Genomic DNA, 144179 nt, shown 5'->3' with positions numbered 1-144179 from the left:
TGCCCACCTTAAAGTAGTTCTATGGCAGCTTCAGAATCCAAAGTACACAGCAGGAGGACAGTATAGAGCCAATGGTTGCTTCAGTGGAAGGGGTAGGATGAATGTTATTACCACATTTGTGTCCCCTTACAAGGCTCTCTGAGCATTGAAAACAATGTGAATTGGTCCATGTTTCTCTCTGGCTTCAAGCCTCTCCAAGCTTTCCCATCGGCTCAGAATAAAATCTACCTTCCTCCTCCTGATGGCCAATCAAGTGCTGCCTGATCCAACCCCTGCCTTCTCTTCAACCTCACCCAGGAATTTTTTTCCCACTCACTCACCACCGAGCTTCCACCGTACCAGCCTTCCTCCTGTTACTCCGTTCTACTCTTTCTTCAGTTCAGAGTATGTGAACCTACTGTTCCCTCTACCTGGAACTCTCTGCCTTCAGCTCCATGGACTGGACTCCTCGTTTTTCAGGTCCCAACTTAAATATCACCTCCCCAAAGAGATCTTCCCTGACCAACTGAATCCGAAACTCTGGGGTAGGTATGACACTCCCAGAACTTTGAGAAACACTGTCTAAGAGAGCATACAGAAAGAATTATAGAATAAGAGAGAGACTCCGGGTTCCAAAGGCCTTTCACACCACTACAAGGTGATTCAGATAAATAAATATCCTAACTTATGCATTGTGTGTGTGATAAGTGCCATAAAGGATGGAGTGAACCCCGAGGTTCACAAACACTTTTTCTTTATTTATTAAACAGGACGGCAGCGGTGGCAGAGTGTAGCTGAGATAAGACGGTCAGAGAAGGCGCCCCATGTTCCTGAATCTGCCTTGAGTTGAGAAGTGAATTAGGAAGTGTCTGAGGTCTGGTGGAAGGGTGGTCCAAGAAAAGAGCCTGCCGCAGAAAAAGACACCTCGGTGTCTTTGAGAAGCAGGGAGGGGACCAGTATGTCTGGAGCACAGGACCAGGGACAAGGGAAGGGAGAAGGATGAGTGTGGAGAGCGAGGCACGGGCCTGACTCCAGGTGGCCATGGTGAACAGTCTGGGTTTCATTCCCCTTGCGGCAGGCAGCACCCGAGTATTTTAAGCAGTCAGGTGACATGAAAGGATTCTCGGTTTTAAAAGACCACTGTGGAGGCTGTGTGAAGGTACAGACGTAACTGAGAATATTAAGAACACGTGGATGAGGTTGCTTTACCTCCTCGATAAGCAGATACTCACCAAATCCTGTAACACCCGTGAGGTACACAATACTGTTACTCGCCCCACTTGGTGAATGAGACAACTGAGACACAGCGAATCGATCTCTTTTGTGAAATGGGACAGCTGGTAAGTGGTGGAGCTGGGACTCAAACCCAGACAGCATGAGTTCAGTCTGGGCTCATAACCACCATGTTAAAATAGGCATATTATTCCTGCCTTTTCTCCTGACAAAGGACAGCTTTGAGCTTAAAATAGTATGCTCTAGGAAAGTGCTTTGAATATTAAGAAGGGTACTATGTGAATTTAACAATGCCGTTAAATTGTATAAATATAACTCATTAAACAAAGTATAATGAATTGGCTCCTAATCTTCTGTATATTGTAGTTAAAAGCAGCACTAATATTTGCAGCAAGAAAAACAATTAGCACATTCATTAAGTAGAGTCCTGCTTACACTTTACTCATTAACTTTAATCATCTATGAAACGCTTGAACTAAACTAACCTGTCAGCTCCAGAGTCATTACAGCCTGTCTGCAAACGATGATGCTTTAATTTTTAGGGCGACTAACAAAGAACCCAGTTCAGTCATGATTTTCCCTTAATGGTACTTGTAATCAAGACATTCAACATTATTTAAGCTCAGAAATCATTATCCTTCACAATAGCATCATATACTGGATCCTAATTAATAGCCGCATTTATTTCCCTTCATTTTTCCAACTATTACATCTCTTATTTGGCCTTTAAGTAACAATACACATTCTTAAACAGAAAATATCATTACTTCTAAGGTGGTCCAAATTTTATGTCTAAGACAACACAGAGAACACCATGGGACACCATGAAAGTCATTCTCAGTCCTTTGCAGTGTGACAGACACCTCGAGACTCTGCGTATACTATGCACCTCCTCCCCAGAAAAAGGTGCGCAGACTCAATTGCAAGAGGTTCACAAAACTCCCGAAGTACATCCTTCGCTTACCAGGAGCTCCGGGATAAGAATGTGTGCTTTAACTTAACTTGTCTGTTTAGAAGCAACTAAAGTTTATCCCTAGTTCATGATAAAAGCCCTTCTTTGAAGAAAAACACTGACTAATGAGCACAGAAGGGAGAAGAAAAGTCGAAAACTCACCATCGGGGACATTAGAATATGGAGTTGATGTTAGTTCACTTCAGGATATTATTGGCACTATTTTTTTAGGCAATGGAGTAGCATTTGTCGTGCAGGAGAATACATTTATCTGGGGGAGATGTTTGCTAGAGTATTTAATTATAAAGGGTCACGATGACTATAATTAATACTGAAAAGGTTCAACAAGATGATATAGATAGACACAGACAGAAGGACAAAGAGACACACATTTTGGACTGAATTGTGTCCTCCCCTCAAATTCATATGTTGAAACCCTAATCACCAGTGTGACTGTAATGAGAGATGGCTTTTAAAGAAGAAATTTAGGTTAAATGATGTTTCAAGAATGCAGCCTTGATCAGATTGGCCTGGTGTCCTCATAAGGAGAGGGAGAGGCAGGAGGAGTGGGCGTGCATGGAGAAAGGACCGTGTGAGGACACAGCCCACCGCAGTACTGTGCAGTTGCCAGGCCTCAGGAGGAAACAAACCGGACAGCACTTTGACCTTGGACGTCAGGCTCCAGAACTGTGCAAACACACATTTCTGCTGTTCGTCACCCGTACTGTAGTATTTTGTTATGGCACTTCTAGCAACTAAGATAGATAGTTAGGTCGATAGGCAGGGCAGTATATATATAGAGAGAGAGTAGATAGATTAAATATGGGAAATAACAATTGTAGAAACCAGGTGTGGGTATATGGTTTCTATTTTACCAAATTTTACGACTGTTTGAGATTTTCTCTTTTTTTGTAAAGATTTTATTTATTTATTCTAGAGGAAGGGAGGGAGAAAGAGAGGGAGAGAAACAACAATGTGTGATTGCTTCTCGCATGTCCCCAGCTGGGGACCTGTCCCACAACCCAGGAGTGTGCCCTGACTGGGAATCCAACCAGCGACACTTTGGTTTGCAGGCTGTTACTCAGTCCACTGAGCCACACCAGCCAGGGCTGAAATTTTCTTAGTAAAATTTTGGAGAGGAAGCATTCTTGTTTCTGAAAGTTTGGGGTATTGAAAAGGAAAGCATTAATGTCATTTTAAAGTCTAGGAGAGTAAACTAGGGTTTACATTGATATTCTAAAATAAAACCTGATTAATATTAATATTGACTCATTGGATAAAGGGAATTTTAATGTACTGCTAGAACATATAAGAAAAGCTGGATAAATAGAGAGACATTCTACATTTCTGCATGAGAAAACTATTGTAAAGATATCAATTTTCTCCAAATCTATATATAGATTCAATGTAATTCCAATCAAAATCTCAACCAGACTTTTTATGTACCTTGAAAAGCTCATTCTAAAATTTATATTGAAGACCTAATTTTCCAATAATAAAAGGGAAAGAAATATTAGTCCATGCAAAAAAATGAAACTAGATCACCAACTTACACCGTATACCAGAATAAACTCAAAATGGATGAAAGACTTAAATATAAGCTGTGACACCACCATTAAAGTCCTAGAGGAAAACATAGGTAGGAAAATTTCAGATATCCCATGTAGCAATATTTTTGCCAATATATCTCCTAGGGCAAGGGAAATAAAGGAAAAAAAACCAAATAGGACTACATCAAATTAAAAAGCTTCTGCACAGCTAAAGACACTATCAGCAAAATGAAAAGGGAACCGACTGTATGGGAGAACATATTTGCCAATGATACCTCGGGCAAGGGCCTGATCTCCAAAATATATAAAGAACTCATATGACTCAACATCAGGAAGACAAACAATCCAATTTAAAAAATGGGCAAAGGACCTAAATAGACACTTCTCTAAGAAGTATATACAGATGGCCCACAGACATATGAAAAGATGCTCAGCATCACTAGCCATCAGAGAGATGCAGATTAAAACCACAATGAGATATCACCTCACCCCTGTCAGAATGGCCATCATTAACAAATCAACAAACAACAAGTGCTGGCGAAGTTGTGGAGAAAAGGGAACTTAATGCACTGTTGGTGGAATGCAGACAGGTGCAGCCAGTGTGGAAGACAGTATGGAATTTCCTCAAAAAATTTAAAATGGAACTGCCTTTTGACTCAGTGATACCAGTGCTGGGAATATATCCTAAGAATCCCAAATCACCACTTCAAAAGAACTTATGCACCCCTGTGTTTATAGCAGCACTACATACAATAGCCAAGTGCTGGAAGCAACCTAAGTGCCTGTCAGTAAATGAGTGGATCAAAAAATCTGTGGTACATTTACACAATGGAACTCTACGTGGCAGAAAAGAAGAAAGGATTCCTACTTTTTGCAACAGCATAGATGGAACTGGAGAATATTATGCTAAGTAAAATAAGCCAGGCAGTGAAAAACAAATACCATATGATCTCACCTATAAGAGGAATCTAATGAACAAAATAAACTAATGAACAAAATAGAACCACAGGCTTGGAAACATGGAACAGACTGACAGAGTCCAGAGGGGCGGGGGAGGGCAATAATGGTGGAAAGAAAAGGAAGGGACTAGTCAAAGAACATGTACGAATGACCCATAGACATGGACAACAGCGTGGGAATTGAATGTGGGTGCTGGGGGGCGTGGGCAGAGAAGGGCAAAGGAGGAAAAATTGAGACAACTGTAATAGAATAACACTTTTTAAAAAAAAAGAAAGGGAAGGAAGGAAGGAAAGAAGGAAGGAAGGAAGAAAGGAAGGAAGGAAGGAAGGAAGGAAGGAAGGAAGGAAGGAAGGAAGGAAGGGAGGAAGGAAGGAAACAAAAAACTTCTACATAAGAAGGGGGGAAAAATTTGGATGACTTGTAGCAGATACTAAGCTCTGGTGATGCACATAACATGATGACATGGTATTGCTGTGGGATGAAAAGGTTAAACAAAGATATAAAGAGAGAACGAAGAGAGGGACCAGCAACTGACCCCCACATACACGGAAACTTGACATATCATAAAAGGGACTCTACATAGTATTAAGGAAAAGGTTTTCTGGTGCTTGGACAATTAGCTAAGTATATGAGAGGACAAAATTATAGTCCTCTTACAATATAACCAAAAAATCTGTTTAATTCAGCTTAAAGTTTCAAATACAACTTTTTCTTTGTAGACTTAGGGAAGAATTTACTTCAACATAACCCAATAAACAAACAAGCAAGCCGTAGAGAAAAATACTGATATTTTTGACTACACCAGAGTGAAAAACTTCTGACATTAGAGGGCACTATTTAACATGTGGACATAATTCACTCATTGGTAGAAGACATTTACAATTTCTACAGTGGACAGAGGATTAGTACGCAGAACATTTAGAACTCCTAAAGGTACAAAAGATAAACAAGCGAATGGGCAAAGGCATGAACAAACATTTCGTTGAAGAGGAAACACAAAGTCAATAAACATATAAAACATTGTCCCCTTATTAGAAATCAAGGAAATACAGATCGAAACCACAAAAACATGTCATTTATGCTCGCCAGATGACCAGAAAATGTAAGGTCGTGCAGACCCACATGCTGGCTCGAATGTGGAGCATCAGCAACGCGTACACGCAGCTGATGGGAACGTACATCGGATCATCCACATATCCAATAACGTCAAAAATGCATATACCCTGCCATCCAGCAGTTTAATTTTAAGCATATGCCATAAAAGAAGGCATTCACGTGTGCACCTAGAGACACATGCAAGAATGTACTAACACCGTTGTTCATAGTAGCCCAAAGCTGGAACAACCTCAGTGATGGTCGCGGCACTGAATAAATATCTACATCTATACAGGTAGGTAGGTGGGTGGACAGATAGGTAGATATCCCTTAATACTTTACTTTGCATTTCCTACTAAGGATATTCTCATATGGAACACAGTTAATAACTGTATGGCACAGTGGTTAACATCAGGAAATTTTAAAAGGATACAATATTTTTATCTGATTTTCAATTCCTAATTTAATCTTCCATCTATCACCAATTTATCCTAGTGTATTGATAATGTATCTTTTTTTCAGTAAAGGGTCCAATCGAGGACCATGCATGACGTTTAGTTATAATATTGCTTTAGTCTCCCTTAATCTGTAAAAATTTCTCAAATTTTTCTTTCTTTGTCTTTCATGACATTGACATTTTAAAAAATACTGGACAATTATTTAACAGAATATTCTCAGTTTATCAGATTTTTTAAATTAGATCTGCTTTTGAGTAACACTTGTAAAGGCTTTTTCTACATCCGGGTTATAAAGGAATTTATCCATCTCCTAATCATTTGTAGTTTTATATTTCATGTTTAGATCTTCAGTGAATTTGGACTTCATTCTTGCGTGTAGTGTGAGTAGTGAATCTAATTTTATCTTTTTCCAGGTGTCTATCTAGTTTACTCAACACCATTTGGTTAAAAAAACTCTTTGCCCCAATAATTTGAGATACCACCCATGTCATATACTAGATTTCTACATGTGAGTGGCTTCTTTATGAACTTTCCATTCTGTTCTGTTGTTCTGCCTATGCATGCACCAGTACCTACTATTTTAGTTACAGCGGCTTTGGATTTTGATATCTGGTAGACTTGTTGTTTCTCATACTTCTTCCTTTTCAGTGTTTTCTAACTATTCTATGTGTTTACTTCTCCTTATTGAACTTCAAATCAACCTGTCTGATTGCAAAAAGGAGCTTGTTGATATTGGTGTTTTATTAGAATTGCATTAAATTTATAAATTAACTTAGGGAGAAGCAACATCTTGATTCTGTTGAGATATCCTAAATAAAACAAGAGATGCCTTTCCAGTTGCTCAAATCTACTTTTGTTTTTTGAACACTTTTGATCTACAAAAAAAATGGCATTTTAATGTGGTTAAACCTAATAAACAAAGAAGATTTATCATGCCTTTAGATAGGAGACTCAGTGTAATGAAGATGCCATTTCTTTCTAACTTAGTGCATATATTTAATAAAATTCAAGGCATAGTCCCAGCAGCAATTTTATTAGCCTTAAAATAATTTCGAAACTCATTTGGAAAAATAAAAAGTCAAAGAAGATAAGGAAGTGAAGGGGGATGGAGATTTGCCCTGTTAGAAACCAAGACTTCCCATAAAGCCAAAATAATTAAGACAGTGTGGTACTGGTGCTTGGGGGGACAAACGGATCCAAGGAAGAAAATAAAGGGCCCACGTCAGCATCATGGTGTATTAATCAGGATAAGCTACAGTAACAAATTTGCCCTAAAATCTTCGAGGTTCAGCACTTGATAGTTTACTTCCTGCTCATGCAGAGCCTGCTGTTAGCACAGGTGACCGCAGGGTGATTTAACAATCCAGGCAGCGCTACCTTTTGGCTCTGCCATCTCAGCACACATTCTTTGGGAGAGTGGAAAGATCGATCAAGGGTTTTTCACAGCCTCATCCCAGAATTGACACACAGGGCTTCTGCTCACAGGTCACTGACCATTACCTGTCACGTGGCCCTGCTGAGCTAGAGAAGAGCTGGGAGGTAGAGTCTTGTTGTATCCAGGGGGGACTGGATAATCAGATGAATGGTGAGCATTTGTAATGTCTTCCTTATCCTGAACTTGGCATACGAGAGAGATGACATTATAGATGAGAGAAAGAAAAAGAAATATGCAAAAGCTGGCAATGGATAAATTGGTTTTCATATAGAAAAATATATTAAATTAGATTCCTATCTCATACTATGCCCAAGCATTCCACATGGATTAAAGGATTTTACATATGCAAAACAAAACTCCAGTGTCTTTGGTAGAAATTAGAAGGTACTGTCTTTATTTAATTTAATAAGAAAGGATTTCCTTAACAAGACAACAAGCACAATTATAAAGAAAAGGGTTGGTGAATTTGACTAGGAACAAAAGAGAGCACAATGTTCAAAATAAACCATAGATGTGAAGAAGACATTTGCATTATATAACAACAGACTGTATTAAGAAATTTAAATAACTCCCTCAAGTGAATTAAAAAAAATAAGTATTTTAAAAAACACACAAAAATGGTGAATTATATGAATGGGCAATTCTACTTCTGGGTACAAAATGTCTATTGGAATATTGTTGGTATTAGAGAAAAATTAGAAATAACCAGAATGTTCAAAGTTAAAGAAATAGATGAGTAAACTATGGTATAGCTCATAAAATGAAATTCTAAGCCAGTTAAAATAAAGGTCTAGATACTCTTGCATGAATATGGATAGGAGTTAGAAAACATGAGATTAAATAAAAAAGCAAGTTTTACTATGCATAGTAATGATGCCACTTATTCTGTATATTTTCAATAGATATCTGTATCTACAAGATCTGTCCAGAAGTATCCAGCCATGTACTGTGAAAAATAGAGACATTTATTGAAGAAGATACAAGATACAAGAAACATTGTACATGGGACAATGATGCCTCAGTCAGTCTCCTTCAAAGGAGACACCTTAGGACCTCACACAGTTCACCCAGTTGCCATCAGCTGCCTCGTTGTATTTTCCTGAATCTCATCAGTGGTCTGCAATCTCTTCCTTTTCAAAGGCAGGTTTAGTTTTGGAAAAGTCAGAAGTCACAGGGCACCAAATCTGGGCCATGAGGAGCTGAGTCACCTGGGTGATTTGATATTTTGCCAGAAAACTCTGCACAAGATGGGATGCATGAGCAGGTGCATCATTGAGATGACACTGCCAATCACCAGTTGCCCATAGCCGTGACCTTCTGAATCATTAGAATAGTTTCCACAGAGGAATGTTTAAGCTTAATGCAAAATTTGATACAGATTCGTTGCTCTACTTGCTCAGTCATTTTGAATGCGATAGCTGCATAGTACATGTGCTCATTCAGGGGCCCCCACTGACTAGTACAGTGAAGTCAGCATTGATCACAAATGTACATTCCAGTCCACTCTCCTTGGCTGCCAGGTTACGACAATGCCGTGCAAACCATTCTGTTATATTAACAATGGCTGGACTTTTTCCGGACAGACCTCGTGTTATGTATATTGTTTATGCATACACATACATCTAACTGAATATGAAATCATGGAAAGGAAGACACCCATCCACTTCAAGATAAGAGTGTCCCTTGAGGAGGGAGAAAAATGGGCATGGGCAAGTTCTTCTGAACTCTAGAAGAGTGTTTTGTTTTAATAAGTATTAAAGCTTTTAGTAAATCTTGGTAGTTGGTAACTCTGTTATACTGTTCTCTATACTTTTCTGCATGTTAGATACATTTCTTAATAATAAGGTAAAATAAAAGAAAGCAGAACATGATTTGTTAAAATGTCTTCTATTTAATCAAATCAGAGCTCCCTAATTAGTCAGGGTGAGTGCACACTGTATCCACAGGAGCTCACGGACTCTGTGTTCATCTGTCAGAGACACAACTAAATTGGGAGCAGGGAGCTTGAGGTCATCTCTCTTAGACCAGGTCTTTTTCTCCCACTGGCTTCCTCTTGAGGATACAGCAAACATTACCGTGTTGGTAAGAACAGATCCTGCCTGGACACCGAGAACCTTCACAGGTGCATTTAGGTTTGCGGGTCACAGGGATACAATTTAGTCCACAGAAGCAATACTTTAAATAAAAGCACCCCAGAACCTACCCAGAGTAAGCAGTCTCACAATAGCCCTATTTTATGGTTACAAATATGCATGTGTCCATCACATTACTGCTGATAAGACGCTTTGAATTTCTGAGGGAAAAATGATAAAATATTATTTAACATACTTTTCTTTCTATTTTTGGATATCCATGACATTTTAATAGCTGCCATAATTTTGGCTACACTGTAAAGTCACCCATATATCATTTATGAGGCTCCCAGACATCTGTTTCTTGCATTAGGTAATTAGTTTAGACCTACTTATGGTGAATGACATATCTAGTTAACCATCTGCCTCCACAACATAGCTCACTTTCAGGACATGGCTCTTGTTCTATGTCCTACCACCAGTATTCACGGCAGAGGTATGTCACCCAAAGTTCCACTTCTACCCTCTGATCATTTGTAACAGGCCAGACCCACGACTAATGCAAGGGAGATTTAGTTTTAGAGAGATTTAGCAGACACAATCCAATCCCTTTAAGAACAGTCTGGTCAAATGGTTACAAATGGATGTTTTTATAGGTGATGTGGTTTTCCTAAATCAACAAATCTCATTACACATTATTCATCACTATAACAGTGACAACTGAGAGCACTGCTCTGAAACAACTCTGAAGTGTCACGGCCAATGTCTGGCATTTCTTCTAGGGAAGAACACGAGTTCTCAGGGTAGTGCCGTGACTCCAGCTTTGAAATTCCTATTATGTTCAAAGCTGCTCCTTGTTCTGTCAGCCTTGTTCAAGTGCATTTTCATGCTATTCGCAAGGGGTTGCTTTATTGAAAAAGACCAAGTAGGAAAGGAGGAAGTGAGGGAGGGAGAAAGAGTCTTATTATTTCCCAGAAGATTTGAGCTAGAGAATACAGTGTGTGTGTGTGTGTGTGTGTGTGTTAATCTGAGACTTGGTTTTCCATTATAATGTCCCCTTTATGGTGGCATTATTCTTATGCTCAATTGACATATTACTGCTGCTACCTTACTGAGAAATATGGGTGAAGAATTCATCCCAATTTCTACTTGTCTGTGTTTTCTAACTTCTTTACAGTGAGCCCATATTAATTTTATAAGCAGAAGAAAGAGGCACTTGAATTCAAAAATGTTTTAGGGCTTGCCAAAATGTTGTGATTTCATCAGATAATTTCATTTCTTTCTTATCCAGTTCTACCACTCACAGATGTGAAATGTGATAGTAACTGGGAATTGTTTTATATCCGTTGTTTTGCCGCAAATTTGAAGTAACTATGGCATACTAGCTACAAATTTATTATTCTGTCTGTGTTGTTACTAGGAGGTCACAGCACTCAACTGGCCAATGTTAACAAGCAGCAAAGAACAAGGAAACACCATTTGCTCTACTGATATTTTCACAGGCTTCCTTTGCTCTAAGGTCTCCTGACACCATAACATGATGTATATGCAAATAGCACTGAAATAGTTAAATAACAATATAAGGTAAGTGGACCGATAATTAGATCTCCACAAATTTAATATACTATGAGACTCAGCTAAAATAAAGAACGGAACAGTAAAATGTGGTTTTATCTACTAGAGGAGACCAGGCTGAATGGATAAATCTACAGGTTTTAAATAAAGGTTGACGATCATAAACTCACACTCATGCATACTACGTCACATTTTTTTCCTCAAGCCTGTACTCGAATTTTACCTCTCCCCTGAGGCTTTTTCCTGTCATTTCTAGAATGTTCTCTCCTTCCCTGGAGTTTTCCATAATTTGTGCCTTGTATTATAACACTCACCCCTGCTTCACACTGCAGTATCCCCTCCCTGAGGCACACAACTGTGCACGTGTCAACATTCTGGAAACTGATATAACTTACGTGTATATTTCATGCGGTGCCACTATTTTCCCATTCTCTTTCCCTGCTGCATCCCCCAGTCAGCTCTCATCAAATCAGTGCAAGGATTTTCAATTGACTCAGCCTGGGAAGAGCCTTGCCATCCTCTCACCTGGAGGACAGGTAGCTCATCTGTTGACTCTTACACTCTCTAAAAATATAGATTACAGAGACAGGGCAGGGACCAGGGGCAACTGAAACTAATAGCCTCGGACTCTCTTGGACTGAGAGAAAGAGGAATTTGAAAGAGGCGACCACCATCAGGAGGGAGTTTTGGATTTATGTAATTGGAGTGCCATCCAATGATTTTTCCTTCATCTCTCCCACTTCACATTAGTGTTCTAAGTCTCAATCTCAGACGGTTCTATGATGTTATATTTGTCTATATAGCAGCAAGCAACTCAGACTTTACATATTTTATGTACGTGACTTAGAGTTCAAAGCCCTAACTTGCTTTCCTTTCTCTAGGGGACACTGCTCTGAGCCACGCAGAGACTGTTCTTCGTTAAAGAGGACCACCTAACCTGAGCTCACGTCTCCTTCCTGGGAGCAGCCTACATCCAGTGACTGGTCAGAGATGTAAAGACCAGGCCCCAGCCCCACTTAGGGATGACGGTGCAGACCTACTCCAGCTCCAGAGCAAACCATGGGGCTGGCGGGGTCTTGGCCATGAACACATCGCAGCCCAGTTTCTTCCTCTGATAACTCCTGGTTCCTTCTCCTTCCCACAAGAGTCTATCCAAAGATCACTACCTCCCAGGGAACCTGATCTGTGACAGCTGGTGTGTTAGGAATGGCCCAAAATAATGATTTAAATATAAGCTTTTGGAGCTGGATCATCCACAAGCCAGTTAATAACAATAACCCTTATCCTTGGTGGTGGAGCATGGGTGGGCCCTAACACCCATGGGGTGGCGATGGTTTCCCTGATGGTGAACTGGGATGGTATACTAGCGCCATAGAATGTTTAGCAGATCTGATGTGCACGGTATCTGAGAAACGTGGAGAAAATAGAAATGAGGGTAATTCATCACCAATTAAAGAGTAAATGTGAAAGCTTAAGCTTGCTTTGCAGCATATCAAGTGGTCCTCATCTCCTGCCATTGGAGGGCAGCTCACGTTGAAGGCTCATAAGAACAACAGAAGCGCAACTCCCAGTAAGTCAAATCCCTGTCAGGTCTTCTATGCCAAGGTCAAGGCCCTAATTAGGGAGGAATGGGACCTTGAGACATAAGATGGGGTTATCTGGGTTGATTTGTGCAACAATCTTGAGTCTGCAGATTTCCCTGAGTCCTCTGTAGAAAGACCCATGCCTTCCTGTTGAAGGCTAATGTCCCTCTTTGATAGAAGACAAGACAGAGGGACTCCGCCTTTGTAAAATAACATGAACCCTACTCGGGATCTGCCCTGACCTCCCCTTCTCATCATTCAAGTAACTAGATTTAAGTCACAACAAAATTTGGCCTGGGAAGTGCTGGGCAGCCTAAGGGAGGAAAGGAGTCATGGGGAAAAGGAGCAATAGCATATTTTCTACTTAGTGAAACAAGAAGGAATGCTCTGATATAAGGGGCAGCAGCCTTGCTGGGGAGCTTAGTGTTGGCCAACTTCTGTAGATCACACCTGACAGTAGGAGAGGTCATTATAGTAGTGAGCTCCCTGGCAGCAAAGGGGATCACTGGATCTCAGAATGACAAAAGAGGTGGAGGGAGTGGCACTTAGTTACCTGAAGCAAAGTGGGTGCAATTATTGCTATGAGCAGCAGCAAGGACAGAGGGACAGGCCAAGGGGATCTGACCCTTAGAAAGCTATAAAGATGCTTAAAAGAATAAGCCACCCTAAGTTGACAGGCAGAAATAAAGGTTATTCCATTTAACTTCCACTTATAAGTGCCTCATGGGACAGGAGGGCCACTAGAATCTCAAATGAGCCATTCCTGAGGCCATACATGAAGCCAGGAGATCCAGATGTCTGAAGAGGTGGACTGAAGTAGGTGCTGCATTGTGCCACCTAGGTCGTCCTATTCAGTACTGAAACACTTCTCCCCCCGGCCACTCTGAGGGTTGGCAACTGACAGCTGGTAACTGAGTCCCTCCCTAGAGATTGTCCTCTGCTGAGAGAGCCATCTCACCCAACTAGAACCCCCACATGCCTTCCCTCCCCTTGGGAGTATCCACACTCAATGACTGGTCAGGGAACAAATATAAAGCCCCATCTCCCTTACCCTACTTTGGACAAATACTCAGAACTACTCTAGATCCGAATCTCTCCTTGGAATTATCTGAGGCCTTTTTTATAGATGTTTCATAGCCCAACTTTTCCTTCTGCCATATCCTTTCTCTTCCACTTGGGTACTGATTCCAAGAACGTGCCTCAATAAATTTTCCGCATGCAAATCTCTGCCCCAAAGTCTGTTTCATAGGCCCTGATATGCAGTACTCCCCCTCTCGCATCTGACATCAGCAGTTTCTGAATACATGTTTTTGGACTTGCTAGTCCAGAAAGGCCTGGAGGAAAAAATGTATATGTATCTCCCATTTTCCACCCCATACCTACAAAGCCACAGTCTTCACGATGGGCCCCAGGAACGTGTACTGTTTAAAGCTCTCTGGATGATTCTGATGTGTGACCTAATGTAAAAACTGCTGCTACATCAAGAACGCAGGCTCAAACCAGCCTGTGATGGGTATTTTGCCATCTTCCTGTGCCAGCTTATTACAGAATAGAGAAGGCAAAAATGGTCAATGGTTTGATACCGGCTAAATAAAATGAGGAGATTTAGTGTACAAAGTTCTCAGGAGCGACTGGTCTACTTTTGACTATTAGACACTGTGACTGTTGCAGCTCATCCCATGTCCTCCTTTACCCAAGAAGCTCAGGACAGGGTTTGCAGCCAGCCTCTCTGGCTTTCCAGAGAACTCTATCATTTGTGGTTCCAACTGTTAACCTCATCCCTGGCTGTCTCTCATTTTTGCAATCCAATTTCCTTTTCACCTCAATTTCTTCATCTATTTCTTCTCATATTTTATATTTCACATATTACTGTAAGCACCTCAAATGCATTCTTTTTGTGAATGTGGAGAATCAATTAAATGAAGAAGGCGAGGGAGGATGGCAAGGGGAGAGACAAAAAGCATTACACTGGTGCTAGGAGTAGAGGCAGCAGTGGGTTGGCGGGGCTTGAATTCCTCAGAATATAGATTATCACGAACTTCTTTTATCAGCCCATTATTTTATAATGAGAAATCACCGCCGAGCACTTTTTGTCCTTAACATTGGACAGGTACACTTGCAATAAGCATACCAAGGTGAAAGGGTGAGAAGAATGGTAGGATGAATTTAGCTGTGATTGGTTGGGCCCCACTGCCCTAGCTGAAGGTTTAGCTTTTGGTGTGTATCCACAGCCATGAACAGGTCCCCCGGCTTGGCATCCGTCCTTCAGGCCCAGAGCACACGAGGCAGCCAGTTGGGCAAAGAAGGTGCGGAGGGCAGGACTGAGGTGTATGTTTAGAAATCATTCTTACCGTGCCCACAGAATGATATTTATTATAACTTTAGATAGTTAAATTCCCACCTGATTTTGTTCTTTTTCTACCCAGTAGCCCCTCTGTGTTTTATATTAAGATTCTGTGTCATGTCATGGGAGGGGAAGTGAAAAGCCTTCTCTGGAACAAATCTGGAATGGAAACCTAATAATGATTTTTTTTTCCCCTGGGAGGGATAAATGTCCTAAATGAAAGTGCCAACAAATCTGACATTATGTCCCTGATTGTAAGCTTTCTCTCTCCTTCTGCAGTTGCCTGGAAGAATACAGCTGCAGTTTCCAAATGTATCCAAATTTTAGAAATACAGCTTACACACATTGAAATTCATTTTTTCCCCTCTGGAAGGTAAATGATCATGATTAATAGCAATTCCACTTGAGGGACTTCTGGGCCGCTGGGCCCCCTAGGGAAAAATGAGAAAATAAAATCAAGCTAAAACGCATTTGTCTTCATTTCAAGAGTATGCATTTTTTGCCTCTATTTATGTAATGGTGTGTTCTATTAGTCATTGACTGGTGTTGCCTAATATTCTTGTGCCTTCTAGAGGGCTTACTGTGGCCCTGTTACATTCCAGGGCTTATCCCTGGACTAAGCTTGGCATCCAACCTGGCTTCCTACCCTCAGGGGGCTTCCTACCCCCTGCTCATTTACAGACATCTGTCTTAGAGAGAGAAGCAAGTTTGGGCCCCTTGGTCCATACCAAAATGTGGGATAAACTTCAAGGGCTCTTGCTTAAGCACAGAAAGGTGCTTGACTGTATATAAATGCTACCCTAGTCTGGTGTTGGAACCCTATAAATGCTTATGAGAGCTGAGAAATCTGAATCTGGGAGGGTATTCGGGCAAGAAATAAGGTCCTCCCTTAAGTACAAGTGACTTTTGAGAACATTGGCCAACATTCACCTGGCTTATCTGGAAAGAGAAGTACGGTGTCGCTTTTGCACTACACTTTATCGTTTATCATGAGCTTCTACAGTGCTATTCATGGAGTCTAATGATAAAACTATAAAAGGGACAGAACTAGTGTCATGATTTTCTTTATACAAACCTTACCTGGCCTCACTCCCAGACTTTTAAAGCCTCCTGGTCTCTGCTGTTTATGGATTTATATTTAAGATATACAAAAGAATTAACTAGTTCATTGGTCAGCCTAGTGGAGCTGCAAAAATGTCATCATCACATCCTGTTGGACAGGGTGACCACTTCTGGGCCTCAGATCCTTCACCTTAAACGTAAGCGGTTGGTATCACAGGATCACTTAGCATCCACGTAGTCCTAATTCTCAGTTGGTGAAAAAAAAGCCCTAACCAGAGTACAGACCTGGAGCCGTCAACAGTGGGAAGCAATGAGCCCAACACACAGAAGGTGTAGGGAATTCTCCCACAAACACAGAAGAGCGGTGTCAACCGGACAGGAAACTGTAATGGAAAATAAGCACCATGGTAAAGAGAGACAGCATGTGGTCTAGCCTGTTAGTGACGCTATGCAGACCATCTGGTTTGGATGATCTGTCCATAAAACTTGTAATGGTGATGGATTAAATCAGGTATATGGGGATATGTAGGGAAGGCAGGAATGATTCCAACTGGGGGATGACTGAAGAAGATTATGCATTTCAAGATTGAACAGCCATCAATACAGGAGAAGATCTGTTACTAATAACAAAATCTGGCTTCTGTGACAATGGTGGAAAATTCCATTTTCCATTTATCTTGCTGGTTTCCCTTCTCAGCCTCCGTGCTGGCTCTTCCTCTTCTAATGCAACCTCTAAGCACAGTTGTACCCCAGGGATCAGTCCCAGGGCCTTTACTCATCTCTCCCTCCCATCTGTCCATTGATTCTCTCATCTAGTCTCGTGACTTTAAACGGCAGCTACACTTACATTTATACCTGTAGGTCCAACTGCTCCACTGAGTTCCAGTTTAGTATCCAAAGTATCCAATGGCCAATTAAGCATCTCAAAGTTACCATGACCAAGTTACATGCATGATCTCCTCTCTCCCTCCAAACCCCACCAATCCAAATCTCCTTCCTCCCCCACTGTCCCAGCAAATGGTGCCACTTTCCACTAGTTGCTTAAACCCCAAATCTACTCATCATCCATGACTCTTTTTCTCTCAAACATGTCAACAACTCAACTCCGCAAATCTCGTCAGTCTCTGCTTATCAACATAGCTTGAATCCCTCTATTTTTCTCCATCCCCACTGCTATCCTAATCCAAGTTGCCATCATCCCCTCTGTGGAATACTGTGGCAGAAGATACTGTTCCTCTGGTTGCTAGACACAGTGGTATGCAGTGCAGACACTTCACCACAGCTAGGTCAATCAGATTCCCTCCCTCAGGAACTTCAATCTCAACCAGGACACAAAGAAGTCACTCTCCATCATTCCTTATTTTAGGAAGCTAGTTGGAGATGAGTCACAACAACATTAGCACCAGGAGGTGCCAACCCAAGAGTTCCTGGCCCCGAGATTCTATAGCTTTCTTGGGTATTCTTCCTCCAAATCATCACTTAGCTTTTCCTTTGATTTGGTGAGTCACCCTAGGGAAGGGCACAGTGAAAAGTTTCCTTTGCCGGCTACTGAAGAATTCACAAATGAGCTCTAACTGGATGCTTGCCCTGACAGGTAACACAAAAACTTTCTTAGAACAGCCTTAGCCCAGATGTTAGTGAATGCAGGCTGCTCTATTTTATTCACTATCATATCCTTAGTGCCTTATACAATGCCTCACCAACACTATAATACATTAACAAAATATTTCTTAAGTGAATGAATGAATGGATGTTAGCCAGGCAAAGTAGGAAAGAAGAAAGAGAGCTCAAGACATAAAAAGTAACATGGTATGTTAAACCAACAAAACTATGAAATAAAATAATAGTGTGCATATGACCTAGAGAGCCAGAGAGGGGATGGCTAAAGATAAAGTAAGAGTGGACAGATCATGAATGATTACAAGTCTAGTAAAAGTGTGAACTTAATGGAGAATAAAAGGGCACATCTTTTAAAAAATTTAAGTGGGGGAGAAAAAGATAAAATCTACATTCAAAAAGGACACTGTGGCTACCATATGGAGGTCTGGGTTGGAGAGGTGGTGGACTGGGAATAGAGAGGCTGGTTTGAAATGTATTGAAGTAAACCAGTCAAGAGATCTTGGTGGCTAGCCTAGCGTAGCAGTATCGTGTCGCAGTATTTTGAGAGGGACTTTTGAAAGGTAAGATAATGGCGATGAAGAGCTTGCAGGTAAGGATGATGTCCTGGCTGGTCTGCCCGGTGGGTGGAGATGCCATTGAGTATAAACTAGGGAACCCGGGGAAGGAGCAGGTATCAAGGGAATGGTGAGGAACTGAGTCGTGGACGTGACGAGTGTAGGTTTCTCATCATGAAGCTTTGCGTCATGTCTTACTACAGGACACGCAGATGCAGAGGTCCAGCCTCTGGATATGGGTCTGGAGCTAAGGAGAAATATGTGAGCTGGAGATGTGGGTAAAGCAGGATGTAACTGAAGATGTGGAAGTAAGGCAGATTATGCACCAAGGTAATGTAGGGTGAGAAGAACAGAAGCCCAGGGCAAAACCCTGAGGAGAGGAACACCAACACTGAAGGACTGGCAGGAGAAACACCTACAAAGAATATTGGAAAGAACATCTTGAGAAATGGGAGACACAGAATGTTTTAGAAGACAAAAATGGGGACCATTTCAAGAAAAAACAAAGCAGTCAAAAGCTGCTCTGAGATTAAGTGAAATAAGGACCTTGGGCTTGAGTGGCATTTAGCAACAAGCACAGCACTAGAACTCGCTGAGAATGATTTCAATAAGGAAATAGAAAGACTGGAGGGGGAGGAGTAAAAGGGAGGGAGAAAAGCAGGGAAGTGAAGGCTGCATCTCTTCTTAGGAGTTTGTCCTTGAAGGAAAGGAGGGAGAAAACGATTGTTAGAGACGTATTTGGAACTGTGGAAGGGTTTTGAATGTTCAAGATGCAAGCATGTGAGTATCGTTAAAAGTGAAGGAAAGGCCCTGACTGGTGTGGCTCAGTTGGCTGGGCATCTTCCCGCAAAGCAAAAGGTCGCAGTTCGATTCCCAGTCAGGGCACAGGCCTGGGTTGCAGGTTCGGTCCCCAGTCGGGGCACGTACAAGAAACAACAGATCCATGTTTCTATCCCTCTCTCTCTCTCCCTCCCTTCCCCTCTCTCTAAAAATAAATAAATAAAATCTTTTAAAAATAAATAAATGAATAAAAGCGAAGGGAGGGGGAAAGAGGATAATAAACAGAACATGGCACTGGAAGTGAAGGAGATCCTATAGTGCTGCTAGGCAACCTCCTCTATTTCCCCCATCAACTCGCTCTCATGTGTTCCAAGTAGCCCTTTCAAACTGTCCTACTCTCCCAAAATTCTTGACCTCCCTGCCTGACCTCATTATCAGCAAAAGGTAGTTCCTCGTACTCCATTAAGAAAGCAGAGCTATCAGACCGAAGCTCCCTTTGTATCCACGCCCATGTTTTCCCCCTTTCATCGCCATAGACTGCAAGAGGTTTCCCAGCTGCTGTTGAGGGCGACTGCCCCATTTGCCTCCTCCCTCGTCCATTCACTTAACATTTCAGACAGCCCCCCACTGTGCCGCAGGTACACATGAGACACGAAGTTGGAGACATGGTCTTCCCCCCAAGAAGTTCAGAGCCTGTTGTTGAGAAAGATAGGTATTTTATTATTTACTATAAAACAAATCATATTGCTAGTGCTGTGGTAGCAGTGTGAAGAGAATCCTGAATGGCCCCAAGTGGCTCTTTGAGGCTCTCAGATAGGAAACCCTGGTGTCTCCTAAACTTCCAAAACCTAGGCCTTCTCAATTCACCAGTCCCAAACCACCAAGTAACGTCATGGCGGCCCTGCAGAGAAACGCCACCTAACATTGTAGAAGAAAACAAAACCCCACATTTCTGAGGTACATTCGACTTAATGGAAAAAACCTTTCTATTTTGAAATACAAATGCATTCAATATATTTTCTTTAAGTGTTAAATAAACAAAGTACCCCATTCAATTTCAAGTGTTGTTATTTATTTCTTGGTAGCAAATGTTAATTGCCATGTGCCAGGAACAAGATTGTAGAAAACTACAGGAAAATCCTCAACATATATTCAGGCTTCCCTTGGTAAATATGATAGACAATATAATTACCAGCATGTTGCGATTAATGTGCATTCATGTATGAATAACTGAAATGTATGAAATATTCAAATTGTATCAAAATGTTATGTTATTAAAACATAACATTTGATATATGTAGTTTCCAATAGCTTCTCTCTCAGCAATGAACAGTCACCATCTGGCCGTCATCCGTAAGATATAAGGACCCCTCCCCAAACACCCCACAGAATGAAACTCACTCTGGAGAATGAGAGCAGGCACTAAAACAGATGAAAGGGACTGCGTGGCGGAGATTATCACAGCCCTCGAATATCACTACTTTCCTCATCTGTCTGTTAGTACTGGAAAACTCATTGAGTTTCGGCTGAGCACTCAGCCATTCAAATAGAGACTTTATTTTCCCAGTTCCCTGGAAAGGAGGTGTGGCTATGTGATGATGTTCTGGCCAATGGGATGAGAAACTTCTGGGAAGTTTCTTAAAGGGAAGCTGGTTGCCCTCAATTCCCTCTTTCCCTGTTCCCTGGTGCTGGAAAGAGGGTCTGATGCTTATGGCCTGGCTTTGACCGTGCCGCTCAGGACAACGGTCCAAGGAAAGGCAGAGCCACAAAGTGGAAGAACCCAGTGACTACGAAAGCTTCTAGAGGATCTCCAACACCCAACCTCAGTCTAGAGAAAGCACCTGAGACCAGGACAGCGATTGAGTGTGACATACTCACCTACAGCACACTAGTCTTGTGCATTCCTGTTACATTCAATGCCAGAGAAGCAGGTAATGATTTTCATCAAGGTGTTTGAGGGAGAAAAAGAACCAGGTAAAGGGGTACTTCACCTATTGCTGCCACATTCCAACAGCCCATCGGTACAGACAGAAATCCGGCAGTGAAGGATCTTGTAAGCAAAAATTACACAGAACAATTAAGAGGGAAAAGCCCTCTGTGTACACGGAATGGTCAGCAACATGCTATTATTTGTTCTAAGAGTTACTAGCATCGCACTCCCACACATGGCCACAGCTTGTTATTTTTCCCAGTGGCATCCTCCACATTCTTTGCTATTATCCACTGAATATTATATTAAATATGTATTGAAATATAATTTTTTCTGAAACAAAGCTTCTGTTGCTCAATTGATACAGCCACACATTTTCATTTGGTGTGAGTTGGGGTTCATTGTGGATTATAAACCCAATAAACAAACATCCTTTTGTTGCCTCATTGACAATTATACAATATCTCCTCTCTCCTGAGTTTTATGGAAACTATTTCAACAGAATAGACATTTATCATTGCAAGAGAAACTCCCATTTAGACATTAACTACCTTAGCTTTATTAGAAACTCATTTTCTGCAGATGTCCAGGCATGATTTGCTCCTTTTTATCAGGAAATAAATAATATCAGGTAATAGCTTCCTGTAGCAGAGGTTACATCTTTATTATACCCAGGGAAATAGATATCAACCAGTCAGAGAATAGCCAGATGGCTTACTCTTCTTATCAATAAAATTTAATTTTCACTGAGCCAATTCTAACCAAGCTTATTTCTAAATAGGAAGCAGACATTTAAGGTTCTTATAAGAAGCAGCAAATATGCCATCCATGGGAGTCTCAAATTAGCACTAACACAGTTCCCAAGCCAGAAACCAAGGCGTCTTCCTCGGCACTAAGCCAGTCATTCATTAAGTCCTATTGGTTCTAACCCATATTATTACCTGAGTTTGTCTGCTCTTCATATGTCCGATACCACCCCATAATTTAGTCCTATCATCTCGTACCTGGTCCACTGAAACAACTCAATCATGCCTGCCCATCCTTCTTCATCCTCGCCATCACAATGGTCTTTCAAAATAGAAGCTCATTCTGTGGAGGATAGAAGAAAAGGTCTAAATGTGGTTTTAAATTCTGCTTGATGGCTCCCTTGCTTGGTTTCCTGCCTCAGTTGCTACCTCCCTCCACTCTGTATTTCTTACCTCGGATACTATGTTCCATTTATATGCTGACTGCATGCAGTTCCGTCAGATAGACCAAGTTCACGTCTACCTCCATTTCCTTGCCAACATTGTTCATTTGCTAGAACGCCCTTCCCTCTGCCCTCCCAATTCTGCTCTGTCCCAGACTAGGTAGTTAACTGCTGCTGTCCTTCACGCAATCTTCCCAATGCAGGTTTTCCTGGTCCTTCAAGACAAAACTAGGGACCTTTTTTACGTGCATCCCCAGCACTTAAGTGAATTTTGGTAAACCTTACTGACAGTCACTAACATTGTTGATATTAACTGCTTAGTTTGATGGGATCCTGCACAGATGATACATTTGGGGGGAGTGGGTTATCGGGCATAGTTATTACTCTGATTTCTGATTCTGACACACATACCCCAAGCCCACTGAACCTGACAAAGCCGTCACATTGCTAAGTGCATCTACTAGGAACTGCAATATCAGACAACAGAAATAACAAATCCAGGGTTATGACTTTCTCACAGAAAGAAAAGTCAAAAGACAGTCAGTCCCGGGCTGGTACCGCGGCAAATTTCTGTTTAGCTCCTCCACCATCTTCAGTGCGTGATTTCCACTCTCAAAGCTACAAAATATCTCTGGGTCTCTAGACATCCAACCTGCATGCCAAATGAGGAAGAAGCAAAAGTGAGGAGTTCAAGGGGGACTCTCCCCAATGCCTTACCTTGCCTTCAGCTTATAGCACAGGGGCGACCCCTCTACACGCGCACAAAAAGCATTGCACAATGAAGTCTTCTAGTTGCGCACACTGGTGCTTCTAAGAACATCTCATTTAGAAAGAGGGGGAAAGCGAATAGTGGGTTTAAATAAGCTAGCAGTTTATTCCACATTCAGAGTAGTTTTATAGTCCATTCTTTAAGAAAATAATTGTTACGCTTTATAAATTCAAGTTTCATGTAATCTAAATAGCAATTGTTTGGCAAAAAGAATCACAGCAGGAACTTTTAAAGCAGCACACTTCAAGTATGAAAGAGGCATAAAAAATTCAAATCACATACAATCTTTCAGGCACACGTCTCTTGTGCCGAGGAAGCAATACCCTCATGCAGAGAATTCACTTATTCATTCATATGGTATCCATAGTGAACTATTAATGAGCAACGTTAAATATATTACCTTGTTTGCACCTCACTTTTTGAAGCAGGAGTATTATTCCCACTTTGTAGATTAAAACACGGAGGCACGTAGGAGTTAAGTGGCGTTGCCGGTGACGGCACCGGCATGGGCGCCCGGGTCTGTCGGATGCCTTGCGCCCTGTGTTACAGCTTCTGCAGGAGCCTCCCCCTTCACTCAGACTAATGATTCAGCCCAAGAACAGAATTTCCCTCTTACTGTGTTTGCTATATTAAGATTGAAGTGTATGTGTATGAGTGAAATGTGTGAAATATTCAAATGGTATCAATTTAAATATGACACCCAATAACTGAGCCCGTGCTGGCTTATCCTTAATGGAAAATATCGGGCATTTTATGTGTTTGAGCATTTAAGCACACGGCGAGTAATTTGATTAGGTTACTCAGGGTCATTAAGCTAGAAGGGTCTGGACAGATCATCTAGAATCACTTTCTTCATTCTGAGAGGAGAAAACCATACCGAGTAAATTGGTTAGAGTCACACAACCAGCGTGTTACACTGCCCTGGACAGACCCAGCCTCTAGCCCTTATTGTTTCTAGGGTCTCTTCTTCTGCAGCATCCTTCAGCTTTCTCTTTCCCAAATCTTACAGCCAGAGGCCTTTACTGCATAGATCTACTTTGCTGGGTAGATAGAAACCAGAGGTTTATGCCTGATTTCAAAGTCCAGCTTAAACTCCACGGCATCCTTAAGGCACTTCATGATATTCCTAATGAGAATGATTCCTTTTGATTTTTACTAATTCTGTCTGCTGGTGTCCGTTCTGGATTATAAACACTTTCAGGACTTATTTTTATAGCTTCCAAACCTGTAGTTTACTATTTTGTCTATACTAGGTGTTCAACATGTATTTAATAAATGAATGAACAACCTAATAGTTTGTAAGTATTTCTTTAATTTAGGTATTTTCATCAAAACGTACATCACCCTAGATTTGAAAACAAACGAAACTGTGCTCATCCCTCTGCATCAGTGCTTTCCACATTGGACTGGATTTTTCCTATTTACCCATCTAGGGCACCCTCCAGGAGAACGCAGGGTCTGCACAAATAGGCTTTTTTACCTTTGCTCCCTTCCCTTCCCCAAAGTCCAGCACCATGTCTGATGTACAGCCAACACTCACGCACCCCATAAATGGCAGATAAATACATGACTCTCCTCCTCCATTTCACAGACACCCACCAGATTTTGCAGTTTTGATCCAAGTCTTTCAGAAGCATGAACCTACCAGAAGCAAACAACTCAGTTATTGCATTCTTCCAAAGAAATTGTTGCAGAATATGTGAGAACATCAGGTGGGCAGACATACACGACGTCTTAGGAAAAATGAAAGTGTGGTTGCCAAGAAGAAAAAATATGGGGATGAAGTCTTTAAAGCTTTCTCATTGGCTGTTCTCATGACAGTCTTGACTCCCAATCACAACACTTCCATGGAATACAACAATAAGCAGCCTTTGCTCGTGTCTCTGGGATGCTTGATTAGGCAACTCTGCTGATTTTGGCTGGGCTTGGTGAGGTGGTTCTCCTGGTCTCAGTTGCACACTCTCACACATAGAAAGAGGCATATTGATGGATGGAGGTCAGCTGGCATTCAGCTGACATAGGATGTCCTTGGCTGCAATGACTGGGCTAATTCACCTCTGTCCCAAGTGTCTCTACTCACCCATCAGGCCAGGACAGACACTCTTGTGGAATGAAGAAGGTAAGAATGAGAATAAGCCTGATGGCACAAGTGCTTTCAAGCCTGTGGTTATCTCACACCTTCCAACAGCTCATTGGCCACAGCAGTTTTATGGTCAGCCCCTCACCACCCTGCTTTCCTGCAGGGCTGACAGGCACTGGCACGGCTTCAGAGTGTGGAGATCCCATCTCCACCTCCGGGGAGGGTATCACCAGAAACCCCCATGGTCCTCTCTGGATCCTCGAAGCCTTGCCTCCTAAGAGGCAATTCCTGGGCTTCAGGAATTAGTGCATTTGGACAAGACATTTTTTAAAAATCAATACTAATGAAATAAGATTTCCAATAATTAAGAGCACATTAAAGCAAGACCCTTGGGAAATGAAACCCAGTCCCAATGGCAGCTCTCCAGGTAGGGGTTCCACCTAGAAGGACCCCCTAAAATTGGTTAGAGGGTGATTGTCAGAAAACAGAAAGTCAACATAGAACTTCACACAGGCCAACATTTGATTCAGACACTCTGGATTTCAACAGTTCTCTCTGTTCTAGCAACATCTATTTAGCTCTCTTTTAGATGGGACAAGTACTACTATTACTAACACTACAGATAATAAGAATGACAGAAAAGCATGTAGTTACTATTTATTTGTGCTTGCTGAGTATGGCAGGTGAAATAATGATTCCCAGCCCCACTTCCAAAGATATTCTAATCCTTGGAAACCATAAATGTTTGGAAACCATTGCTTCATTACAATGACACAGGAGAATTAAGGCTGCAGACGGAATTAAGCTTTCTAATCAACTGACTTTAAAATAGGAAGATTATCCTGGATTTTCTGCTCGGGCATAACATAACCACAAAGGCCCTTAAAGGCAGTAGCAGGAGGCAGAAAACTTCTCATCAGAGTGATGAGGTATGAAAAAGATGCCACCAGCCATTGCAGGCTTTGAAGATGGAGGGATGGGGCTCCGGAGCCAAGGAATGCAGGTGCCTCTAGAAGCTGGAAAAGGCAGAAAGGAAGGCAGCCTGCTGACACATTGTTTTTTATCTTGAGACCTATCTGGATTTCTGACTTCCAGCACCATAAGTTAATAAGTACATGTTGTTCTAAGACATTAAGTTTGTGGTGATTTGTTACAGCAACAATAGGAAACCGATACACTGTGCCAAACTTTGGGCCAAGTGTTTTATGTCCAATTATCTCTAATTCTGACAAACAATGCAAGAAAAGCATAATCCCCCCATTTATACAAAAGAAGAAACTGAGGCTCTAGATGTTAAGGGACTTGCTAAGGCATCAGTTAGTGAAATGAGGGGCTGAAATGCAATCCCGGTCTGTTTGGCTCCAAAACCCCTATCTCTTCTCTAGTCAAGACTGACCGTGTGAAATCAAACCCTGAACAACCTCAGCTCCTTGTCCAGATAAGCATTACTGGGTCTCGGCCATTAGACCGGCTCCACCAAAACGGAACGACACACACACACACACACACACACAGTCAATTACCATTTAAAAATAGCTCCCCGTCCAAATGGCCAAATTAAAGTATTATTTTAGCCTAATTGGTCCTCATCTATTCACTACATAGGATTCTTCTGACGAAAAGTATAGAGGGGGGCAAAGGGTGACTTGTGAATGGAGCCTAAAAGCTTGGCGAAAAGCACTTTGAATCAATAAGCAAGCTAGTGCTTTGGTCTGGGAAATTTACTACACTTGGGTTTGAAATGCTTTTTGTTTTCACTTTTATCATTAATTACTGTGGATAATGCTTTTTCTTGTTATTTTTATAATTAATTACCAAATATTGCTAGTAGCCAGCAACTTTTCATACATTGCTTAAACATACAGAGATAAGAAATCAGAACCATAACTGGAGTGCGCGTTCATGGATTACTAAAATACATAAGAATTACACACTAATTCAACTACAACAAAAAAATTACACTGAAGAGCTTATTATATACTATTCCTTCCCTCTTTGAGAAACATTTTAGCAGCAGCCTAGCATGGTTACCATGGCAACCAAAATGCAAAATTGTCAGTAACTTTATGAATTGCAAATTCCTCTAAGGGTGTTGGATTTTTTTTCTACTTCCATTTTTAACCATCTCATATGCATTATTCCAGCAATATGTTAAACAAGGTTTTTGAGAACTCATGCATCATTCTGAAACAAGATAGGTTTTAAACTCTCAAATTCCATTATTCTAACAAGATCAGGCTAAACAGGGAACACCCGATTTACTGAATTTTAAATTGTCCATTGTTTTAAAGTGAGTTCTTAACACATTTACCACCTGCACCTTTTCGGAAGAGGAGTCAGTGAGTCAAATAAATGAAATCACTGTTTTCTTCATCGTTGTCTGAATCTCTCTGAGAATGGAGAAAGGGAGTAGCCCCAGGTTAAAAACAACACCAAACAAAACCCCTCAATCCCACAGTGCGATGCTTTCTCCAAGTGACTTCCACTGCATTTGCATCAAGCCTTTAGTGGAAGGAAGGGTCAATTTTCAGTGTTTTCCTTCCTCAGTCCCATCTTCTCTTATGATCGCATTAGAGCACGACAATGAGCCAGAGCAGGTCCCTTCGTAGCCAGTTTCCCCGGCACGGATGGTGTGCCTTGGGAAGCAGGAACTTGCAAGGTGGCCCAAACTATCCTAGATCATGTGAGTGCCTTTTACTTTACAAGTGCTTGTAAAGAGAGGTGGGGTTACCCTAATAATCATAACTGGTTCAGGCACTAGCAGGGCCATTTCCTAGCTAGGGGACTTTGGATATGTCACTTATGCTCCACGAGCTTCAACTTTCTCACTGATAAAACAGGGATCTTCATTTTTGCCCATCCGTTTCACAAGCCTGTTGCAAGGGTCACATGAGACAATGCATTGGCAAGTTACTATGTCCTGTTAAAATAGTACTATCAAGCCTTCTGAAAATTTCTTTCAGATGATCAATACTAAGAAACTCCAAAATATGAATATTCTTTATTTTCAGGATTTGGTGTCCGGAAGATATAGGTGCTGATTCGTGGTTGGTGTGTCTCAGGGCTTAGAAAATAAATTGAAATAAAGATAGGGACAAACAGAGTAGAATTGAAACCTTATTTTATAAAGGAAGACCTAAACTGTTGCCTCTGCTCAGTTTCTAGGTGGGGAGACCTATATATTCGCAAAACTGCACAACGGCAAACGGCTGCATTCAAAGCCCATCTCTAAGGCAAGTGTCCATCTGTGTTTGCTTAACGAGCTCAGGGAGCAAGAGCATTTGGAGAAGACAGGAGAGTCTCCTGGTTTGTTCCTTTCTGTGGTGTTTCGTAGCAAATTCCTGAGGTCAGAGGATTGATAGTTGTTTTTCTGTCCTTGGACAGTAGCCTCAACAAAGACGTAAGCATGACAGGAACCCCGATAGACATGAAGTTATCACGTGCAGCATAATCAGAGAAGCGTGATTATTCTTGGAGAAGCTCGAAAGACGGAAACGCTGCTTGGTTTCCAAGTACTTTCTGTTTATTCATTTATTCCTTTATTTGTGCACTCAGCAAACATTTACTGAAAGCCAACTCTACTCTGTTCAGAAAAATAAAGGAAAGCATCAGACATGTTTTCACGCATAAAGAGCTCTCTGATTTACTGAGGGGAGATTATACCCCCCTCTTTTCTAGTCCTAAGTGCATCTCAGGGCTATGGGAACACAGACATGGCAAAGACTAACCACAAACGGGGCAGCCACATCCCAGGGAATGTGTGTTTGAGCTACATTGATAGGAGATTTCCAGATGGAGAAGAGGTGGTAGAAATGGTGCAGAGTAGAAAGCGTGAGGAAAGGATCAGAATGATGAGACTGGAATGTCGGTAATGAGCTCCAAATGAGCACAGCATGCCAAGAATGGGGACTAAAGACCAAAGAACCTCGAATAATGGATTCAGGGTTCGACTCACCAAGATGCCATGAGTGTATAAGCAATGAGGAGACCTGAACATTTTAAATAAGGGAGAGGATCTGGGTTTTAGGCAGGTCCCTTAAGGAGTAGCAGAGTTCACCAAAACAAGTACAAGTGGTCAAAGTCACAGACACGTCCAACACAGCAGACCCTGAAACCCTGTGGCTTCAAGGGCATGGGACACCTGCAAGAGGAAGGCGCGATCCACCCAACTCCACAACTTCCTGAAGAGTGAGGAGAAGCCTGGAAAATTATCAGCATTACTTCAGAAGGTGAGTGCACAGATTACACGGTATTTCTACCTTCCCCTGCTTGGCCATAATACAAAAACGTGGTCGATTCCCTTCGCTCCGAGTAACTCACACCAGATGCTGATGGCCTTGTACTCTTCCACAGCTTCAGCCCCCAACATCATTTCTTTCCAGAGGTCAGGCATATGGAGCTCATTAAATCTGATACGCCAACATCTTAACTGTGTAAAACTTAACGTTTGCAGTGCAATTTAATGTTGAACTTGATTTACAAAGCATTGGGTATTTTTAGTCCTGGGATGACAGACTGCTCCTCCATGAGCATAAAACATGGTTTGGGCCAATAAGGAGGACCTTTGACCAGAAGCGGGAATTGGAAATCTGCGCTTATGCTAATCATTTGTAAAGAGCCTCACATCTTGGAGAAGGTCTGTCCGACCACCCTGTGCTACAGATGAGGAAACCAAGACCCAGAAAGTTAAATGAGAGGCTGGAACCTGGGACTCCTGGTGTTCAGTCCAATGACCTTTCTTCCTTTCCCCTTTCTCCCTAAAGTTCAAAATACAAAAAAATAGAAAATAAAAAAAGGGGAAGGGGTCTTTCTCATCCATAATGAAATCCCTTCAAATGTGAAAAAAAATTACTCATGTATAATGTATTGGCACCTTTATCTTCTAGCAGAAAAGTAAGAGAAAAATCGATGACATTTGTTTGAAAATTATTTGCCTTCTGTCTGATTAGTATAAAGTTATGTATATAGCATACATGGCTCTGGAATCAGATCTGAAATATTAAGTAACTGAATCAAAGTCATGTGGCGAGTAAGTATAAGTCAGGGTTCCTTCACCTATAAAATGGGCACAATAATATATAACTCAAAGTTGAGTGTTTCATTTAATTAATGGTTGAGAGAAATGCTTAAAAGACAGTGGCTATTATCATATTTTAGATATTTGGATTTGGGCTTAAAAATAGATTCCCTGGGAGACTCACATATATTTTTTCCCATGATGATGTCATTGTTCAAAATATGTAGTACATTTTTCTTCTGTAATTGCCTTCAGAACTGGTTTTTACATTTTAGGAGAAAATTATCCCTTTATGCCTCTATTTGGGCCAGAAAGGGTATAAATGAGTGTTATCAATTTCACCACTGTTAGCTATGAAGCACTTTTGTCCGTGTTTGAAAACCGAAGACAAAAGCCGAAGTGTCGCCATGACTGAGATATCTAAAAGAATTTGCTTCCTCTAGATGGGGGACACATTTTCTACGTGCTGGGTCAGGCCCAGAAAACTTAGGAAAGTCCTAAGGCCCAGAACCGAACTCTGTTCCAGAGTTGAGAAGACAGAAAACGGGGGCATTGATGACGCAAGGTCAGCCCTTGGGAGGCTAGAATTTTCTGGAACTTTTGAGAGAGAGATACTGCCTCTCAGAAAAAAATTACACATGGATTCTCACGGGCAGAAAAGCCCACTGTAGTGCTGGTGATGTTTAATTCTCATTCGGTGTGAAGGTTGGAAGGAGAAGGCTATGAGAGCCCTCAAATGCCACGCAGCCCGCAGAAAACACAACAGGAGCCCCTGGACCATTCCTAGCCCATCCTCACATGAAATGAGAATTAACTTATCCCCTCCCCGGGGCCCCTAGCCCCTAAACCACACACGCACACACTCACTCACACACACACACACCCACACCAGCCTCCCTGTCCCCAAAATGTTCAATCTAGGATTAGCATCTTGCCTCAGACAATGTGCACCTCAAACATTTTCACTCTTTGTGTTGTTATCATTGTAACACTATCATTACAATGTTGGTTAATCACGAATGAAACAATAAACAACGAAAAGCCTCCTTTCCCTGGTGAGCATGAATAATTGCAGATGAATGCGCCTTGCTTGGGCCCCTCACCATGTAACGTTACACACTATTATAAGCAGTGCTGGAGGATGTTTTATTGCAGGAGATAATTTTTCTAATTGTCATGCTTATTCCCTTCAGATTCCAACCTCATCCTGAAGGCCCAACACAGTCACCTGGAGGGAGTCTGCAGCTCTCGCCTGCAGTAATAACCCTAAAGTGAAAATGGGAAACCAAGCAGAAGACGGCAGGGATGTTTCCTTACCAGCTGCTGGGGTGAAGGAGCAAGGAAAAGAAATCCAGGGCTCCTCTGACAACGTCGCCTGCACGTGAAGGCTTTTTACTTTTTACAGGCGAAGTGCAGTAGGCTGGAAGCAGCTGGATTTTGCTCCCTCGCCTGCCCACCATCCCTCCCGCAGCCAGGATCTCCCAGACATGTACCGGAGCATTTTTTGGCCCCACTGGGCTATTAGAATAGCCTTGTGTCGTGGTATTAACAAGTCTATCTACTGATCTATTCTTGAAACAGTCATCTCTCACCCAGTTTCAGGGTCACTTCTCCGGGCTCAGTCTCTTCCTTGGCTGTTTGTCTACCTTGTCCTTCTTGTCACTCATTCCCTGTGCTTCGTCTGGTGCTGTGGGGTCAGGATGGAGGGGCGGGGCAAGGGGTCAAGGGGCCAGATCTATTCACCTTGTATTCTGTGAAGATGCTTTTTGTGTATTAGATGTGCAGACGCTGGCTCCTTCTCACAGGAAGGACCTATGGACATTCATAAGAGACCCCCAACCACCCACCCTCCTTCCACTAGCTGCAGCTCTGACACCACAGTGTCCCTGCCCCGGCCCCCCACTGTCCTCCCCCACCCCACACAATGCACTCTCAGGCTGCCTGAGAAGACCCCACATGGCCTCTTTTTTCAGGTTTGGTGGAGCAAGTCCTCTAGAGCGGTGCCTTTCAGGATGGCTCAAACCTGCCACCTTCTTCGGCATCATCCACTTAATCCATGACAGACCTTGTGCGCCTGTGCCCTCTGCCTCCCTGGCAAAGCCCAGCAGCCTGAAGCCCCTAGCTCTGCCCTCTGCTTTTGCTCTGCTGTCAGAAGCAGCTCCAGGAAGCTGCCTGCCTTTGGGCTGTTCCAGGCAAGAGTCAGGATCCTGTCTCCAGGCCCCAAATGTTCAAACAGTTCACATCAAGCTCTCAAAACACTTCTGAGTTGGGGTTTCTGAGTGTTGTCCCTCAGTGAATTGTGGTTCTATGTCTCTGAGTGAACAATGATGCCAAGCCAGCAGACCACCCTACTCCTGCCCCCAAGGATGAGGCCACCCCTCACCCTTCCTCCATACACTGGCCGCCCTGCATGGCAGGTGGCTCTAGCTAGAATTACAGATCATGTTTATCTTGAGACTGTATCAGTCTTTGACTCAACTAAAAATTGCAAGCATAGCATCCTTCTCTGTCATCATTTTAGGCAATCTGTGGAGATAAATTTATGATTTCATATCTATAGCACATTCAGTATGGATTTTAAGGTTACTTTGAATATATAATTCTCACATGTACAAGTTTATACTCATAAACAGTATTTCCACAATACTCAAGTCAAAGATGGTTCCTATATATACAGCAAAATTCTTCTCTGATGAATTCAATTTAGTCCTGAAAACTTTTACCAACCATACATAGTGTCTGATGCCGAATACATTCATAAATTCCTATGGAATAAATGAGTAGGTGGATGGATGGATAGATGGAGGGATGAAATATTTTGAAAGCATCACATCTAGGAAGGGAGCATGGAATTGGAGAAAGATTTGGTTTCTTGTTCTTCAGTGTAATACTTGTGACCTTGGGAAATGCCATTTCACCTCTTTGTCTCTCAATTTCCTCCTCTGTAAATAGATCTAATAATCCCTGAGACCTGCTGTGAGCATCAGATGAGACCATCTTGGAACTCTATCGATACCCGCTGCCCTTAGCAGAGAGGTATTGGTGGGATGGGGGCAGAGGCTCTGCCGCTCCGCCGCTGCCCTGAGCAATTTCCACATTTCTGCGACTCCCATTTACTACCTGCAAAATGGACATTGAAGGACTTTTCTCCAAGTTTCCTTGGAAGGCAGTGCATACAGGGCGTATAGGAGATCGTTCAAGCAGCAGACCTAACCAGCTGTACAATCATGGACCAGTCATGAAAAGCTCTGTGCTGTAAATGATAATGACTTCATAGGGTGGTTGTGAGAATCAAATGTCTTAAAGTAGGACACACTGCCCAGTACATAGACAACAGTACTCAGACTATACAATTACTGGAGTCAACAGTGTCCTGTGAGTTTCCAGGGGAAAGTACCATGGGGTTACCTCTCCCTTTATTGCCTAGATTCAGTCATTTCTGAATAAGCTTAGTTGCTATGGTTACCTTCCAAAGACACCACATTTGAAAATGTGTTGGGAGATGGGGATTGATGGCAGAAGGCTTTAGTGGAGGACACAAAGCAACTTCGGCAACTGAGACATTTTAATACATGTGAACTCTTTCCCTTGGAAACCAAAGTCACACTTTTGCCAAAATGGAAATGAACTCGGGACATGGAGTTTCAGAAGTTCCGCTTTTGGCCAGCCTCCTTCCCCCGTCACCAGGACCTCAAAGACAGGTATACCTGGCCCTGCACCAACTCCTGAGCATCTCAGTTTCCTCCCGCAGGAGGATCTGGCCATCCTAAGGATGTCGGTTGCCAGACAGAATTCATCAGATTCACTTCCCAGATGCTATCGCTTCTGATGCCGAACGAAAAACAGGTCGCCCAGAAATTGAGGTTGGAAAGGACGAAGGTAGCTGGGAAATGCACAGCGACACACAGAACAACAAAGGGCTGTTCTTGTTAAACTCATTAGCATCTATATTTGACTATTCTGGGCGTCCTTACAACCCTCAAATCCCATTCTCAGTCCCTGGAGGGGCAAGCACTAATATCCCAGGCTAAACTGTCCCCCCCCCCCCCCCAGCGGTGTTATAAATGGTATTCGATCTGTCAAAATCAGTCCTGGCTCCGACAGCGAATGAATAAAAGTTGGCCTGAACCCGCTTCCTGTTTCCAACTATAGCAAACCCAATACCCGATGGGGCCTCACGGGCAAGAGTATTGTATACTCAGTCGTACTCAAAAGACTCTTTCTTCATGGTCACTTTTTCCCAGACGTCCCAGGGAGCTGTCCTGCTCTTATTTGAAATTCAAACCAGAGGGAAGTCACCTCTAAAAATACTGGTTCCCACCTGCATTTTCACAATGATGCAGCGCCACCTAGGGGACATTTCCATTCATTTCTCACCATTCCTACTATAAAATACCTTTTAAAATGTTGCAGTGTCCCACTCCCCAAACAACCACCTCCCTGTATGAACCTGAGAAAGTTGTGGAAGCACCTCTGCACACCCTTTTCAAGATTCCGCTCCAGACTTACCCTCAGCTGAAAAGCCTGGCTGATTAGCTTATTACACAGCGTCCACTGCCAAGGGTTGCGGTTCACATTTACAACCATCGTGGAAATCTTGCTTTACTATTGTAAGAACTACCAATTACCAAGCACCTACTACACAACAAGGCATAAGTACTCATTTCTAATATATGCAATAGTCATTCAAATTGGATGTTAGCACCCACATTTTACAGATGAGGAAACCAAGGCTCTGGGACATTGAGACTTACCCAAGATTTCAGCAGAGGGCTGTCTTAGTTTTTCCACTGTAGAATGCTCTCTCTCTTTATCCTATGTGGTGCTTATACAGAAGTGAGGCTACTCATTTTAATGACAGCAAGTCAGAACATTCCAATAAGTGTTGTCTTTCAAAGCGGTCGCTTGGAAGTCTATACTGTCGTTCCAAGGACTAATGCCCATAACATTTCTGAGTGTGCGTTGTGGGAACTTCCTGCCGACCTGTGAGCTCCACAACGCAGCCCTTTACTTTAGATGCATGCTGGGTGTTCAACGGAACATGGTGGAGAGGCCATGGTGTCGGGCAGTGTAGTTTTTTCAGGCCCCTCCTCTGCAGATTTCGATTCAGAATATCTGGGACTGGGCCAGGAATTTGTAGTTTCAAGTACACAAGTGACTCCATTCACAGGCCAGTTTCAGAAATGCTGGTGGCATCATACACACATGAGCGAGAGGGTCAGAAGGACTTAGGCTTCATATCTAGCTCTGTCTTTTTCCGATCATGTGTCCCTAGGAAAGGCATTTAATGCCTCTGACTATGTTTCCCCCTCTATAAAATGAACATTAATATTTATCAATTGCCACGAAACTGTTGTGGTGAGGACTGGATGAGATTATGGTGTGGAATGCTAGTACAGTGCCTGGCATGTAGTAATAAAGGGTCATTCCTATTGTTCCTTAATCGCCCCCTCAGTTCATCAGATTGGCCCTGTGCAGGTTTTTGCTATTTTGAAAAATTAAATACATGATGAAAGGCACTGAGGACACATAAATATACTACAGTCACATGTACTTATTTAAAAAATAAGCAACCAAAGATTCCTGGGAGAAGAGAAGAGAGATAACAGATAGTTAGATACAGAGATATAATCTTTAGGATAAGAAATGTTCCAGAAATGAGAAACTAATATTTAAAACAGTTTGATACTTAAGAGAATAACAAATTTCCTGGGGGAAAAAACACCCAGCACATTGACAGAAAAGGTGGAAGCACCCCGAATGTCCATGGATGGATGAATGAATGAATAGGAAAATGTGGTATACAAGTTCAATAGGATATTATTCAGCCTTAAAAAAGGAGGAAACCCTGTCATGTGCTAGCTACCACATGGATGAAACTGGAGGTCATTACTGTAAGTGAAATAAGCCATCACACAAAAGGACAGATAGTGTGTGATTCCACTTATATGGGCACCTAGAGTAGTCAAATTCATAGAGACACAGAAAGTAAATGGTGGTCGCCGGGGGCTGGCAGGAGGGCACAGGGAGTGGTTGTTCAATGGGTACAATTCCCGTTCTGTAAGATGAACAGACTTCTGGGAAGGGTGTTGGTGATGGCCATGCAACAACGTGAATGTGCTCAATACACCCAACTTGTACACTTAAAGTGGTTAAGAAAGATGGGGACTTTTATGTGTATTTTTATCACACCTTAAAATTTTTAAATAAAGAACTCCCGTTGATATCAAAATCACAGATAAACATGAGTATGAGAGATGCCCCCCTTGGTTTGTGCTTTGAGGACAAAGAGAGCCATGTGAGACCCCGTGGCTTCGAAATCTGTGTAGTCCACCCTTTCCAAAAATGAGTAAGTAAATTCACAAGCAGTTTTCTGTCCGCATTCCCCCAAATGTGACCACCACTACATTGGTTGCCTCTGTTTTTCTTTAAAGCTATGTGTTTCTTGAAGATCACCCCCAAAATACTGGACAAAAGTGGAGGCGGATACTGGAAACCTGTCCTGGTTGAACTGGCCTGGCCTGGGGGAGCACTTTGAGAAAAATGGCTGCGGGGCACGGAGCGCCCTCAGGAAACACGGAGGGAGAGGCCCGTGCACTCTCAAAACCCTGCACCCTGTGCAGAGTCCTGCGCTGGGCAGCTGGGTAGACAGTGGGCATGGAAGGCAGTGCCTGTGGTTGGGAATCTGTGGGACCCCGTCTCAACAACGGCCTGCAGCGGCAGGGACAACCGCTGTGCATGCAGCTTTACTTGAGCCTCAGCCTGGTGAAGAGGGCATCGCCCCTCCATTTCCATTCTCTTTCACTGATTTTCTTCCAGGCTGGCCCTTAATAAGAGTAATGAAATATTTTCTGATGAGTGTAAGCAACATCGAAGCACTTCAAAGTTTCTAAAATAAGAAAGCATTGGCTTTTCATCAAACTTAAAAGTTATGACAAAATGAAAGTCTTTGTATATTTAATAAATTCCATGCATTTCTCCATTCGCTGCAGTTTTTTCCTAGTAAAAATTGGAATAGATTTTCTGAGACAATTGGGCAAAAGTTTGATGCTATTCTCCTTTCTCTCTTCAGGATGATGTGGGTCCTGGTGTAAAGAAATTGTGTGAGTTGGAACCGGCAGAGTTGCAAAATGGGGAAGTGCAGTGAAAATTGGGTGCAAGGAGATCAGGTAGAAAATAAAGGCAGGTGGGCTGGCTTTGTTCTTCACCTGCCGGAAAGGCTTTATTGCTGCCTGGAGAAACCTCCAGAGTGAGGTTCGTGTAAAACCAGCCGACAGTGTGCGCGGCTAGGTCTCATGGTTCTTAGTAACATGATGTGAGTTTCTAACCTTGAGTGCAACTCTTTGGAAATAAATTCAGGAAGTTTTAGAGAAAAGTATCCTATTTTTTGGCTCCACAACATGGATAGATGATAGATAGATGGATGGATAGGAAGATAGGTAGATAAATGTATATTATCTTCAGCGATCAGTATTCAGATAACAGAAACCCTGAGGTTTAAACACAATGTGCTTGGATGGTAACTTCTGGGCATCCACAGAAGCGCCTGCTCTCCTGACCATTGGAAGGACTGAAGAAGCAGCCTGCAGTCTGACGTCCAGGGATGACTCTCCGAACACCAGCACAGAACTGGCTGTCCCGCAGAGCAGCTATTGCTGCTTATTCCCTGGAAACTGGAAAATCATGACCATGTTGCCTATCGGCTGGTGCCAGAGCCACATTACCTTCCCACTATCGCCACTCGCAAAACGAGTGCCCCACGTGCCACCGCAAAACAGCCGGGACTTCTGTTACTGCTCTTCCAGACAAACCAAATGCTCCATGATTGGTGGCAGAATAGAAAAATGTGATCTCCATCTCATCTGGCCTTCTTAATCTCAAGCACACGCATCTGCTTGGAGGAAGCTAGGTCACATCTGGAATTCAAGCTGTAAGGGGGCTTGGGAAATGTAGACACTTCAGTTTTCCGGGCCCACCAGTGAGCCAAAGCACAACCGCGTGCCACAAATGCATTGCGAGTGTATCAGGTGATACCTATCTCCTCAGCCTTCTGGGTAGCCACAACGGGCTGCAGCCAAAGCCCTGTTGGCCAGTAACCTCCTCACCTAGCAGTCCCTAGAAAGTAACCCAGAGTGGGATCTGACTGTTTACCCCTCACCTGAGAAGGACTATGGGAAGCATCTGACCTTTGCTGCTCTGCTGTGATGTGTTCTGTGAAGCCAAGAAGGTACCCAGTCACCTGGGCAGCTACTTAAGAAGCCTGCTGCTGAGCGAACCTGGGACCATCAGGAAGAGGGACAGTCTGGCTGCTGAATAATTTCATGGTGAAGTGCAGTCAGCTGGGGCTTGGGGAAGGCTAGCTCCTCATAAGTGGAGCTCCAGGTAGCGGCCCAGATTTCTGTCTTATGTTTGCCTGTGTCTGTTTGCTTAGAGACAGCCAAGCTCCTACGACACAACACACACACACGCTCTCTCTAGAAATTAGAACTGCGTCATTATTTGAAAATATTTCCTTGATATGAAAAATTTCAATTGCCTTTGAGAAACCATTTGCATTATCACAAACAGTATCAACATCACATTTGTCAATGACAAAACAAGAAGAGCTGCTGGGCTCTAAATGCGATGTTCAATTTTTGAATGGTTTTAAAAGTAGCATAAAATTGTTTTATCAGCTACTAATGTATCAGCTACTTGTCAATGGTGACTACCAAGAATTTGAGCCCTGACTGGTGTGGCTCAGTTGGTCAAGCATCATCCCTGCAAAGTGAAAGGTCGCCGGTGTGATTCCCATTCAGGGCACCTGCCGGGGTTGGGGCCAGTCCCCTGCTGAGTTGCATGCAAGAGGCAACCAATAGATGCATCTGTCTCACACGGCGATGTTTCTCTCTTTCTCCCTCCATACTCCTCTCTCTGAAAATAAATAAATAAAATCTTTTAAAAAAACTAAGAGAAATAATTTGGAGAACTCATAATTAACTGTCTTGGTCAAGAATTGCACATTAGCCATTCCAAGCAAATCACTTGATATTTAATACTTATGTCTAGAAAGCAAGATCAAGCTTCTCATTAAGGAATTTTTAATACAAAAAGGAATTTTTGTATTAAAGGGAATTTTATACAAAATTAATATTTAAAATATTCTTTAACACTTTGTATTTAGCTAATTTTAGCTATTATTATATCACATAAAGAAAATACAATATTTTGTTCTACAAAATTAATATTTAAAATATTCTCTAATACTTTGTATTCAGCTAATTTTAGCTATCGTATCATATAAAGAAAATATAGTGTTTTGTTCCACTAAGCTCCAAATTAATATTTAAAATACTCTCCAGCTTAGTGCTATGAAAACACTATCATTTTCTATGTGCACCACGACATATAAAAAGTGGGGCTTGGAATGCAGTAAAATGGACCAACTTGCAAGATATAACACAGAATCACATACACAAGATATCATAGTAAATCTAAGCAAATTATTTACATGTTTACTTGTCCATTAAAATTTTAAGCAGAAGATAAGGCTCTTGGCTACTTTCCTTTTAAAATTAGGTTGTCAGCCCTGGCTGGTGTGACTCAGTGGATTGAGTGTCAGCCTGAAAACAAACCAAAGGGTTGCTGGTTCGATTCCCAGTCAGGGCACATGCCTGGGTTGCCGGCCAGGTCTCCAGTTGGGGGTGTGCAAGAGGTAATCACACACTGATGCTTCTCTCCCTCTCTTTCTCCCTCCCTTCCCCTCTCTCTAAAAATAAAGAAACAAAATCTTAAAAAAAATTAAGTTATCAGAGTTTAATTACATGCACCATCCACCACCACTGTTGTTCCAGCTCATAAAAAAACCCAAAGTAATTTTCAAATCATACATGCTCTCCCTTTGCATGTTGTCAAATCGTGTCCACCCTTCTCTGCACAGCTCTGAAGACCCAACCCCACAGCCCCTTTCTCTCTGACCTCCTCTTATCTTCTGCTTTGGGCCTTGTCACACATCAGGCTGTCTTCTGACACACAATCATGACATCTGTCTTTTCAGCAACCTGAGAGGCTCTCTGGCTTAACTTCTTTCCAACCCCCCCAGTTTTGCGTGCTTATTAACCTCTTAGCAGTTATCCCGAATGGCTAAAACGCTGTTCAGGGTATTAAACATTAGAAATGATTGGTTTTCCAATTTTAAGTGTAATATATAGTAATCATTCTTGAAAATATGAAAAATAAAATGTAAAGAAAGTTAAAATCACTACAATTCCATCGTTTTTTCAGAAATGCCACTCTACATTTTTAGCCCTTCCTTGTTATGCACCTCTATGCACTCTTGAAACTGTACTTTTTACAAACAAAATTTGAATCCTAGTAGTTAGTGTTTGCTTTTCCACGTGATAGAACTGGGAAGTTTTCCTGTGTCATTAAGTAAATTATGGCACGTCCAGATTATATTTTACAAATATTAAAATTATCTCTTGGAACACTGCTTCTCAAATTTTAATGAGCATACACATCACCTGGGACATTATTAAAACACAGGTTCCGGATCAGTAGGTCTGAGATGGGTCCCAAGATTCCGCATGGCTGGTATCTGTCCAGGACGAGACAGATACTGCTGGTCTGTGGCCCACCCTCTGCAGTGTGGGCTGAGAAGACAGATACATCCCATTAGTCATGAACATTTAAATAGTTTTCAGTGTTTGGCCCTTACGTGGTGAAATGCCATCAATGGAGTAATAAGAACCCTTACACAGAATGTAGGAATAATACAAATATTTATCAAGTTATACTCTGCATGCACACAGGCACAAAGATGATTACAAATCTAATTACTGGTCCATGTCAATAGATACCAATATTTTCAAGACACTGGATGCATACAGACAAAGGACATTCCATAGTGACAGAAGGTGGATCGGCGGTTTCCAGGAAGCAGAAGGAAAGGCAAAGAGGGAGGAAACTTTTAGGAATGGTGTATTGGTTCATCATCTTAATTGTGGTGATCTCTCTCTCTCTCTCTCTCTCTCTCTTTCTCTCTCTCTCTCCATATATATATATATATATATACACACACACACACACATACATACACACAGTGTCTGGCAGAAGGAACACCTGCTTGAGTGTGGTTGGCAGGTAATACTATGGGTATAACAATTTATAGTTTTAATTTGAACATTTCACCTAAAATGTCATGTGGTGGGCTTGAGTGTGATATTGTTATGTTACAGAATTACACGCTTATGATTTTGAAATAAAAGGGGCGTTATTTGTGCCATACCATCTATCTATCTATATATATATATAAAATTGGTAAGAAGCTTATCAAATTGTATACTTTAAATACATGCAGTTAACGATAATACTCCAATAAAGCTATTTTTTGAGAAGAGGACAAAAGCCACAGAGTGCACTCCAGCAGGGTTGTGCTAATTTACATTCCGCCAGTGGCAAATGTGAGTGCCTGCCTTATCATCACTCTGTCTGCGCTGCAATTCTTAAAGGAAAAAAAAACCCAACCTGCTAATTTGAAAGGCAAAATCATCTCAAGTTTGAATGTGCACGTCTTTGATTACTAGTAAACTGAAGTTTTTTTCATGGCGCTCAGCTCTTCGCTCATTTATCTTTTGCAGTGTGTTTCTTATCAATTATAGGAGCTCTTTATTTAGACATGTCATAAATATATCACTTATTTTTCCCTTCACATTTACCTTTGTGTATACTTGATGTAATTATAATATAGACATTTTCAACACGTTCAAGAATTTTAAAAATTCAAGATTGCTCTAAATGTGTGTGAACAAAATAAAATTTATTAAAGTAAAAAGAATTACACCAAAAAAGTGTAATTCTTCTACAGTCACCTAATTTCCTTCACAAGGTGGGTGACTCAGTGTAAAACTACATCAGAAGCAAGACATATACATAGTCAATTAATATCTTTCATATTCACTCTTTTGGTTGGTTAACGTAGTAAAACTAAAAGGTTTCACCCTTTTGAAAATGGAGATAGTACTAAGATATAAAATATTTTGTAATTTCAGCAAGAGCAGTCAGAATTTGGATTTATAAACTCATGCTTTTTGCTTACTTATTGTCTCCTTGTGTGAGAAATGAACCCATAGAATCAAACTGGGTTTGTGTGGTTTGGGATTTCTTTTGGTCAATTGAATAAATACCAGAAAAGGAGAATATTTACCTATTCTCCTGAAGTAAGGAGTAAATCCTTATTTATATTAGTAATCCCAATAAGACATGTATTGTTTTTTAAACTGTTTTCCTGACTCTGAACCTTGAGTCTCATGGGATGTTCTTAGACCACAGAGCAGTGAAGAATGCTAATACTAGTAACACCAGTACAAGAGGGATGCCTTGTCTGCCATGCCAGTTGGTACAAATTCAGGAAAACTACTTCCACAAAGGTAGTTACAAGGATTCATAAATTGGTCCAGTCCTTAAAATATGAGTCATAATTAGCCATTAGAAGAAACAGATACACACTTAAAATTTAAAAAATGAATTTTAGTTTCTTTATTCACAGAATATTTTCAACTCTTGTTCTGGTCTGTGAGGGTTAAATCGCTTGGCCAAACTAGATGATGTCCAGCCTGGAACCAGAACCCAGATTTCCTGAGACACAAGCTGAAGAGCAGCAGAGGGAGAAATGAAGTGCCATATGCAATGTGGCTGAGGCTCCAAGAAAATAAAATTCTTTTAACTTCCTCATCCACAAAATGAGGGAGGGGCACTGAATGATTGCTCTATTTCCTTTCAGCACTAACCTTTGCTAAATGCAGGCTGGACACGCCGCTAAGACCTCTGACCGGAGCAGCCACATTGCTGGACTGTTTTTACTGGGGTTCCTCTACTAACTTCTCTCTCTCATAAGCCCATGCCAGCTCAGGTTCTAACGCTAGCCCTGCCCAAGTATCTGTGTAGCATTGGCACATAATTTATCCACATATTGGAGATAAGGGAACGAGGGACCTAAGAGAATCGTAGGAGCAGCTGCATCTAAATGAGAATTCATTATCATTAAGATCATGAAGAAAGTACATGCGACTACTCAGCAGTGCCTGGAACAGAGCAAGATACCCAGAAACTGCACGTCTGCGTGTTTGGGGTATTTTAGTCCATCCAGGCTGACATTAACAGGATACCGTAAGACTGGGCGGTTTATAAACAACAGAAATTTATTTCTACAGCTATTGAAGTTAGAAAGTCCAAGGTCAAGGTCCTAGCAGATTCGGTGTCTCGTGAGGGCCCCCTTCCTAATCCACAGGTGGTCACCTTCTCACTCTGTCCTCACATGGCAGAAGCAAGAGGGAGCCCCCGAGTTCTCTTCATCCAATGCATGAGGGCTCCGCCGCATGACCTAACCTTCTCCCAAAGCCCTCCCTCCAAATACCATCACTCCGGGGGTTAGGTTTCCACCTACGAATTCTGGGGGAGTGCAAATATTCAGTCCTTTGCATGGGGATAAAATAATACTGACTTCATGGTGCCCACGTTTCACAGATGAAACTCGCTGTATCCCCGGTGAGTCAAACTGTGTAACAAGTTAGACAGTTGTACAGTAAACTCAGACAAATGTTTCCACAAGTGAGTGAACAAACATAGTTGAAAAAGAGTCTTTAAGTCTGACACACAACACAGTTCAGCTATATAGATTTTTTTAAAGGATTTTTACTTATTTTTAGAGAGGAAAGGAGGGAGAAACATCAATGTGTGGTTGCCTCTCACATCCCCCCTACTGGGGACCTGGCCCACAACCCAGGCATGTGCCCTGACTGGGAATCGAACCGGCGACCCTTTGGTTTACAGGCTGGCACTCAATCCACTGAGCCACACCAGCCAGGGCTATATAATTTAAAACAGGGGTCCCTAACCCCTGGGCTGTGACCTGTACGGGTCTGTGGTCTCTTAGGAACCGCCTCCAGATCCCCTCACCCTCACCTGAGTTTCACCTCCTGAACCACAACCCCCCGACCCCACACCATGGAAACTGGTCCCTGGTGCCAAAAAGGTTGGGGACCCATGATTTAAAAGACTTCAGAAAGTAGCAGGAAGGGGAAAGAGGAAAAAGAGAAAGAAATGACCTCAATAGTGGCAGGAGTTCTGGGGCTAGCAGCCCACAGCCTATCAGTTTCAATAAACTTGGACTCCTTGCCATCTCTCTGTTCCCTCACCTGTTTCTCTTAGTGTGGCCCACAAACCGCCTCCACCTGGAACCTGACAAATGCAGATGCCCGATCCTCACCCATTTCTAACCTGCTACCTCACTGATTCTTACAGTCTACAATCTGAGAACTTGGTCCAATCGCTATGTGGCCACTGCTGGAAATGTGGCAAATGTCCTCCAACAGCCGAGAGAAAGAGCACAAACACGCAGATCCAAACACCAGTTCACCTGCAACCCACCACAACCGAGAAAGCAGTTTTCAACGCATCAGAGCTAATGAGAAACAGTAAAACCTATGCCTCATAAATCCGTCAAATATCTGGGCAACAGAGAGAATAGTGTGGTTGGGAAAATGAAGCTTCTGGAATTTTCTCAGCATTTTCTAAAATGCCAGTGATGACAGTTCTTCCATTCTTAAAATGAATTTTAATAGTGAACTAACACTTTTTGTTATGGCGAGCAGTCAAGTAAACCCCATCTGCAGTTGAATTATAGCCTTTATTAAAATTATTTTTACAAACTTATGTCTGTCTCCTAATATGAAAAGGTTGTTTGTTACTTTAACATGTGCTTTGAAAATTAACGTCAGCAGTAGAAGGGGCTTCAGTTGAATAGATTTCAGACTTCAAAACTGTTACTGCGTCCTTCATCTCTAGTTTTTCCATCTCCCAATTGTTGACCTTAGCAAAGAAAGAGGGAAATAATCAGTTTGCAAGAAAATGATGACACATAAAATAAAAGCTAGTGTCTAGATCCAAACATATTAAAGTAACATCAGGCTGACTGCTTTTTAAAAGCGAATGTTGTAATTACTCACATCTGAAAGGCTTAGTTAGACTGTAGTAGGGTAGAAGAAGGCTCTAATACTGAAAATTATAAAAACTTGAAAGGTCCTCTAAAGGGTACAAAAATTCCTTTCTTGGGATAATTATCCCTAGAATACATATTAACAGTCAAAATGAAAAAAAGGTCTTAAATAGTCGCCCAATAAGAGAAAGGGGTCGCCTTCACCTCAGAACGCATGCATGACCCCTTTCTGCACACTTAGGTACAATATGATTAGAATGTTTACACCTCACATTATGTACAGGACCAAGTGCCTTTGGACAGACCCCAGCATTAACACAAATATAAATCTACTCGTAAAGTTCTTGCTCCACACATCTGGAGAAGCTGTTAATGAAGAAAGGTCAACACCTTTTTTATTGTCTAAGAGAAGCAAAAAGGGAGGATTCATGGACACGGACAAAGGTGTGGGGATTGCTGGGGGCAGAGGGGATATAAGGAGACTAAATGGTAATGGTGAAAAATACAATAAAGATTAAATCAAGAGAAAAAGAAAGAGAGAGAAAAGCTGTAATGCTCAGAATCAAAATGAAGCACACAAGGGGAGAGGCGGACCCAACCTCTCACAGCCACCCAACTTGTTCCGATGATAATCACCCAGAGCAACCTCACCCTGGCCCACGAAACAAAACCTTAACAAAAGGGACTGAAGTGACCAAGTGTGGCATTTGTAAACCCCTTAGTAAATGACAGTAATCGTTTAAGTAGAAGCCCAATCACGTCCCAGGAAACAATAACTAAAACGCGTATTTCGATACTACTGACAATTCCTCTACGATCCTGGTAACCAACTTCAACTACCAACCACATCCCGGCAGCATGCACATCAGAACCTGAAGAGTATGTCATCTGCCTTTTTTTCTTACCAAGATCACATGAAAGCCCATCGCTTTCAAATGACGCATTTTCATGGCGAGGAATCCTCTGGGGTGGGTTAAATCCAAACAGTAAGTAGATCTAGGAAGACAGAGGACAGCCAATCTGAAAATGAAAATACACAACATGCGAACAGTTACTAATGAGATGACCGTTTACAACCTCGCTGTATTGCTGTTCTTCGGAGATTTCAAACTTTAGCTCTCCAGTGACCGCCGTCCTCACCATTCCCCACTGTCTTAGTCCTCCCCTTCCTTGTCACGTGGCTTCTGCAGATACTCCAGTATATGAAGGCTGCTTTAGTAATCAAAAGCTGTAAAAACACTTGTAAAAATACGCTTCACACACCTATCCCTCAATTATATTTAAGGGAGCCTACGGTCCTGATAAGGAAAGATTTCAAGTATGAAAGCATCCATTTTAAGGCTGTGCTAATCTCTGAGTAAATACAATTGTTTACGCCACTAGTAGAAGTACCGATGTAGATAATACCAAATGGTAAATGCCCTTCCTGTACAGACCGTCTCCCAGAGAGGCAGCCCTGAAAAAACGGATACGGAGACCAAATACACAAAAGAAAACATTAAAAGACAAGACTGGAAGAGATACAATCTGCATGTGTTTTAGAAAACACTAAAAGACAAGACTGGAAGAGATACAATCTGCTGAAAGAGATACAATATGTAATGTGATGTTTTCATTGTTCTTGGCCTTTGGGGAAAAGACAAGACATTTGTATCCCCACTGCCTTCTGTTATACTCTGGCTGTTATCTGAGATAACAGATAAGAGAAAAAAAAGTGTATTTTTAAAAGGATGCTCAGATTCCTCACTTCTCAGTACCTTAGGCTGAAAGCTACTATGTTATGTTATTATGCCAAAACAGTGGAGAACTTGAAAGAGAAAAATGATCTTTCAGTGACATCAGAGAGAAAGCCTTCATTTGAGGGGAGACGGGCAACAGGCACAGGGAAGAGAGCGGTGGGTGAGAAGGAACAAGCTGGATGGGTGCAGAAAGAGGTGAGTTACAGAGCTGGATGTGAATGGAGAGGGATGGGCAGAGGAGAGTTTGAATCCTTCGGGATTTTCTCTGTGCCTCTCTCTACCGTACTTAGGAGCATGCCCGACGAAGCCTTACAGGACATAAGTGCGCTGGGGTCCGGACCCACGTCTGACCCATGTTTACTGACCCAAGTGTGTCCCACAGGGTCCAGTGCAACCTGTCCACAAAGGCTGCTGAACACGGGCCATGCGCAGCACGAGCAGACGCACCTGCTTCAAAGAATTCTCTCAGGGCGCAGCATTGCATTTCCCCCTATTTGCAGTGTGGGGGTCAGGAAAACAACTGAGGACTGACTTTGACAAGGCTTGACCCACATACAACATAGCCTAATGAAAAAGCCCCTAGAGACAGGTTTCTCCATCTTTACAAAAGTCTTCGTGGCAGAGAAAAATATTTACTGGGTACCTGATTTTTGTAGATGCCTGAATTCTTTATAATCATTATTGCATTATCTTGTCAAAAGTTTATACTGCAATGATAGTTTCAATTGCGTGAACACTTTTTTTGAACTCTTTAGCTTTGAAACTGAATTTATAAAACTTGCCTATTTCATTAAATGGCCCAATGCCAGACCACTGTCTTCAGCCACCGTGCCCACGCTTAACACCTAAGGAGCGGATCAGTGGTTGAGAGGTCTCTTGGTGTGTTACAAGCTCCAGAGAAATACAAAGTCTTAATACTGTTACGGCTATTTAATAGGAAGTCTTTGAGAATTAAGATTTAAAATAAGAAAGCTCAGCAAATGAATAGATGGACACAACCTTTGAACGTCTGTAGCAGAAGTTACCCCATTCCCATCAGAAAGTGGAAGCACTTGACTCCTGTTAGAATCCATTCTGATTTCAAAATCTGAAAGAAAACAATTGATATTAATTTCTCAAACATTGCTCAAAGTGATTTTCTGTTGCAAAAAACCCTCCTACTACCAATAACGATAATGGCAGCAGCTAAAGTAGAGTGAGCTTACCAAGTGCCAGACCCTGGCCTGGATTCTACACGTAAATCTCATTTCCTGGTCACAGGAACCCTGGGAGGCGGGTCCTAATGTTAGTGCCACTTTACACAGCAGGAAAGGGAGGCTGGGAAGTGGCTGAAGCCACAGCATGGGCAGTGTGAGAACCCAAGCCCCGGCGGTCCAGCTCCAGAGCCCACCCGCACCACACCGAAATGCCAGACAACTCCTTGTCTTTTGTCAGAAAGAGAGGAAAACAAACAAAGTAAAACAGATAGAAATCGTATCAAGTCCCATACCGATATGATAGTTATGTGGCAACTGTACATTTTCTGAGAAGTACCCCTTTCCCAGGAGGCTGCTCAGCACCTCAGCAACCTTTGCATTTGGATACAACACTGTGGACGGCGACGATGGCAGCGCTAAGTCTATGGCCTTCTGGTAAGGAACATCATCGAGTTTCAGACAAGCGGCCAAAATGTGAAGCTTGTGAATGTTCCTCTCCTTGTTGTCTAAAAGAAAAGAGAGAAAACGTGTACTTAAGAAAAAAGAGTGATGCCACAATTCAGAACCGGTACCAGCGCACCTGCGTTTCTGATGACCTGTGCATTGGGAGGGACCGCTCCACGTGCCCCCAGCCCCTGGAGTGTCTAGATCGATACCCTGTATTTCATCATGTTTTAAGGTTGAACATATCTTTCAAGGTGATTCAGTCTAAACCGTTCACTGAGCAGATGAAGAAATGCCCAGGAAGGTTAAGACAGCTCATGATCAGCTAAAGGCAAAGTCGACACCAGAATCCAGGTCTCCTGGGCTCCACGCTGCACGCCCTCCCCGCAACTTGATAACTTGAAAAATCTAAACGTGGCGTTCCTTCTTCTCAGTTCTACTTTATAATTTCATACATTGTTTTTAAAAGAACTTAAAGTACTCTATTCTCAGACACTTCGTATTTTGTACTCCTAGTCTGTTAGTACTTTTCCTTGCTCAAAATCAACAATTTGGTTCCCAGAGTAAATAATTCACTACTGTGGTGACTAGTTGGTAACTGATGTAGCAGGCTGTGCCTTCATTACAGGCCATGAGAAACGACGTGTTTATAATTGTGAGAGTTGCCTTAATTTGGCTTCGGAGGTGGCACCCAAGGGTGAGGAAGTACAAACACCTCGGCTCAAGGCGTAAGGTGTAAAGGAAAGGAACGACGACGATGTGTTTCTCACTGCTGCTGCTGCTGCATAACCTCTGACTTCACCACCGCTGCCCCTTCCCTCAGCAGGCCCTGTTCTGCGCGTTCCAACACTGCGCCAACTCCGCCCCACTCAGAGTCACGCGGGAGCTAGGGGACTGCGCATTTCAGTCGCCGTGGGGCACTCACACCCTACCTGACATCAGCAGCTCGTCGATGAGGTCCTGTTGGAGAAGCTGATGAATAGGAGCCAAGGGAAAATGGTTCATCAAGCAAAATGAACACACGGCATTCAACAGGTTTTCCGAAGGGATGTGGTGGAGACAGCCAGTCAGAGCGCTGGCCATGACGTTGAGGAACCTTCAGGGCAACAAAGAGAAGTCAGCTTTCATGTATAAAGAGGAGACAAGGTCACGGTAGAGCTGGTGAGGTGCCATAGCACCAATGGCTTTAAGGAGTCCAAAGAAAAGAGACTCAAACCAGGCTTGAAATAACTATTCACACATTTTTCAGGTGAGGTGGCTATCTCATAATATGTATCTCTCGATAAAAGTTAGCTATCACTGTCTCGCACAGGGCAAATGTTTTACTCATTCAATTCCTATTAAAACTCTACAGGGTATATATTATTATTACACTCATAATAAAGATGAGACTCCAGGCTCAGACAAGTTGAGTAACTTCTCTTAGAAAACACAGCCAGGAAGTAGCAGCGATGGCACTGGAACCCAGGCGGTCAGGTTCCAGAGCCTCTAACCATTACGCCAGACTTTTATCACGAGTGTGATCACAAGGCCTGGACCACCACTGCGGCTTTATAACCAGTCCGTATCCTCAATCCATCAATATTCCGATCTTCAAAAAATCCTAAACCTAACCCTATCGCCCGTGTAACGAAGCCGTTACGCACGAAGAGAGGAAAGAACAAAATTAGGGCCCAGGCTGACACGGCTCATAAACGGCACAAACGCCGCTGGAAAGCAAGCCTGCCTGCCTCCCAGGGCGTGAGCTACGTGACCTCGCGCTAGGCAAACCTGAGTGCACGCGGAGTGCTGTGGCCCTGCACGGACAGGAAGTGAAGAGCTAGCTTTGGGATAGGGGGGTTGCAGTAAGTGGCGAAGAGGAGGAAAGGGAAAATCATTTGCAAGTAAACAAAGAAACGGAGAGCTGAGAGTGCACGTTATTTGTTCTACAGTAAGTAAACAGCTAGGCTAACGCACAGACAAGGGACTCTGACAGCAGGGCCAGGCGGCCCTGAAGGTGGCCCTTATTAACGAGGAGGCTGTAAAGGACAATGTCTGAGATCAACTGGGAGGTGGTGGGTGGGAGCAACGGGTGAGGAAGGGAGCCGGGGGCAGGCAGAGGCAGGCTAAGTAGGCCTGCAGGGTTACGACGGGATGGGAACAGTGTGATCATTCTGGAGATGCCAGTGAGGCAGCAGCTACTAACTGAGGACGACGAATTTGAAGCAAGAAAGGGCAGGGCTGCAGGTGGCTAAGTCTGGAGCCACCGTGGTGAGCGCCTCTGCAGGCCCCTCTCGTTCTGCTCCTTTTGCCTCAGCAACACCAAACCACGCGTTGTTCCCTGCACGTGCTCTGCTGTCTCTTTCCTCTCTGACTTGAACACGGAGTCCTTCTACTTAGAAGTTCTTTTCTGCTTATCTTCTAGGACCTGCTCAGGTACCATCTCCTCCAGGCAGCACTACTTGGCATCCACCTGGACCCCCCACTTTACCATGCTAGCTTCTGGGCGCATCCCTCCTCCATGTCTGTATGTCTGGTATGAAACTCTACCACTCCAATTTATGTATCTGCCCTACCAATTACACACAGTCCTCGAGCAAGAAGGTTACGTCTCATTCATCTTTGTACCTGAGTGTTTGGCACAAGTTGTCTGACTAAATGAACAAATAAACTCAGATGAGGACAGGAGGAGAGTGAGTCAAAAATAATGCTCTAAAAACTCACCAAGTTGTACGCATTAAATAAGTACAGCTTTTTACATATTAATAATACATTGATAAAGTGGTTTAAAAAAATCACTTTGCATGGTGGTTGGTAAATAGTAAATAACTGACCAAAGGAAAAAAAAGGAGCTGACTTCCAAGATCATTGCCCACGAGCCACCTGTGGGATCCAGAGACCACTGCAACCACAGGGCCCCGCGTCCGGGAGCACGCCCACCACCGGCGAAGCACCGAACGAGAGAAACCAGAGGACTGAAATAACGGAGTTGAAATGTTAAAGGCTTTCTCCCTTAGGGTTCGAAGCCCGGAAGGTAATCGGGATTTAACATGCCCCCCTTCCCCGAGGCGGTCCCGTAACTAAGTGATTCATGCACAATATGTAGACAGACATACGACGTGTTCCGCCAAATTTTCTACCAACCTCCTCTCTAATGCGTTTCAGCCAGTCAGCTCACTCCCCGAATGCTCTGAATCACCCGGCTTCTAAAACCTTTGCCATTCCAGCCTGAGATGCCATCCTCCTTTCTCCCTCCTCCACAAAGCATCGGTGTGCTACCTGCCATTTCCTGCCTTCCTCGGGATGCGCGGCACTTGCCTCCTTAACTGGACTAGGACAGAGAGGGGACACAAATGTCCTTTCCTCTAACAGTCTCCAGAATACCAAATTCAAGAAACTGCACGTTCACGGACACTCGGAAAATTCTGACTGATTAGTCTTGACCTGTCAGCCACATTCTCATTGCCCCCATTTCTCCAAAGGAGAGGGTTTCTCAACCTCAGCACCATGGACATTTGGCCTGGACAATTCTTTGTGCAGGGCAATCCTGTCTGTAGTGGGATGTTCACAGCATTCCCGTGCCTCTACCCACAAGAGAACAATGGCACCCTCCTCCCTACCCCCTTCCCCAACATGAAAACTAGTGTCCCCAGATATCAACAAATGCCCCCTGGGATGCAAAAGTCACCGCCCCTCCCCCGCCCCCCGAAAACCAGGAGGTTAAATAAAAGCAGAGAAGAGAGACGAAGTACGATGTTCATGTTCCCCTCTGTATGATCTGCTCCTGATGCGTTTTACTGTACTTCCCAACCTTTCCGGGACAGCTCAGAGTTACCTTTGTTATTCCCCCTCTATTTTCAACACAACAATTTTATTGGACAAAGTTATTTCGTGACATGTCTACAGTCAGCTGAAAAACTCCCTAACCACCTAGTGTTAGTTCTAACCCATGGAATCTGTGGGTCTGTTTCTGAAGTTTCTGTCAGAGGGGAGGGGGCTTGGGGGACTGGGTGAAAGAGCATGAAGGAATTAAGCAGAAACCAACAAACTATATATATATGTATACACACACACACACATATATACATATACGTGTGTGTGTGTGTGTGTGTGTATATAACACAAAGACAAGGACAACACTTTGATCGCCACAGGGAAAGAGGGGTGGGGACTAGGTGAAGGGGGACAAGCGGGGGACAAATGGGGACAGAAAAAGACTTTGGGCAATGAGTGCACGATGCAGTGTGCAAATAATGTTTTATTGAGTTGCACACTTAAAACCTGTATGGTTTCATGAATCAATGTCACCCCAATAAGTTCAACTTAAAAATAAAGAATAAAGGTTTATTTACCACTCAGGTTGACAGTATTAGTCAAGAAAGTATTGGAGGAACATGGAAGGTGGCCTCCTAAGAACCAAGCCGGGAGCAGAGGCAGGGCGAATCTGGGGATGCCTGCCCACGCCCATCCTGTGCCAGACTCCAGAACAAGGGAACCTGGGTCTGCCGCTGTGAGAGTTTTCCGGCGGAGGAGTGGAGGCAGACTTGCTGACAAAGGATTACAACGAGAGGTCAAGGCTTCCCTGGATACTTGGAAATGACAAGCTCAGGGGCTCTGATGAGACAATTGTGGGGCACAGGAAATGCAGTGTGAACTGAGTCTCAGTCCCATGGAGAGAGATGACCTGCTGCAAAGGGACAGACATGTGACCCAAACTCAGTCAGATTTTCTCTTTGGGAAATCTGAATCTTGAGGGAAAACCACGGGGACAGAAAACAGTTGAAGTCAAGTCACGTGAGGGCAAAGGGAAGCCACTAAAGGGCCACGGAGACTCTCAGGACCATGCTGTTGGCCCCGCCCAGGCCTCTGCGGCCTATACTCTTTATTTTTTATTTTTTTACATCCAACAATTACTGTGTGCCAGGAATTGTTTTAAGAACCTGACATAGGTTAACTCATTTAATCCTCAAAACAACCCAACGTGATTAGAGAGAACTCTTATTTCTTATCCCCATCAGACAGACGAGGAAACTGAGACAGAGAAGAGTAACGTGCCAAAAGTGAAGTAGCTCAAGAATGGCACAGCTGGGTTCAGACCTAAGCAAACTGTCCCCAGGGTCTGTGCTATTCACTCGTCTAACAAATGACATTTCATTCGCATTCTCGTTTTTTCTTTGACTGACCCGAACCCTAACTGACCGAGAGAGGAAGGAAGGATGTGCTGGGTGGTACGTTTGAGTAATTGCTGCACTTAATAGCAGAAATGCATGGCTGTGGGTAAATACGAAAATAGAAAGCAATAGTTTGGAACCAAATGAATAGTTAGGTTCAAAACTGAACTATGAACTTAGGAGCTGAGGGAATAAGCTGGGAAAGTTTGAAATGATGATTCCTATTTCATTATATCATAAATATATCAGAAAGAACAAAGGAATAAGCAAGAGAAAGAACAAAAATAAAATAAAACTCTTTGTAACTTCATAAATAAAAAATACTATGTTTTCTTCCATGACGTGGGCGATGGCCGTGGATGTATTTACCTGTAGTAACTCACTGACCTCATGACAATTTGTCGTCTTTTCTATTTATGTGGCCACAAAAAAGTGAAAAAAGAGCAGTACATACTCTTGGGTCTGGGGCCTGTTGAGGTGATTCAGAGAAGAATACACTTGAAGAATAGAGACAAGACTCTTCATGTTTAGAAAGCCAGGTTCATCCACTACTTTCTTCATAAATAAGTCCATCAAACCAACATGTCGAAAGGTAAGGTTTTCAAATAACATGAGGAGAAAAAGAACCTTAAAAAAAAAAAGTGAATTGAGGAAGAACTTTTCAATAATTATGGTATGCTAATAATTTATTTAGATCTCAAAAAATTTAAACAGCAATAGAATTGTCCTGATTAAGAAAATATTCCCTAAAAAAGGAACAATTATCTTTTTCTCACAAAATCTGTTCAGTCATTTTTGAGTCAGGTATTAAGTTAGTAAGCATCCTCTTTTTTATAAGCAGAAAACCAGAGGATACAATGGCTTCCCTGTTTCCGTTTCATTAAAAATAGATCCTATCCTACAGGCTTTTCATATAATAGACCCGAAGACTACTTTATGATTAAATTAAAATTTCCAGTTCACTTCTCATTTCCCTCTCGGTCCTTCTCATGATTAGTACTCCTCTTTCCAAAATCACTGTCTATGGCAAACTCAGTGTGTTTCTTACCCTCCAAAGTAAACTAAACCTACTGGCCTAACAGTTACCATGGCTTAATTGCAAAAAGAAGTGTTTACCAGCTGCTTCATTCATGTTTATATCACTAACACAGCACCTGAATTTAAAGGCCCTTACTCTAGAGGAAATAAGCAAACATTCCATAAAGAAAAAATGGACACGATCATTGAGTAACGGCATTTTATGCTTCAAAAAGCCTAAGTCTGTCACATCACCCAGATTTATTATTCTAAATCTAGCAAAAAAAAAAAAAAAGGAGAAAGACAGAACTAATTCTAATAATGCAAAGTGCAATACAACCTTTTAAATAACAAACAGAAGGGCAAACATTGAACAATATATTTTTATTTCAGACACAAATAGTCAAAAGATTGAGCGGTATATTAATAAGTAATTCCCCAAAATGATAAGGACCTAATTTTTCAAAAGTCAACTTGGCATTGGAATATTTTGGTATCTTAACTGCTACAAAGCTGATAGAGAAATACTTAGAACGCTAAATAGTTATGCTTTTTGAATTCGTTTCTGAGGCTTATTCTAACCTATTAACATACTTACTTGTTTCAACTTGCAGATGTCAAAAGTTGCAGCCACATAATCTGCTATGTCGTTGAAAAGATCCACATTGTGGTACCGGAGGTCTCGGCAAGACTGCACTATGTTGACCAGCACTTTAATAGGACACCCATGGATATTACCTGTAAGAATGAGTCAAATAAACAAACAAAAATACCAGACGGTTTGTAATGCAAGATCCAAGACAGTCAACATTCAATACTCGTGTTTCATTTGCTTAAAAAAATAGCACAGTAATATATAGAAAAGAAGAAAATGACAAGCAAAAATAAAATTTAGATTGAACCATATCATCAGATATTTTTCATATATAATAGCAAAGTTCCTAAAAAAAGCAAAACAAATCTAGCCCAGAGCAGTAGGTCAGAGGCAAAAACTCACGCGAGAGGAATCCCCTTACCTATGACCGCCTTACTGCACTCATTCAGAAGGGTGAGGGAACGGTAGTCCATCGCGGCCAGCACCTCAAACATGTGCTGGCTGTTCAGAACAGAAAACCTGTCTAACTCCCTCACAGCTTTCATCTGAAGAAAAACAAGGTTAAATTTATCATTTGGGGTAAAATAAACTTTTATATTTAAATAAAAAAGATAAAGTTTAAGCAAAATGACTCAAATAGATATACAGATTACATATATATTTACATACACAGATAAATATAAATCTACTTCTATTATTTCACTTTAACAAAGTTAAACACAGAAGCATAACAATGTCCTCCTAAAAACTGACAGTAGGAAGTAAAGGCAGATCACAAGAAATATTTTTTCCAAATCTCATCCACTAGAGAAAACTCAGCTCTTTACCTCCAGTTTCCTTTTAAGAGAAATCGGTGCATCTTTTCCAATACTTCTCATCACAGTCTGTAATGTGAAGACACGTTCTATTTTCCAAATTTGTTGATCAACTAGTATCCTGTAATCAAACACAGTAACTATCACAGACCTAGAATCTTAAAACCAGAAGAGAAATCTTAAGTCATTTGGTCCAGCTCCCACTTCCAGGCATGAAATATGAAGCCCACAGACATGATCTACCCGCTCAAGATAGCAAGTAGTTAGTGAGAGGTCCACCAGCACTATTTTCCCTTCTGCCATTGTTATGAATGGACAAGCCACATCGGATTATAGTAAGATACCCGATGCAGAGTCAACGAGAAAGGGAATTAAGTATTATTCCCGCTGGCCTATGACATTCTATCAGTGGCGTCAGTTTTATAAATGATCAAACTCAGGCTCCTTTCCACACCAGGCCAGTGTCATGAGCCCCCACGCAGTGCCCACCTACCCGTTAAGAACTGAACACGTGTCAACTCTCTCCCAGCTCACACCAGTGCTGTATCTGAAACTTAGATTTCAATGTTACCCGTACCTTTCTTTCTTACGGTGGGCCCTAAAAGCAGCATTATTCCCACTTTTACCTGACAGAGAGTCAGAATTTTAAGTTTAATAAGGTTTTAAAGAATATAACTACCATCAGAGTTTCCCCCAAACCAGAAAAAAAGCAGTTCACTTTCTGCTGGGTTTTGAGTGGAGAACTTAGAGAAACAAGACTGCCACACGAAGAAAGCAAGCATGAGAGAGTTCTCACCGCAGTCCCGCTCGGAGAACATCCACATTCTTGCATGGCTCCATGGCCTCTAAAACAGTCGACAAAACTGAAAGACATTTCTCATCACACTCATTGATACGTTCCTATTGAAACATAATTACAAAAACACTACAGATGATGAACCCATAGTAGATTATTGCAAAACCAATGAACTGATGCTTTCAATTAAGGGATTAAATATAAAACCAATAATTCATACAGAGTCAGTCCTCAATAAATAGCATCTTTGGGAAATAAAATGTCAGACATAGTGAATATTCCAAACAATTAATACATGCTCTTTTACACATCCAAACTCTTTACATTCATCATTATCACTGAAAATCTATTTGATGTTGATTATATTCCTCTGCTGCTGAAATAACTTTTATCAAACGTTATTTTTATCTCTTCTTAGCACTCCAGGTCATCATGAAGACAACAAGTGCTTAAAAGTAGATTATTTAGTTATTACTGAGTTTAGAAATCTGAGATATTCACTCTCAAAAGGCAAGTGATCACTTTAATAAGCAATCCCTCCCTCCTCACACCCGGTACAGTTTCAATGACACCAAACAGGCCACTGACTCCCTCGTTTAAAGCAAGAAGTGGCTCCCCCACCAATTCTGCCCTCCTTCCAATGCACTCTCCACTCACACAGTGACCTAAAACACAGATGTGAGCATCCCAACCCTTTGCTTAAAATACTTCAGTGGATCCTCATTGCCTATAGGGTAAATCCAAACTCCTTAGCTAGACATGAAAGGCTCTTTGATTCCCCCACCTTTTTCCAGCCTCATGCCGTGCCACCTCCCCCCAACCCCTCCTCCACAACCACCACAACCACCACATTCACCATTTCCTCCCCACCCCCTCAAACACACAACCCCAACATTCTGTGCTTCAGCCACACTGAGCTACTTTCTGCTCCCCAAACTTGCCAAACATTTGCTCTGGGATGAACATGCAATCTTCTCTGCTTGAAAAACCATCCCATTCACTCTCAACCTCCCACAGTCTGCAGTGAATTCCTGGGATTCCGCTTAGACATCATCTCCTACTGGACTTGAATCCTAGTTCTACAGTGGACGCGGTGCTTGTTTAGTCATGCAGGATACATTTAATGAACAGTGACATCGACAAATATGTGACCTTGGGCAAGTTTTTTAACCTCTCTAAGCCTCTGTTTCCTACTCATTGGTAAGATGAGAGTAACAGCATCTTTTTAAAAAGGCTACACTGAGGATTACATGAGACAATTCTGTTTTCAAACACATCTCCGTCTCAAACACTAGTCCCGTATCCTTCTCCCTGCTCTCCTCTTGCCATCCTGAAGGTCTTCCCCGGCCTAGACTGGAAGCCCATTATACACTCTCATAAGACTCCATATTTTTGTTTCATTGCACCGAAAAGTCTCTGTGGCCATGACATTGTTCACAATCATAGTCCCTTGTGCTCAGTCCAATGCCTATAACGTGGTTAATACATGACTCAAATGAATGTTGGTTATTTTTGTAATTGCCTACAAAATCTCCACATTCCCTCTAGATTATAAGGGCAAGAATCATGTCTTCTCTATCTTCCTACCCTTAGAGGCAAGTACAGTAACTGATACATAGCTGACACCCAATAAATGTTTACGGCATGAATGAATCCACTAGTTGTATGACTTCAGGAACTGTGCTTAACATCACCAAGTCTGTCTCCCCACCTGCAAAACTTAGATAACATCAACTTTGCAAAGCTGTTGAAAGGGTTAAATACAATTATATAAGTAAAAGGTGTAATAACTCAATAAATATTAGTTCCCTTCCTTTTTCTCCTTCCTTCAACTAAACAACCTCCCTTGTATATTTTCTCTCTCTCCTCATTTTAGCTTATTATTCACTGTTACTCAACTCTGGAGAACAATGGGACAAGCTTTCGTAAATTTCCATAGCAAAAGGAAAGACCTAGCTAACTGAAGGACTCTAAATCATATATGCATAGAAACAAATATAAAGGAAACCACCATTCCACTGACAGTCTCTATTTCCCCTCATCACTTCAACATATGCCAAGACTATTTCTATTTCCCTTCCTTCTTTCACGATATGCAAACTGGGTAAGAGGACATTTAAGTCTCCTTTTGAATTTACCTGGACCACCCTCAGCAGAGTCTGCACCAACAGCGTGTTCTGAGGAACACCAAGCTTCACCACGGCGTGGAGACTGAACAGCAGGTGGTCAAAGTACATGACCTTGGCTTCCCTCATCATTTGATCACAAAGCTGGGTAAACGCAGGGTGCTTAAACATCAGTTGTTTCTCAAAGTGTTTCTGGTCTTCGGACATTCTTTTGGCAATTGTCCACATCGCTGAGAAATAGTTACTACTAGGAAATGTTGGTGCTTCTGCGAATTTATCTAACACATCACTCAGGGAATTACACTCCTGAGACAGTTTTCTCCAGCTGATAGGGGTGGGTTTTGTTTCCTTGGTGAGAACATCTTCATTGGAGGTCTCGTGATGAAAGTTTATTTTCCTCAGTCCATCATCAGAGACAGGAGACTGTTTTGAGTCAAAGGACAGTCTTCTAGGACAAAGCAGCCTGCTAACTCTAAGGGCTGTTACAGCGCCTACACCCTTCGTTTGAGAGTCACCTCCTGATTTAAAGAACAAGGCATCCTGAAAGAGATTTCTAACAGATGACTGCATTCGATCATCAAAGTGATTTAAGAGGTTTCTTGGGCTCCCGTTTGAATAAACAATTTTTGGTCTGCAAAATCCCAAAGGATACAGCCTCACAATTCTGCTTGTTGGACCTAAAGCACTGAATTGCTTGAGGTTCCATAATAAAGAACCTGCTCGGTTATTCATTTTGCTATCCACTGAAACCCGTTCCAATGGCTTTAACGTTGTCAACACAATACAAACATCGCTTCCATCGGCGAATAAGAACACGTGCCGTTGGGTTTATTTTCCCCCTGTAGGAGAAGGGGTTATGAAAGGAATGAAAATTGAAGAAAAACTTTTATCTAAACAAATGAAATGCATTCAAGACACTAAGTGGGAACCTATGGAGACATGAAAGATTTACACTAAAATGGTCAACCTCTTTTACTACTATTGGCTTCCTCCACTTCTACCACAATGTATCCATTCTCAAAGGGACCGGGTTACTTTGGAAGTAGTCGTTGTATACACGAGCTTAACTTTTTTTTTTTTTTTTTAAAGAAGTAGTGGATTTCTAGTGGAAAAGTATCCCCACAAAGCTTCCTCTGCACGGACGGATTTTTTATGTTACCATTGGACATGTCTTCAAAGAAACTTAAGGGTTTTACGTTGATGGATACTTTTTAACAGGAGAATTTAACAACGACCAAGGCCGGACAGGTAAGAGGGATGTGAACAAAGTAGACCGACTCGGGAGGAAGCAGCAAACCAAACTGATGTTCGCGTGTGGCCTGCCTTTGGGAGGGAGACCCAACCAGCCAGTGTTACCACGTTTCAGAGAGTGCCAGGAGTCCGTCCGCCCCGAACTAGGCCATCCAGTACTAACCCACCTCCCTAAATTTAGTGCCCGGTTCAGTCCTGAGACTATCTCCAAAAAGCAGTTAAGTCTGAAGTGTAGCATCGCCAATTGTTCCGTCTCCGAGCGTCCTCCACTCACCTTAGATCCGGAGCCCGTGGTTAAATCCAGGCACAACCTAGACAGCTCCCCGCGAGCTGCTCTTATCGCGAGATGTGAAGGATCCTTCGTAGGTCCAAAAATGCTCGCTCGCAGCGATCTGAGGATTCACTTAATGATACGAAAGCTTACCGAAGAGAATGATTAGTTTTCTTATCTGCAGGGTTAGGACCGGGGAAGCCCGCAGAACTTTTAAACGCAATGTATGATCGTGTACGCCAACATTTAACTTTTTCTGCTGGGACACCAGACCTCGCGCTCAACTACAGAGTGCGCCTGCGCCTTGTCCTTGGCGGCGTGGTTGCCAGGAAACCGCGAAGACGCAGTTCCTGCCCGGGGATCACACTGCCTCACACATGGCCAAATTCGTGCTTGCGGGTGAGTGATTCCCGCGTGAGCCGGCCGATTGCTCAAAATAGCGAAAGCTGCTCGCCTCCTCTGGCCTCTTGGCAGTGATCTTCTTTACTGGCTTCTGTTCTAGCAACTTCAGCCTGTACATGGACCACCTTAGGCTTTCTCATGCATGCATTCAAAGATGTTTATTAGGCGGTGACCCTGTGCAAAGCACTACCGGACACTGGAGATGGAGTAGGGGGGAAAGATAAGTCCCTGCCTCGAGGAGCTTTCAGTCAGAAGCATGTGAACAAGTAATTTTGATACAGTGTGATTAATGCAATGAGGGAGAGGTACACAGGACTTGGGGTAGGGGCGTAACAAGGGCCGATTTGTCAACGTTTAGAACAGGGAGTCCATGCCAGGTAAAGACACAGAGGCTGCAAATCTCATGGCCTAATCGACGATATGGATATGGAGGAAGTGAGTGGACCTGGGGCTAGAACGGGACCTAGAGCAGGATCCCCGAGTGCACCAATCAAAGGTGTTTGAACTGTACCATGACCGGAATGAGCAGCCATCGAAAAATTTTAAACAGGAGAATATCCTTGTCAGCAATGGAGGGGAAGGATTGGAAATGACGACTGGCATCAAGAAAAGCACTCAAGAGGCTTTTACTACAGTTCTCTCATACCTGCCTCCTTCCCTTCTCAGCAAGTTTCTTAGGAGAGTAGACTGCTCTTCTATCTCTAGGTCCTCCTTCCACTCAATCTAGCTTCTACATCTGCCTCCTTTCCAAACTAATCCTCGCGAAAGTCACCAATGACATTAGAGAAGCTGTCCAGTCCTTCTCTAATTTGACCTCTTTGATGAAGTAACACAATTGGCACCTCCCTGAAAATCTATTTTCTAAGCTTCTTCATTCATTCAGAGGAATATTTCTGAGCACCGACTGGCTGTACGCTGGGCAGACAGTGGTAAATATGCAAGGCCTGCGGCATGTGTGGCAGCATCAGGGCAGGGTTCCATAGCGGCCGTGGCAGACGGCCTTATTCCGTCAGGGGCTTCCCAGAGGGAGTGATTTTTTAAGCAAAGACCTGAAAGATGAGAAAGAGTTACTTAGCAGAGGGGAGGTAAGAAGGAAGAGAGTAACGTAGGCATGGGTAGCAGGAAGTGGGGTTGGAAGGAGGAAAGTTAGCTTGATGATGATAGAGTACACAAGCAGGAGGAAACTGAAACAGAGTTAGTAGGATTGGAGCAAAGAGTACAAGGAAGAGTATCATAGCCAGTGTCACAGAGTTAGGTAATGTAGATTCTGGTGAGCCATGTTCATTATTTTAAACTTTATCCAAAGTACACAGAAGGTTTTTGGAAGGGGAGACACAATCAGATTTGCATTTTATCTGAGTGTTATGACTGCAGTGTGGGAAGAGAAAGACTGGATGCGGAGAGCCCAGGTAGGTGCTATAGTGCAGTTAGGGGATAATGGGTGGCCTGACCTAGGAAATGGAAAGAAGGGGGTGGATTGAAAAGATGTTAGGAAGGCAGAACCCATAGAGCTAGTTGTCTAATTGGGTGGAGGAAGGCAAGTAAGGGAAAAGAAAGAGTTAAAATTATTCCCAAGCAGTGGTTTGGATAAGTGTGTAGATGAGAGCTTATTGCAAAAAGTAGAAGAGCAGACTTAATACTCTGGGTACTCTTAATACTCTTAGATAAGTGGGTAAATGAACATAAAGAATTTAAGAGAAGGAGCAGATTTAGTGGGGAAGTGGTGGCAAAATTTGTCATAGATATGCTGAGTGTCTATGGGACATTCAGAAGGAGATGAAAAAATACAGGAAGGTATAGATGGGATAAGGAGATAGGTCTGATTTGGAAATAGAGATTGCTGCTTGAGACCAGGAGAGTGGAGGAGATTGGGCAGCAAGAACAGGTAGGGTATGAAGATAAGATAAGAAGCCTTGCAGAATGCTTCCCTTTTAATGGATTGCTAAAGGAATAAGAACCTGCAAAGTATAGTGAGGAGTGGCCAGAGACGTAGAAAGAAATCCTGGAGAACACCCAAGCATAATGGGTGCTTCAGAAGTGTAGGAAGGGGGCCAAATTCTGCCACAGGTCAACAGGAAAAGGATCAAAAAGTATCCACTGGCCCTGGCTGGTATGGTTCAGTGGACTGAGTGCGGGCCTGCTAACCAAAGGGTTGCCAGTTGGATTCCCAATCAGGGCACATGCCTGGGTTGCAGGCCAGGTCAGGTCCCCCAGTAGGGGACGAGTGAGAGACAACCACACATTGATGTTTCTCTCCCTCTCTTTCTCCTTCCTTTACCCTCTTTCTAAAATACATAAGTAAAATCTTTTTTTTTTTTTAAGTATCCATCGGAGTTCTGGCCGGTGTGGCTCAGTTGGTTAGAGCATCATCCCATAGACCAAAAGGTCATGGGTTTGACCCCCGGTCAGGGCATATATCCCAGTTGCAGGTTTGATCCCCTACCCGGGCATGTACCAGAAGGCAATCAATCAATGTTTCTCTCTCACATCTCAATCTCTCTCTCTCTCTCTCTCTCTCTCTCTCTCTCTCTCTCTCAGCAAAGAAAAATAATCCTTGGGTGAGGATTACAAAAAAAGAAAACAAAGTATCCATTAGATTTAGTGACATGGAGGCCCTTGGTGACCTTCTAGAGAATTATGGGAAAAGCAAGATTGCTGCAGGATGAGAAAGAAATGGAAGTTAAGAACTGAGGATGGCAAGTTAGAGAACTCTTTCAATTTTTAATTTAAAAAAAGACAAGTTTTAATAGAAAAGGTTGGGTAAATTTTAATAGAAAATGTCAGATGGAAGACAACAGAGTAGCTACGGGGGGGGGGCATGGGCTTTTTGTTTTTTAGTAGAGAAGAAACTTAAATATAATGAGTATACTTAAATACAAAGGAAAACGGTCATTAGAAACAGAGATAAGATGCCAGAAGGAAGGTATAACCAACTGAGCAGAATCAGTGGAAACTGAAGGCAGAAGAGGGTAGTATTCAGCGCATAAGTGGTAAGACTGGACCTGCACAGAGGCGGTAGGATTCCTTCTCCATGGAAGAGGAGAAAGAAGGAAAGGATGAGTCCAAATGCAGACAGGCTTGTACACGTGATGACCAGCGGTTGGAGGATTTCCTAACTGATGCCTTTTTCTGTGACTTGCCTTTATTTTTGTAAAGTAGAGGGCAAGGTTGTCTCTTGGAGAGAAGGAAGAGTTTTGAAGGAAGTGGACAAAGTCTGGAACAACAATTGTGGCAAAGAGAAGAGAGTGTTGCTAAGGGAAGCAGATCTCTAGGCAGATTTGAGGGCCACTTGAGGCTGGTGACCATGAGTTTAATGGTGCCTCTCTGCTCAGCTCTGCCACATTCCTCCAGGGGTGCCTAGCAGACCTTAGCACAGAAAAGGCAGGTGAAGGGCTCTTAATCAGGCTGGTTTGTCAGAGCAGAGTGGCGCAAGATAATTTAAGACATAAACCAGAGAGTGGTTTGGATTCGTGAACTACGGATTTGAACTAGACAGGGAGGCTACTAGACAGGAGGAGGCTGAGAGAGTTTGGTGACTTAGAAGTCTGTGAGGTCGAAGGACTGGTAACTGGGGAAGAATGCTATCCAGAGACTTCTCCACTTGGCTCCTGCCTATCACACACCCAATTCCAGGCACATTGGTAGCTTTAATTTCCTGTGTGCTGATGGCTGCAAAAATCTACATCTTAAGCTCTTACATGGAACTTGCACTTCTCACTTATGCCTGCAGCTACGTGCTGGTCACATCCACTAAGATTTACTACAGATACCTCCAACTGCACGTGTCTTTAATTAAACTCACCTGTGATTTCTATCTACCAAGCTCCAGGTCATCCACACAAGCTAGAAAGTAGAAGTTATTCCAGACTTCTCTCTCTCTCTCAGCTTCTCCTTCCCCCAATACTCCCTGCCATGCGCATCAAATCCACATGTGATTCTACCACTCTTTACCTCACACTTTGCCTATTCATGGCTACTGATGAATAGTTCATTGTTGGCAGTTCATGCTTAATTAGTAGCATGGAAGCCTCTGAGGGGAAGTGAATTCTAACATAGTACTGGAGGAGAGTAAATATTTAATAGTCTTTTTTTCCTTTCCACATTTGATTACTTAAGATTCTGACCTCCTTTTTTGCCAATACCATAAGAATCAAAAGTTTATGGGGTGGCAACTTATACCATAACTCTGTTATAAAATATAACTATATGATTAATTCTGTATCTGCATAGCATATACTTATAATTGCATGATTAGTTTTGTATGATAAAAGAAAGCATTGCTAATCTGAACTCTTCTAGGTAGAGCGGATTGCCCATATTATGCAAAAGCAGAACTTCTAGCCGACTATTTACAGAAGAATCTTCCTGATTTTCGGATATATAAAATTACACAACATCCTCATGTTTGGGAGGTAAGAAGCCTTTATAATTTGTTAAATTCTCTCCCTCACACACACAAATGTGTTCCAATTTGATTTATGTTAGCTAGTATATCAGATAGGTTTCTAGTAACGAATGTACATGTACTACTGATATTTTACTACTAAAAAATAAATCTTCACTTATCAGTCTCAACACATTATTTTCCCCCCTAACATCCAGTAGAACAAACAAGGCCCTAATCAATAAGTGGAATAAATTTGGCTATGCCCCGCCCCCTGCCCCCAAGAATCCAGGTCACTTATATTTGTACTTTTAAACATTTCCTCGATATTCATGTTAGTTTCTAATGTGATGAGGTGCTTGTTATTTGAAGTAGCCTTCTTTGGGGCTGGGTTTCCCCAGAAACAGACTGAGATGGAGATTTAGGTGAAGGAATTTCCTTTACTGGAGGGGGGCGGGCGGTGCTCTTGGGAACAACATCCTGGGAAGGAATAAGGGCGGCAGCATCAGGCAATGGGAGACGTTGAATTGCCATCCAACTGCAACAGAGGGCTCAGCCCGCCATACAGGGGAATCGGAGGCTGGGCTGGCCCTTCAGAGATATCCCCCACGCAGGTGAGAGGGCTGGGCTGTTGTACTCCCCCAGCTAACAGTCAGTGCATGCTGGTTGCCCAGGGAAGGGATTTCACTTAAGGCAAGGGAGCCTGCTTGGGCTAAGATCAGTTCCTGGAGGGAGACTCAGCCGAGGCATTGAGTGTCTTGGTCATGAAGGGGAAATCTGGGCTGCAAGGACAGGATCTGGGGCACTTCACCAGTCAGGACTTTGGGATCCATATGCTCTGTGTAATAGCTTCTCATCATTGAGGAACAGCTTTGAGGATTCTGGCTGACCGCTCTCAGCTTTGGTGAGGGGCAGCTTGGCCTCTAGGGTCACTGCATAACCTCTCTGTCTTCCTGAGCCCACCGTGCCTTCAGCTGTCTAAGCTATCTTCCTGCTGGCTCACTTAGTGCTTCTTCCACAACAGATATTCTCTGGTGGGCACTGCCCCCTGGTCTTTTTTTCAAGATTCTATCATCCCAATGGCCTGGAGTCCAGCTCTGTAAAAGCATGTCTTTTAACAGAGCTGGCCTGGCCTAGAATGAATAGCCACACAGGGCTTCTCAGCAGTACTGAGACTCCTTTTGCCATGCATTCCTTATCACTTTGGTGAATATAGTAACCCAAAGCCCTTCCAGAGTACATTTTTTCTAAGCTTTTTGATCCCTTCTTCCATTGTCTTCCAAGGTAGTTCCGGTATTTCTATTTCATTTCACGTGAGCCACCACCTTCTCCAGCTTAGGAGAACCGTCTAGCAACATGCTGTCACTCTCTTCTGAGGTCTGCCAGGGCGTGCCCTTTTGAATTGAAGAGGAGTGATTCATATTGCTACCTTCTCCCATGTCCAACTCTATGTCTCACCCTTGATTCAGCGCCCCAGGGGCCAGTCCTAGACATACTCTCGCAGTTCTGCCAGGATAGCAACATGCTCTTGATGCTGAAGGTCCTTTGAGGTCAAGTCCCTGTCTTCCATAGACACAGCATTTCACCAGTCAGGCTGTGTTGTGAATAGAGGGACGACGGTGGAATCTTCACAGCAGCACTGTTTGCTTTAAGGTGGGATAAAGGCAGAGAGATTTCAACATCAGAAGGGAAATTCGTTTCTAAGATTTTATTGGTAAGGTAACCTCGTTACACGTGCCTCCAAAGGCAAGCAGGCTGTCGGTGCGCATCACCCCTGAGAATGTTGCTGTCCATCTCCACTGAGCTCTTGTCTTTGGAAGGTCTGATCTACACAAACCAGATAACGATTTAAGATTTTTCTAATAAACAATATCGGAAACCCCCAGGTAACTTGTAGCTCATTAATTTAATCTGAACAGTATAAACTATACTCAAAGATTTGGAAAGCAATCTCAAATTTATATGGCTCTAAGACTGGAAATATCTCATATAGACGAACAAGGGAGAAATCAGTTGAATTTTTTTTTAAATCAGTTTAGTTGGAACACTTGGCTCCTCTGTAACATAAACTCTCCAGGTCTTCTCAGCAAAGAGAGCAACTTTCTATACTTTCATTTGGTCAGTGAATTTGAAAAATATTTTTGCTTATTTGATTAATTTGTCACTTAACGCATCACCATTTCTACATTTACATTTGTACAATTTAAGATATCTGAATTTTACGTACATGTAGTAAAAGTAAAAACCAAGCTGGTGTTTCAGTGTTTGAATTCTAAAATATTGAATATTGAGGCAGATTTACTGTGTGAGTTCACTTGGAATATCATTCAATAGGAGTGGCTGAAAGATTTGTGCAACAAGAATAAATGGAGCCACAGAAATTCCCCCATCATCTGGAGAGAGCTGTTGGATCGTGGAGGAAAGGGTTTGCTTTTGGGAGGATATAATGAGTTTCTGGAGCATGCCCAGGTATATCAATTAAGTTGATTTAGCTGTTCAAAACATGATCATTCTCTCACATTGTTTTCTTTTTCCAATGTCTTGCTTTCTAAAGTATTCTCTCAGCTGCCCATTCTGGCTTTAAACGAGGACTTTCCATTATAGCCATTATCAGCTGATTGTCTTTTCTCTGGTGTTGGCTTTTTCTTCTGCAATGTTCAGCTTTACTATGGTGTCACCTCTAGCATGACAACTGAGATGATGAAGGTAATTGCTCAAGAGAACCTGGAGGCACATGTGAAAAAAGAGCTGGAGAAAGAACCCCAGAAAGACCTCATTGATCCCTTGCAAGTCTGGATCACCAGGTGGGACAGTGAAACCCCAGGATTTGTGAGTTAGGCTTGTTACATTTAGAAAGGAGGATGATGTGGAATTACGTGATAGAGGCAAATCTGAATGTCGAGTTTGAGATTTGTGTATATATCTATATGCATGTGTGTATCTCCCAATATGGCCCATGTATGATCTTTAGATCGTATATGTATTGAATATGTGTGTACGTATGTGTACACACATATTAAATCTAAGAGCAACTTTATAGCAAAGGTATTTATTCTGATAACACTGCCTCCAGCTCTCATCCCCTCGTTCTGTTTCTCTCATGCTGTCTCGCTCTTATTTTGCCCTTGGCCTTGGTGTCTTTCCTTCCTCTCCCTTGCTTGCTTTCCCCTCTCCCCGCTCCCCATCTCACTGACTGTTGCCCTCTGCTTTCCCACCTGCCACAGCTGTCTCCACTGTCATCATACACTCATTCTCTGTATCCTCTACCCCTCACTCTTGCTCCTTCTTTCTTTTTCTCTGTCTCACCTTTGCTCCTCGTTGTTCCCAGTCTTGGGCACTTGTAGTCTTTATCGTTGCCTTTTCCTCCCTGTATTTCTGCACCCTGTCTCCCTCTCTCTGTTTCTCTTGCTGTCCATCTCGCTCTGTCTCTCCCTTCCCATTTCCTCTCTCCACCCCTCAATCTCTGCCTCATACTGCCCTTCTGACTACATTTGTCTGTATCCTGACAGAGACATTCATTTAAAAACTTAGGTTGTTATGAAATATTTCAAATACAGAAAAGAATTGCGAATGATGTAATGAACCCTCATGAACCTAGCACCTAGACTTCACAAATGTTCATTCTGCTTTAGGGTTTTTTAAAGGATTAAAATAGTACAGCTATTCTTGAAACCCCATTGTACCCCTCCCCAAACCCACTGCAAAAACCAAAAATGCCCAGATGCATTTCCAAACTCCCTTCTAGAGTCATTACAGCTCTCAGTGGATGGCAAACCAGGCAGAGAGTGCCCAAGTATTTGCTGAGTTACGGGTACAGGTCCTGAGACCTAGACTGTGTAAATCCTAGGCTTCTTTGTAAGGATTTAGAAAAGAGTCATCCTTTCCCAAAATTCCCATTGCTTTGTAGATAAGCGTAGGCCATACTAAAGAGCTATGGTTAAAAGAAACTTGTTATTTCTTTATCTTTCTAAGAGAAAATGTAAACGTGTAGTTAGAGAGGTATGACTCAGTTGTCTGAAATTTTGCTTTCTGCATATTCTATTTTAATTTGAAAAGTTTTACAAACAGATACATTTCTCATTTGGGTATTGTTTTCAGATGGCCAGGACAAGGGGTTGGTAGTGAGAATTTTTTTGTTCTGCTTTTGCATTTTAGCCTTCAAAGCTGAGTGTTCTCATCAGAAAAGGGAGGTATGTGAATATGTGCGATAATGAACATGTTAATTAACCTGATGGGGAGAATCCTTTCACAATATATACATACACAAGATTATACACTTTAAATATCTTACAATTTTGTTTGTCAATTATACCTCAATAATGATAATTTTTTAAAAAGAAGCAACAGCACGTACAAAATATGGGGAAATGTTCATACAGCTGTGTATGCCTATTTAAAATTTTAAATCACCTTATTAACACACCTGCAGAAATATCTATTATGGATAAAGGCTTAAAGGGACGAAAGATTTAACCATTGCTAATCAGGCTTTGCATTGTTCTTAGTGCCTCTGCCTCTGCCTGCTGCCACCTCATTCCCATCCTGACCAGCGGCGAAGTGTTTGGAATGCACACGCAAATTAGCCTAACTCTATTTGACAATAAGCAGGCAGAAGAAACTCTCCAAATCCTTGCAACAGAGACGCGGGACCTGGTGTCGCCCTTCTTGCGGAGCGTGGCTGTCTGCACAAGGGCGGAGGAGGCCTTCCACCAGGCCCACGTGGTCATCATCCTGGATGACCCCATGGACAAGGAGTTGTTCACGTTGGAAGAGTACACCCGCAGCCGGGTGCCGCTGTGCAGGCTCTACGGGCAGCTGATCGAGAAGAACGCCCACGAATCTGTCAGAGTGGTCGTAGGAGGGAAAACCTTCATCAACCTTAAAACGGTGTTGCTGATTAGATTCGCCCCAAGGGTGGCGCACAATATTGTCGCCGTGGCGCTGGGGGTGGAAGGGCAAGCCAAAGCCGCGCTGGCCCGAAAACTGAAAACAACCCCCTCATGTGAGTGAGCTCCTGTTTCTGGGTTTGTTTCTAAACAACATGATTTCAAATCAGCTAGGAAGAACACTGTACCCTCTGGGATTCTTCTGGAATTTGGGTTAGAAGGCCTGAGGCAGATCCAAAGCCCTTACTGTGCGATTCGACTACTGTGCAAGCATTTTTAAACTGGCTTTCATGACTACCTGGCTTTGTCCATCATCATAAAATTAATAAGCAAATATAATGTCAGATTGCTTTATACTTTTCCAGTAATAATTTGAAACCTAATATTCCATTTTCTCCATGATAATAGTTAACTAAGGTAATCAGTATTTTTTTTTAAAAAGTAATTGATATCAGCGTACCAGCTGGAGCTGTTGTGAGAGGAAAAAAATTAATTAAAAAAATGTACAATGAAGCTCTATATTAAAGTGGCTGGACCCCACTTCCTAATTGGGTGACTCTGGGCAATTACTTAACCTGGCTGTGCCTTGGTTTCCTCACCTGTAAGACGAGAATGTTAGTAGCACTTAGAATTGATGTGAGGATTCAATGAGATAATATTTCTAAAGTGCTTAGAAGAACCCTTGGCATGTGGTAAACACATGCAGGGTATTTTATTATACGTCCCCATGGGGTTATGATGCCTGATCAGTTTCTGCTCCTGTTAACCTCTGAACTAATAGACATCAGAATCATATGAGGATGAGACTGGAACAGAAAATGCATTGTTGTATTTAAAAGGAGGTTGCTATATTTAAAAAAATATTTGTCATACTTGACAAATCTTAGCTATCGTGGCCTTAGATGGAGCAGGCACCGCAGAGTACTTCGAGAATGCAAGGCAGTACAAGGCATTCCCTCCAGCAATTGGGGTGATATTGAGATATGATCCCAGAGTGCTCTGAATGGGCTATAATGGACTTCAGTGAGTCCCTAACGCATTCTAGCAAGAGCTGAATTATCCATTTCTTTACAATGAAGCCCTGGAACTGTAACTTCTGGTATTTTGCATAAACACAGATTTTTAGTGTCTTACCCCCAGGGTCAGTGCTTACCTCAGCCAAACTGATACTAGAATTAGCCAGGAGAGCAAAGCATTTTCCAATCATTTTATCTCTGTTGCCAACCAACTTTACCTGCATATGTGCAGACAGTGGTTTATCACAAAAGATCTATGATCTGCTGGTGAAAGTGTCAAGAAGAGGCAGTGGCACAAATGTAAAACGAGGTGAGGTGCAGGATCGCAGGGGCTTTCAGCCAGAAAGCTGCTCTCTCGTGGGTCGGCTGGTGCCACCCTCTGAGCCCTGCTGTACTCATAGACAAGCATATGAGAGGCAGGACAGAGAAAAACAAAAGCTGGGAAAAGGAAAGAGAGACAAAAGGGACAGTAGTCAAAGTAGAATTGTCAGCATAGCAAGGAGATGCTCAGCAACAACAGGGGCAGAGTTGAACAAAATTACGTGAAATACAAAAACCATCAAAGAGAATCATTCAGGGAAAATTCTAGATGCCAAGAGGGTAGCAAACCTTTTCAGGATATCCCCTGAGTTCCGTTCACACATAATTCAGCCTCTCAGACTATATGCTTTTGCTTAATTGGGACTCTTTCTGTTGCAGGTGACAGAACATCCACTCAGAGAACTCTTTCACGTAACTAAAAAATGCAGGAGATAGCTCTGATTTCAGGCGTAGCTGGATGCTGGGGCTCAAGTGAGGATGTCAGGACTGGCTTGTACTCTCTCTCAGCCTATTGGTCGGCTCCGCTTTCCTCAGCATTGGCCTGATTCACAGGCAGGCTCTGAGGAGTAGCAAAATGATCCCTGGCATCCCTACTCTAACAAGTTCATAGCTTAGCTACCCCAGTGGAAAGACGGCAATCTCTCGCACTCTCTCGATTCTTTGAAGTAGCAGGATAATACCTCATTGGCCAGGCCTGGACCACAGGCCCATCTTTGAGATCAGTCATTGTGAGGAAGAATCCGGAATTTTGGTTTCATGTCTATTGATTGACCTAAGAGGTGAGGACAGCCTCACTCAAACCACATGGACTGGAATGGGGGAATAGTTTTTATTTCAAGAAAAACCAGGATGCTGTTAAAGGGAAAAAGTAAGAAGAAATGCTGGGAGGATAAAAGGCAGATGTTTAGTATACTTTAGGGCATCAGAGCTATACAGGGCCTGCAAGCTGATAAGAAAAACAATACCCATTGAGATTTAAAGGCCTTTTATAACTTTAGAAACAGACTGTTCTTACTTCATGAGTCATTTTGATGAAAGAATCTCAGAGGAGCATGGGAGACAAGATCCAATTCTCACTCTCTTCTCCCCCTGCCCTGTGTCTTGCTGTAAAGTTTCAAAAAGACACTCATTTTTTGCAGCTTCTCTTGCATCTGGGGGAGGTCAAGTGATGTAGTCTACTTAAAGTCACTTGGAAAATATATTTCACTCCCTGAAAAAGCAAGAGAAGAAGCCTCTATCTTGTCTTCTCCTCAATTGCCTGCTTTTGAACACAACTGTGAGAGTGTGACACTTGAGCTGCTGCAGCCATTTTATCACCATGAGGGGAAGGCCAAGAGAATAGCAACTATGAGCTGCTGAACAAGTACCAGTGTCACTGCCTACCTTGACATTTTGTTATCTGAGAGAAGAAAATCCCTTCTACTTAAGCCAAGTCAGTAAGATATCCTGTTACTTAAAGCCAACGGCAATCTTACCTCATACAGGAGAAGAGGAAAGAATCTCATCTTTAGTATAGGAACTGGTGTGGCCTTATAAGAGAATTAAATTTTTAAGCAAATATACAAGTTAATAAATAATCAGTAAAAGTACTTATTTTCACTTTGGATACAGTAGTCCTAGAAAATTTACAATTATAGAATCATAATTAATACCAATCCTTATTTTTCTCTAACTCCATCCTCTTATTTTTCTCTAAAGTCAGCATCACTTTGTATAGTACTTGTTTTCTCACCCACTGCCTTCCACCCTCAGAATGCTGCAGGGATTCGGGCTGATTGACTTCCTTCCGAGCCCACCCCCTAGAAGTACCTCACACACAGAAGCTAATTCACTAACTATGCATTGATTAAAATGTTCCTCAGGGTGCTCTTATTGTAACACCCTCATTCTGCAGCAAGCAAAACCCACCCAGAGAGTTAAGTGATTTGCCTACATTTTTATTCCAGTCTAGAATCAAGGACACTTTTGGACAGAATCAAAGGAGATAAAAAGTTCTGTTAAGGCAAGCAGAGCGAGGAAATCAGGACCAACGCCAGTGGTATTTTCAGTAGCCGTTTCTTCAGGGAGCGTTTCGGCATTCCTTGATGTCCACGACGTGCCCACACCATTCCTCGCGCGTTAGGGACCACCAGCCCCTGATTAAGGAGGTGATCCGTCCGCATCCTCTGCACACTTTCGGGCAGCACACACTTCCATATGTTCTACAGCAAGAGGACCAATCCTAAAACAAACACAGAAGCGAAAAATAGGCTGCGGGCAATTTTTTTATATTAACATTCATTATCATGTTAATTTTTATTTCTTTTCTTCACAGGCATCAAAGATGTGATAATTTGGGGTAACATTAGTGGAAGTAGCTACGTTGATCTGAGAAAGGCCAAAGTTTACAGATACGACAGTGCTGTCTGGGGACCTCCTCACTTTTCACGTCCTGTTTTAAGCTTGATTTTTGATAGGTACTGTGGCTTTCTAAGTAAAGTATACTAACGATATTGAATAAACATGTAATAGCCATAATCTTTTAAACGATCTGGGAGGTCTTTGTGCAGAAATAACTTGACATCGTTCACACTCACGTTCATGCTCTCTGTTGAAGAAACAGAAATTTCCACAGGATTTTAACTTGTCAGCCCCTACCCCCAATTTACTTGCTTTTGAAATGAATTTTTATATTTCAGATTATCCTTAAAGTGGCTCACATGTTCCACTAAAGCTATCTCTAAAGCAAGTGTATGTCAAGGGTCTCTTAGTAACTTAAAGACAGAGATATGTATTCCGGTTGAAATTAGTCGAACATTTTCAAGAACGAGGAATGAAGGAGTGGACCTTGCAGGGTGCCCTGTCCCAGGAGAGGCAGAATGGAGAAGTGTGAGGGGCACAGCCTGAGAAGCAAGCCTCCTGAGCTGAAATTCTCCCGGAGCCAATCATTAGCGATGCCACTGGAGACATGATACTTCCCCTCTCTATTCCTCAGTGTTTTCACCTACAAAGTGGAAATGGTAACACAGTATGGGCCTTCTAGGGTCACTGGGAAAACTCAATGCATTAATTTACAGCTCAAGCACTGAGAACGGTGCCCACCTCCATCAACACTACCACTGTACAAGGGCAGAGGAGAGAAAGGGGCAGGGGAGCCTTTGAAGCATGTTCCAGACTCGGCAGCACCTCCCTTTCCAACGCCCCTCCCTTTCCTCCCGCAGACCTTAGGAACTCAGTCCATCTCTAGAAAGCACATGTCTCCACGTGGCTCCCCTGCACTGGCTGTCTGGGTGGGCACAGCACGCTGTGGAGCTGCGTCACGATGGCTGAGCAGGGAGGCCATGCAGGGCTCGCTGTAGTCCAGCTGCATGCGTCCCCGACTATACACTGCAGAATACAAAAACATCATGTTTCCCTAGGTCTCAATATGAATGACTCGATGTTTTATGATGTTATTTTATTGATGAAGTATACCACTGGTTCCAAGGTAGTACCTACAGAGCATCCGTTCTCTGGAACAAAGGCATTTGTCCTGGCAGCCTTTGACCACTTTGCTGGGTTCCACAAGTATATCATCATGTTTTTAGTTTGAAACTTGGGGATTTCTTTCTGCTCTATTGTATCACTTCTCCATCAACTTTTTACGGGATTGAAGAAGCTTAAAGAAAGGACACAGGAAGTCATATCTCTTTTGTGGAGATGTTTTCTTGTGCCCAGATTCACTGACCCAGGAAACAGCCTTTTTCATTTCCATTTCTCCCTCCACTGAAAAATTGTTTCCTTCTCTCCTTATAGCGAGTGGGTGAACAGAGAATTTGTGGCAACTCTTAACGAGTGGATCTCCACAGGAAAACAATTTCGAAGCATCTTAGCTGCACACAGTATAGCCACTACGTTGAAATACTGGTACCATGGCTCACCGCCTGGGGAGATCGTGTCCTTAGGAGTACTGAGTGGAGGTAAACCTGGGTCTTTCGCACCTTGTAATAGTGAAAAACCTGCGTGTGTGCCTTGAACTCCTCCTTCTGTGTCCCCACCTGCTGTCTCTTAACACGACCTGTAAGTAGTTTGGATTTGCACAATTTCATAATTGTGTTCCTTGTATTTCCTGATCGTGAGTGGAACCGCCGTCCTCCCCAAATCAAGGAAATCTCCCCAATTCCCCCAAGCCAGATTAAACTCTGCCTGTCCCCCACACTTCCATGGCAGTACGTCCCTCCCTCAGAAAGCACATCTCGGCCTGCCTTCGTTAAGGGCGTGGTTGGTGGCGGGTGTTCCCTCCATCATAGAGCATATACTGCTCCCCCCACCCCCGCCCCAGGGCAGGGCTTTACCTGTCTCTTCTTGCTGCTCCTTCACGGATAGATGCACAAGGAATCTTGTGTGAATTCAAATCAGTATGTTACCCTTTTAGTGAAACAGGCATTTTAAGCCTTATCTTTATTGGTAGAAAATGTAACTAATCTGTTTAGGAATTCATCAATAGACAACGCAGGACGGGGGAGAAGGAGCCAGTGCTCATTGTCTCCCTGAAGCTGCTCGTAGGTAGTAAATTCTCCCGGGTTGTCCCCCGGGAAAGCTGGCTCTTCCCAGAGGAAATAGAAAGTGAGCAAATAGAGGACCTGGGACACCCTCCGAAGACAAGGTTTTTAGATCCTAGTTTCTGGCAACCTGCATTTTGTGTGTGCGCGCGCCCTGGTGGCCACATGTTGATGACTAGCATGGCAAGCGTAATTTTCTTATTTGATTGAGGAACAAAAGGAGGGCAGTTTTATCTGAATGCTGCTCAGTTAGTAGCCAGGATTGCCAATCTTTCTATTTGGAGCACACCCAAACTGGGAACTGGGAGCTGGGAAGAAATCGCCAACTTCCCTGCCCCCTCTCTTTCCCTTCCCAGTCCTCATACCTTAGCTCTATGACTGCCCTAGGCCCCTAAAGAGCAGAAGGACAGATTGGACAAAGGCCTGGGGCTCATGGGCTACGTAAGGGCACAAGGGCACGAGGAAAAGCCCTGGATAGTAGACAAAAGGAATCAAATGAGGGGGAGGAGGAAGACCCCAGCAGCCCTCCAGGCAGAAGCGGGGAGTCTGAACCTGGGACAAAGGGGATGAAGAAGAGGGAACAGTGGCGCTCCCTTCTGAGAGAAACACACAGGGGGACTGTCAGCCCAATCAGTGCTTCTAGAGCAGGGGTGTCAGACTCGCTTTCGCTGGGGGCCACATCAGCCTCACGGTTGCCTTCAAAGGGCCAAATGTAATTCCAACTCCCTAACAGTTAAGGAGTAGTTACAGTTATACAGTCCTAAAGTTATTTTGACTCTTGAATCTAGAGTGTTTCAATTCTCCCTGGGGAGGAATCACCAGAAGTTTAGTTCCACTGTTATCACTACAGATCACGTACTAAGTCTGTTCCACGATGCTTAGTAGGTATGTATGACTTCTTTTTCTGAGAGTTTTTGTTTTGCTCTGCTTCGTGTTTGCTCACTGCAGGCCAGTTTGGTGTTGCTGAAGGGGTGGTCTTCTCCATGCCCGTGAAATGTGAGAATGGAACGTGGGTGGTTCTCACAGATCTCAAAGATATTGAACTAGATCAACAAATACTGACCGGAATGACAAGTGACCTGATTCAGGTAATGTCAGAACAGGTACAATGCCACTGACTTGGAGGATCATCTTAAACCCCTTCCCTTAGGCCAAGGCAGACATTTGTTTTGGGGGGTTCAGTTTGACTCGTCTTCCTAAAAACAATAAGGAACCAACACAAGTTTGAAAAAACTCAGCAAACATGCACTGCTCATTTGGTTATATAATTTCTAGTGTGTGAAAAAAATTGTTGGTTATTTAAAAATCAAGAATCAAAGTGTTTTTCTATTAAAGAATGATTAAGTTTATAATTATGGTCATTTACTTCTCTGATTATAAAATGTTTCAACAGGAGATACTTGTTGCATTTGGAGATTTGAGACATTTTCAGCCATATCAATCAGGTAATTTTTTAGATGTGATGTTTTATTGGGCTGCTGTTAAAAGAGTATTAAAATATTTGTTGAAACTGAGTCACTTTAATGTAGATAAATATAATCCATATCTTATTATCTTTAAACCAAATTATTGGTAAAACTGCCAAGTTTATTGTGTCCTTTGAAATAAAACATCTCATAAGAATGCTAAAGAAATCGTATCTTGAAAACACTATGACCTTATAAATTTTGTGCGTACGATACATATTAGTTTCCTGGGGCTGCTGTAGCAAATTACAACAGACTGCATGGCTTAAAGCAAGAGGAATGTATTCGCTCATGCCCCTGGAGACTGAAAGACCTAAATCAAGGTGTGGGCAGGGATGTGCCTCCTCTGAAGGCTCTAGGGGAGATCCTTCCTTGCCTCTTCTAGCATCCAGTGGCCATGCTTGGCATTCCTGGCTTGTGGCTGCATCACTCAAATCTCAGCCTCTGTTTTCACGTGTCTGTCTTCCCCTGTGTATGTCTGTGTTTCCAAATTCAAGAACACCGGTCATAACATTTACGGCCCCCCCTAATCCAGCATGACCCCATCTTAACTTGGTTATATCTGCTAAAACCCTATTTCCAAAGAAGATCACATTCACCAGTACCAGGGATTAGGACTTTAACATATCTTTTGGGGAACACGGTTGAACCCCACAACACTACATTTATTGTGGAGAACTTTTAAAAAGAAAAATAATTGCAATAGGCTTATTTTTCTTACTTTCATTTTCTCTAATTATAAACTCACAAGGAAATGCTATTAGCTTTCTTTCTTTACTTAAGGAAAATATTATCTTAAATATGGAAATAGGAATATAAAAATAAATTAATTTATGCAAAGAGCTTTAATTAAATGCATTTGAAAGCCCAGCATTCTTTCCTTCTACTGATATTTATGATATGCCAACTACAAGCCAGTTCTAGGAGCTACAAACCTGGGGTGAATAAGGTCGACCCCTTCTTGCCCTTTTGGAACCCACAGTCCACCAAGCATCACAACTTATGCAGCAACTGCAGATGTAGTGAGCCTTAGGCATGAGAAGTATGGGGTGCTGTGTTGTGAGAGCTTATGCCTGAGAATATAATGAAAGAGCTTGAGGCAGGAAAGCATCTATCGACTTATTCAAAAAACTAAAGTAAAGCTTGTGTGGCCAAAGCTTGAAGAGGTGAAGCTGAGAGACAGAGCCTTGCAGAGCAGATACGAGAGTGACAGAAGGCTCCTGCGTGGAGAGTGACCTGACCAGGTTTGCGATTAGTTTGGAAAACAGGTTGCAGCAAGGCTAGACTGCTTGCAGAAAGGCTAGGGAGGAGGATATGGAGTGACACCAGGGAAAGATGATGGCAGCCGAGGCTGGAGGCAGTGGAATTTGCAGAGATATTTGGGAGGTGGAATCATCCAGACTTGATGACAGATTGACTCGGGATGAACAGAGGACTCAGGCTTCTTCTGGTTGAGCAATGGATGGATTTGCTGATCTGGGGGTGGGGGAGGGGAATAGCAATAGAATGTTATTTGAGAGAGAACATGTGTGTGGATATGGGGGGGCACAGGAGGGCACAGTGTCAGAGTAGAGGAAGAATGAGTTTAATTTCTTACATTATGATTCTGAATTATCCTTGGGATATCTAAAATGGAAATACATGGTAGAGAACTGCGCACTTCCTGGAGCTCAGAAAGATCCAGACTGCTCTTGTCAAACTGAGAGTTGTTGCCTCATAAATAGAAATGAAGCCATGAGCATGGTGGATATTGTCTAGAGAGAGTGTGAGGGGAAGGCCTGGAGGGACTTAGTCTTTAGTGATCAAGTGGAAAGGTGGACTGAGAGAAAGGGGAGGTCACAGAGAAAGGACGATCCCCCGGAATCTGATGTCTTAGGAGAACTAAGGGCAGAGAGTGTTGCAGGAACGAGGGCCAGTCTATACTGTCAGGCCTGAAAAGTACCCCATGGGTATATGGCATAGAGGTCATGTGCGACTGTGGGAGGGAAGGACCCTAGCTTTAGGCACCACAGTCTGGCTGTGGAGCTGATGTGCTCAGTGCTGTGGGCCAGAGGAATGTGTGGATGCTGAGAACACTGGAAAGCGCCAGTGACGTGGCCTTTCTGGAGGAGGTGACATCTGAACCCAGTCACAAGAGGAAAGAAGGCATTAGGTAAGCTAAATGGGAGGGGTATTCCATTCAGAAGGAGCGACACATACAAAGGCAGAGAAATAAGAACTTTTTACGAACTGCCCATTTATCTTATCTGGAAAATAAATTGAGTTTAGAAATGTCAGGAGCCAGAGAGGTCACTTACCTTGGTGAAACCACTGTAACATTTTAGGCAGTGAAGGGACAGGGGCAGATTCTAACTTCAGAACGAGCACTCTGCTCATAATGGCAAGAATGAGCGAGAGGGGAGAAATCAAAAGCAGTTAAGGGCAGTTCTTTTGCAGGGAAAGAAGTAATAAGGGCCTTAACCAAGAAGCAGCCATGGGAATGTAAAGGAGGGGCTAGATTTGAAAGCAATAAAATTTGAGAATTTGACCAATGTGAAGAGGATGTGCGAGCCCTGGGGACTCAAGAACGCCCTGATGTTTTCGTCATCTGGACACGTGCTGGTGTCATTCCCCGAGACACCACTTCCCAAGCAGTCAGCCACAAATGGCTGGGGTGTGTGCGGCCATTCATCTCCTTGGCCCCAGAGTCTGAGTCTGGGGCAGCTGGGGCCCCCAGGCTGGTTGTCTCTATTGTCCTCATCATTAGCTATGTATACCAGGTCAGGAAAAAGATTAGAAAGCTGTGATGAAGGTAAGGAGTATAGGAGGAGCAGATATTTAAGAGGCATCTAGGTGAAAATGTCTGGTGGGCAATGGGCACATGTCCCTGGTTCACGTCCAACAGCATTGGAGAGGGAGAGGGTGAAGCCAGAGGGGAGTGAGGAGAAGGATCCTTAAAAACCAAGCACAGCCTCAGAGAACAAGCTGCAGCACAGGGGATCAGCTTCCAGCAGGAAGTGCCCCACTGTGAAGGCCCAAGCAAAGGGAACAGGTGGTGGCTGTGGATACAGGGAAGTACGTTGGATTGGTGGGGGGGGGTAAGAAAAAATAGCAGCCAAGACCAAGTCCCTAAGACTAGGGGAGAGGCTAGCATTAGAAGGGAGGAGGTGAAGGTTTGAAGTAACTGTTCAAAGGAAAGGAAAAGAGGACAATGGAAAAACACAGAATTTTTTTCGAGCTGAGGGCTCAGTAGAAGTTAGAAGCCATGAATTTGTAGTAACTCCAGTGTCAGGCTGTGTGATTTCCTCCTAAGGTGCTCCTCTACCTGGATGCAGTAGAGGAAACCCAGATGCAGGATCTGTAGTAGGATCTGAATTATTAGAGTATACTGCCACCCCTGCAATCAGAATAATGCAACTAAAATAAAAACAGCACTACACTGTATTCCAACAAAATTCTGAATGTTTCCATGATGCCTTTATTTGGCATCATTTCACAAAAGTTTTTATTTATCTCAACTTTCTCTTGTTTTATTGGCACCGTAAATGGGTGCTAAGCTAATTTGGTCATTGGCATTGGACATAGAAATGGAAAATAAGCAGTTTTGATGTTTTACTTACCATTTTGGAAGGAAGGAGGTGAGTCAAAGAAGTCAGGATAGTTGCAAGAAAGCCATGAAATGATGAACTATAGGGGTCTAGATTGGACAAGAAGGAAGTCATAAATAGAAATAAAACTAAAAGCTCCAGGTGGGGGTGGTATTGAAAATATTTATCAACCTGTATAGTATGGATTTCAACCAATTAAAACAGTTGCTCCCTTTCAGAATGGATTAACTGGTTAAAAAAAAAAAACTGGCAAGAGACCAGATAAGTGCTGCCCTGGGTCCAGACCACAGAGAGTTTAGGGAGGTCAAAGATCAAAGTTCTGGAAGTGGGAGGAAGGACAGAGAGACTGCAGGAAAGAGAGATTATGGCTTATGGCCGAAGGTGGCCTTTGGGGACTCAGTATCAGCCTGGCTGGTGGCCAGGTCACCAGGAGTGGGCTGAACCAAAGCCCAGAGGCAGTGCAGAGGCAGAGGGTGTAGGCACAAAAGTCTGGTGAGCAGTTGATTTTAAGGCCAAAGCTTTTATTCTCAGAATTTAGAGGCCCTCTGTGTGGCTTCCTTCATCAGGCTGACTTCTAACGCTGTAAATTCCTTTCGTGATAGTGGGCTATAAAGCAGTCATTCTAAATTTGACTCCATTGACTGGTAGTTAGTCCTAAATTTCCCATAATACTTGCACTACAGAGGGTTTTGTGAAAGAAAATGACCTGATTTTATGCTGTTTTTATTATCAAAGGTTAAGGTGTACATAGAGTTGATTCATCTCAACTCAGTCACCATTGGACTTTGCCCAAAACACTGTTCCAGAGATTCCAAGAATAGAGCTTTGAAAATAATCAGAACTTTGTAGAGTTTGGGTAGCTCTGCTTATTAACATGCCAATGAGCTGATTCATGTAGGAGAATTGTTTAATCTTTTCAATTAAATTAATACTTAATTTTCTGACTTTCAGAAACTGGAAAGACCACCTCCACTGCCAACAAAGACAACCGGGGAAATCAGCAAGCCTCAGATGGTAGGTATATCGACTGGAATCATATTTAAAATCTACTAAAATCTTTGGAGGAAATTACCAGACATTCATTGAGCACCTCCTATGTGCTAGTCACTGTGAGAGACAGTGGAGGACACCATAAGGGGGCGGTGGCCACACAAACACACCTGGGGGACAGGAACCATGAGAACATGAGAAGGTAAATGCTAAGATACGCAATGAATTAAAAAACTCAATAAAACTAAGGTCAAGACAGGTCAAAACAAAAGAACATCTATAATAAGTAATCTAGAAATGTATAAGGAAAGATTCTTCTACTGTATGAAGGAGGAAATTTAATAATAGCTTGAAATCTAGTTGTGACCTGAGATGGCTAAAGATGGTCAAAGGGGCTTTTATTCAGAAACTGTACTAGTCCAATCACACAAGATGGAAAACTTCTGGAGATCTGCTGTACAACAATGTTCATATAGTTAAAAATACTACATTGTACACTTAAAATTTTGTTAAACAGGTAGACTTCATGTTACATGTTTTTACCACCAAAAAACCCCCCAAAACAAACAAAAAAAAACCGTGCTAGGTGCCAGGGACATACACATAAATCAAACATTGCTCTTGTCCTCAAAGTGCTCACCGTCTAACATGGGAAATAGCAAAACCACTTTACTGAGGAGTGTTACGATACAGACAGGCCCAGGGTGTAATGGGATCACAGAGGAGGCCTCCTGATGGAGACTGGGAGTGGGATGGAAGGCTTTCAGGAAGGAGTGAAATGGGAGCTGAGTCTGGAAGAATGAGTAGGAATCACTCATGTAATTTAGTGAAAAGGAAGGGTGCAAGTGGGAGGTTGACTTGGAAAGAGGATGTGAAAGTTATCCCACCAGAGGGAAAAACACGGGCAAAGGAGGCCTTTCAGGTGATCACGGCCTGGCCAGAAATATGAACCTGAGACAGTGTAAAATTGCATTCAGAAGACAGTAAGCTGGGTAAGAGCAGAGGATCCAAACAGGATGAGTACAGCCGGAAAGGGCAGGTAGGGGGCATCTGCTGTTGGGCTGAGTGGTTTGTTGGGAGCTCAGCACTATGGCAGGTGGGTGGCGAGACAAAGCATAAAATAGAGGGAGGTCAGGCCTAGAGGACTAACCTGCTTTATCACTAGCCCTTCAGAGCATGATCAAGCAGCCCAAACCTCTGTCCAGAGGAGCGTGGTGAACTTGGTCCCAGACAGACTAGAAATCTTAAGAAGCCCACTCAGATAGACAGTATCTCTAGGCCTCAGGGCGGCAGGTCTGTTATGCCAGCTGGCCTAACTGGTGTTATACTCAGTAGACCGGTGCATCCTCCGGGAAAGGGTGGAGGGCAGTAAGGCTCTGGTGGGAGGTCCGAGAACACCGTAAGACCTGTCAGGAAGAGAGCGACGGGCAGCTTCCCAGGACACAGGGAGACAAGCCAAGTTGTAGACTGTGTGTTCCCTAGTCTCTGTATTGGAACAATTTAAGTCATTAATTAACGTTTTGGGTTCTTAGACCCTCTAATAAACGATCATCTTATGCAGATGAAATAAATTTAGTGGTGATAAAGTGGAGACGTTGGGGTGGATTTCAGTTTGTTTGGGCGCTATTGGTGGATGAGCATTGGAATCAAATATAGCATATACTTCCCATACTGTGGGTTAAGTGGGCTGTGAAAAAACTTAAGTGGGTCACGAAATAAGTTTAATAACTAGCATTTTTTTGAACTAGAATAAAATTGATAATAAAATGGTAAGGAGACCAGAATCGTTTCCCGATGCGCTAGAATTAAATAGACAGGGAAAGGTAGGTGGAGAAGATAAGAAACGGGTGAGAAGCTGGAAAAGGGAGAATCTAGTGTCACATAGGTTTTTGTTTTATTCTGTGCACACAAGTGCACGTGTCAGACTACAAACAGATAAAATGCACTTGTTACTGCGAGTCACGCTCAACAAAGTTCGAAAACACTGACTTAAAACATCTCACAGGTTGTTGATTATATTGAAACCCAACGTGTTTTATCTTGTTTTGGTTAGAACAGACAGCTAGCACTCATTCTGATCTAACCCAAGAGGACGAAAAAAATTTCATTATGCTGCACGGTAAGTCCTTCGAGTTAGACGCTGTCTCTGTGGTGTTAAGAGTCACACCTCACGTGGCTTGGTCTTAGAGAATGATGTCGTGGTCAGAAGAACAGAGTTCAGTAACTGAAGTAATTTTGTAATAAATCCATTTCTTTTCTTATACTTCATAAACACTTTGAAGGAGTGATAAAAATGTGGACAAGTTTTAAATTTAACTGGCTTTAAACATTTTTTTTCTTTCATTGGTTCTAGAGAGAGGGGAAGGGAGGGAGAAAGAGGGAGAGAAACTTGGATGTGAGAGGGAAACATCAACGGTGGCCTTGGATAAGCCACTGTCGTGGGCTCGTGCTCCATATCAAAGTGACCTGGCTGCTTGCAACTCCCACAGAGAGCCAGGCTTTCAGAGGACTGGAAGGAACAACAGAGGAAAAACTGAAAATAACTGCAAAAAATCAATGTGCTTTAAATACTAAAAACTTTGTCCTTTTAATTCTCTATTTACCATAGTGGATTTTTCAGATCTGATTCCTAAAATCAACTCTGAAAAACCCTTCGGTCAAGTACCCGTAAATGGTAGGTAGTAGAAAAAACATTCAATAGTCTTTTTCTAATTCCATAAATGGAACTGGGTAGAAGAGATCAGGTCCCGTGACAGGGTTCTTTCCAAACCCTTCCCCCTCCCCAGGGTCAGCCTTGCTGACTCTCCTAGAACCCAGCTTCCTGCTTTTATAACCAGGACTATGAAAGTGACAACCAGGTCCTTCCCTGGGACTGAATGAGTAAGGAAATGGACACAAAAACATCCGTGAGTCCAGATTTTCAAAGTAGAGAACTGAGCTGTCTCCATACTTGAGGAAAACAAGGTTGATGTAGATTTCTTTGTGGTCAACCAATCAGGATATTCACTCACACCTAATTTTTATTTGAATATCAAATAAAATTAACTAATCTAGAGCACCTTCCGTTCTGGAAATGAACAGTGTAATGGGCTTTGGAGGGGGGCTCGCCGCGGGGAGTTAGAAATCAGGCACGGAGGAGAAGCAGGACCAAGAGAGGAAACGGAACTGACAGGATAGCTGCAAACAAAGTGCAGCATGAGAGGCAAAGGAGCCGAGAGGCAGAACACAGGGAAACAGACTGAGGTCAGCGAAGAGGGCGGAATTTAATTCTGTTAGATGAAAATACCTAATGATGGTCTTAGAGTTTGATTCCCTCGTAGGAGCCCGCTCACACACACTCTCCCTCAGCCTTTGACTCACACTGAATGTGGAAATCCAGAAAACAGAAGGAAAGGGGAGCACAGAAAAGGTTATAAAAACAAATGTTACCAGTGTATTTTTTCAATTGTTACATCTTTTCCTTTTTTCTTCCTTTTACAGACTATGAAGGCAGAACTGTGTAATAGTAACAGATCAAATTAGACCAACTATGAGAATATTTGGTGTTATCATAAATACAGAAAGACCCATGATGTCTGTACTTAGGGAAGAATAATTTGGAAGATTTACTTCAGTCTTAGATAACATTATGCTCGACAATTAAATAACAGTTTGACAGCACACACACAAAAAGGTCAGAGTTCAGTTATTTAGACTATCCACTCATTGGGTTGTTTACTATTAATTTTTCACAAATAGTTTGGTGTCCATTGTTTTTTGACCTACAATAAAATAATTCGTCACTCGCTGTGCCCTTGCCTGTACATCCTTCAGAGAGAACTGCCTCCTCCTGCAGACTGTACCCACGGCGTGGGCCTAGGAGGCCGCCTTCACTCAGATTTTCTTACCATGTTCGCCTCAACTGATTGGGCCCGAATAGACACACCTCTCTCAAGAAGGACCAATCAGATTTTCTCTTGCTCTCTTTAAAAAAAAAAAAACTGAACTGAGAAAATTGGCTAAGTTGGAGTGCAGTGATGGTGATATGGACTGGAGAAGGCCAGAGTTCTGCCTGCATGGCCTTCGGAGCTGGTGGGGTTCACCACCTCCTTGAGACCGGGGTGGAGGGGTGCATTGTCTTTCCTTGGCTTTGCCTGGTTTAGTTATCTTTACAATAAATCACAGTTTCACTTTAGCTTAGGTTGAATAGGTTTCTGTTTTCGTGACACCAGATATGGCCTGAATTATAAAAGAAAAGCCTACTATTTTTACCATATCATTACATGGTTTAAGTAAAAATTACAGTCGTTTATTACAGCAGGAGCAGTCAAACCAATATGTTCAATATTTTCAAGCTAATGGGATCCTTTACAAATGCCAATTAGGAACTTTCGAAAGCCCAGGAGTCACGTTAAAAACTGCTGATATCCGTTCTTTCCCTGTAGTTTTAAATAGCTCTTACAATACAACTTACTTTCTGAAAATTCAGTGAAATTTCAAATGCTGCTACATTGCTTCTAACTATCATGATTCAAAACCATGGCTAACTTTTGCTGCTTTTCATTTGATGTTATTGTGAAGAAATCCTAATTACTGTCTGTGTTGAGGACTTTGGGTGAGGTTTTGGGCCCTAATCCTACTATTTCCCCACCTTGCCCTATGGGGACCTCAACCAAAGGAGTGTGACCACAAGAATGTGGTGGGAGGACACCTGGTGCCCCGCGCAGAGCTGCGCGTGTGCTGGCTGCTCCTCAGTCTGCGGGGCTTCTTGGGAGTATTGTAACGTTGAGCTAGACAGGAAAACGTGACTCAGATGGAGAGATCCCAGCAGAGCTCCCTGCTCCGTTCCCCATGAGTCAGGTGTGCCAGTCACTTGTCAGCAGAGCCCAGGTGGGAAAGCTGGAACAGGGAACACAGCCGTGAACACACATCACCTTTCAAGGCAGTGGCCCCACTGCTTAGAGATATTCCTCCCAGTAGATGTCAAACTCTGACCAAACAGGTAAGCAGCTGCTTCTGTAATAGCTGAAGATCTAGGAAGAGAGACTCGGCAGAGCTTCTCCTTGTTAGGGACTGTAGGAAACATCGAGCCCATCCCCAGCAGGCTGTACTTTCCAGGATGCATATAAACTACCCTATCTTTGAACCTCTATAGGGTGATCAGGTTGCTCTAGCAAACACACCCCATTGGAGAACAGAGCAAACTGATTTAATCACTATACCTACTACCACACATTTGCTCCAGGTTCATAAAAAATACAGAATTACACAGGGAGGACAGAGCAGTCGTCCCCTCACCTGCAGTTTTGTTTTCCAAAGTTTCAGATACCCGTAGTCAACACAGTCTGAGAATATTAAAAGAAAAAACTCCAGAATTACACCATTCCTGAGTTTGAAATTGCATGCTGTTCTGAGAAGCGTGATGAAATCTGAAACCATCCCGCTCTGTCCCCTGAGGACATGAATTATTTGGTCTTCCATGGTCTTCACCCTGTATACACCCCCCGCCCCCCCCGCCCCCCCCCCCCCCGGTCACTTAGCAGTTTCTCATGTATCAGATCAGCTGTGGAGGTGACACAGTGCTGGTGTTCACGTAACCCTCCTTTCACTTAATAATGGCCCCAATTATTGCAGGGGTGGTGGTGCTGGCAATGCGGATGGACCACAGAGAAGCTGTGACGTGCCTCCTTTAAGTAAAAGGATGAATAGAGGGTACAGTACAATCAGATATTTTGGCAGGGGGGAGACAGAGAGAGAGAGAGAGAGAGAGACCACAGTCACATAACTATTATTATAATTATTCTATTATAATTATTATGTTTAATTATAATGTTTAGTATCAAGATTCTATAATTATTATGTTTAGTATCAAGATCCTTGATCCACATAATTAATCAATGCCTGACATACGCTCACCTCTCAACACGGCAGTATTCAGGAAAACATTCTGACCTCCCTCTGTTGCCAGCACCTCCGCTCTACCTGATGCAGATGTAATGGAATATAAAACTTCTAAATACGATTTCAATTTTGAGCTGCGGCACTCGGGTATACATTTCCTGAGAGATAGCCTTGCTCTCTTCCTACATTGCCTTTTCTGCCCCCAGAAAATCAATAGATTTATACAGAAAGAAGCAATTGATTGCTTTGCCCCGTCCACTTGACCCCATTTTTGCCCCATTACTAATCAATTTTTATTTTTTTTTAAAGGCCCAAGTTTCAGTTTCTAAGACACCAATACTGTGATACTAATACTCTTCAAAAACAAGGAGTGACTTGCCCGTGCTTGGATATCGTACTCACTTTTCAAAGCAGATTTTTGTTACAGGACATTGTGCAGTGGATCAGTGACCATTTATCACAATTGTGTTCGCGCCTCCACTGGGACCGCAGCCTCCCAGACACTCTGGCTCTCCGGGCACCGCTCATGGAGTAACACGCCTGGGCTTTGGGCTCTAACTTCTATTAAAATGGACGCCCTACCTCCTTGGCAGCCTAAACACATTATTGTTAGAGTTCTAATACATTTGGTTCATGTGACAAGTTTTTATTTTTTAACCCTATTAGGATTAGAGTGTGCTTATTTTTAATCTAAGTTTCTTTAAAAACATATTATCAAATTACACTTAAAATTTAAGGGGAAGTGTGCCTTTGTAGAAAATGATTATTGTCTTCTTGAAGAATAATAATTTTGCATTAGATTTGGTGCTTTTAAAAATATGTGGCCGCACCTCTGTATTTGTAAAAGAATTAATCATATAAATTCAATGCCAGTACTAGGGCGCTCTTACCTGGGATGGTCAGGAACAGGGCTGTTACCTGGGATACAGTGCCCCTCTTACTATTTGTCAACCTCCATGCTCACTGCTGCTCTCCAGAGCTCCCAGAAGACATTTTACTTGCCTCTCTTACACGTGAAGTTAATACGGAAATAGACCCTTGCAACAGAGAGGTTGGAGTGGCCTTAAATTATTCAAGATCTTTATTACTAATGAATGTACTCTATGAGCCCTTAAAAACAGTGCAGATTCAATGTCACTGCTCCGCATGCAATTGCTGGGCAGTCAGACAAGACAACCATGCTCCTCAGGAATGCCACATCTGGAAATCTGTTGTTACTCAGCTCTCCCCTCTTCCCAAACTGCTGAGTAACTTATACAGAAGGTTTGATGAAATGCTTCTCCAAGGAAACTAAGAAAGGTAAGGCCCCAGGCGGAGGCAGCGGTCGTGCCTCCTGCTGTACTGCTGATAGGGCAAGAGGCTGGACCCTCTGCACCTGCCCAGGGACTTCAGGAAAAGCAGGGGGAGCATTTCTACACCAACAGGAGTTCTTACCTGATTTCACTTAACATGACTTTCAAAACAAATCTTCAATATATTTGAAACCTTCCTAGTTCTGACAAATCTGCAATCATTATTACTACCGTAGTTTTAAAGGACTAATGTAGCCAGTTTCAGCATTAGTTTCTCTTTTTGAAAATATTACTTATCTGTCCGATAATTTGTCCTTAATTTATTCATTAGAAGAGGGGAGAGTACTATTTAAATTTAATTAGCATGTTACTTTTTAAAACCGGTTTTCAACTGCATATGTTAAGAAATGTCTTTTTCTAAGAACCATGTAATGTTTTCTTATGGCATAACCCATTTTTTGTTAAAAGCAAACATACATATGTATGTTTTTTGAGTTTGAACAATAGTTGCAATGTGAAACGACAGGTAGCTAATTTATTACTCTTTTAAAAATAAATTTAACTGAATTCTATATATAGAATTGTGTGTGATGAGGTGTTTAAATGGGTAGTATTTGTCAGAAATTTAATATGTAGCATTGTTTAGCATAGCGGTATTAGAAATTTAAGCATTGAAAAAAAAATTAAGCATTGAGAGATTCAAATTTTGTCTTTCAAAATTCAAGTAAAATTACATTTTCTTGAAATGAGAATCCAGGTCACTCTTAAAATTATAATGCCTCAAAAGTTCTAAGTAGTCGTGGTTTTAGTTTCGGGAGATGTTTTCTGTGTCGGAGATACAGATCGAAATTCCCAGAAGTGGAAAAAGCTTCTACCCTACTTTCTTTAATTTTACCCTCCCAAGAGACTGTAGAGTCTCCCCAAGCCCCCTACATTCTTGCTCCACGGGTGAAGTGACGTCTAGTTGCCTTTTGGTTCCCCACCCCCATTCTCCTACTGCAAAACCTTCTGCTTAAGAGATCGGTTCATTTTCCGCCAGGAAGACCCTCTTGCCATCTGCCCTTCCACGAAATTCCTGAAATGGACCCAGACAAACAAGGTGGGTATTTTTGTCAAGTTTCTGAGCACAGTTTGTAAACAAAAACTTAGGGACATATGTTTTATTTTCAGACCTCTGAATTGCAGCAGAGTGGACATTTGGCACATTTTTGGCTGGAAAAAAAAAAAACTATTGGGTGATTTAAAAGACTTTTTTCTTCTAAACAGAAATTTATGTAAGAGTATTGGGTCCATTGTCTCCAAAGCACCAAAATAATTTAGCAAAAGACTTGGTCTCAATATTAATTACATTTTAATTACAAGAAGAGGCTTATTTTTAAATTATTCTCGTAATTTACTGTTAAAATGACATCACTGTAGATAGTTGAATGTCAGGGGTTAAGTTCACAGTAAATGTGGGCCCAAAGTTGGGAGAGAGATCTCACAGCTGTCATTATCTGAGTACTTGATAAATGGGTGTGGGGGAACCACCTTCCCTTTCTTCTAACACATCTGAATACCAGCTTAGGCCCAGAACCCGTCTATGACACTTTTATTGCTGGATCTAGTTGCAGCCTTATTCCCCTAGCTAAAATCCAGATTGTTGACTTTACTTGTTCTATATAAAACTCTGTTAACAACTCAAGTTATTGATCTAAAACATGATGAGTAATTCATATTATCCTTGGGTTTCCCAAATTTAGACCCTCATATTAATAATCTTAGCACACGACACTAGATAACACACTCAAAGCCCAATTTCCTCTCCCTAAAGGTATAGTTTTCGAATTTAGTGTGAGTCAGACTCACCTGCAGGCTTTGTGAAAGTGCAAGACTTCACATCTAGAGTTTGTGGCTCTGCTGGCCTAGGGTGGGGTCCAAGAATGTGCATTTCTAACACGTTCACAAGCAACACCGATTTTCTTCCCTTCAGACCACACTTTGACAACCATTGGCCTAAAACATCTTTTCCTGGGTCATCAAAGTAGATGATGGACAGTTGAAGCAGATTTTATTACATTCTTAGTATCTGTAGAAAATGACGCATATGGATTAGGCTAAAACAAAATTAAGAGTCATTTAAAGAGAAACACGTTTCCCAGTCAAAATGCTTCCAGGAACAAGACCAGATGTTGCATGTGTTATTATTTCTTTACGCATCTAAAACTACTTTGTTCATAGCTTTGGGCCTGTTATATCCAGCAATTTCTTCCTTTCTTGAATTATCTCCCACCAGCAGGAAAAGTAAAAAAGAGCCTTGAGGAAGCCGGGCTGGTGGTGAACCACCTGGGATGCACATTCACTTTGCACGCTGCCCTGCATCACAGCTTGCTGTGTTCTGCTGCATAACTTCCTCAGATGACACTGCAAACGTAATCTGACAGGAGGGTCACGGGCCAGATGGGAGAGCAGCATCTGGGAACCTGCTGAATCCCTCGTTTGCTGATTCCCTGCGTTCATTTGGTGCATCTGAGAGGAACCAGGGCACAAAAATGGGCCAATTTCCAGAAGGAAAAAAAAGGGTTGGGCACTACACTTTTGTAAATTGTTTCCAGAGTAGTATCCTTATTTTCAATTTGTTTTACTCTGGACACAGGGCAGAGGTGTCTCTGGTTTCTCCTGTACTCTAACTTTGAACTCTTATTTGAAAAGGAAGTCTTTTTTTTTACAAATAAGGAAATATTCAATAACAAAAGATTTCGGACAAATTGTATGGTTTTTGATACAGGTGTACTTGTTCAAAAAAGAAAAACGTGGAGGTTTTTAAACAAGATTGCGTGTTTTGGGGGCATTTTTATGCACAGCCCACATTCACTTGAGGTGGGTGCTTTGCCTTATAATCATATATTGGTCGTGGAATCAATACACGTTCGGGGAGAGGCCTCTGCTGTGGTCTGACTCCTCCAGGATGGGCCACGCTGGTTTCAGCGCTACAATCCGACCAGCCGTTAGCATAGCGCCTGGCACTCAGTACGCATGTGTGCAGCGGTCAGGACTTTACCCCACAACATTCAAGTCCAAGAAACACCCTTTTCCAAACCAAAAATACTCATAAGTTCACTGCTTGGTGTGAAATTTACAATGAGTTAAGTCTCATGGTAAGAAGAGTCTCATTGTACAATGAGAAGAAGCCATCCCTTTGAGACAGACAGAAACCACTGTGGTTTTTACCCTGAACATCCAGTCTAAAATGTCATGACCACCACCACTTGCCAGCCTTGGTGTCTTCGGCTGTGGGGGCCACTTGAAGACCTGGGGCTCCCTGTCAAGATTGAACGGGGAAATGCTTGCCAAGCCTAGTGTCTGGTCTCCATGGTTACAACATGCAGTCATTCTCTCCACTCAGGAAACTGCCAGGAAGGGCAGACCTGGAAACAGCCCCAACACCCCAACTCCAGACAGGCCTCTCCCAAATTCCAGTCCCAGCATCAGCCTCTCTCTCTGCCTCCAGGAAACAGACAGATGCATAGCTGGAACAACGCTGAAATCAAGATGGTTTTCAAAGGCAAGGGAGAGTCCAGCATGTACATATGGGTCAGGGACGAGGAGCCAGGAGACTCGATGAGGCGGAAGATTGAGGAAGTGGGGGATCCAGGCGGTATCCGATGTGCCGCAGACCCTCTCAGCGGGAAGCTGTTCCTCTGGCCGCCCAGCACCATTCACCTTCCTTCTGGTGAATCAGTGCCCCTATTTTGCTTTAGAAGAACAACTTCCCCCCGAATTCAGTCCATGAAATTCTAGCAGTGTTGATTCCAACGCTCCCATTTCCATGGGTGGTGTTAATTATTTGATGGGCCTTTTATATGGAGGCCTGAGTGGGGTTGGTGTCAGGTGTCCCCTCAAAGACAAAGAAGCTGCTAAATATCTCAAGGGAATAAAAGGAGCATAAACCTTGGAACACACCCAGGAATGGACATCAAAACACTGCCTTTTCCTTCTTTCAATTCTCCCACTGCTGCAAGAACTAGGAAGTGAGTAATGTGCCATAAATTATCCTGCTGCGTATGTTTAAACCAATAAAATCCACAGGGTAGTCCATTATTCACTTTTCTCAGGGCCTGCTTAGCAAAGGCTAATGAGCTGACTGTGTTTCTCATCACAAATACTTCTTAAGCACACATACTACTCACTCCCAGTGTTTTGAGTTTTATGGGTAATCAGCTGACGTTAAACTTGAAAATAGTTTTATTTTCTCCAAAACATCTTTCCTGCAGCAGAATAAATACAAGTAAGCCTTGGGCTTACAGCTTCCTTGCATGTAAAACCTTGCCTCCAAGTGAGCATTAGGCGAATAAACTCTTATTTAATTGAGATTTGTTATCACAAGATATACCGGAGATGCAAAGTTGCTCGGCAGCTGTTTCCCAAGTTTGTGACTGGTATCCTCTCTCACTTCCTGTTGTAACACTTCCTGATCTTCATCATTGCTTAAGTATTCCACTCTACCACCTCCTCACCACTCACTCTGGGTGAACTTGCCCCAACTTCATGGAGAAAACAGAAGGCCTCACACACACCCTCTTCCCCCACCCACCACCCTGTCCTTTCATTCTCTCAGGCAGTGAGGGATGGGCTGCTTGCCAAAGCTAATTCCTTCACCCGTGCATCTTCCCCATCCATTGTCTCTACCTCAGGGATCGCATCAGTTAGCAATTCTTCAGTTGCTTGTGATAGAAAAATCAACTCAAAGGGCCTTTATTATCTTATATCATTAATTACCCAAGGGAAGACTAGCTTGCCCTGGGCCCCGATAATGTAACTGAAGTGTGGTTTCTTTACATCTCCAAGTTTATCTCTGCTCCCCTTTGGATGTTGCTTTCATTCTTAAGCTACACACCCTGACTAGACAGTAATTGCTGCTCCCTCCCATCTAGGGTTCCAAGTTTAAGTCAACAGGGAAAAAAATAAGTTTTCTTCCCTGATAACTGAACAGAGTCCCTAATTCAAGTTTCATTGGTGTATTCTTTGCCTGACTTTGGTTCTGTGCTCATGTCTAGGGAGGGCAATAATGCTCTCACTGATTGGCTAGGCCTGGGCCACACATCCTCCACGGAAATTGGAGAGATGGAGTTAACAGTACTAGAAGTCCATGGAATAAGATCTGGGAGAGGTGGTTCATCAGAAGAAAGGTGAATGGACGCTGGGTGCCTAAGGGAACAGGTTCCCAATGAAAAGGACTTTATTATATCAAATACTACCTAGATCCCCACTTCTTGAATCCTCAACCTCATTCTTTCTCCTGGCTCTTCGTCCCTGACCCATACATACATTCTGGAGTCTCTCTTTCTTCGAAAAAGAATTTTGATTTTATGTGTTGTTCTATTTATGGCTCTCCCGTCTGCCCTTCAGATTAAAGATCTTGAAAGAGTCTCCTCTTCTATGTTTTTTCTTCACCTTACATTTATTGGTTGGCCCTGTGTAGTTTGGTTTTGACCTTCATGACCACACTAAAATTGCTTTTGCAAAGCCTTCAATAAACAAGTTAATCATAAAATAATAGAGACTATATTTAGCCCATAGTTGATCTCCTTGTGGCTTTCAGATACTGAAGTATTGGCTTGTCTTGACCTTCTGAAACTCACCTTCCTTGGCCTTTTTACCTTTGTTATCTCTGGTTTCTTTGGCTTTCCATTTTCCTTCTTTGTCTTAAGTTCCTCTGTTACTGAAATATTATGTTCTTCAAGAGTTCTGTTGCTTAGCCCAATTTTCTCTTCGCTTACAGCATTCTACTTAGACAGTCTAATAGGTGGACATGGCTTGGCCCAAATCCAACACTAATGACCAAATCTCTCTCCCATCCCCAGGAGTGACCCTGACCTCCAGATGCATAATCAAAAGTTGGGGCAAGATGCTTTATGAACTCAGGTCAGCTTACCTTCTGTCCTCTCTCCCCAAAGTCGCTTCCACCTTCCAGCCTACTGACCTCTGTAATCCTCACACCCTTGTGCCTTTGCACATGCTCTTCCCTGCACTTGCGACCTCATTTCCCCAAACCTTTCCTGCCACTTAACCCTTGAAAGTTTCCTGCTTCTCCTTCGAGAGCCAGGTCCTACTTCACATTCCCTGGGAAATCTCCAGTACGCAGCCCCCCGTGCTTAGCCCAGGGAGCTTGTCTCTCCCTTGACACTGAGAACTCCTGACTCGCCTTCATGTCCTTCGGGCCCAGCACAGTGCCTGGGACCTAATGTGCACTCAGGTCTTGGGTGGGGCGTGTGTATGTGTAATTACTGAATAAATTCACACATATGAAAAGCTATTTTATGATGAACTACAGGCCTCTCTAGAAGCAAGGCCTGGTATTGTAGACACTCAAGAGATATCTCCTAAACCTGCAATTTTGAGAATTTTAAGTCTAGATAATGAAAGTCATGTGAGCTCCATGGTCAATGGCATTCTTTTGGATTTTACTTTTTCTGGATATGAAGGCTAATCATTGCCATCTTAGACAACAAAAAGCTCTTTTGTGAGATTGTTATAAGTCTTTTAAACTAAGTTAAAATCAAATTTGGAGGATCAATTAAACAAATTTAAATTGTGGGAAATTCAGGGAAGAGAAATAATTTAGTAAGTATATTGTCTACATTTTCTTTTTTAAATCATGCAAATGCCCTTGAAGAATGTAGTATAACCCCTATTTATCTGATAAAGAGACTGAAGATCAAAAAGTAAATTAAGCCCTGGCTGGGCAGCTCAGTTGGTTAGAGCATTATCCTGATACACCAAGGTTGCAGGTTCAATCCCCAGTCAGAACACACACAAGAATCAACGCATAAATAAGCGGAGCAACAAATCAGTGTTTCTCTCCCTCTCCCCCTCCGAAATCAATAAAAAGTAAACTCATTTCCCCCAAACAAAAAGGAATGGGGTGCGGCTCCAGAGCTTTCTCTCTTCCTCACACTGTGAAATGGGTAAGTAAACATTCAGTGCCTGCTAAGCGCTCAGAAATGTTAGCCATTGTTGCGGTAATGTCAGTAGTAGAAGCCCTCAGAAGAAGATATGTTAATAATTCTTCCTTGATTATAACAATAACATTTGCTCTTTGTTAAACATTTCGGTAATATCAGCAAGTGGAAAAAACCACTATGAACACTAAGAATGTAAGCACTCGGAATACCCACTGTCACCGGCTTGGCGATGCCGCCAGCCGTCAAGCGGCCCATGGCAGGGATTTCTCTCTGTTTGTTACCTGCTGTATTTCAAGGGCCAGGGATCAAGCCAGGGCCATCTCACAAAAGCTCAACAAACATTTGCTAAATGAATGAATAGATGGATAGCTCTTGAGTTGTTTTTTATATACATATAGATAAATGTGTGCATATACGACTAGCATGTATTAACAAATTTGAGTTTATATTCTATTTTGAATTTTTATTTTGTTTCTTTAATGAGGCTGTTTTATTTTTATATAGAAAAGTGGACAGGTTTGTGGATGAGTCCTAACTTTTTGGTGGGTTCCTTAGTTTGGTGGACTCAGAGGGTGTTGCCGTGTTCCCTGCACCTAAGATTCTGCCAGGTGTGCGCAACCTTTTGGCGTCTCTGCGCCACACTGGAAGAAGACTTGTCTTGGGCTACACACTAAATACACTGCGACATGTAATCCCCAAAAAACTCACAGTGCTTTACGTAAATTTACGATTTTGTGTTGGGCCGCATTCACAGCCACCCTGAGCTGCATGCAGCCTACAGGCCGCAGGTTGGACACCCCTGATTCATTCAGACCATTACTATTTGTTCCCAGGAAGAAAAGCGAACTCTACCCAGACATTCATTTCCACACCTGCAAAATAAAGTGCAGCTACATGATCTCTAGGACTCCCTTCCAGTATGTGGGATTTACCTAAAGAGATGGCCATTTATCCATTTTTTCATGTTTTCTTTACAGATGCTATTAACAGTATTGATAATTCCATTTATAGAACAGCCTTCAAATTACGGTCCCTGCAAACCATGTGTCAGTGTAAGTAGAACTCTCTGAAACACTTGAAATAATCTGATCCTGAGCGTGATGGAAAAGCACAAAGAAAACAAAAACTCTTGCGAGTGAGTGAGTGTCCCACTGCAGAGCTGCATTTGTGCATTTCCTCCATTTGTAACAGACGACAAAGGCGGGTGGGGTGGGGGTGGGGGATGCCGTGTGCGGTCAACCTAAGGGGAGCTTCATTGACTGAAGTAGAGAATAAGTTTTGGATGAAGATTTTTAAAAAGTTTTTCTTATTTGGTTTCTGCAAAAAAAAAAGTTTCCTTTTCACGATGCAAAGCAAAATAAAAATTACAAAATAAGTTAGTTTAGAATCTGTACTTGCAGATTTCAGTTTAAAATTTTTAAATTTCCTCTACCATATAAGAGTTTCCTTTTCAAGTTGTGTTTCTTATCTCTCTGAACATGCAGAAGTTGGTTTAGATGAATAATCCTTGGAACATAAATTTTAAAACTAGGTTGAGAATTCCCTGCAAATGGTCTTTTGCATTAAATTTGTATCTAATTGAAAGCTATGGTTTTCTTTTCCTATACTGTTATCTAAGCAAAATAAAGTAAACACTGTAAAAACATTCACCCTGTAAAAATTCTCCGGCAGGAAATAAATTGGGTCCCGGCTGCGGAAAACAACAGGCATTCCGCATATCTGCAGTTACAGCTTTCCAATAAGTCTGTATTACACTTGTAAAAATCACTTTATGTGAATGACATAACATTATCATATCAGACCTGGAAAAAACCTATGTCATATATACATGACATTTTTCTTAAAGGTTGAATTCTTTCATATTTTGCTTTCTGCCTAATCAGTTAGCTAGACCAAGGAACTTCACATGGTGCTTGGCCGTGTGTGTGTGGGTGTGTGGGTGTGTGGGTGCAATGTGGAGCATAAAACTCGGGAAAGGAAGAAGAGGCAAGCCTAGAGAACTCAGAAACCCTCTCCTCAACCAGAACAACTCTGTATTTCTCCATTTTCCATTCTGCCTTGTCTTTTGAAGCAGGAATTCTGGACTTAAAAAAAACTTTAAAAGATCACTAATGTAGGCAAATAAACTCACTTGTAACTATTATTGTAACTCACTTGTAACTGTTATTCCAGGGATCAACAAAAGGCCAAGTAGGCACATAAATTACGTATCCTAGGTTATGCTATTTTCCTAGAGAATTTCTCCCATTAAAGTGAGTGGCAAATGTTTATATAAGCTTCTTTCTATGGCCTGGGTACAAACAATGTCATCTGAGGATGTACCTTTTTGTATTTTTTATTATCCCTGGCATCAGAAAGAGCGAATATAAATAATACTCATGGGAAATATGAATAAGACATAAAACTAGTAGTTGAAAAGTTCTACCTAGAAAAGCTATCCAAATAAAAATTTGAAACCAAGAAATTCCCGTATGCAGAGGTAAAGCATCTGTGAGTCCCAGGCAGCAGGACCTGGCGAGCATTGCTGCATAAGTCTTGTGGTGAGATTAATGGAGACCAGTACTATCTGTTTTGCTGTAATACAGAACTCTCAGCAGAAGTCACGAATGCCCTGTGTGCGGCATGCCAGGCTGAGATGATAGATTTGCGATTGAGGAACGATAAAGGACCTGGCAGCCTCCGCCACCTGCAGCCAGGTTTTTATTAAAGTCACATCCCAGAACCTACTCCTCACTTCTTTAGACTCTCCCCTTAAAAGCAGTACCAGAGAACAAATAAAAAATTTTATTATACTTGCTAGATTTCTTATCTGCGAGATTGATTTACGAAGTAGAGAAAAGCGCAGAGTTTTATCATTGCCCAGGCTGAAGCGTTTTAAATGCCAGCAGCTCTTGGTGCCGCTGACATCCCATCTTTCACACAATACAATTGGGTGTTTATTAATTTTGTCTGTCATCCTCCCTCCGTAAGAAGCCATAGGGTTAGTTCTATTTCATTCTTCCTTATATTCATTGCCTTGTAAAATGTTTAGGAGGTGGTAAAAAATATATAGGAAATAAGCCATTATTTTTTGTAAGCAACTTTAGTTTTATTTAGTGCCTTCCTCAGATAATAATACTAATGGAACCAAGATCAAAAACAAGAAATATTACTGAGGCAAGGGTGGGACCTAAGGAGCATGATATTAAATTCAGTAACTGCTCTTGTAGAGACATTGCTGGGTTTTTTAACTAAGACAATGGCATTTTGACACACAATATTCCTTCCAAAGCTCGGCTGCAGACCGGAAAAGCAATATTTGAACATGAACAGTAAATTTGCTCAATCGACTTAAAGAATATAAAAATGTTTTCCCCAACCTTTCACCAGAGTGTCTTAAATTCCTTGCAAGGCTATTTTTTAAGTTTTTCACTTTTTCTCCCTTCAACTTCATTCTATAAAACAATATCCTAGAGGTTAGACTGAAAATAACGTTACAACTGTGCTTTACTAACAGATGCCCTTTTCCAGAATCAAATTGGCTGTCAGAGTAGCAACATCTGAATTATGCACAAGAGATATGTATCCAAACAGAGGTCATGTCTAATTTTCTTTAAAGGAAATGGCTGCCATGAAAAAAGTCTTATTAAACACTAGGTGACATTTGCTTTATTTGAAGCCTTTTGTTCCCAGCAGAAAATCAGACCCAACTCTTCACTTGCTTTCTGCAGTGGACTTGATCGACAGCTCTCAGATTCAGCATGTCCTACTACGTCAGAGTCTCTGGGAAGCAAGAGAGAGCCCCCTCTCCATAAAGCGTCTTTTCCAGGCCATCCAGGAGCTGTTTCGGGGAGTCAGGGTGCAAGAGCCAGGACAGGTGCACCCCAGAGCCTCGGAACTCACTCTGAGCCTTCTCACAACGATGTATGACAGGTGAGGATGCAGAGATGACACTGAGACCCCAGTGGCAGTGTTGTGTTGCCACCGGTCATTGACACAACATTTGGTGTTGTGTAGTGACTGCTTATGGTTTGATATATAAGGTGGCTTCTTTGTTTTCCACAAATGCATTATTCATTCAGGAGGGGAATGAAGAAGATATGTTTATTAGCTTCACTAATATAAAGGACCCATGGATTGCAAAAAGGGAAAAAAGTTTCACATTACTTTTTTCTGCACAAACTCAATTCCACTGTAGAGACCACACATACCCTTAGCTATGGCAATTATACATCTATGCTTGAGAAAATGTACACTTCTCTCTTGAGTCCCTAGTAGCTTATTTACTTGCTTATTTCTTTGTAACCAATTATTAGCTTTTGTTTTATTTTGTTTCATATATGAAGTTTGAATAACCTGTGTGTGGATGGCTAACCTGTTGTCTTAGTCTGTTTGGGCTACTAGAACACAAATACCATAGACTAGGTGGCTTAAACAACAAACATTTATTTCTCACACTTTTCCAGGCTGGGAAGTCCAAGGCCAAGGTGCTGGCCTGTGCCTGGTGAGGATCTGCTTTCTGGTTCATAGAGGACCACCTACTTCTGTGTCCTCAAATGGCAAGGGGGGCTCTGAGGTTTCTTTTACAAGATCACTACTCTAACTCATGAGGATGCTGTCCTTGTGATCTAATCATCGCCCGATGCTCCCCCCTCCAAATTCCATCACAGTGGGGGTTGGGGTTTCAACATAAGAATTGGAGGGCAGCAAACATTCAGTTCGTCACACCTACAAACCAGTTCAGACCATGTCAAAGGCTCGATTGTGCGTGCCCTGGAGTCAGTGGTGAGTGAGTGCGTGAGCGTGTGTGAGCGTGCGTGTGTGTTTCTCAGTGTCTTGCTGGCCCGGGGCTTTCCATCCTTCTGTCTCCTTTCATTCTGTTTACCTCATTGGTTTGACCCAGCCAACCTCACCCTTTAGAATGGACTTTTAAAAATTCATAGTGAATATAATACCTTTGAAAAGTACAGGAAAGTACAGAGGAAGGAATGTCACCCAAAAGCCTGCCTCATAGAGGCAAGCACAGTTTAACTATCGGACAAATTCCTTACAGTGTTTCCTTTTCTAGTTTATCGTTTGGTTTTTTAATTGCACAAATAACATATAAACATGTTTCCACGTTATCTTTTGAAGATGTTAGCCTCCTTAAACCTTAAGCTTTTGACGGTCATGTCTGATATCAGTGCCTGCCCCTAAAATCCCCTTGCTTTTAACACATTGTTTTGTAGGGATGAAACCTGCACAGCCAGTGGGCCGAGGATGGTGAGGCGCTAAGTGAGGGCCTGTGATTTCTTTATACATAAGTGTTTGCTCCTTTTGCATGCCTTTCGGTCCTTGTCTCTGTTGTCTGGTTTCCAGGCATGTGAGTCCTGAGGAAGCGAGACCACCCTCTCTGTGAAAACTGGGTGGACCCCTCTGTCCCCAGTGCCTAGTGCAGTGCTTAGCAGAGAGGAGGCACCCAGTAAATATGAGCTGGACACATAAATGAGTGGGGAAATGTTTTAATGCAGTTATTAGTCCTGTCAAATTCTAGGTATAGGAAAACAGGCCACAAGAAGCTTGAACTTGTAACACCATGTCAGAAACATCCATCAACAGTTATGATTTTTATAAGCCACTTCACCAAAAATAACCCTGCCTTTCCCATTCCTGTCTCTGTGTCTTGTTGCCGTGCAGCACGGGAACGGGTTTTCTCAAGCTTGCACCTGCAGCCGCTGCCCTGATTGCTCTCTCAGGGGACAGCCCTCTGACAAAATACAGAGGTAAGAGATACAGGAGTTTTGAGCGTCTGAAATGCAGTGGCTTCTAAATCTCTAATGCAGTATCTTCTTCACTCGGTCCTATACCATGGTCATGTGGCTCTTATTCAGCATATACGCAGCATGACTTGGCGTTTTTCAAGATGTTGAGCTATGCTTCTTACTCACAGCATGGTGATCCTTGCTACTCACTTATGTAAGGATTGTTCAGGCGCCAGTGGTTATTATTCCTCGAAAGGCCGGGGCTCTCCTTACGTTGCTGTTTACCAACCTCCTGGTCTTCATTATCGGTGTGCTGAATTATCAAGGGATTGAAATGGGAATTGGGTCTTCAGTAGTTATCAAATTATGTATTTTGGAAAGCCTTCACAATAGAAGGCAAAGAATTAAGCAAAGAACTTTCTGTTTTATTCCCTTCATACCCACAAATACACTGTTTAGAATTCAAAGCATATACTCTTCGAAGGTACATTGCAAGAATTTAATTTAAAGATTTCTTTTCTCCCTTATGTGTCTAGCTCTTTTTCAGCTCTATGCGGAAAATAACAGGGGAGGTTATGATTCTGGGGCACGCATGACTCGAAGGGTTTTGAGAAACCTACTAACAGACCTACAGCAGGTAAATCTCTAATACTTAAGAGTTCTTAATTTGTTCCAGCTATTAGCCGCATTTGTTATTAAAGACTCTAACTTTCACAGTGTCAATTATACCTTAATATAATTCTCTATGCAACTCCTCTGCTCTGTAGCCACTGCTATTATCTGAATATTGGTCTGATCTATTGCAATCACTTCCTAATAGGTTTTCTCAACTCAAGCTTCTTCCTTCTCCAGCTCTACCTCCACACTGCAGCCAGTGAGTTTTCCAAAATGCACATGTCACCCTCATGCCTAAAATTCCTCACTGGCTGTTCACATCTATAGAATAATGCCCAAGTCCTTAGCATCACAAGCAAACTTGCATGATTTTAACTAATCCTTCTCTTTTCGAAAAGAGGTAAAATCATGTTTCTCATGCAAATATAAAATGACCATGTGTCCAAAAATGTATTTAACTTATTAATTAAGAGGAGGCACTGGTAAAAATATTATAACTAGTTGAAAGAAATAACCAAAAAACAGCCACACTGAGGGATTACAAACATTAAAATGAGTTTGAAGCCGATAAAAGACGGCTTTGGGGAGAAGGGGAGAGAAGTCTGTCCTTCACCTAGGACAGACTTCATCTGCATGTTTATAGATAAGAATTCTTTGCATTTAGGTCAGTTTTCTACAAGTTAACTTTAATCTCTACAGAGTTGTAAAATAGCCTAGACAAAGACAATGATACATAGGTCTATAGGTTCAGACAATCCCCATTAAAAAGAGAGCTAGTGGTTTCTTTTGCTTATTCCATAGTGTTTAACTTTTCCTCACATTTCTACCACGCTTTCCATTTCTGCATTTCAAAATCCCTACCGCGCCGCCAGGCTCCAAGTTCTCCGTGTCTGACTTCGGGCAGTTCCCTCTACCTGCAGGGGCACTGCCTGTCCTTTCACTTGACAGATGCTGTTCATCTTTCAAGATCATTAAATTATTAGTCATCTCCTCACTAAAAGCTTCTTGAACTCCCCATGTACAACTTTGTTATAGTACTTGTGAAATTTTTGTTGTGATTTTTACCTAGACATATCTTTTCCCCACTAGACTGCTTTTTAAGGGCAAGGATTATAGCTCATTCATGTTTATTTAGCCACTGGTTTGAAATGTGCCTGGTACTAAGGCCTTCAACAAATGCTCAATGAAAGCATAAATAAAACGCAATCGATGCAGAATATTTATCGATTGCAGAATATCGATGCAAATAGTTAAGATTTCCATGATTTCCTTTGCTTTAAGATGTGCAATTTTAATATAGTTGTCTTTGTTAGACAAGGGAATTTAACCTCCTTAAAGCAAATATGTTACTTAAATGTTAAAGTTATGTATTATATTGTAACCAAACAAGCATTTTTGCAAATAGGTTAAGCAGGCTCTGGATTGCCTTGTGTGTGAGTGGGGGCTGTCCCCCTCTACCTTTTCCTCATTCAGAGGATGTCTCTAGTCTTTGTCCAGTTCCTAGAACATCCCCACACTACACTTTCTGCACAGGTGAAGCCATAGTAACTTTCTGTCATTTTTCTCCTGGGGGTAGACTATAGGAGAGGAAAAAAATAATCTTTTATCTTCTATCCATCTTAGGTTATCTGGCTTACACCCCATAAATTAGACTGATAAAAGAAAGATTAACAAGAGAAAAGCAAACAAGTTTATTAACATGTGCATGGTGCATCACACAGCAGCACCCAGTGATGAGTAACTCAAAGAGGTGGTTAGAACTCTGGCTCTTCACGCCATCTTATGCTAAACAAAAGAAAAAAGGTTCTGAGCCTCTGAGTGGGAGAGGCAAGTTATGAGAAGGTGACCAGGACAAGTATGATGAAGGGCTGTTTAGTAATGTTTGTTACTCAGGTTTAAGCCTATTTCTTATCCATTAATAAACATTGTTAAGAGTTCATCTCTTCCTGGTAGGGAGCAGGAGATACCAATACCTTTGGCACACGGAGCTTTCCTTCAAAGATTACACTTTCTTTACAAAAGAAAAATTTGCGCCCTATTTTTAGAGCTTTCCCTGCATCTGCTGGTTCTCAAAGGCCTTTAGCTCAAATAATTCTTATGCCAAAGAGGCATATTTTGGGGTGATATATTCTGGTACCCTGCAGGGCCAGGGCTCTGAACTGGGGATGGTCGTGATGGGGTCGGGGAGTGGGTGTTGAGCGAGGTTTTCAGAACTCTAGGACAGAGCATATGGTTTGGCAAACCCATGGAAAATTACCTCTGCTTTGCTTTGGTCTTAATATAAAATTTTATGTTCTTATGGATCATAATAATTAATGTTCAATTTATTCTGAAAATTCCAAATGATGTTTAAGATGTTCATACTTCTTAAAAGTATAATAGCTTTTTGTAAACCAATAAAGTTAAAACATCAAGTGCAGTTATTTCCGAGCTGTTCTGGTGGTCGGGGCACGCTTGGGTCTTACCGCCCGCTCTCTGCTGACTCCCAGGCATGTCTCAAGGAGCTTCTGCAGCAGAGGCACTGCTTCAGCAATCCTCACATCTCAGGGCCCACGCTGGTGGGGAACCAGAGAGTGGGAAAACCGGTCCGTTCATTTACACAATCAGACTTCTCAGATGGGCATGTGTAGATGCACGTGGAGAAAGAAGACAGACTGATTTTCCTTCTTCTGTAGAATCCTGTTCTTGCCTCCTGCCTGCTGGCCTCAGGCTAACACCCCATCCCAGAGGCCTGAAAAATCTGCTCTTGTTTCAGGCTCAACTGAGGTCCGTGAGCTGCTGAAATGGCAGCTCCCGCAGAGCACTGCCTTCCCCCCACACATTATTATGCTCCTGAGAAAGCTGTTAGGAAGGCAGAAATTTGCATAGCAAATTATGATCCCATTGACTTCCATTAAGAATTCAGAGATGGAGTCCTATATAAAATTCCAGGTCTCACTCTGTGGTTCAAACCCCTCCCCCAAGAATTCTAATTATCATTTCAAGTGGCATTCTGACTGTGCCAGCGTGTCATCTAGTCATGTTTAATTCTTCCCAGAACACCTGAAAGAAATTAGTCAAATGGGCAATTAATCCAGAAAGTCTTTCTGCACCCACTTAGAGCCAAAAATATAGGTTAAAACCCACTACAGAAGTGAATTTTCTTTCGACTGGTGTCAGAGTCACAGAGCTGGCAGTTCCGTCCCATGTGATACACTTCCCTCATTTCACAAATTAGGTTAAACCCCTTTCCCAGGGCTCAAGGACAATGTCTAAATAAGTGGTCCAGTTAGTTCACCAGCTTTGGGTAATGAGCTATTTTTTCAGACAAAGGCTAAATAACATACGGAGTAGTTACTCATGTTCAGCTGGTGATGGGGTTATTATCAATTTAAAGTACAAGCCATCTTGTCACTATTGCGCAAATGTTTGTTGACTTCTCCCTGGCTAATTGTCAGCAGAGTGGTTCTAAGTGCCACTTTCCTGATTAGACGAATGTTTATTCGAGTTGATGGACTCAGCAGGAGGGTCTTGACATTACTCCTGAGTTTACAGGCAGCGCCTGCTGACAGCCTGTGCTGTAGAAGACGTCAGACACAAAACGAGGACCCGCGACAAAATGGGCATAAATGGAGGTGACAGGTAAATGTAAATGTGCATATAGGTGATGTCAGATCCAAGTCCCTGGCCATCTTGGCAGCCACGAGGGGTTCTTTGTCTCCTGGCTAACTTCCTTATGGTGAATGTTATTGAAAGGCAGAACCCATGAGCGGGTGTAGACTGAGTCATTTGAATACACATAAGGTTGGAGTGTGACAAAGCTTTGTGAGAACCCCTCACAAGAGCAAGGAGTTTTGGAGAGAGATCTCAATTCCATGGCTATAATTCTCTTTGTTTAACCTTGAGCAAAATATCAAATCTCAATTACCCCTTGTTTTAAACAAGGATAATGATCCCTGCCCTACCCCAGAAATTGGCATTTGTTAATATGAGATGATATGAAAGTGTTTGAACAGGTTTATCTTAAAGCTACTCTGAACTTTAACACAGTATCATTATATGTAATTCATAGGCAAACAAGAGCAAAAAAGGGTTAAATAATTTGACTGAGATCATAAGCAACAATGAAAGCCGTCCCTGTATTGCCCAATTGCCAGACTTTCTTCTCACCCTCTTTTCTCCTCCCAGCTCCACATCTTCCTACTTATTCACCCATTGTCTCTATTCATACATTGCACGAAACCTGCACATTCTCATTGCTTGCATTGAGACAGCACAGCCCATTCCGGGCGCCCAACTCTTGTGACTCCATGGCTGTGCGCACCCGGTGGTATATCACCGATCAGGCATGCTGGTGTCGGTGTCCACATATTATCCATTTTCTAATGGCTGATGTGGGGTTTCTTGCCTCTTGCAGATCCCAGCTGTCGTGGGCGAGAGTCGCGCTCTGTGCTCTGTGGAAAGTGCTATACGCAGTTGCTTCCAAGGGGTGAGTGCCGTGCAAATGTCCCTGGGAAGTAGAGGCTACACATTTGCTGACCAGTTTAAATTACAGAACTAGTCCTTCATACAGCATCCCAGAGTACCTAGTTGAAGAGTTAGACTTGCCTCTGACTTTTCATGTGATGAACGTTTTCAGCAGAGCTCACAGAAACAGAGCCAGAAGAGGAAAATACATTTTTCACCTATCCTGAAGACCAAAGTCATTTCTAGAAACACATCAAAGCGTGCCATTGTTTTTCAGGTGTTGAGCCCAGCAATCAAAGAAGAGAAATTCCTATCTTGGTTACAGACTGAGCCTCCCATCCTCCTGTGGCTCCCGACCTGCCACCAATTGTCAGCCACCGAAACGGTCACTCATCCTGTTCGGTGTCGAATATGCAGGAACTTCCCAATCACGGGACTGAGGTACAGTCACTCACCAGCATTACATGGACAGTCATTCCCAGATGAGTCTAGGGCTGTAGCTGTGTCTCTCCAGATTCCTTCTGTGGTCCTTCTCACACATGTGAAATTCAGTTAATGTGGGGGACAAATTATTGGGTCGATAATTTCCTGCATGAGGGATCCTGGTTGATAATAAGTATTTTACCTTCTATAATTAATGGAGTATTAAATTCTTCCATTGACTTATATTCTAACCAGTAGACACTTTTATTCCTCTAAGGGGAAAACTATTTTCTTTTGTCACACAAAAAATCCTTTTAAATACTTTGGAGCCATCCATAACATAAACAATAATACTAGTTTGCCTTTATTAAGTGTCGAGTAACTGCTAGGTTGTGTGGTTCACATGGACTGTTTCATTTACTCTTGTTATAACTCTCTATAAAAGGTGGTATTGTTAACCCTGACTTCAGAGAAGCTAAATACCTTGATTAAGTTCACATGGTTAGCAAGTAGCAGCGACCAGCAATCTGAACCGGGAACCCTTGCTTTGCAACCACAGTGCTCTGCTGCCTCCCTGTGGACGCAACTGAGGGTGTTTCTTGAACCCAAAGGAACGACCAAGTTTTGTGGGAGCAGCTCGCGCCACATCTTTTCTCTGCCTAGAGAGAGGGCATATTTGAAAGCTAGGTTTGGAGGCAGGAGAGTCAGATCTTTGAGGACAGCCAAAAGTCCCGTCTTAGGGAAAGGATGATATAGGCCTCCTATAAATAAAACAATAAGGACGTGAAATTAGAGTTATTAATAAAAAAGAAACCAAGAGATCTAGGCCAGGCACGAGGGACCCCATTGTCCTGGTGAGTGAACACAGGTATAGGGGCAGGAGGACGGAAGAGCTGGGACCACCAGCCAGCTATGGGAACAGGAAAATAGTTTTTCTTCTACTTTTCTAAGTTTTTCCGGCTGGGCTGATAATCAAATTAACACGAGACAAACTAACAGGAGAAAATAATCAAATTTATTACCTAGGTACATATGAGGATTCCATAAGAATATGAGACCCAAAGACAAATTGGGCAGTTGTGGCTCTAATCCCATTCTGGATCAGGGAGAGGGAGGCAGGGGTCTGAGATTTCAAGGGGAGAGCGGGCGAGTCACAGGCAGATGAGCAAACATGTGGAGAGCAAATGCTTGGCCACCCAGAAACAGGAGGACACACAGGGGAATCTAACAAATGGACTTGCCTGGGTCCTCCCTGTCTTAATTCATACACGTGAAGGCGACTATGCTGAGGTTCCCTTCCTGAGGCAGGATTTTCTATCTGAAATCCTTTAGGTAGGTAACAGGAAAGAAAAAAGAAAAAAAACTCTTCTTAAGCTTTCATTGTTTTTAGCTCAAAATAGTCTGCATACCAGGTTGGCACATTCTAGGGACACTCATTCTGGACCCCTGCGTAGCCAAAAACAAGTCAAGGAGGGGCTCCAGAGGGGCAGGAGGAGGAAGGATTCAGGCCTGGCCCCTGTTCTGTCTGGTTCTCTTCTTCTCAGCACTTTCAGATTTTAACTAGCCCCAAATCTTAAACGTGCTGGGCCCACTAAGAAACTGGGAATCAGGTTTTAATTTTGCTGAGAACATAAACTGGGTTTGGAAGAATTCTGGCACAGTGAAACTTCACTCATGAAAAGCCCTTTGCCAATAACTGAACTTAAAACAGTAAAACATATAAATGAACAAGACTGTTGAAAACCTAGTAAGCCAAACCAAAGGAGCCCCCACATCACAATGAAAAATAAGCTCTTTTTATATTGGACAGTGGAGGAACATGCATATTATTAACTGTGTTCTATGTACATCATAATCATTTAACCAATAAACAAGTATTAATTAAGCAGTTCCTATGTGTCCCACACTGGACCAGATACAGAATTCACTTTGCAATTACATAAAACACAGCTTTTACATTGAAATTGTTTTCAAAATCATTATGTGTAATTGATAGCAGATATAATTATTCCTATATTATGAAAGAGTTTCAAAGAGTTTGAATGATTTGCTCCAGTCACTCAAAAAACAGCAGAGGGAGAGGCAAGCAGTGCCACACTTTACGTTTTAGATGATGTCCTGTCTATTCAGAACAGAAGGGCCTCCGTGGGAACCATCTTTCCTCCTGGACGTCCAAGGCCATGTTCAGTTCTCACACATGAGATAGCTGGGTGAGCTGGGCAGGGCCTGCGACCTCTCTGGGCCCCAGTTTCTGTGTAAGTAAAATAAGGAAGGGTGGGCCAAATGATGTCACAGGCCTCCTCCAGCTGTAACCTGCATATATTAGAAACTGCTTGATTGTGTCACCGTCCTGGCCTTGCTCCTGTGTTTTTGGCTCTGGTGAACTCCCGCAATAGCCTCCAGGCTTTTCGGTTTTAGTGAGCTTAATAAAGCCATTTCAGAGAAGCCTTCTCTGATCCGGAGGTAGCAGGAAGAAGGTACTGGCCTTCTAAAGTAAGAGAAAGTACAAAGACTCAGGATCGTTCCTAAGCCAGCTGTTCAATTTTCATAGTACACGTCACATTTATGCTCTGTAATAGCCATTGAAGGTTGAGGTGAGTTTGGGGAAAAAACTTGGTTCTCTATTGGTAAAGGCATCAATGACAAGCCGATCTCATTACGCACACAACACCCCCTCTCATAAATCTGCAAGTCATTTCAGAGCACAGAGGAACTAATGCAAGGTCAGGATCAACATACTGTCTTAGGTGAGTTCACTGCAACCATACGTAATGCTGGATAAAGCAGCCAGTAGGGGTGACTTATAAAAATACTTTATTATGCTATACATTCCATGTAAAAAGTGAAAGTCTCCCTATTTATGCATGTCAAATAATTTTCAAAGCTTTGTCAACACCTTGCAAGGCAGAGCAGGCAGGGCTTACCAGTCCCATTTTCCTATGCAGAAACTGTCATTCATTTGACTTCATTCAACTAGTGGTTACTGAAAACCTCAAATGGCCCAGGGAGCCTCCAAAACAGTGAGTTTGCATTTCTACCTCAAGGTCATTGGTACTGGTGGTCTGAAGGGTCTGTCGTAAAGTTTGTGGCACACGTTACCCTGCATTTGTAAATATTTGGGGGCAGGGATGAATGAGATGTCTATACTATAGTTTGTTGGGTAAAACTATATGAATATAATGCCATATTTTAAAAATGCCATCAAAGGGTTTCTTCGATTAGATAAACACATCAGAGCCATTCAGCATCCATCCCTGCAAAATTTGGGAGAAATGTCACACTCACCTGGCAGCTCAGACATCTCCTGTGTGTTTCTGCTCATTTTCCACCTGAATGTCATTTTCTTTGTTCGCCTACTAGTAGTAATGTCAGCCGCACTTCCGTTTTCATGGGCAGATACCGCTGTCTCAAGTGTCTCAACTTTGACATCTGCCAGCTGTGTTTCTTATCTGGTCTTCACAGCAAGTCCCACCAGAAGTCTCATCCTGTCATTGATCACCGTGTCCAGGTAACACCTCCCTTAATGCAACAAACTGTTCGCAAGTCACATTAGTGCCAGCTATGCAGTTTTAAAACTTTCCCTCCAGTAAAACCACAACTTTTGTTCCTTTGATACTTGATAAATATCCAAGACTAAGGATGTGGCGAAGGGAACCTTAAATATCTCTCAATATAATTTTTTTTACATTGTAAATTTTAGTTAGACATTTTGGAGACAGGAAGAGGCTGGCCAGAGTCCAGTCGGAAGTCGTCAGTCTGGGACTGTGTGGTAGAAAATGCCTGAGGTATAAGGGGGGTGAGCCCTTGAAAGTGGGCGTGGATTTAAAAGGAGAGGCTCTGGTTGGGGAAGGTGACGCAACAAGGCTTCTAGCTGCTAGTTCACTTGGGGCGTTTTCCTTTCTAACATGACTTTTCCTGAGCCTGAGGCGTGGACTATGTTTTTCTCTAGGAGAAACCAAAGAGAAAGGTAACTATCGCAGTCTTGAGTGGACTTCAGTATAAAACTAAAACTTTTCAAAGAAAATTTTAAATATTCAGCAAGAGAACTCAGATCTTTCTAAGAAGAAAGAGAAATGGGATAGTGAATATCAAATGAAGAGGACTTAAGTTTTTTCAGAAAGGACACTTTCTTCACATGACTAAGTTTCCATGGATCAATCTCTGTAGATGACATCACCCTTGAGTACACAATAGTGAATGGAGTGTCTTGATGAACTAGCTTTTCTCTCATTCTTCCCTTTCACAAGAATGGAACACAAAAGCTAAGTGCCTGGATCTGCTAAGTAATTCCCAGTGGGCATTGCTTTACTAAACTTTATTATTAACCAAAATCCTCAGTTCATTGGCATGTGATCTTCCTGTTTCTAAAGGCCTGGGGAGAAATAGGGTTTATCGGTGTTAGACTGACACCGTGTGGTCACTTCGTTGTTACACTTGAGATTTCAAGTGCTGGCAATCTGTACCGACTCATTGCATTCCTTCTTTGCTTTTTGGGGGAGCGGGGAGGACGTGGGGCAGAGGTTCTTAATGTGAGGTTGATGGATGGCCTTTAGGTGGTCTGGGAACCCACTGAAATTTTGTACAGAATTAAATATATGAGCATTTTCCTGGAGACAAATCCACAGGTGATCACCCCATTCCCAAAGGAATCCACAGCCCAAATGTTAACAACCGTGGACTTGGTCCTCCCTCACTCCCCTGCTCTAGCTTTAAAATTCCACATTACTGGGTTGCTCTAAGGAAGAGAAGTTATTGTAGAAGTTGAGGGGTATGCAAGTTGGAAATGAATGCTGTGTGTACACGTACACAGAGAGGATGTGAAGAAATCCAGGCAGTAAGGAAGTAAAATGAGTTTTCTGGGGACATAAACGTCAGCGAAATAATTCCAGAACATTTCATGGCAGCCAGTCTACCCAAGTAAGGGAAGAAGAGCGTGTCGAGACTGATCTGACACCCTTTGCAATGTTGGCCGTTCCAGGAGATGTCTGCAAAGGAGAATACAAAGCTCCTTCTCAGGAACCTCAGAAACAACCTGCTCCAAGCAGGCGGTCGGAGGAGGGAAGCTGCGGCAAGGCAGTGGCTGGGGGATCTGGTGAATCCAAAGACCACGAGGGACCACGCACAGGCCAGGTGAGTGCTGTGAGCGACAGCCCTGTAGAGTGGCCGCCGGGGGCCTGGGCACAGAGCAGCAGCTCTCACAATGCTGATGAGCCTGAGGAAGGCAGGATGCAGGGGAGGAGACATGCTTTTCCCTTCTAGAAAGGAGCTTTCGTTTAAAGTAGAACCAGAGGCAAAATCCCTTCAAGGGTCCATCCAATTACTGAGAGTTATTGCAACTGAAGGCATCAGACACGGAAGATTTTTAATATTAGAGTATTTGAATAACTTTGTTTTCTATCCCTACCTTTTTAGTTGGTTTGCTTTTGAAAGCTTAATTCAGAATACTTCATTTTTATAAAAAAGAGGAAAAGACTCGGTATTCCGTCACTCACAGATGAATGCTATTCACATTTTAGTAGTCCAAAAAAGGAATTATGCTCTAGATATAATATTTTCTTCTTCTTCTCACCTACATTAACTGAAGAGTGTGTCCCATGTCATTAGCTTCCGAAATGTCATTTTTAACGGCCCCACTCTCATCCTGATAAGGAAGTGCCATACACAATTCACAAGCAATCCCTTACCTCATGTAAAATTTTAGTTATTTTCCAATTCCGTCCCCCTAAATTCTGTTTTCATCATCCCTACACACGTACCTTCCCCTATTTTTAACATTTTATTAAGATAAATTTACTCAAGTAAAATCTTGGCTCAAAAGTTGTGAATTTTGTTAACCCTCAAAATTCAGAAGGCCACACTTTGCTCCAGAAGGTCGACCCAAAGCACACAGCACCCACGGTGTATGGGATCCTCCGTCACACACCCGACCGCCGGTCTAAAGCTGACTTTCAAAAAGGCTTTGTGACCTTACTTTTTGAAGTAACCCCTTCTTTATAATCTAAAATTTCAGAAGGTAAAGAGAAGAGATAGCATTTCCTACTTCTTCTGATCATTAAACTTTTGGGTGGAAAAAACCAGATCTATTGACTCCCATTGTGAAAGATGAGTTTAAATTGGTATTAATTTATTAATTTCCTCTGGAATTCTCTAATCTTTTCTCAGACATCTACCAGTGTATTTCTACCTCAATCCCAGGCCTTATTTCTGTGGTTATTTGTCACCTTATTATTTGGTATAATTTAAAGATATTTTTACAGCTCTTTACATGAAAAAGCACAATTGGCTTCGCAATTTGATGGCATTCATTATGTCTGTGTCACACTCGCTAGCAGGTTGACATCAATATATCCTCCTAAAATTTGTGAATCATTCAGGTGTTTAATACAAAAGCAAAAATATCAGGTTCTAAGTTATCTGTCTTCTTCAATCCTTTTATTGCACTTTTCCCTTGCAGAAGAACAATAACATACGTCAATTAGCCATCAGATTTATTGAATACTTGATGTCTTGTCTGAATCCTACATTCTCATAGTTAGAACACAAAGATCCATATTCTGATTTGCATTTCTTTTGACCACTGAAGCCTGACTCAGGTTTTACAAACACAAACATTCCTCACATACTCATCTCCCCCAAACTCCCACGCCTTAAATCCCTCCGGTGTGTTTCCATTGCTTTTAAGCTAAAAAGTAAAGATTGGAGCGTGACTCAGAGAAGTACTGCATAATCCCGACAACCTGCTCCCCTTCCGTGCCCCGCCCCCACCTGCATTCCCTCTGCTCCAGCCCTGATTCCTCCCTCTTCCCCTAAGGTTAAGCCTTCTCTTAAAACTTAAATATGTACTTTAAAGAATTGGTACCCATAAGCCACCTCTCGGAATGGCTTGGTGCCTCACCTCCTAAAGACCCACAAAAGATCCTGGCTCAAATGTCACCTTATCTTTAAGGCCTTTCCTGACCACCCACTGAACATTTCAGCCCCTGTCCCCACTCGGGCACTCTCAGTCCTCCTGCTTTGCTTTATTATTATTTTGTAAAGCTTTTCACCAGTGTCTGACATCTTATATAATATGGGGTGTCAAACTCATTTTCACTGGGTGCCACATCAGCCTCACGGTTGCCTTCAAAGGGCCAAATGTCATTTTAGGGCTGTATAAATGTAACTACTCCTTAACAGTTGAGTGAGAGCTCGGCACTGTCGCCGGGTAGAAACAAGGTGCCAGGCTAGATAAAACAAGGCGGAGGGCCGGATTCAGCCTGTGGGCCTTATGTTTGCCACCTGTGTTCTATATGTTACTTTTTCTTTTTTTTTGGTATAATGAAAGCTCCATGTAGGGAGAACCCTTTTATTGTTTTCAGTTGTATTTCCAGAATCTATAACAATGTCTGCATATGATGAATGAACAATGAATGTTTGTTGAATGACTGACTGCATAATAAAAGGAATGGATGCATGACGAACTAATGGAATTATCTGCCTACATGGAGCTTTCATTCTAGTGGAGAAACCAGACAATAAAAAAATAGTCATATAAACGAATTACTTACTATATTGGAAGCTATAAGTACTAAAGTAAAAGAAAAAAAGAAGAGCCAGGTAAAAGAGAGCAAGACTTAGGAGGAAATGGGTAGTAAATTTAAATAGGGTGGTTATAGTGAGCCTGAGTGAGTGGTGATACTTCGACAAAGCCCGGAGGGAGCTGAGGGAGTGGACCACACTGCTATCTGAGAAAACCGCTCTGCAAGTGGAGGAGACAGCAGCTCAAAGCTGGAGTGAGCTTGCCAGGTGCCAAGAACAGTGAGGAGGCCAGTTCCACTGAATGGAATGAAGAGCTGTTGGAAATAGACTAAAGGGGGAAGAAGTAGATGCAAGATCGTGTAAATATTTTCCTAAGTTTTCCTCTAATGCTTTACTTTTGAATTTGAATTTTCAATCCATTTGAAATTTAGTTTAGTAAGGGTCTAGCTTTGCTTTCTTTCAGATAGCTAGTCAATTGTGCTATCTTTTCCCACTTAGTTAAAATACCAACTTTGTCACATACTAGGTTTTTTCACACACTTGGATCAATTCATAGAATTTATATTCTCATCCTCAGATCCGTGGGTCAAGTTTTGTATCTATGCTGAACTATGGTCGTGGTGATGCCATAGGAAGTAGGAGTATAAAGTTGCTATCGTCTGAAATGGGAGAGACTAGTGTAGCAGGAGAATATAGTCTGGGGTGGGAGATGTTGAGATTGTGATGTCTCTTAGACGTCCATGTGGAGATGTTGAGTAGGCAATTGACTCTTCATGTCTGGAATTTGGGAGGTAGTCTATTGGAGATACAAAATTGGATGTTGTTGACATATATGGCCTTGTGAGCCATGAGATCAAATTAGATCACCAAAGAGAGAGGGTAGTTAAAGAGAGGAGAACTGAGGACTGAGCCCTGTGACAATTCACATTACAAAGTTGGTGAGAAGAAAAGCCAGCAAGGGATACTGAGAAAGAGTGGTGAGTGAGGTAGGCGGAAAACCAAGAAAATGAGGAATGAGAAAAAAGACAGGTGAAGAAAGTGTTCCAAGGAGGAGGGCGTGCGTGGTCTACTGTGTCAAGTGTTGCTGCTAGGACAAGTAAAAATCGACCTTTGGATTGAGCAGTAAGAAAATCATCAATGACCTCAAAAAGAGCATTGTAGGACAGTGTCAGTATAAAAAAATAGACTAGAGGCAGTTTAAGAGAGAATGGGAGATAAGGAATTGAAGATACTACATAACAAACTTTTTCAGAATATTTTACTGTACAGGAAGCAAAGAGAGACAGTCTAGGTGGTAGAGTGACTGAAGAGAAAGTTTCGTTATGATGGAAAAAGCAAAGCACATTCGTATACTGGAGGGAATGAGTTTTTGGAGAGAAAACGAATATTTGGTGCAAAAGGGGAGAATTGTTGGAGCAAAGCCCCTCTGCAGTCTGGAGGGGGTGGGATCTAGTGCTCATGTGGAAGGATTGACTTTAGAAGAGTGGTATCCACTCAGTAAAAATACACACAAGATTTGGCCCTCGATCTACTTTTTGAACTCTGTCTTATAGGAATAAAAGCAACTCTACATAGTAAATAAAGATAAGTATTGTAGCATTCGAGGGCAGGCTGACAAACCAGAAACAACCTCCTGGTCCACTGGTAGAAAAATGATGGAATGTATGTAGTACAGACATACAACAGAACACAATGAATCTCCTTAAGAAGAACTTTTAGCACCTATTTATTACATTAGAGGGCATTCGCCATCATACATTACGAGAAAAAAAAGCAAGTGGCCAAATATTATATATAAAACAATGCCATTTTTGTCTCAAAAACAAATTCGACTTGTATTTTGATGTTTGTGAATATCTGTATGAATACTGAAAATGGTGTTGGATAGCTTCAAGGTACTAAAATGATCTCAGATGGGGTAGGAATAGAGTGTGTCACTCACACGATGCGTGACAAAGAAGTTACAGCTTTTCTACCCCGAAATGCTCACTCCTTAACCAAACAATTGAATGTACTATAGAATAATCGCATCTGTTCCTATACTCTCCTTGCGTTCTGTAGACAGAATCACATTGTATCAAAAGAGCACGATCGTATACTTGTCTGTTTATTAGATGTGAAGTCTCTGTGAACAGGGAGTTCTCTGCTTTCCTCAACGATCCTCTTTTATCTGCAATAACTCAAGATGGTAAGAGGCTTTAAATAGTTTTTGAATAATGGAATGAAACTAAATGCAATTACATAAAATGGAACATACCAGACCCAAACCTGGTCTGCTCTATTCTATATTCTTTCCAATATGGCACAATCCACCCACAGCTGCGCTTAGAACCCCTAGTCTCTGCCCAGGACACGGTGACCTGGGATTTCCTGTGGTCACTCCTGACTTTCTTTGCATTCTCATTTCTAGATTGTCAAAAAAGGGGAGATGGAATTTTCATGCCTATTATTGGCTAATTAATATCAGCCGAGTAGTTGGAAAAGCACACAGAGAAAAAAAGTTGCCCTATCCTGTTACTATTGTTTGGATATTTGTTTCACTTTTCTCCCTTCCTGAGCAGCACTTTGTTTGGATATTAAGTTTAATGTCAGATTTAACATTTTCGACGACTCCCCCCAATGTCTTACCTGATAATTAAAAATTATTACAATCTCTAATAAAACTGTCCATCCAATACAATAGCTCTAAAGTGCCAATGTATGTAAGTCCAGCTGGCCCAGTGGGAGCGGCAGCCACGCAGGCCTCCAAACCAATACGTCAAATGGCACCTCAGGCTCCACCGACCCGCGCCAGCAGCCCACGTCTGCAGGTGAGTCCAAAAGGGAAAGGAACCGTTTTTGTCACAACCTGGGCCATTTTGTAATGGTGCAGTCAGAGCTGATGACTCATTCCTTAGTTTGCAGAATATTGTCAAGATGTTAATGTGATTGAGGCAAAATCTAGGGACATGTTTTTAAAGAAACTTTTTAACCTCAGTCATAAAGGGCTATGTGTTTATTTTAGAAAACTTGGAAAAGTCAGAAAAGAGCAAAGCCAAAATTAAAGGTACAATCAATCCATAATATAACCATTGTTAATATTTGTATATGCTTATTCCTTGTTAAAATTTTTAATATATATAGTTTATATCATCCTGCAAAAGGTATTGATTATATAGTTCTTTATCAATTTAGTTACATTGTGAGCATTTCCATTGCCATTACAATTCTTCAAAAACATCTTAATGGTTGTATAAATTTTATTTAAGTGGACTTAACATTATTGAACCCCTTCTGTTATTAAATATTTGGATTATTTCTGATTTTTGCTATTATTTTAAATTTACTCTTGAAATTCTTGGACATTATTCTCTGTATGTGGTTGCCCAATTATTTCATTAGAATGTTTCTTAAAGTGAAATCATTAAATGAGAGGAGTAACATTTTTAAAACTCTCCTTACTTATTACAAAGTTGCTGTTTGGAAAAGATATACCAAATTAGACTCCCAGATAACTTAAGTAGCTATCTCACTGATCCTTTCTAATATTGGCTATTAGTACTATATTTTTTATTTTGTTAATTTTATGAGCAGAATATATTGTACTTGCCTTAATTTCCATCTTTCTGATTAAGAGGGAGATGAAACTTCTTTTCCACACATAGTTAGGAGGGCAGTTGGTTTTTATCTTCTGTCATTGTCCTTTGCCAATTTTTACTGATGCACCTGTTTGATTTCTTAATATCCTTGAACTTTTAAAATGTTAAATTTAGCTATGGGAAGCCTGTCTTCACAGTTATTTTCTTTTAGTCTTATTTATAATGTGACTTTCTATCTAGATATGTTCAGTTCTTATGAAAATACTATCAATTTTTTCCTCTCTTCTTGTATAGTTTCATGCTTAGAAAATATTTTCCATTAAGAAATTAAACGACTCTTTAGCTGTATTTGCTTTCATATGGTTTAATTATTTTCCAACATCTACCTTTTGTTTTGATGCATGACAGGAAGTCAGGGTATCCCCCCTACTTCTACTTTTTACTTAAATAGCCTACTTTCTCTAACCTTAAGTAAGTCATTTTCTTTTAAAATTTCTGTGTAGTGGTGGTTCCTTTAGTATATACTAAAATGTTCATCGTTTTGGAATGTTTCACTGCAGTGGGCACTCCCCATTTTGGTTCCAGGGACCAGGTTTTGGGGACCCCTGTTTTACTGCTATCTATTCCACTGCTTTTACTTTTATTTTTACATGTGAATATTATTTTAATTATTCTAGCTTCATGATACCATTAACGTGTTATAAACAAGGTTTCCTCTTTATTACTTTTTTCTATTCAAACTATATTTCTATATGATCTTGTACACCATCAATTTAGCTCACAGGGGATTATTTACAAAGTAATACCATGTTGATAGTCTCCTTTACTGACTGTTTTTCTGAGACAGAATTGACATATAACATTATATTCGTTTCAGGTATACAACACAATTTGTTATTCGTATATGTTGCAAAATGCTCACCATAATAACTCTAGTTAATATCCATTACTGCCCATAGTTACAATTTTTAAGATCTACTCTATTAGCTACTTTCAAATACACAGTATGGTATCCCTCACGATAGTCCCCAGGACCCATTTATTTTTTAAATGGAAGTTTGTACCTTTTCACCAGCTTCCCCAATTTCATCTCCCACACCCGCCTCACATCTCTGGCAACCACCAATATACTCTCTGTTGTCTGAGAGCTCAGTTTTTTGTTTTATTTGGTTTTGCTTTTTATTCCACATAAATGAGATCGTACAGTGTTTGTCTTTCTCTGTCTCAAATATTTCACTCAGCAAATGCCCTCAGAGTCCACCCATGTTGTTGCAGATGGTAAGCTTTCCTTCTTTTTCATGGCTGAATAATATTCCATTACAAATATGCTTCTACATCTTGACTATTATAATCATACTGCAATGAACATAGGGGTGAATATATATTTTTCAAGTTATTATTTTGTTTCCTGTGGAGAAATAGCCAGACATGGGAATGCTGAATCATATGGTAGTTTGATTTTTAATTTTTTGAAGAACTTCCACACTGTATTCCACAGTGGCTGCACTAATTTACATTCCCACCAACAGTGCACAAGGGTTCCCTTTCCTCTACACCCTCACCAGCACTTGTTACTTCCTGTCTTTTGATAATGGCCATTCCAGCAAGTGTGAGTTAGTAACTCATTGTGGGTTGATTTGCCTTTCCCTGATGATTAGGGACGTTGAGCATCTTTTCATGTACCTACTGGCCATTTGGGTAAAAGGTCTACTCAGATTTTCTGCTCATTTTTAAGACAGATAATTTAGGGTTTTTTGCCATTGAGTTGTGGGGTGTGTGTGTGTTGTGTGTGTGTTCCTGAATGAACTCTCAGACTTCGTGCTAGTTCTAACTGCTGTCGTTGTTCTCAGTGGCCCCCTGGTGTCTCGGGCGTGGTGGGTCCTTTCAGTGTTCCAAGATTAGTTTACTTCCTATCATTCTATGTTTCTCACGAAGAGCTCCCTGGGCATCTCATGTTGGTTGTTGCTATTGTGAATAAAGGCCTTCTCATTCATAACTTTTTCTTAATTATTGTGATGGCGTATCAAAAAGAAATAGATCTTTGTATGGTTACCTTTTAAAGAGAACCTTTCTGAGCTCTCTCAATAATTTTAAATATTGGTTTAGTTTGAATCTCTTGTTTCTAGGTAGACAAATAAGTGGTCTAGGGGAAAAAAGATATTCTCATTTCTTTCTTTACAATACTTAAACCTCTCATTTCTGTTTCACATCTTCATTCCTGTAAGACTCCAGCTTTTTCAGAACAATATAAATAATGCAGGAGATGATGGGGCATCTTATTTTATCTTAAATGGGATTATATTTAATGGGGGTATTTCCTTAGTATTTCTCCATTAAATGTTATGGTGTTGTTGGTTTGAGATCTTTTCAATGAGGAAGAAGTCATTTTATTTTCCTACTTTTAAGTGTTTTGGTATTCAACCAGAAGCCATTAAATTTATTTATCTTAAATCCCTTTTTTAGCATCAATTGAAATTATCCCACATTTTCCCTTATTGGAAGCATTGCATTAACAAATAGAGTCCTTCATAATAAACTTCCTTGGCATTGCTGGAATTAAAAGCTATACTTGTGTGTAGTGGATTATGCTTTAAATCCACTTTAAATTTGATTTTTTTTTTTTTGGATTTGCATCATATGGGTCAGAATAGTCCTGCTCTCTCTCTCTCAATGCTATCTCTGTCAGTTTTGGGCATTTGAGTTTTGGTGGTTACATTAAGCAGCTAGTCATTTTTCACCTTTCTTGTCTTTAAAACAATTTATCTTACACAAGTACTATCTATTTAACAATTGCCAGAAGTCAAGAGTAAAATCTCAGGACACTGGACCCTCTGTAATATTTAAATAAGTTTTTCTATTTCTCAAGCTTAATAGTCTCTTCAGACTTTCTTCTGTCCACTTGGATAACTTAATTCTCTTGAGAAAATTATCTACTTTAAGATTTTTTAAAAATTAGTTAAAAAGTAAAAAATTATTCATTTAAAAATGTCTTTATAGCTTCAAATTTCTACTGAATGCAACTCGAACATGCTCAACTTTTACTCCAAAAGAATAACGTAGCATTTGTGTCAAAAGAATCAAACCAAGTATTTGTTAAGAAAACCTATAATATTCTCAAAATACATAACTACCTGTCATTTGGGGCCAATTTTGTATAATCAGTTGCATAGCCTTTTCTAAAGAGTAAGGTGGATCAGGGTTTACCTGACGTTTGCAAGAATAAAGTATGCCGTGACTTTCCCGTTCAGCTAAGAACTACGAATTAATGGCAGCAGTAGTACACAGAATTACGTATAGTATAATTTGTACTGTTCATTTGAGGCATGTTTTAGAAAACTCAATAGTGATGTCGTTAAGGAGACACCTAACCTAGCCTCATTTACATGTAGCTGAGCAACACAAATTTTCTCTTACCCGTTGCCCCCAAAGAGTGGGCAATGCGAACCCCAACGACATATGCTGCCTGTGACCTGCAACCACTGGACTGCATTGCTCACTGCCTTCGTGGTCGAAGCTCGGCTTTGAGGGGAGGGTTCCCAGGTCTATATCCCAAAGGTAAATTGCATTCAGCTTTGATATTTTTAAGTGATTCCAGTGTCCATAGATATGAAGGCTCTACCCAAAACTTCTGAATATAACTTCCAGGTGAAACACCGGCCATGGGGTCTTAACTTGACAGCTCAATGTCATAACATCAAAATTTGATATTACCAAAAAGTAAGGGAAAGGGGGGAAATTAGTTTATCTATATGTAAGAAAAATGTTCAAGAATTTTAGAAGGGAAGAGATGAGAGAGGAAGGTGAAAGAAAAAAAGAAAGTAAACAAAAATCACAATGAAATGTTTTCATGGTTGTTGGTCTCTTTTTTGTAAGTGTACATTCTACAAATACTTTATCATGTCTTCAATCCGTTGTTTTTTTGTCCTCCCATGCACACCTGCCTTTCTCTCTATCATTGTCGTAATCCCTGCAGTCTGGCCCTAAGGCCGGTCTTGAACATGGGGTAGCCTGTAATGCTTTTCAATTATGCCAGAGAAACGCGAGTTCCCACACTGCACTCGTTCTGGGTAGAGGTGGGAGTGGAGAGGAAGTCCTGTGACCACCCGGGAACCCGCGGCCTGGACTGCGGCGTGGGGTGTTCCTTCCCGGCCGTGTGCGTCTCCATCGCCAGCTCCTGTAACTGGAACCACTCGGACACCCTGGTTGCACAGCTAACTCCGCCTCTTACTGGGGCGCTCGGCAGAGACCTGTAATTACGTGGGAGGACAGCTGAAAAGCTGCTGCTCTGTTTCCTGCCTCCAGGAAAGCCGTTTTCGCAAGGCAGAGTGTTTTCTCACTTTAATGTGTATTTGTTCTGAGGGAAGGAATTTAAATGAGGTTTTGCTGTTTTGGCGTTCTTCCTTTATTTTACTTTCCTTTTACTCCCTCACATCTCTTTTTCATTTTTAAAGTTGCTGCAGCCTATCCTGTGTAGGTGGTACATTTCTTTCTTTCTTTGATTAAAAAAAACACATCAATAATAATATAGATAAGACCTGCATACATGACAAAGTATTTGTAGGATGTACACTTTAAATGAGCCAAGAAGCATTTCTACTCCCTTTACTGAAAAAATGTCACTGGGAGGAGGCCATGTAGTAGAGCCACAGTTGCCTAGACACGTAGAGTAATGAAATTCGATCTCCCAACCGGATGTGTGGGAGGTAAAGCCCGGTACACGGTGCCCCAGGAGCGGGAGCCAGGCTGGGTCAGGTCAGGATTTGCACCTGGGTTGCAGAGTGTCCTGTGGGAAACAAGGTTTGATGGGAAAATCCTGAATAAAAGCTGAGAGGACCATTATTAGTTCAAAGAGACTTGGTGAATCCAAAGAGATGACTCTAAGTACACGTCTAAGTCTAAGGAGGCATCAATGGAAAGAGAAAACAGTTTAGGAAAGTGAAAGGGAGATGTGAAAGATGTTTTGAGCCAAGAGAAGGGAAGTGACCCAATGCTTTTGTAGATGCTTTGGGGGAAGGAGATGTTCTGGGCAGCAACTTGACTTGAGCAACAGACCATTGTAACTTAACTGGAAAATCTGAAACTCTTTTTTATGTTTAAATGTCCTTAAAGAAAACTGTTACATAAAAATTAGATTATGTGACTGTCCTTGGAGCATATGAATGAACATTTAGATGCGTCATGTATACGTGGACATAGACCCAATATTAGTCACTTTTTGAAACAGGATGCATCTTTTTAAATATCATTATCATATGCTTATGATGAATTTTTAAAATGTGGATTAAGTTCAAACCAGACTCATTTGCTCTCTTTCTTGCTTCTTTAGACCGTAGTCAGCATCAGGAATGAGCTGTGGAGGACTCGTGAATGCATTAACGCTCTCCAGAGGGAAAGAAGGTAGGAGCCGCGTGTGTTCACAAATGCAACAGAAACAAATCAACGGCATTTCTTTCTGCTTTTGTAGAAAAAATGTCTACAAAGTTACCATGTTTTTTTTTTTTAATTTAGAAGACATTTTTTAAACGGAGAAATCTTATGATTCCAGTATGAAGGTACTGTCTCTATTTGAAGAGTTAAGCATAAGAAAAATCATCTGGCTAATTAAGTTTTGAGTTTTGATTGCATTCCTTGATAATTGGTTAAGCATTTTCAGTGAAGTATGATTCTGTGTGTTTTCCCCACTTCTAAAGAAACCAGTACACTTTCTCCAAAAGCATCCAACTTCCTACCAGGTTTATTAGGTTTGTTGGAACTGCTTACCATCCTACTGTGTCTCCAGGGACTAACTATTCCTTCAGCTCCTGTCTCCTGTTGTCATTCCTGTAGAAGACAGAATTCCTGATCCTCAGTAAGAAGATCCCCCTGAGGGAAGGCCTTTATTTTCAGGCACAATGCTTGGTCTTTAGCAGATGCCCAATAAAGTACTTATTATGTGTACATATAGATGATGAGATGTGCTTCATAATATAAATGTAAATTTTTTTTAAAAAATCTTATGATAATTCATGAAAATAAGGTTAAACTATATTTTCAATATAGTTTAGTAATTTAAATGTTAAAAGCAATTTTAATCTTTTTCATTACATATGAAAAAGAGATTAGACATAAAATTAAGTAAAGTGGTTTGGCATTAAAAAAGCAATTTTGAAATTTAAAATGTAGAAAAAGAAAGGAAATTTTGAAATCTAATTCTTTAAAGTTTAATTCTTGAAACAATTATTTCAAACTAATTATTTTAAATTATTTTCTTTTATATAATTCATACCTACTACATGCATCGTTGGCTCCCTAGTAAGGTATTTATCAACATAAAGTATACCAAATGAGGCTGGTTAGTGGCTAAATATATGTGAAGGCTTTATCCTTGTTTCTGCCTGCACTATTATTTTTATCAATGAATTGCATAAAATAGTAGAGGGCATGCTTCTCAAATGTGCGTGACATGATACCAAAAGGCATAGACAACAAGCTAAAGGACAGTCTTGGATCACTAAGATGTGAATAGTCTGGAACACTGGGGCAATTAGTAAGGACCACACTTTAAAGGTTTACATGCAGGTCTTACAGTTATAGGCCCAGGTTCAGGACAAAAAGTATGGAAAAGACCTGAGATACATAGTTTCCTGTAAACTCAGTAACAGCCAAAACTGTGTCACTGATTATTTAAAAGGCAACTCAGACTACATGAGAAGGAACAGTTTCATTCAGTCATTAGTTACCTACATGTCGCTCTGAACTCTGCCACGTGCTGACGAGGGAAAGAAATGTTTCACTGCTCTCTGCACGATTCGCTGGGCTCAGAGCATTCCCGTTCTGTTTGAAGGCCCAAGCTCTTGAAGACCAGAGAGCAGAATTACAGATAAAAATTTTTAAAAAAATGTTTAGAAAGACAGACTTCAGATCATTTGAATGGAATTATTTCTCAAATAATCTGCATTGTTTGTTAACAGTGGATGTTTGCCTGGAAAGTATTGGGCCCCCAGGTGCAGGACATCTTGTTATCAGGTGAATTGTGTTCACCAAAAACTCCACAGGGGAATTTCTCCCTAACAAAAATAAAACAGAGTCAGAAAAAAGAGCTCTAGTTCTGATAGGGCTTTGGGAGAAAGAGAAACTAGTAGTCATAACAAACACAACACTTTACGTGTAGAAAATAGTGTTAGAGAGGCCTCCTGACAAGGTTTAAGTGTCTGCAATGTCAAGCCCCTGGGCCGACTCCTTTCTGGAAACCTCACCAGAGAGATATACTTGAAACTTTATTATGATTTAGGGTTTTAGAGTCAGACCCCTGCTTCTCCCGGCTGTGACTGTCTGGAAGTTCGAGGGCCAGCCATCAGGAATGCCCCAAGACCCCTCCAGGGTCTATAGCAATTAGAATTTCAAAGGCTGCAACACGGGAAAATGTTGCATTTGCCACCAGAGAGCCCGTTTCTACAAATTCTACAAACATGCCAGCAGCGCTGATCACGGAGTAAGACTGTGCTTTGGTAGGCCACTTTTAATTGGGCACAGACTCTATAACAGGCACAGTTTTAGGCCTTCGTCTGAGACCTGGCAACAAGCAAAAGAGGGGAAAGAAGTTGCCAGAATAAAGAGACAATAAGCCCTTATTAAGTAATAGAGTTAATTATATATAAGTGAAACAGATTGTATGTCATGTCATGGGACTGTCCAGAAGTTTGAAGACTGGAGACTAAGTCAAAATCTAAGACACTCTGTAGCAATTAGACCTCACAAAAAGCCAGGGAAACACATAAGGTGGGGGAGGGGAGGGGAGGTGCTGCAGCAGAGGTTGGGAGCTCTGCTTTGCCATTTCAAGTAGGGCAGTCAGGGAGGTCCTCTCCAAAAACATGATGCTGAGCAAAGCCTTAAAGAGGAGGGAGTGAGCCAAGCAAGAACCTGAGGGATAGAGGGCTCCAGGCAGAGGGGCCAAAAGAGCAGCCTCTGAGGGGAGAATGAGCCTAGTGTGTTCAAAGAGTGGCCGAGATCTCTGTGTGGCTGAAGGGCAGTAAGTGAGCTAGAGGAAGGAGAGAGGAGGTCAAAGAGGGAAAGAGGGTCTTGACCATCTTGTCTGCCTCTGTAAGGCCTTTGGCTTATTCTAAATAAGTAAGGGAACCACTGGAGGGTTTTGAGCAGAGGAATTATATGATCTGCCTTACGCATTGCCCTGACTACTTGGTTCCTTCTTAAACCAATGGACAACTAGACTTAGGAAGAGAAGCCAAACAGACCCACAGTTCGTGAATTGCATCATTGCTTCCCTGTGGTCTTGGTCAACTGGTGGGTGTTTAGACATGACATGTATACCATCCCTCTACGTGGGGTGTTTCTAGGCAAAACGGTAATGAATCAAGGCAATAGTCAAATTTGAGTATATGGTGAAGGTATGCATGATGAGTTTTCTAAAACTTCTGAAAGCCAGTGCAATTCCTAGTGGAGTCCTGTATGTAATAGACACAAAAGGGCAGCTGTACTTGGTGAACAAACAGGTTAAAGTAGTAGGATTGGTCAATGTTTGATAACAGTGGGTCTTCTACGCACGCGTCTACTTAGTCTGCTCACCTCTACATTGTCTGCTGGCTTCTTATCCTTTCAACCCACTCAGACCTGTCCTCTTTCCAGGCTCCTTAAAAAACAGTTAAACCGACACAAAGACAAGCTGCAAGCCATATACGCCTCCCAAGAAGAAAAAAGTTCCAGGCTTGAAACAAAGATTCACGAACTCACAGCCAGCCAGCATAGTCTGTGGACCAAGCTACTGCAAATGGGGCAGAATTTACAGGTATCAAATATGGGAGACCCTGGCCCTCTGGACCCTCTGGAAGCCTGACCTCAAATCCTCTGGCCAAAGGAGGGCTGCAGCCTGAAACTTCACACCTCACCTTGATCAGCCTCTTCCCTGTCCCTCTCCTCTTCATGTATCCCGATCAGCTCCCGCTTTCATTCTCCATGTACTACATGCTCCCCCTTTGTGAAGGTAGGGCCATTGGGAGAGAACGGTATTGGTACCATTTATAAACAGTAGACCCTGGGCAAAGGGATTCTTTACAACTTTGATTCTTAAAACTTTTGGTCTCAGTATCCCTTTTAAATTCTTAAAAAAAAATTGAGAATCCCATGAAGCTTTGTGGGTTATAGCTCTCGCTATTCACTATAATCAAAATTAAAACTGAGACATGGTTTTAAAATAAGTGGGTTAACTAATTTAAAAATGGAAATAATAATCTATTACATATGTAACTTTTTAAACAGTGACTACATATTTATTTTAAACTTAGAAGAGTGGCATCATTTTGCAATTTTTACAAACCTCTTTAAGCTTAATCTGCCTTAAGAGCTGGATTTTCATGACTGCTTCAGCGTTCAACCTGTTGCAAGATATTTTGGTTGAAATATATGAGGAAATCTGACCTCATGCTGATTTGCAGTTGAAAAGAGAGTATTTTCATAGATTTTCAGATAATTGGAGATCTTTTCTAATACTACACCAAAGCATGATAAAGGATTGTTTCTTAAATGATAGTTGCAATATTGAATTTGAAGCCATATATCTGTTTTACACTCTGTTTTTTATTAAAACACAGTGTTCTGTTCCCTTTGAATGAATCTTCTACCCATGCCCAATTCTGCAGGATCAGGCATTAGTCATTTGGAAGTTCATGGAGCTATGCTGAACTTTCTAATGTTCAGCTATTTCATTATACAAGACAAAAAAAACAAGCCTCATTCATTAATATCACCACTAATCTCATCAGAAATGTCTTTTAAGAATTGGAGAGCTAGCAAGCTCATGGTGGTGAATGCAAGTTTTCCAATATTCTAATTTTTGCTTAAAATCTCAACAGCTAAAATTGACAACACATATTATTAACTGTTTTTCTTGCTGTGACGGTCACATTTCATTTATTTTTGAGATGATGTTTGCCAAATACCCAAGTCTGAATAATACAATATGTAAGTAATCCTTTTGCACAGGGAGAATTTTTGTATTTCAGTGAACATCAGAAGTGTTTTATGCATACTTCCCATTTCATCACAGACAATATTAAAAAGACATGTTTTATTGTAAAGAAAATTCAAAAATTTTTCCTACACTATCAAGGATATTCTTAAGTGGAACTTGCTGTTTTTTTTAAGGGCAAGTGCCTGGTGACAAATACCACGATGACTAGCACTGTTTGTTGATGCTGCCTGGGTTTCTGCCAAGGCACCCACAGCTTTAGCTTTACTTACTCTTGATTTTGCACCTTCAGTGCAAATATCTACACAATGATCAGGCCAATAACATCTGTGTATCACTGTGGAAGTAATGTCCATCTCATGGACCTCTTAAAGGGTCTCAGGAACCTCCAGGAATCTGTGGACCCCACTTTGTAGGGAACACACCCCCTATATTTTATACCCATGGATTATCATGAAACCACAATATACCTACCTAGTATATCATTATGAACATGTTTTTAACAAGACTTTTTAATCTATTAATTCAATATAGGCTGATGTTTTCAGACATTCCTTATGATGTTTTTAGAACCTGAGCTTCTAGAACCTAGAATTTTTCAAACTTCTTGTAATTAATCCCTGTGATATTTTAATATCTGAGCTGTTTTAACTTTTGTGGACAGTTTTAGGTTGACATTGAATTAGGAGCATAAAATAAAATTGTGATGAATTTAGAGAGCAGGAAAAAAATCTTGCATTAAAATGTCTTATTGGAACACTAAAATTTAATGCATTCATGAAAAATAGGGTAAATGTTAATTTGTCCATAAATAAAGCTTTCTTTCTCCAGGCAGTGTTACAGCCAATCCATTCATCTTCTTCTTGTCAAAATATGGTTTCCAAGAGTGACCATGGAATGGGTGAACAGTTTTGGAAGGAAGAAGATTCTTCCCAGATCAAGAATGCCATTGAGGACGGTTCAGAATGGGAACCTCTTCCTAACCCCATTGTGGCTGACAGAAGTCAACAAAGTCAAACAAAAGTAGAAGATGCTTTACCAAAGTCAGAATCGCCACAGGCCATTTTGCAGCAAAGGTCAATGCAAAGCACCAGGGCACAAAGCCAAACACAAGAGACCACCAGGGAAATCTTTAGCTCCTCCCCCAGTTCCCAGGAGGGACCGCTGCAAGACACCCTCCAGATTGCTCCTGCTGAAATAAACAGTCCTATGGAAAGGAGAGAGATGGGTAACATCCAGGAGGAAGAGGATGAGCTGGAGGAGGAGGAACTGCAAGAATTGTTATCAAAACTTATGGATGCCTTCACTCTAGAAATGCCGTCAGGTAAGATATTTGCACAATCAATAGATATGGCGATAGCCTTTTAAAATGCTTGATTTTATGACATTAGCTCAGCAGTTCCAATTCATCTAGTAAGTACAATTCATCAACAGTCAGAGTAGTGAATCTTTTGGACACCAGTAGCATCTCTGAACTGGATTTCCAGTATTGCCTAATTCATAGGGTTGTTGTGAGCATGAAAAGCGATGAACCGTATGAGATTTTAATATAACACCGGCACTCACAATGAATTTAGTAAGTGCTCATTATCTTCTTCATAAGCTATGACTCACTGCTAAATTCTGAAGGCTCTCTGTCTAGTCTTTTTGGTTATAGTAACTTCTTCTGTTTTGTCATAACATTGTCTTTTTTATAGAGTGTTTTGTTATCTTAATATATTGATATTTATATCTATACCTATTTCTTTTTGAGAAAGGCTAAGATCTTTTTATGTTGGAGTAATCATCTAGAGACTTGTAATAAAACAGAGGATAATGTTCTTGTGTGTTCCTGAATCAAATGAGGCCTCAAAGCATTTCTGACTTGATATATTCATTTGCTAGGGCTGCCATAACAAAGTACCACAAACTGGTGGCTGTAGTGTATACATATATAAAGTTTTTTGTAAGAGTCCTGGAGCCTAAAGCCTGAGATCAAGGTGTCAGCAACATTGGTGTTTTCTGAGGTCTCTCTCCAGCTTGGAGAGGGCTGTCTTCTCCTTGTGTTTTTACGCCATTTTCCCTTGATGCTTGTCCCTACCCAAATTTCCTTCTCTCATAAGGACACTACACATACTAGATTAGGACCTACCCATGTAACTTCATTTTACTTTAATTAACTCTTTAAAAACTCTATCTCTAAATAGAATCACATCTGAGGTACTGAGGGTGAGGACTTCAGTGTTTGAAATTGGAGAGGGAGACAGAATACAGCCCATAACAGTTGGGGTGTGTAAAATGGGTGCATAATGTCAGTTGGATATTGAACTTGGTAGAGCCAAGTCAATGAATTCATTATTTGGTGATTCTAAAAATCTCTACTGTGAAGGGAGTTGGAGTTAAAATCCTTGTATTAGAGAAAACACAATCACAAAGATCCCAGCAGCATGCTCAGACTGCCTGAGACCAAGATGGGATGGGAACCCCTTGTGCCTGATTCTTAGGCTGACAACAAGATTGTGTCCACTGTATTTCCATCTAAATAAACATCAGTGGGGTCATGATAAGCATTCAAAGCAAAGTCAATATCCACTTGACCTTTTTTGGAAAACTTCACATAAAAATTTGGCTTTATTCTAGAAATTCATTTAGTATTTTATATCTTATCTCATTTTTATTTTTTGTTTTTGTTTCTCCAATTGAGCTTATGAAAGCTGCTGATTTCTAAAATGTTGTGTTGGGTTACCCATCAAAAATGTAGTCAGCTGTTTTGCACATTTCAGATTCCTAATAGACGAAGTTTCCTACACATATTTGAAAGACAATATTCCAACACTGTGTGCAGTTTGATACTTAAAGATGAAAGATTTATGCATATGTTAAGTGATTTTATCAAGGTTTACCATTAAAGGAAAATCATGAAAAAGTAAAGTTTGTTTCTTAATCAGATAATGTAATAATGTATAAAGATGCAATTAGCATTATTCAATATTATAGAAAATATAAAGTACGTCTGAAAAAAAATTTCAGGGTAAAAATTATGCATACCAAACTTTTGGTTAGTAACTGCCAAATTGTAGATCTTTCTACAGCATGTAGAGGACCACTCAAACTATGAATTAATAATTACAGAGCCAGGGTTTTCCAAGTGCACTCCCTAGACCAGCAGCATAACCTGGGAACTTATTAGAAATGCAATTTTTTGTGCTCTATTCTTGGTATACTATAGGATATAGATAGATAGATTGTTAGATGGATGGATGGATGGATGGATATAGTTTTTGTTTCTTAAGTTGAGCTTAAGAAAGCTGCTGGTTTCTAAAATGTATTTTATATATACATACATACATACATATATATATATATATATATATATATATATATAGAGAGAGAGAGAGAGAGAGAGAGAGAGGTGGATTTATTTTAAAGATTTGACTCACATGATTACGGAGGCTGCCAAGTCCCAACATCTGCCGTAGCAAGCTAGAGACCCAGAAGAGCCAATGAGCAGTTTCAGTGCGAAGCTGGTAGACTCAAGACTTAGGAAGAGCTGGTGCTTCATTTTGAGTTTAAAGGCAGAAGAAAACTGATGTCCCAGCTGGAAGGCAGTTAGATAGAAGAACTTCTCTCACTCAGACTTTGTTCTATTCAGGTCTTCAGTTGACTGGATGAGGTCCATCCACATTAGGGAGGGCAACCTGCTTCATTCAGTCTACTCATTCAATGTTAACCTCATTCAGAAACACCCGCACAGACACACCTGGAATAACATTTGATCAAGTAGCTGGGCACCTTAGTGCCATCAAACTGACACATTAAATTGACTATCATGTATACCAGGGGTGTCCAACCTTTTGGTGTCTCTGGGCCACACTGGAAGGAAAAGAGTTCTTAGACCACACATTAAATACATTGTGACACATAATCACAAAAAAATCTCATAATGTTTTAAGTAAATTTACAATTTTGTGTTGAACCACATTTATAGCCATCCTGGGCCGCATGTATACATTGTATATTGAATCATAACTCTCGGCAGGAACTAGCAATCTTTTACACTTAACACTCCCCAGGTGATTCTGATGTACACCAGGATTTGGAAAGCCCCGCTCTAGAGTGAGTGGGCTTTCTCACTCCTGAGATTTCTGCTTGGAGTCATGGGAAAATGCCCTTTAAGAACACACAACCTGGTTGCATTAGAAACTGATCCCGGTAACAAGACCCATCTCATTTGCTAGCTGGTTTAGAGAAAGGGCGTTGTCATCAGGAACTGAGGAGAGGTGGGATTCTGTTCTTCCCTGTCCTAGACCTTTACCACAATTAGCTTAAGAACCTATAGGTACCTGCTCTGAAGGACTTTCCTGTTCGTTGATTTCAGACCCACAGTCTTCAGTAAACATGGACCTGTATTGTGGAGCTGAGCGAGTAGGCAGGGCCTTCTCTGCCCTTGTCGATCAAATCACCTTGGCAAACTTGAAGTGAAAAGGAGTCCAGTTGCAAAGGCCCCTTGGAGTGATGACATGTATTTTCAAAATCTGTACTGAAAGAACTAAGCCTTCTACCCTCTGTCTCAATAGTCTGGTGCGAAGCCTGAAGAAAAGTTTAATTTTCCATCTCCTTACTCATGTGTCTCAGTTCTTCAGAGGAAAGCCTTGGGGAGTGAAGTGTGGTTGAGGGAACTGGAAAGAAGAAGCCGGATCAAATCCAGATGTGCTGAGTTTCCAGCAGAGGGCCATTCTTCCTTTGAAAACCATGGAAGTAATACTCAAGTGCGATCTACATGAATGTGTGCTGCTACCTTCTTCAATATTATTTAAATGACTGAATTAATGACCTAATTTCCTATCTGGTTGGTCTTGCTAGAGAATAAACTTACAAATACACACACACACACACAATTGAGTGCATGCAGAACTGGTGAAATCTGAGTAAACTGTGGATTGTACCAATGTTCTGGTTGTATTATTATACTATAGTTCTGCAAGAGGTTGTCATTGAAGGAAACTGGATGCAGTATAGGAGATCTCTGTATTACTTCTTACAAGGGTCTGTAAATCAACACTTCTCTCAAATTTATTTTTAAAACACGAGGATTTCTCATTAAGACCCCACATCCAATGAGTTTGGCTAAGGAACCCGTGTGCTTCCTTTCTCTCTATGGATATAATTATGGTGTAGATGCTTGACTTAGTAATGTCCACACTAATAGCTAGTATTTTCGATGGTTAGAGCACTTTTGTTTCTAAGCACCTTGTATGTAGTAACTCATTTAATCCTCACAACAAACCTTGCAAGTAGATACTTTACAAGAAAACTGAAGCACAAAGAGGGTCAGGAACTTGTCCAAAGTTATTTGGTTGGTACTTGAAGAAGTTGAGATGCAAACCCAGCTCCTGTGCCTGTACTCTAAGCACTGCTCTCTCAGTAAATACTGTTGTGATCTCATTGTTCTACCTCTTACTTAACGTGCAGTCTATGTTATATTTAGAGAGGCTTTAGATTTTATTTATATGATATATAGTTTCTAGTACTATTTCCAAAGTGAAATGATGTCCAGTTGGGTAAGATTAGGACTACGTTTTCTTTGTTCAATCTCACCCTAATAATTTTGAATTTCATTTTCAATTTATCACAAATTTTTTATTTGGGTTTTGTTGCTCAATGTATTCCCTCTCCTTATTTCATCCTAGCTTGTTCCTTCCAAGTTGGATAAGCATGCCCCAGAGCACTGGTCAGCAAGCTGCCGCCCATGGGCCACATCCTGCCCACTGCTGGTTATATACAGGCTATGAGCTAAGAGTGGTTATTATATTTTTTAATAATTTAAAAAGTTTCAAAGAATAATTATTTTGTGACACTTGACAATGATATGAATTCAAATTTCAGGGTCTATAGGCAAAGCTTTATTGGAATACAGTCATGCTCATATGTTTGTGTATTATCTACATTATCTTTCATTCTACAAAGGCAGAATTACTGGATGGTCCACAAGCATAGAATATTTACTATATGACCCTTTGCAGAAAAAATTGGGCAGCCTTTTTGTCATGTGGACCAAGGTGAGACATGAGCAGGGGGCAGGCATTGTGCAAGCATTGTAGAAAAGAGTGACATCTTTCTTTATGATATATAAGAGGTAAGGAGTTTATGTGATTCTTTAAAAGAATATGATAAAAGACATTAGAGAAAGTAGCTTGAAAGCAAAAGAATGAGCCCATGTAGAAATGGTAGCTGAAGAGCGGCAGCCTCTGAGGTGCTCATTCTCCTAACCAAGGAAAGCTGAGGCTGGGCCCCTCCCCAGTTCCCGCCCCCGCCCCAAACTTGCTTCCTTTATTGTAGGGCTTGACCAATCTTCAGAAGCAACTGAGTCTTCTAATAATAACAACCCTTTAGATAGGAATTTTAGTTTATGGAGGGCCCTAAACCTTCAGTGAAAACATTTACCTAGGCTTCCTGTGGACTCGGAAAAAGAAAGTGAATTGCTACCACATCTGAAATTCAAACTGGTGGTCAGTCATTGGTTCTACTAGAATGATTGGAGAGATGACAGTAACTATGTAAGATAAAAAGAACAATATGTCTGGAACACAAATACATCTGCTAATTGGACTTCTCTACTGTGAACCTTATTCAGATCTGATGATTTTAAGGGAAAAAGTTTTATGGGTAATTTTCTTATAAAGCTGTTCATTTGACTTTTGGCTTGCTTTTCAATGCAAAGTGTAACCAATTACAAAGTTTTAATAGTAAATGAGACAGAAAATATGCTCATTCGGAAGGAACACACAATGCTATTTTATTCAAGATTTGATTATCATTAATGGTAACATTAAATATTGAAATAAAGAAACTTCAATAATATTACCTGGGGTCCAGAGCTTTTTATTCGTTTTGTTTCCATTAGAATAACTCTTTATTTGTCATTTGTTTTGTTTTGGTTTGTGCTTCATTCAGTTCAAAATATTCGAAAATATTCTTTCGGACAAGATTTGGGTACCACAGGTCACCAGTAACTGGTAATTAATATAGTCGCGTACATGCCTGTGCAAAAGCTATCTAGCAGTTCATGGCCTGAAGGCATGCAATGTCTTCACGTTAAATGCGTGACACTCTAGTTCAGCAACAACATCATGCATCTCAGAACACGTGATCAAAATGAACGCAAAGAAGCTGGGTATCCCGCAACCCCCACTCATCTCTGAGAGCTCTTTTAACTCTCCCAGACTGTGTGTGGGAGGACCTGGCAGTAATGTCACATGCGAGGCGTGCCCGCAGCCTCGGAGAATGAAACTCTGAATGCGGCTTAATATTTATCTCTGGACATTCCCACCGAGTAAATACATGATCTGTAGTCAAGACAAAATGGACACTTTTTAAATTCCAAGGTTTGAGTTAGCTCTGAGGTTAGATTTATTTTCTCTTTATTTCCAGGCCTCTGCTTACTTTTCCAGGGAGCGTAGCCCGACTCCTGCGCATGTGCAGGCTTAGCAAATCTTCAATCACCTTTTTCTTCTTCAGGGAAGGGATTCTGCGCTGCTGAGTATATGCACCTAGTAGAGAAAAGGAACAAATCATTAAGTCACTAAATTTGTTTCAGGTTAATAAATATCAATGTGTTGGTTGGTTTTAAAAAGAAAATCTGCTGTATCTGCCTCTCTACTATTAAAATTCTGTATAAATTTATTGCAGAGATATATATGTAAACGTGTTGATGCAAAGTTTTGTATCCTATGATGTTTAGTTATATAAATAAATGAAGTAAATTAAAATAAATACATTTCTTATTAACACATATTAAGATATCTTTCTAATTTAAAAATAGAAATGGTCTGTATAGAATTTTTAATATAAAAATATAAAGAAAAAACTTGAAACTTCCCTAAATATATCTTACAGAAATAACCATAGTTATATGCATACACATTTTATACCATAATGTAGTTCACCATTACCCTATTGTGGACATTTAAACTATTTTCAAATTTTCTGTTACTATAAATAATAATAGCCTCACACCGCATCATTGGTTACATCTCTGAATGTGTCCTGAGAATAGATTTCTAGGTGAGTGGTTTCTGAATGTGTTCCTTAGGAAACTTCTTGAAGTAGAAAATCAATAATTTGTGAATCTTAATTATTTATATATCTGAAGCATTGTTTTCTCTTCTGTTTAGTGTTTTAAAAATTTGCCAGCTAGTTGGACACCAACTGCAAATATTATCCAATTATAAGTCTAAATTTTAATTTTTTTGTCATGGAGGAAAGCAAAGACTCACAAATTTTTACAAACATACAAAATCCCCAGGCAGGCAGGTTTTTCTGTTCCTCTCAGTGGCAGAGCAAGATTTTTCAAAGGAAAAGGCTGTCATTTTTGACACAAATGAGGATATACTTTAAAATCCCTTCAATTGCATTGAAGCGTTTACTAATTCACATGTTAACCTCAACTCTGTTATTTTCTATTTGGGAGTTATCATCAGGATATTCTTTTCCTAAATCAATTCATCTAATTTCTGTCTCTGTTTCTGTCTTTCCCCACCCCCCACCCCCCACCTCCCTCTCCTTCTCTGCCTTCATGTAACCCATAATAATTCAGTGGTTAAGCCATGGTACACCGTCCTCACACCTTCCAGATATTTCAGCATTCAATTATTAGCTCATATAACAAACTAAATAACAGTGATCACTGGAGTTGTTTGTGTTTTTTTCTCAAGTGATATCCCCAGCCCTCAGATTTTTGAGAATTCTCCTTTCATTTCTGAGTCTTCTCTGTTCCTACTTATCATTGTCGTAAACAGCCATGGCGTCCAGGTCCTCCATCCCCCAGGTTGGTAAGCTGTCCTTGGGGTAAAGCTCTTCCAGATTCTCTCCAGAGTTAAATACATGGCTTTTGTACATTTCTCTTTATAGACTCAGCACATTAGAACAGAGAACCTGCAGAGACTTTATGGGTCATCTAATTCCTTCCATCCCCTTCTTTTTCAGATGAAGAAACTGAGGGATAAATAAGCTAATTAACTTGCCCAGGTACATAGCTATTTGATATTTACTGTTTTTATATTTGTTGAGCCATATTAACAAATATGATATATTAACATACAAAATTACATGGGAGTTTTATGTTTTTAACAAAGCATGGTCTATAGCAACATTTCTCAACTTAGTCGAACGATTTCATTCAAAGCCATCACAGTAACAAGAACGTTTGCACATTATTCAGGTACTTAATTTAGTTCTTTCCTTCCATTCTGATTATGTGATTTCCCTGAGAACAGTAGAGGCTAACACTTCTTCACCTTTACCCCATCCCAACCTGGTGGCATGTTAATCCTCCAAAGACGAAAGAAAAATTAGTGCAGAATTCGTGCAAGTCCATCCAGGACCAGTCAAACCACTGGAGATTTAATCAAGCCTCTTGAGATGAAATCTCAATGTTCCTGTCATGGTTGAACTTTTAGACACGGTGTCTTCTTGACCCAAGACCCTCTCTGACTATAATTACACCAACAAAATGGGAAGTCTTGTTTCCTGATCTGCAAATGGTTGTTTATGTCAAATGTTAAAATAATTTCAATAAAGTGAAATATTTGCTCTTGCCACTTGCATAGCTAAAGTTTGCGGAACAGCTGCGTCAACAGCAACTCTGTAGCAAGGTGAGGGAAGTGGCTTCTACAACTGAAGTTATGATAGAAATGCCATGCTGAAGTATGCTCCAAAAAATACTCTCCCTGCTGCAAGCAAGCAAGCAAACTGAAAGCTATTTCAGAGAAAGAATAGTTCAGCTGAACACAAATATTGTTTTCATTTATTCTATAGAAACTCGAGTAGTTCAAAGTGAATGCAAAATACAAAGAAAACATTTGAGTACAACAGCTAAACACGGTAAGAATGGAAGAAAGGGCTCTACAGTGCAAATGAAGAAAATATCCAGTCCTTAATGATGCTGATGTCTTGCCGGCCTCTGCTTAAAATATTGTTTAAATTTTGGTTACCAACATTTAAAGACACTCATTTTGTGTTTCTACTTTAGTAGCTTAGCTGATGAAAAGAATATTTCTTCTAAAAAAGAAAATTGGTTTAAGTGACAATCGCACTTGCTCAAATAATAAACGTATCTATAAATAATATTAGTGGATTATCTGGTGTTATGGACCAGGAAACCATGAGGATTTTTAGTTACCAAGGTTAAAACAAACTAGATTTATAAAGGCTCTACAATATCTTGGGAAAGGGTTGGTCTAAAACTAGTAGTGTTAATTGCTTTAATAGATTATGGAAATACATAAGAATGCTCACAATGAAATATACATATGCAAGAGTTAATTATGCTTTAGTTTTCCATATAAATAATTCTAAGGGTCACTACCATTGAAACAGCCCTTGCTGCAAGCTTTGGAAACTCATTAGTTGAAATGCCACCAGAAAAAGAACAAAAGCAATATGTATAGGGCTAAGGTATCTCTCAACTTATGGGCTAATTCTCCCACATACTAATTCTGTAAAAGGTATTTCTTCTAGTGCCCCCAGAGAAGACTTTATTTTAATATAATCTTTACTTAAGTAAAAGCCTCTAAATTTGTAGGAAATTCCAAATTATTAAATATTAATTATTCAGCTTGCTGGAAGTTAATTACTTAAGATTTGTTTAAAAAACAATGAGGAATCAATTTGCAAGCCAGCCAATTTTTCTACCCTTTACTTCATCAATTAAGTACATCTCAAGGAGCCCTTCCATTAACATGAAAGCAATGTGTTTGGTTTTTTTTTTAATTTAAAAAAACAAAAGTTTATGTGTTGTGAATGTTCCCCAGGTTTATATTCAAATCTTTCCAATGCCACAGCAGCAAGTAAACACAGATTATGACCTAATATTCAGGCTAATGGTAAAAAAATAAATAATGTTAATTTTGGGACATCCTTTTATAACTTCATGCTGTATTTTGGGACTTATGCTTTTCCCCTTCCTTGTCTTTCTGACTTTTGCTTGCTGCTGTTCACATGATGTATAAGCATGAGAACAATATGTTAATATAAAAAGCTACTATGAAATACAAGAAGAAGCACTATCTATCTTCCTATCATATGTGTGCTTTCGGGGTTCACCCCTGGGAGGAATATATGTGGCAGTGGATTTTTCAAAAGCCATTTCCTTCTTCCTCACAATTCAGCACATTCATGCTTGATTGACCCTTTCAAGATTTGGGACCTGGGGTTGACCACCTTGATTTTTCCTCATGTTCTGTGGTCGCCCTGCTGAGATCTTCTCTTCTTCTCTAGCCAATTGCCTCCTTCCTAAGCCATGGTTCCTGGAGACGACACAGTCCACATAGATGTCCCAGAAGAGTTGGGCCAGATCCCAAAACAGTGCCCCATGCTTCAAGTTCCCAGATGACTTCAGGTAGACCATAAAATCCCAGAAACCTGACACAGTGTTGGAAATTCGAGGCTTCCACATTTCCAGGAGGATCATTGAGGAAGACTCCCAGCACTGAGGATCAGCTTGGTTAAGAGCCAGCAGGTCTAGCTGGCTGTGACAGGATAAAGGAGACACACAGCACATTCCCACAATGAGCAGGGAGCAGGTGAGGGTCAAGGGGCGGTAGATCCTTCCTCTGTTTCCAGGATCAGCCATGGCCCTGAAAATGCACAGGATGGAAACATCTGATATGAGTCCCTACTTGTGCTACACTCAGGAAAGAAAATAATTATGCCTTTAAGAACCTTGGTGACCCCTCTGTCTCTAGGAAAAGTCATATCCTTCCTCCCATATTACAAGCCCCATTCTATCTTAAATGATTCATTGTCCAGCGATATAGTATAAAACCAAGATATATAGCCTAAGAAATATGTATTCCTAAGAAGTGTTCCTTCTGAGATGAATGAGTGAATGTGTTTTTCCTTAGCACAGAAGAATGTAGTTTAAGAAAGAGTATTAAGTGAAAATTTAAAATCTTGTTGCATAGCTTTTATCATTCTACAATACTGTAATTTAGCTTATCTACCTTAATCAAGAACTTCCATGCAATTAAGAATTTTAGTATAATCTTACCTTTGGATGCTTTCCTATTCAGGGTGATTTTAATTTTTTTAAAAGGGCATAAGCATTGTATGCTGTTATAAATAAAAAAAAACAAACACAAGATAGTGTGCTAAAAAATATGTGAACCAAGGGACATATATTTACCCCATTGGAGTAGCCCCAATAGACCTTTTACCAACACCTGAAATGCTCTCCAACTCTAATCTAAATTTCATAAAGATGATGTTTTCTCATTTCTATACTCTTGTTAGAAGTGTCAAGAATTTCAATGAAAATAATTTGCTTCTCATTTAACTTTTCTGGCTATCAAAGCCTGTTGCAATAAAATCAAGGCGTCCATATGCCACTTTGAAATTGTTACACTTCAGACAAGGGCAATGAGAAACGATGTCCTTAAAATAATAATAACCTAAATTTCTCCCAGAAAAAAATGTTATCTGACTCTTCATAGGATATATGAAATTTACATCATTCTACAACTCTTACGTAAAGGAAAAAGCAAGAGGACCTATACAGCTCACTTTCAGCTTTATCTTATATTTCCAAACGTTTTAGATGCTAGTATCATGAAGGCAGGCAGGACACAGCTCATGGGAATATATCTATTTTGAAATATTTAAGAATGATACTATAATGTGGAATCTTTTTCTTCTGAACAGCACCAGAACGTACTGCGACACTCTTAAATTGATGTTTCACAAACCGTCTTAGAACATGCCCATTCCTCTTTTGAAGACGTATGTTGAGATACACGATTATTCAAAAATGTTCACTCTGTGTTTCAGATCACTTACACAAGTCTCTACCTGAACAAAATTATCTTCAATATGTCCTCTTCTCAACTAAACTATCAGAGTCCGGGGGCGCAAAGGGTCCTTTTTCTTAAGGGACAAGCCCAAGATAGCACTAAATTTAAGACAGCGAGCGGGGCGCTGTCCGGCGTACTGAAGTTGGCCTTGTCTGGGTCTCCCTGCCTGCTCGCACCACAACACGCACAAGGGCTCCTTCAGGTTCCATTGGGACAGCCCTCCTCAAGCGTGGAAGTTCCTCAGCCCTGGGGTGCCCCATGCATCCCGCTACGAGTCCCGCGCTAAGTTCGGCGAGTCTTGTCCCCGCACCTGTTCCACGGCCTCACCCACCTCGGAGAAAATCTGCCAGGGACCCTCTGTGTGTCCTTTGTGTCCCAGTTGCCTGCTTACTACACGCCTTCCCTCCCAGGTGGTAGAAGGTCGCCCTCCACGCTTACCTGTTCAGTCCTGCCTGGATTCCCGCAAGTGCGTGGAGAGAAAGCGCTCAGGCTGCTCCCGGATCGAGCGAAGGTCCCCAGCTTCAGCGTCCTGAAGGCTAAGGTGCCTGTTCTTAAGTAGTGGGAGTGTTCCGCGCCTCTTCAAGTCTACGTCAAAGCGCCGGGAAACTGCCCCCACCGCTCGCCCCCAAGTCCATCTCCCACACCCTCTTCCCTCCCTCCCTTGAAAATCTCACTTCAGGAAACAAGCAGGCTTAGCCATACACACCCTCATTGACCGTAACCCGCATCACCCCCACCCCAACTCAGCGGAATTGAGCCTTTGTGTGGTTTGGCTTTTCCGTCCTACCTCGGGAGTTGTGGCGCTGCAGGCAGGACCTGGAAAGTTGGCACCCAGCTCTCCGCGGATCGAGGGGGATTCTCCAGACTCACACTCACCAGGAGTGTCTTGTTTAAGAATAAAGAGATGTGAGAGAACACCCGGGATTAAAGTCGGGCAAGGCACGTGGGCTCCCGCCCCACGGTCGGTAAGGGCTGCAAGGAATAAGGTGCTTCCCGGATACACCCTTGGTGTGATTTTCTCCTGCTTGCCTGTGGTCTTGGGCTGGAAGGAGAAAAAACACCCCTGGGGCAGGGATGCCGGTAGAGGCGAGAAGCTGCTGGAAGCTCCACCTGACTGGGGACAGGAGATGCCTTTATCTCCAGGACCTGTGGTCTGGATAACCTCAGGAGCTTGGGTTGTTGCTGGCATCGCTAGGGTCAGCCCACCACTCCAGATTCACAGTGGGGTCCCTGTTTTCCAAGAAGAGGAACCGGTTGGGATTGCCTTTGATTCTGAACTCACAGCTAATGCATATTTAGACTGGGCTAGAGTCCTGTCACCCCTTTGAGGTTCTGCTGACCATTAGCGTCCACCCTACCTGAAATATTCCCAGCCCAGACACCTGAGACAAAAGTCATACCTTTGCAAATGTTTCCAGGTTTTGCCCCTTGCCTCAAAACCCTCTAAGCATTCTGAAAACCACTTGTAGTATCCATTTAACTGACGCATTTTATGCCAGCTCTATTGTATCCATGGTTACCTTCCAGAGGGGGCACAGGGAGGAACCAGACTTTTAACAGAGTTTACCAAAACACGGAGACCCCTACCCCTACTCAAGTGATAGAAACACAGCTCTGAAGATGATTGCTTAGGGTTCTGGGTTTATTCTCCTGCCTTGAAACTAAAACTGGATGAAGTGTACTTCTGTTTCTCCATCTGTGATTTGGGCATACTAAGTCCTGCTTTTGATTACATACTAAGGATGTGGGAAAAGATCATAGATGAGGTTTTGGACTTGCTTCCTGAACTTTAAGAAAGTCGTTTGAGAAACACAGTGAGTGCATGGGTACAGGTACAGAGTTTGGCGTGGGAGAACCCCAAGAAACAGAGAGGGAAGGGAGGGGACAATGAAACAATCTTTGAGAAAGTGACTCTCACAGTAAACCTCTTGAAGAAGGAGTTACACAAGTGTCCCAAGGCCAAAAGGGAGGAGACAGTCTCCTCCAGGCAGAGAATTCAGTATGAGGAAAGGCACAGAGGGAGCACTCAAAAGAAAGGAGTGTAGAGAGAGAAGGGAGAATGAAGGTAAGGATGTGGGGATTTAATTCTGGTTTGGGGCATGTCAATGTTTCAAGGGTAACATTACCCTTGAAAACATGGGTATACAAATATGCCATGCTTACTTTATCTTTAAGTGCCCATGTGCCCGGCACTATTCTGGATGTTGTGTATACAGAAGGAATAAAACAAAGTGCCTGTACTCATGGAGCTTACATCCTACTGGGGGTGGAGAAATAAAATTTATATTTTAAAATTATATATGTATAATGATTTGTGTATCTAGTTTCTATGTTGAACAGTGAGTTTACAGCTATGCATCAAAAACAAACACATAACTAATTATATAAATAGTGGCACGCATGAGTCAATAATGAAAGTATATGTATCATTCTGAAACTCAATGAAAATGTATGTCTAATGAGGCAGGTGTAATAAGAAAAAGCCAAGGATCATCAACAAAAAGTAAAGCAGGTTTAGAAAAGGATGATGGAGAAGAGTTCTTTTCTATGGAATAATGAGAAGCCTTTCCTGATGAGGAGGTATTTGAGTAAAGACCTACTAAAGTGAATGAGTCATGCATGTACATGTGAAAAATGCTCCAGACAGGGCTGAGGGAAGCATGCTGCAAGCATTTCTGTGAGAAGAGTGTTCTACAGGTATAACGGTAAGAGATGAGGTCATAAAGGTGGTTTAAAAATCCATCCTGGGTGCTCAGTAGAGAACAGACTGGAGGGGAGCAAGGGCAGAGGCA

The 144179-nt window shown here is 41.7% G+C and overlaps 4 protein-coding genes across 8 annotated transcripts; 2 read left to right on the top strand and 2 right to left on the bottom strand.

The window, feature by feature from the left end:
- Window positions 1-44883: 44883 nt before the first annotated feature.
- On the bottom strand, window positions 44884-60866 carry FASTKD2 (FAST kinase domains 2). 2 transcript variants are annotated; one of them, XM_024564129.4, is made up of 12 exons: window positions 60615-60866; window positions 59102-59928; window positions 56964-57067; window positions 56180-56288; window positions 55774-55897; window positions 55356-55495; window positions 54195-54367; window positions 49523-49686; window positions 48440-48652; window positions 47950-48037; window positions 46117-46231; window positions 44884-45084 (listed from the first exon to the last, which is right to left on the bottom strand). In XM_024564129.4, exons 2-12 carry the CDS (start codon window positions 59819-59821, stop codon window positions 44965-44967), a joined length of 2070 nt encoding a protein of 689 aa, XP_024419897.2. In that variant the 5' UTR covers window positions 59822-59928; window positions 60615-60866; the 3' UTR covers window positions 44884-44964. The 2 variants fall into 2 exon arrangements, with proteins under 2 accessions (XP_024419897.2, XP_024419898.2); XM_024564130.3 differs by lacking the exon at window positions 60615-60866 and adding an exon at window positions 60508-60608.
- Window positions 60867-60913: 47 nt separating this feature from the next.
- Window positions 60914-86156, top strand: MDH1B (malate dehydrogenase 1B). Of its 4 annotated transcripts, none has more exons than XM_045198376.2 (12): window positions 60914-61010; window positions 65313-65425; window positions 67732-67866; window positions 69553-69587; window positions 69903-70399; window positions 73935-74076; window positions 75395-75558; window positions 77089-77228; window positions 77534-77585; window positions 82145-82207; window positions 84237-84302; window positions 85664-86156. In XM_045198376.2, exons 1-12 carry the CDS (start codon window positions 60989-60991, stop codon window positions 85684-85686), a joined length of 1452 nt encoding a protein of 483 aa, XP_045054311.2. In that variant the 5' UTR covers window positions 60914-60988; the 3' UTR covers window positions 85687-86156. The 4 variants fall into 4 exon arrangements, with proteins under 4 accessions (XP_045054311.2, XP_045054309.2, XP_045054310.2 ...); XM_045198374.2 differs by lacking the exon at window positions 69553-69587 and adding an exon at window positions 68059-68201; XM_045198378.2 differs by lacking the exon at window positions 69553-69587 and adding an exon at window positions 68059-68201 and having other exon boundaries at window positions 60987-61010; window positions 65317-65425.
- Window positions 86157-90435: 4279 nt separating this feature from the next.
- On the top strand, window positions 90436-133706 carry DYTN (dystrotelin). Its single transcript, XM_024563794.3, has 12 exons — window positions 90436-90454; window positions 97277-97351; window positions 100010-100211; window positions 101955-102040; window positions 102556-102656; window positions 107031-107102; window positions 107358-107521; window positions 110900-111011; window positions 112485-112633; window positions 127222-127381; window positions 129392-129884; window positions 132918-133706. The coding sequence occupies exons 1-12, from the start codon at window positions 90436-90438 to the stop codon at window positions 133019-133021; spliced, it is 1737 nt and encodes a 578-aa protein (XP_024419562.2). The 3' UTR covers window positions 133022-133706.
- Window positions 133707-135878: 2172 nt separating this feature from the next.
- FAM237A (family with sequence similarity 237 member A) lies at window positions 135879-140171 on the bottom strand. Its single transcript, XM_024563884.3, has 2 exons — window positions 139760-140171; window positions 135879-136089 (listed from the first exon to the last, which is right to left on the bottom strand). Exons 1-2 carry the CDS (start codon window positions 140169-140171, stop codon window positions 135950-135952), a joined length of 552 nt encoding a protein of 183 aa, XP_024419652.2. The 3' UTR covers window positions 135879-135949.
- Window positions 140172-144179: the final 4008 nt, after the last annotated feature.

The sequence above is a fragment of the Desmodus rotundus genome, chromosome 2 (assembly GCF_022682495.2).
Source record: "Desmodus rotundus isolate HL8 chromosome 2, HLdesRot8A.1, whole genome shotgun sequence".
NCBI classification, from domain to species: domain Eukaryota; kingdom Metazoa; phylum Chordata; class Mammalia; order Chiroptera; family Phyllostomidae; genus Desmodus; species Desmodus rotundus.
This window is presented reverse-complemented; position numbering and strand designations above follow the sequence as displayed.

Bases quoted from the DNA above. Each gene is read 5' to 3' on its own strand.
- FASTKD2 (XM_024564129.4), bottom strand. From the start codon at position 59,821: ATGAATAACCGAGCAGGTTCTTTATTATGGAACCTCAAGCAATTCAGT. The intron at 55,496-55,773 runs GTAAGGGGATTC...TCATTCTTACAG, and splicing joins GTGCAGTAAGGCGGTCATAG to GTAATATCCATGGGTGTCCT. The intron at 46,232-47,949 runs GTTGTGTCCATC...TTTCATTTTCAG, and splicing joins TCTGCTACAGACGTTCAAAG to ATTGGCTGTCCTCTGTCTTC.
- MDH1B (XM_045198374.2), top strand. From the start codon at position 60,989: ATGGCCAAATTCGTGCTTGCGG. The intron at 68,202-69,902 runs GTGGGACAGTGA...CATTGTTCTTAG, and splicing joins TTGCAAGTCTGGATCACCAG to TGCCTCTGCCTCTGCCTGCT. The intron at 77,586-82,144 runs GTAATTTTTTAG...TCTGACTTTCAG, and splicing joins TTTTCAGCCATATCAATCAG to AAACTGGAAAGACCACCTCC.
- DYTN (XM_024563794.3), top strand. The intron at 97,352-100,009 runs GTAAGTAGAACT...TGCTTTCTGCAG, and splicing joins CCTGCAAACCATGTGTCAGT to TGGACTTGATCGACAGCTCT. The intron at 111,012-112,484 runs GTAACACCTCCC...CCGTTCCAGGAG, and splicing joins TCATTGATCACCGTGTCCAG to ATGTCTGCAAAGGAGAATAC.
- FAM237A (XM_024563884.3), bottom strand. From the start codon at position 140,171: ATGGCTGATCCTGGAAACAGAGGAAGGATCTACCGCCCCTTGACCCTC. The intron at 136,090-139,759 runs GTGGTCAACCCC...TTTCTCTACTAG, and splicing joins GAACATGAGGAAAAATCAAG to GTGCATATACTCAGCAGCGC.